Raw genomic sequence first — 144,179 nt, forward strand, 5'->3', positions numbered from 1 at the left:
AGGACTGATTACCACCTATGTCTTCTCTTCGCCCCCAGAGCAGCCCCTTCAGAGCCTGGGCTCTCCTGCTTTATCTGACTCCAAGAAGAAGGGTTCTCAAGGACAGTAGATACAAGAGCCAGGAAGATTTCTCCATAGTTGGAAGCCTGCCTCATGAGCAAAGGGGATAAGGCAGGTGGAATAAAGAAGGGATCACTAAGAAAATAAGGGTTGGAGGAATTGGTCGGGATGAGAGATGTGTGCTGAAAGTAGATAAAGGAGCAAGCATGATAACCTTTCATCATCTGCTTTGCAAACCATAATGCTCAAAAGTAGAGAGAGAGTATGGGGAATATTGTCTGCCATGGAGGGTGGGAGAAGGGGGGGTATACAGGGGATATTTGTGGTGGGGAATCTGCACTGGTGGAGGGATGGGTGTTTGATCATTACGTGATTGTAACTCAAACATGTAAGCTTATAACTATATCTCACAATGATTCAATATATATAACAATAATAATAATAATAATAATAATAATAATAATAATATAAAAAGAAGAATGGTTCAGGCCTCATATGTAGTAATTGCTGTGCTTGGCCACCCAGATACCATCTCTTGTCCCTCACCTACTCTGGGTGTTGCCTTTTAAAACTTACCTAAGTTTCTCCCCAAGAACTGTTCTGACTAAAAGGCTGCCTTCTTCTTCTGGGGTTTTGGAGACTCCTCCATGAAGGTGAGGGGCAAAGGAAGAGTCTCATGACTCATTCTGGGACAATGCAGGGGGAAATCCCAGTGGGAGTCCCCCACGGAACTGGCAGGTGGCTTTCCTGTGTCTTCTGTCAACCCAGATGTCCGTTCTCTTCACAGTATTGGTTTCGCGAACATTCCCAAGCATTCCCTGAATAGCCACTTTCTCACAACCCTCCACCTCAGAGACTAACTAGAAAACCTAGCCCAGGACCCCAAAGTCCTAGGAAGTCAAACCATCACCATTTGAAAGCAAACACACAAACTTAAAAATGTGCCTGTCCAGTACAAATGATGTCTGTACCTCCTGTTTGTTCATTGTTCACAATAGCCAGAATCTGGAAACAACCCGAGTGCCCGACAATAGATAACTGGTTAAAGAATCTTTGGTACATTTACACAATGGAATACTATGCAGCTGTTAGGAAAGATGAAGTCATGAAATTTGCTTATAAGTGGATGGTCATGTAGAGTATCATGCTAAGTGAAATGAGTCAGAAAGAGAGGGACAGACATAAGACTGACACCCAAGGATAGTAGACACAAGGGCCAGGAATACTGCTCCATAGTTGGAAGCCTGCCTCATGAACCAGGGGAGAAAGCAGCTGGAATAGAGAAGGGATCATTAAGTCAATGATGGTTGGAGGGATCACTTGGGATGGGAGATGTGTGCTGAAAGTAGATAAAGGACCAAGCGTGATGGCCTCTCAGTATCTATATTGCAAACCATAATGCCTAAAAGGGGAGAGAGTATGAGGGAAATTGTCTGCCATAGAGACAGGGGGAGGGCTGAGATGGGAGGGGTACACTGGGGACATTGATGGTAGAAAATGTGCACTGGTGTAGGGATGGGTGTTCAATCATTGTATGACTGCAACTCAAACATGAAAGCTTTGTAACTGTATCTCATGGTGATTCGATAAAAAAGAAAAAGGAAAAAATGTGCCTGCCAAGGTGGCAGGCTGGGGGTTGGGGTGGAAGGAAACCCGGAAACACTGGTAAGGGGAAGTTGACACTAGTAGTGGGACTGCCACAGAAATATTTTGTGTTCTGGGGTCAGGGAGCTAGTACAGCAAGTAGGGCATTTGCCTTGCATGTGCCTGAGTTGGGGTCAATCCCCAGGACCAAAAATATCTCACAGAGCACCATTAGGAGTGATCCCTGAGTGTAGAGCCAGAAGTAAGCTCTGAACATCACCAAATATGGCCCCCAAAAAGCAAACCAAGAAATCCACAAGCATCTGCTTAGATCTCTGGGGCATCTCAGCATATTGAGCCCACATCTTGTTCACCTCTTCTGGGGAAGCTCGCATCCTATCAGCTAGGCTGACTGTCCTCCTGCATCACCATCAGCATCACTGCCTGGGCTACTTTAACAAACAATTGGGATCTGATCTTCCGCCTTAATGTGAGTCCCAAGACATCATAGCCAGTGTCACGATGTACCACTCTGCACTCCACTTGGGTCTGCGCATCTCAGTGTGCTGGTCCCACTCGAGCGTTTGGCATTTGCTGGGTCATGCTGAACTCACCAGCTCCCAGTCCTAGTGGCTGCAAGCAGCCAAGCTTGATTTCTCGCCCCAGTGAGTGTCAGCTACAGCTCAGGACTGTTAAGTCAGCTCTGTCCAGCTTCACTCCTCCTGTGTTTTTCATTGTAGGCTCAGATGGCTGGTCTAGCTCACATCTAAACTAAATGTTTGAGGACTAATGAAAAAGCCAGAAACTTGGCAGAAACGGGCAGTGGTTCTAAATGCTTCTTACTATAGTTTGCGTTGTCACTTCCTCTCACAATACCTTAGCTAAAATAAGTCCACTGCTAAGTCTGATGTCCTGGGGATGGAGAACTAGGAAGATAACACAAATCTTATGATAATGAGGTCCTTTTATTAGGACCATAAGACCATTAACAATTGGTGGGGGAGGGGGGGCAAAATGGTATGGTGTTTCCCAAAGTGATTAAACAGTTCTGTATCAGGACTATTGACCTGAGGCATGATGGTTCTGCATAGTCAAAGGCGTGGGGTCTCTATTTTTTGTATACAGGGCTCCATTTTAAGTCTTGTCTGCCATTAGAATGTAGCTAACACTTCCCATGAGCTGGGGCATAATGCTGAGAGGGTTTATGCATCTCTTCAGGGGAAGCCTGGCAGACTGCAAGTTGCTGAGACTGGAAGCTACAAAAGCCACACCCTCGGGTCTGATTTTTCAGAGCTTGATGGAAGAAATCAAAGCTTTCTGCAGCAAACAACTGATGCTTAATGTTTTATGGCTATGTTTGTGCCAGGGCAAGAGCAAAGGTGGAGGACCTGTGACAAGAGGCCGCAGAGACTTCTGGACGGGAGCAACACAGGGCAAGTGCAGAGCCTGCCAGCACTTACACAGGTTCAGTTTCTTCAACATAGGGACCTCCAGAAAGCCCTGGAGGTTCTCAGTTGTTAAGGATGAAGAATAAAATGGGTCTTATTGGCAACATAATAGTTTTGAGTCAGTCCCCAGGGTTGTTGCCATAGACTTATTGAGGGATTTTTATGAATCTGGACTGAGTGGGACCTCCCTTCCTGTAGATTCCTGATATCCAGAGAGGGCCAAATGAGGTGAAGAGCCCCTCAATCTCAAAGTTAGCGTTTGTCACTGGGAGTGCTGAGTGTTGAAGGCACATTCAGCATATGCTCAGCAGAGGAGAGTCACTCTTTCTGGAACAGATTCAGCCTGGATGCCAATTTCTGGGAAGGCTGATGCAGTCCCTAGCACAGCTGAAAGGAGTTAGTGGATTGGATCACTGCATTAGGCACATGAAGTACTCATCACACGCCATGATTTAAGAACCCAGGGGTTGGTGCACCCCTAAACAGTATGGGCCCCTATCAGTTGTGCAAAACATAGCCTCAAAACTAACTGTAACAACAGGTCCCATTACAACAGGCCCACTATCTATTTTTTTCTTTTCGTTTTGCTTGAGATTTACCACACCACAATGAAAACTCATAATGCAGAGCCTACAGCAGCTTTCTTAAAAATCTCTTTGCAAGGATGAAATTTCTTTTAAAGAAATTTCTTCACATCTCCTCAGGATTGTTCTGTGAGAATTGAGGTGGGTTGAAGAGTCAGGGTGCTATTTCTTTCTTTAGACTTCCTTCCAGACAAGTCTTTCCTGCTTCCTTAGACAAGTTTCCAGGAATTTCTTCCCAACAAATCTGTGGGGCAGGCTTCCTTTTGTCCCCCCCCCCAGACAAAATAAAGAGACTCTCAGCTTGTTTCCTTCAGCTTCTACCTCTGACCTCCAAAACCTTCACTAGAGGACATTTTCTCCACATCATTAGGAACCAGACAAATAACTTTGTGCCTGTCTGAAGTGAGATACAGTGATACATTCACTAATGCTGAGAAATCTGTTTCAAGTACCTGAACCTCACCCCCACGGTGTCAGAGTTGAGAGGTACCGTGAAGGTCTAGCTGAGTAGACAAGGCATTTGGTGCCACTTGCCTGGAGTTCTGCCCTGGGCTGCCACTTTCTACCTGGATAACAGACAGATTAGCTAAAATAATTATTTTAGGTTCCAGATCTACAAAAAGGGTTGACTAAGACATGGCCCATCTAATAGGGGCCATGTGTTGCTTACCATTTGCAATGCTGAGTATTGTGTTTGGCATGTGGTATGCTCTAAAACTGTCAGCCATTATTCTTATTTCAGCAATGCTTATACCAGTAAAAAGATTATGTTCCAATATCATATTTTGTTAAAAATAAGAGAATAGTTTTCAATGTGCCTACAAATTTTTATCATCCATCAAAGGAGCAAGTCTAATTTCCCTCTTCTAGAATACGAGTCAGTTTTAGGGTCTTGCTTTTAACCAATCTAATTGCACAGAAGCAATGACCTGACTTGGAGGGCTAAGTTTGAAAAGGGATGTCTTGTTTTGTGATGTCATTTCTCCTTTCCTATTACCCTGAAGACTTTTCATCTAATCAGGTATAAACTTATACCTAAAAATCTTTTAATGAAACCTTCACACTCCACAATCACTGCCTGCTCTCAGCCAGACTCCATGGCTTAGATGAGCCTCATCTGAAAATTAATCTGTTAAAAAGCTCAAGTATGCAGGTTTTGTGACTGAAATCGCCAGGCTTTCACGAAGTCTGGGGTGGGCTAGCTCCCGCTGTCCCATCTCCCTGTTCTTCCAAATGCCCCAGCAGTTACACAGACACACTGCAAATCCACCACCTGCTAAATATTTACCTTCAGCTCTATCACCCCCTTATAAATTTGGGGCTTCCTGGAGCATGTGGCCACACAATATTTATGGCTACACAACATCTCAAATCTACAACACTGATAAACCAGGAGTAGCACAACAGACTGGATGGGATGTATTGTAGAAGACAATCAATCTCAATTAACAAAATATAAACGCAGAAGGCTTAACCTGTAACAAGATGTTAGTAATCTCTTTTACAAGGGCTTAGTGACTCCAGGGTGAGATACATCTACACTAACTTTCATCTAAGGAAACATTTTTTCAACATCCTTTTAGCAAATTATTTATAACAAGCAATATAAAATAAATTTTAAGGGCCTGCTATGGGAGCAGGTTTAAGGGGTGGTTGGGAAAATTGGAAATAATGGTGGTGGGAATGTGCAATGGTGCTGAGATTGGTACTGGAATATTTAATGTCTGTAACTACACTGATGATTTAATCAAGTTATAAAATAAAATATTTTAATCATGGTATTTTTAACACAAAGCAAGTAATAAAAGAATGTGTAAGTTAAAATTTAATTTTTCTATAAGCTGCAATTGTATCTAGTAATACATCACGAGTAGCCTGGCAAGCTACTCGTGCGGGCGAGGTAGTCTCGGTAGCTTGCCGGGCTCTCCAAGAGGGGCAGAGGAATCGAACTCGGGTCGGCCATGTTGGCTGTGTGCAAGGCAAATGCCCTACTGCTGTTCTATCGCTCCTATATATATATATATATATATATATATATATATATATAAAGACTAATATCCATGGCCAGGAAAAACAGGGGTTAGGAGGACTGGTCAAGGGTTGGAACTAACCACAAGTGTGTGTTGGGAGGAGGGTAGGTAAGATAGAGAAGAGACCAGTATTACAATAATAACTGGGAATGATCACGCTGGACAATAGTTAAGGGTTAAAAGTAGGTAAGAGATATTCTTGATAACCTTTCAGTATCAGTATTGCAAACCACAATGCCCAAAAGGAGAGAGAAGAGAGAGAGGAAAGAGAGAGAGAGAGAGAGAAGGGGAGAGAGAGAGAAAGTGGGGGGTGGTGACGGGAGAAAACCTGGGGATACTGATGCTGGGAAATGTACACTGGTGGAGGGATGGGTGTTGAAATACTGTATAACTAAAATCCAAACATGAACAGCTTTGTAATGGCCTATATCACAGTGATTCAATAAACGAGTCAAAGAAAAAAGAAAGAAAAAGAAAAAGACAACACAGCTTTGTAAGTGCCTCTTTTTTCTTGTTTCCTGGTATGCTGACTCCTGGAATCCAGGTGCAATGCTAAGGCAGCCCAGCCCCAGAGAGATCTCATGTGCACATGTCCCAGCCAGCATGGCCACTTAAGCCTCATGGACAGCCAACATGCATCCACCCCTGGGCATGTGGGGAGAAAGCCTCATCACGGCTCTTCGGGTGCTAGCCGACTGCAACCAAGGGCCTGATGACACTCACCTTGCTGAGTCTGCGGGAGACCTGAGGGAATGTGGATGCAGCTGAGGGAAAACTTCACACGTGTGCCACTTGTGTGCCCAATTTCTGGTTTGAAAATTACTGAACATCAGAGTTGTAGAAAAACATGAGATTTATGTTATATCTCAATTGCCTTATTGTTGGTCTCCCCCTACATCCCAGCTTTTGGCATGTTGACAGATACCCCATTTTTTTTCTTTCCTTTTTTTTTTTTTTTGCATTTTGGGTCACACCTGGCAATGCACAGGGGTTACTCCTGGCTCTGTACTCAGGAATTACCCCTAGCGGTGCTCAGGGATGCTGGGAATCGAACCTGGGTTGGCTGCATGCAAGGCAAATTCCCTACCCGCTGTGCTATTGCTCCAGCCTCTACCCTACGTTTTTGTTCCCTGAGCAGAAAGAGGTCAGTGGAAGGAAGCCCCACCCATCTCTCCTGGCACCCTCAATCACAGTGGTCCAGCCCCAGGTCGCTACTTTGACCTCACAGGGCTTTGTAAATCTTGGCTGTGGCAATTTCACATGTCAGGATGGATTGACTGCACGGTTTTAGTTGCCTGCCCTGTTCTCATCCTGTTTGGGTCCCAAAGACAACATTCTCTTGCTTCTCAAGTTTTTCCTCAGTCTTTCGTAGTGAAGAAGAGAAAGATAAATGCCATTCTGGGAGACATAAGGAAATGAGCATATATCAAAGGGATCCTTGTTCTTCCCTGTTTGATTTCAGAGCAACATAAAGAGCAGCGTGGGGCAGGGAGTTACTTCAAAGTCTGGAGTGCAGTGCATGCTTCACGTGTATAAGGCCCAGAGTCTGATACCCAACCCTGCATGGTCCCCCAACTATCATTTGGTGTGACCCTGGGGGCCTCCAGCACCTCTGTGCCTGAGCATTGAGTTATCTGGTCTGATAGGCTGAATAACTCTATAAGTGGACCTCCGTCTTCTGAGTACTTGTTTTGTTTTGGTTTTTGGTTTTGTTTTTGGGCCACCCCAGTGGTTCTTAGGGCTTACTCCTGGCTCTACACTTAGGGATCACTCCTGGTTGGGCTCAGTGGACCACACTGGGTGTTGGGATTTAAACAATGGGTCAGCCACATGCAAGGCAAGCTCCCTACTTGCTCTCCTACCTCTCCAGTCCCACCCCTGAATACTTCTTGGAAGCCCCATTCTCACTCCAAAAGAGCATTGTGAAGTACAGGAGGGAGTAGGAAAAAGCAGGGGGCTGTTCAGTGGCCAGTAGGAACACAAGTTATAGAAAGAAAGAACTTGAAGAGGTTTTTTCCTTCATTGTTAGTGAGCACTGCACTGTAGCACTGTCCTCCCGTTGTTCATTGATTTGCTCTAGCCATCACCAGTAATGTCTCCATTGTGAGACTTGTTGTTACTGTTTTTGGCATATTGAATACGCCAGGGGAGCTTGCCAGACTCTGCCGTGTGGGCGGGATACTCTCGGTAGCTTGCCGGGCTCCCCAAGAGGGACGAAGGAATCTAACCTGGGTTGGCCCCGTGCAAAGCAAATGCCCTACTTGCTGTGTTATCACGCCATTCTAGTGAGTAGGTAAATGTGAAATTTAACACAATAATTAGCTGGAACATGCTTATTACTCACCTCCTTCAGAGAATCTTAGAATGTTCACCAGAAAGCTATGGGCTCTTCAAAATATCGTTCTCCGGAACTTGACCTAGTTTTCTTTGGAGATACTGTGTAGTTGTTTTCCATTCTTCAAGGATGCCTCACCTGTTCCACCAATACCTCAAATATGATGGAAAAGCCAGAGTGCCCAGAGGAAGAAGGAGGAAACAGTCTCTCGCGCTTGCTGACTTATGTCTCTAGGTACGCAGGGAGCCTATTCATTTCTTCACCCCAATCCTTGCATTCTCTCTCCAACTCCTGAGAACTGTTGCTTCCCATTCTGTGCCAAACATACCCCAAGAGTGAGATTTGGCCTGAAGTCACTGGTCCTGGACCTCCAAGCCTTGTTTTGAAATTCTGAAGGAAGCTACTGATTCTAGATAACATCTATTTGACCAGTAAAATGTCACAGAAATTGTAAAAAGCCACAGAAAACTCCCATGACTGCAGAAATTAGTTAAGATGAACTTGGCAGGGTAAGTTCTGCTCTGAGGGACTGAACCACAGGCCAGGGACCAATGCTGCTAGTGACCAATCATCTGGCCTCATTTGCACAAGCCGTGCTCAGCATGGGAAGATGTGAAATCATAAATCCCTGCCCTAGAAGTGAACTGTTGCATCGAAGCTACTGCCAAGTCATCAGGATTTAACAAATCTGGCTTCTGTCAGCAAGTTGTGCTACAGCATCACTGGAGTCTAGATAAATCATATAGACATAAGTATCCAATTGAGAAATAACAAATAATCCTTAATCCACTTATAAACACAACCATTTTAGAATAGTCCTTAGTTCTTTCCCTTCTTAGAAGTATGTCTCTGGGCCACAGCAATGGTTCAGCACTTGCCTAGCAGGCGGCCACCAGTTTTAATCCTTGTCATCCCACATGGTCCCCTGAGCACCATCAGGAGTGATTCCTAAGTGCAGAGCCAGGAGTAACTCCTGAACATTGCAGGTATGTTCCCCAAACAAAACAAAACAAAAAGGTATCTCTAGGTATTATCTCATTTCATTTTTTTTTTTTTGCTTTTTGGGTCACACCCAGCAATGCACAGGGGTTACTCCTGGCTCTGCACTCTGGACTTACTCCTGGAGGTGTTGGGGGACCATATGGGATGCTGGGAATTGAACGGGGCGCAAGGCAAACGCCCTGCCTGCTGTGGTATCACTCCAGCCCCTCATTTCATTTTCTTGCTGGTATTCTTAGCATAGCTAATCCTAGAATAGTTACAAACTAGGACCCAAAGTCACTCCATTCCTTCCATTCCTTCTTCCTTGATAGGAAGGACACAGCCCTCATGGATCATAAACAAAGTCTTCTGCTTCAGAGTAAATGTTCTCATTGAGCCATTTATTTCTTGGTCCTGATTTAAACACAAATGCTCTTGAAAGGGAGTAAAAATTTGAACCAAGTGAGAGTTCTAAAATTCCCCCAATGCACTGAGAATACAGAGGAAGGGATAAAAGGATCTTTATAGTGGCTTGTCCTAAGTAATGGAGTCAGTCCATGGCAAGATTTAAGAGCCTGCAGTTCAGACTCTTAAAACAAATGCACTTTCTCGATACTGCATTCCAGATCTGATGTTAAGTTGTTTAAGCTTGTCACATCTGGAGCTACTTATTTGAGTTTGTTCCAACTTTGCTCTGAGGCTGAAGGTTAGAATTTGTTAAAACTATCTCTGTGGTTACCACACTCATTGCACTTAACTTCTTAGAGAAATCAAGTTTGCATAGTAGTTTACCAGGGAGATCATATTGCTGGTCCATTTCTGCCTGCAGCATCATGGACAGAAAAATTGATCTAAGAGACACCCTGGAAAGTAGATCCAGAAGTGCTGTACCTCCAGGGGAGAATCAGAAAAGATCTCTGCTTTGTCCTGAACAGGAAAACAGCTCTCTCACTTTATCTTATTTATTTTTTTAATTTATTTATTTTTGGTCACCCCTAGTGATGCTCCAAGGTCACTCCTGGCTCTGTACTCAGGAATCACTCCTGGCAGTGCTTGGGGGACCATATGGGATGCTGGGAATCGAACCTGGATCAGCCGTGTACAAGGCAAATGCCCTACCCGCTGTGCTATCACTCCAGCCCCAGCTCTCTTAATTTAAAGGGCTTCACAGGGAGATGTAAGGTGCTGGACAAAATCCCTCTCACTGACTGCACAGTCCCTTTTCTCAGCTGCCTCTTTCACGCTTGATCTGCATGATCTCATCCAGTCTTGGCCCAGGGAGGGACACACTGCAGCTACTCTCCCTTCTATTGATGAAACTAAACACAGACAGCTTAAGCAACATGCCCAAAATCATGCAACTAGTGAGTGGCAAGTCTAGACTGTAAGGTGGGTGCCCCTCCAGGGCTCAGTTTGGAAGTGCTTAGTGGGCTGCCTCTCTGGTCAGGCAAGGGCCCACTTCCTGTGCCCAGGGCCTGGTCCAGACAGCAGGGCCGTGTTTGGGGCCTTGTAATCCTAGGATTGGATGCCAGTGACTGTATTGTCTCTGCTTTTTTTTTAAAGCTGATAATTAGTTTTAGAGAGCCCTCAAATTCAGTATTCACTGAGTGTGGGAGGTGACTGATTGTGGCTAGAGATACTTTGAAGAGCATGTTCCACAATCATGGCCTAGAGTGGATCAAGGAAAGACCTTGGTGGTCTCTCCTGTCGTGGGTCCTCACTCCTTGGGGTTTTGTGTGTCCTGCACTTTCATAATTCTTGGTGCTCACCTGGTTACTCCCAGCATTCCATGCCCAGCTCCATGTCTTTCCCAGGAGAGGTATGGAGAAGAAGTGATCACACCAACTTACCTTGGGCATTGTGATGCATGAACCTTGCTTCCTAACACTTCAAACAAAAAAACAAAAAGAGGCTTTGGGATATGAAATTTCCCAGTGGCTGATCATTGATCTAGATCCACTCTTATACTTTATCATTCACGTCAAAGGAGATTAAGTTGTTGATAGGAACTATAAGTGAAAAGGCTACCATTTCCTCATGAATATTAAAGTGAATTTTCACATATTTATAAACATACAAGTCTCGCAATGGAGACGTTACTGGCGCCCATTCAAGCAAATCGAAGAACAGTGCTACAGTGCTACTTTAGGACAAGGTTGGTACTAGCTGAACCCACATAATATGAAGAGTTAGGCAGGCCCTAAATTTCCTTTTAAATGGAAGGATTATGTGCTCTTTTTTGACTGCTGCTCTGGAAATTAGATATGTTTATCCCTCCTCCTAACTGCCTTTTCTTCACACTGAAGTCAGAATTATCTGCTTAAAACAAATAGGATATCACTCGCACGCCTCCTTAAACCTTACCATCACTTTCCCTTTCCCATCACGTTCAAGAGCCGTCTAAACAAGACTTGTCAAGAGCCTCATTTTTCTTCAGAGTCCTCCTTGCACTCCACTTCACACTTGCTCCCTCCCAGCCTTCATTCTATTCTCCACGCCTAACACACTCTTCCACCTTCCCTCAGTGATACACATCTTCTTTGCCTAACCGACTCTGATTCATCTTCACTTAAGCCTTCCTCCCCATTAACCTGGATTGGGGGTCGGTCCTGGGCTCTCCATTGCTATCTTTTCTCATCCTTTGTCATACTTATATGTTTACTATTGTTTTGTTTTGTGTTTAGAGCTTACTCTTAGTTCTGTGCTCAGGGATTACTTCTAGCAGGGCTCAGGGACCATATGGAGTACCAGGGATTACCACAAGCAAGGCAAGCTCCCTGACTGTTGTACTATCTCTCCAGCTCCATACTTACATGTTTAATTGGTGTCTTCCTGTGAAGCTCTGGGCGGGAAAAGAATGAACTTTTCTTAGTTACTAATTTGCTCGAGCTCGAGCGGACCCAGTAACGTCTCCATTGGAGACTTTTGTTGTTACTGTGTCTGGCATATCAAATACTCTCGGTAGCTTGCCGGGCTCTCCGAGAGGGGCGGAGGAATCGAACTCGGGTCAGCCATGTTGGCCGCTTGTAAGGCGAATGCCCTACCCGCTGTGCTATCGCTCCAGCCCTAATATATCCCTAGAATTATGGCATAGCATAGGATTTCATATTTACTGAATGAATGTACCTATGTTAACTTCAAGATCTACTGAACTTAGTAGAATTTATAAGAGGATCACATATAAACCAACTAAGCAGAGTTGCTGAAGAAAGCTGTTATCTATGCAAATCATAGTTCCCTTCACCAAATTCTTCCTCTTGAGTCAAGGGGGAAAAAAAGGCACTACCAAAAGGGAACTTCCCCTATCCCTAAAGTTCCTTCCATTCCCTTAGGGTTACCATACTTCTTGCAAGCTCAGAGAGACAGTAATCTGGTCATTTTTCTAGGCCACTCCCAGAATACTCAAAACAAGTCTTGGGACTTATTGGAAGTGTCACATGGCTTCAAAATGAAGCTGAAGGTAATCAATCCAAGTTTCTTAATCTCAGATAGAGAGATACCACTTTGCATGGATTTTGTTTTAGATTTTGACCTAGATATCAGTTTCCTGTTGATTACAGCTTGAAAAACACCGCCATATTTTACACACATACCCTTGAAACCCTTGAGGTAGTAGTTTTCAAATCTCAAGTTGCCTCGAACCTCCAGGGGACTTTTGATAATGTCTGCAGTTAATTTGGATTATTACAGTTTGGAAGGGGTCCTACTGGGAAGTTGTCAAATCTCTTACTATACACATGCCAGTTCTACTACAAAGAATGATCTTTCCCCAGATGTCAAAAGCTCAGCAAGGTTGAGAAGCTCTACGCTGAGTTGGTGTTCAGTACACACCTGTGTGCCCGAGATCTCTGCGTGCTGCTTTCCAGGACATCTGGAAACGGAGTCATAGAAAGCCTTTATACCTGTGATGCCCCTGACTATGAGAACCCGAAATGCACAGTTGTTCTCTCAACCAAAGTGTTTCGGTTTGAGAATTTTCCAAGGTAAATCCCCATACTGGATCAATGAGTCTCCTAAGGAAATCTCATAACACAAGGTACTTAGTATGGAAATGAACAGACCATAGAAGTGAAAAGGAAGTTGATGAATTCAAAACCGTATCTGTTTTTTTCATATTAAAAAAGTGCAGGTCATTTTCTTTTCCTAAGAGCATAATCACTTGGACAAAAAAAATCCATTTGAAATGCAGGTAGAGTATAAATTGCTTTCCTTCTATACAGACAATCCAGTGCATTTATACTTAATCCATAAAGGCATGATGTTCCAAAACACAGTTGTATATTTTGTGACGCCATCTGGCATCAAATTTTCCAATTTATAGACAACTTTGTATTTACACAACAAATTATTAAATCATTTTTTGCGGTTTATAAAAGGTCACTGAGGTACACACACAGTGTGTATAAGAGCAGATAAGGCTGATAATACATATTTACAGTAGATACAAATGAATCTTTCATATTGAAGATAATGCTTTTTATATATAGGTCTTCTATATCAGATTCCCCACTGTTAGCAGGATTTCCCATGCTTGAGTTGTTTATTGCTTTTTGGCTCGCTGATTGAAAATTCACTTCTGGGTTGTTTACACATGAATTACTAATGTTTCTAATCTCTTTGGCTAATGCAAATGTGACAGAGTGAATGAAAGAGAAAAGAAAAACTCATTCAATATTACGGCCCTGGCTGGTCCATATTATTTGTCGGTAATCCTCAAATGAACCAAGTAGCACATGATTCATTGTACATAATAGAAAGAAAAATCTTGAGTCTTGTGTTTTATCATTTGGACAAAATGGGTAAGTAAACATGGTGTCAAAATTTCCCTAAGGTCTAGAATCGTGGCTTTCTTTTCAGGAAGAGTTAATGTCACAAGCATCTTAAGCATCTTAGAGTTTTTAATGTCAATGCAAAATCACTGTGACTTATAAGAACATGGCAAACTGCACAAAAGGTAACCAAAGTAAATTATCCATAATGTGTTACTATGGCCTGAAATTAAAAAAAGAATTACCTTATAGTATTTGGCTGAGAAACTTCATAAAACTAAAAGAAAACAGGGAGCCTGAGAGATAGTACCAGAGGTTAGGACCTTGCTTCACATGTGGCCAACCCCAGTTCATCATCAGCACCGCCAGGGGTCACACCTGAGCAAAGATCCAGGGATAACCCTGAAGCATCCCTGGGTATGACCCAATAAAACAATATTTTTTAAAAAGCAAAAAGAAAGTTATATGCTCAAGGTACAATTCTCTATTAGTAGGTCAAAGGGTTATGCTTACTTAGAAAATAGACATAGCAAGTAACTACAAGTGAGGGTCTAAATAAGGGTCCACACGATGTCAGAAGGGACGAGTGTTCTTAAAGCATTTTCATTGACAATGAGACTGAAAAGTGCAAACCCAAAACTTTTTTTAAATAAATAAAATCCCTGATTGATTAAATAATTAAAGTTAATTGATTTAATTTTTAATTAAATTGATTAAATAAATTAATTGATTAAACAAATAAGATCAATCAAACAAGAGCATCTCAGAGAATTTCCATTCATTTTTGTTTGTTTGTTTTTATTTTTATCTTGGGGGCCACACACAGCAATGTTCAGGGGTTATTCCTGGCTCTGTACTCAAAATTACTCCTGGTGATGCTCAGGGGATCATATGGGGTACTGAGGGTTGAATTCGGGCCGGCCGTGGGCAAGGCAAGCACCCTACCTGCTGTACTATCTCTAGCCTCTCATTTGAAACAATCTTTGAAAACTACTTAAAAGTCTGGGCCAGAGTGATAGAACAGTGGGTAGGGCGTTTGCACGCAGCCAAGCTAGATTCAATCCACAGCACCTTATATGGTCCCCCAAACCTGCCAGGAGTGAGCACAGAGCCAGGAATAAGCCCTGTGCACAGCTGGGTGTGGCCCAAAAAACAAAAAAGGAAAAGAAACCCTACTTAAAAGTAAGTTCATCCTCCTGTGCTTCCTAAGATAGTTAAAGGGCACAAAGTAAAATTAGTTTTCCTTCTCCAGGAAGGCCTATTGTGTATTTAAAGGTGCAAAAGTTTTTCATTCTCCAAGTTTGCTGGGGGGAAAATTCCATTTTTGTGAATTAAAAATGTGCTGACGTAGAAGAGCTAGCTTTTATTTTTTAAAAATAAATTGGCTTTAATACAAAGAGAAAGAAATGGCTCTATGGGCAAAATTCAAATTTGAGTGACCAGTAATTTAATTGTAAAGTATGTGCAACATTTGAAAAAATGTTACAGCACTGCGTGATCTGTAATGGTAACAATATTTACATGAACTGCTTACATGAAACCATAGAACTGTAGGAGGGGAAAAAACACGCATGTGGACGAAAATAACAACACCTAGCATCCACATCAAAGTCATAAGCAACCAGTGAACTCATGGGCACACACATACTTTACGTGGCCTACAGATGTGAAGTATACAGTGGGCTGGGGTGAAGAGAGACAGACCTGTGCAGCTAAAATGTCAAAAAGACTTGGGACTTGATCCATACAAACTCAGCCCAAAGACAAAGGAGCAAAGGCTGAAAAAATTTCTGCACATCAGCACACACACACACACACACACACACACACACACACACACACACGTACCTCCACGATACGCAGATGCACCCAACACACAAACACAGTTAAGCATCTGTCTGTGGATGAAAATAACCATGTAGACAAAACAGTAGAAAAGCAGGTTGGTGTAAGTTTAAAAAAAGGTGGGGGATGTCAACATTATTCCTCCTAACAAACACATCACTCGTAACACAAATATGCCAACTAACCACACAGATTTTTCCCAGCAGACTTCATGAAGGATCCCACCATTACAAGCAAGACAAAGAATCTACCCCCAGAAGTGGCTGGTCTGCATGGCCATGAAGCCCAGGATAGCTAGTTTTGTCTCATCAGGCTTGGGAATAGGAATGAGAGCAGGACGGGAGAGAGCTGAGAGACAGGAAACCTGGGGGGAGAACCAAGAACTGTTGCTATCAAAAGTGAGCCCAGGTGGAGTGCGGTGATCCCAAGAAATCAACTGGAGGAACGACCTTGGTCTCCTTTTTCCTGAGTTAATGGAACTCTGCTACATCACAGGATTGAGGAGATTGGGGGTTGGTGAGGAAAGAAGAAAGGGAGGTGGTGGGCGTTTGATGACCCAAAACCTATTTCTGGAGGGCCCCCAGCTGTCTGAATTGCAAAGTGTCCCCTGCTAGGGGACAAGGCCATGCTCTGTAGGATAAAGAGTTTAGGGGTAGGAAGCTGGTGGTTCAAAGAGTACAGGGATGAAATGATCTTGTTGACTGACAAGTTGTTTACTGAAGCCAGACCTGAGGCCTGAAATTTGGTTTGATTGCCCGGGAGAGGGGGGGTTCTCTTGCCACTACTGATATTGTGAAAAAAAAAAAAAAAGAAAATTCTGTTGTGCTACATTTCTTATTAATAATCTTGTACTTTACAATGGCTCACAGTTTTAGGTTTGTATACTTGTAGTATTTTCTCTCTACATGTGTTTCACATTTTTTCTTACTTAATATAATATAAATAATTTGGTTAATAGATTTAACCTGCACATTTCAGCCACATTAATATATATATATATAAGAATCTGTTAATGGTATAAATAATTCTTTAAATAAAATAAATCTGATATGTTACATAATACTGATAAAAAATTACCATTGCTAATAATTTTGCAAGCCACCTTAACTTCTGTTTTAGGTCATACTGATAAATGTATATAAAACTTGTTTGATGATTCATATTTGTTTTTTTTTTGTCACCAACACACACACACACAAAAAGAAAAAACACCCAAAAACCCTAAATTAGAGTCAACCTTACCTCCGATAACAGAGTCAAAGTGAGGCTTTTGCCTTCCTGAACAAGAAGAGAAAGTTTTCCCTTGCCAGGGATTGTTTGCAAAAAAAGGGAAGACACCTCATTTTGGAGCATCAGCAGCACTAGTTCATTTGGTGGCTCCCAAACATTAACTACAAGAAATGACTGAGTAAAATATTCCATCGAAGACTTTTCTTTTTATATATAAAACCTACTCTACTTTAAAACTTAGGTAAAAAAAATATGCAACAAATGGTTGCAGTTTCTGGATTCTTCATTGAGACCTGTGAGCCCACTCTCCTTTAGAAATTGGCAAAGGTTTCAATGTCCTGGACACCAAAATTGGGCCCAGTGGGTTCTACGGACAGTTGGTGGTGTGCAGTGTGTCACGATTCAGGTAATACACCATCATGCCTTTTCACTGCTGTTAAATATAAAAACAGCATCTTATATATTATCATAGAAAAGCATTTAGGTTGTATTTTTATTTGTCACTTTACACTGGTAGTCTCTGGTAGGTGTACTCCATAGAAACCAAAGAATTTTGTACACTATTTCTTTGTACAATAAAAGATAAAGTGTGCATTAGGTACGCTTATACATGACAATATTGTACAATATTTACATTGCTGATATCACCAGGAAATTCTGTATTTTCTATATACAACATGGAAAATTCCTCAGAAACATTTGGACTATTTCTTATAATCACAATTTTAGTATTATAGAAAAAGAGTTTCTTGGTAATCCTGGACCATTGATTATTCTCATCAGGGATTTTGATTGATTTCTCCAGCATTCATTTTCCTTCCTGATAAAAAAAAAAGTTGCACTATTTCTTTTAGCACCCTGTGGTGGTTAGTTATCTGTCATAGTATAAATATTGATATAACAGTGGCTATATCAATACCTATGGACAGACACATCTGTGCATGTTCTTCTCATAAACACTGTGTGTGGTGGAACAGTCCCTGTTATCTGGAGATCTTCCTCCTCTTGGGTTTGGGGGGTCGCATCTGTCTGTCTCCCTGTGGGATTTGGTGAACCTGGAATTAGAGAGGTGGAAAAAAATAGGGTTGAAATCACGAAACACTGTTTGATTCCTGACAAAGAAGCAGGTGAAGGAACGGACTCTGGTTTTCAGTTCCAATCATTAAACTTCTATGGCACTGACACTCTCTACCAAGAGCCCCAACCAAGTGCCCACAGCCATCGTAGACATGAAACTGATAAGCAGAGGAATATTGAGCAGCCGGGAAAAGTCAGATGCATGAAATGGGATGCACCATCACTGTCTCTTTAAAGACAAAAAAAAAAAAGTCTTTCCAGTCAGAGATCCTGGAGTCCTTCAGTTCACCAGAGCCTGGGAAAGCGGAAAATACATGCCAAACATGCCTTCTTCTCTACTTCATCACTCTACTTATTTTAGGAAGGTAGGTCAGAGATGGTGAAGAACACATCATTCAGCACAAGCAGGTTAAATGACAAGCATCAGGAGGGAAACTAAAACACCGCTTCTCTCTGATGGCAGATCTGAACTTGTGTGGTCTGCAAAGAACAATGACTATAACTCATCTTCATACACCAAGGCAGGATCTAGCAACATCTGGGGCTTGAGCAGGAGTGGGGCCAAATGACCTAGCACCTGCCTGAACCACCTCTCTGGCACCTCTGCTTCTAACCCCTTCCCCCCTTTCCCCTCTCTCTCGAAATCCTGGTATTTGTGAGAACCTGGTTGCAATGAGTAAGGAGATGACAGACAATTTTTGCCTTTTTTCACTCATAGGTGATTTTTATTCACAGAATGGTTTCATTTTTTAAAAACTTCATTATTAAAATACTTTAATACCCAGAAAATGGTTGCTGGATATTAAAGTTCTGTTTTGGAGGAGGGGAGAGAGGAAAGGAGAAAAGGGAAGAGAAGCAGAGATGCTAGGGAGGTGGTCCAGGTCGTCTACGTTGTACTTGACAACTGATATGAGAGGGCAAAGGTCAAGACCCAGAAACTATAGGATAGCTCAAAAGGAAATGCCCTGCCACAGAGCTAGGGTGGGGTGGAGGGTTGGGGGGTGGGAGGGATACTGGGATCAGTGGTGGTGGAGAATGGGCACTAGTGGAAGGATGGGTACTCCATCGATCATTGTATAATTGAAACCCAAGCACAAAAGTTTCTAAGTCTACAACTGTACCTCATGGTGTTTCACTAATAAAAAAAATTAATTAATTAAAAAAAAAGAAAATATAGGATGGCTCAAGGCAGTGAAGTGGCAAATGCTTAAAAATTAGCTCTGCGGATTGAGGGGTAGGGTGCACATGGCCATGGTGACGTATACCAGTTTTAAGTTGTGTGTTGTTACAGAACTTGTGTGTTGTTACAGAGTTAGAAAAAAGATCAGTCATCTCCCAAGACTTACTGCAAGCAGAGGGCTAGAGTGATAGCACAGTGGGTAGGGCATTTGCCTTGCATGCGGCTGGCCTGGGTTTGACCCCAGCATCCCATATGACTCCCCCTCACCCCCCCACCATCAGGAGTCACCACCTGGGTCTGCACCATTCCTGAGTGCAGAGCCAGGAGTAAGCCCTGAGCACCACTGGGGTTGGCGCCCAAACAAACAAACAAACAAACAAATAACAACAACAAAAGATTTACTGCAAGTTGGCTCAATTGTAGAGTTTTAGAAGAATGCTGAATGGAATCAACCTAAATGATCACGAGCAGATTGCTAGAGAGAGAGGCTGGGTACTCCTCAGCCCTGTGCTCCTTCTGCACATTCCATATCCACCGCAGAACACTACTCTCCTGTTAAAGGAGGTGAAATCATGGCATTTGAGAGATCATGGGTGAAACTGGAGCCGATTATACTCCGTGCAATGAGTAAGGAGATGACAGATAATCATCGTCTTTTTTTCATTCGTAGGTGATTTTCATTCACAGGATGGTTTCATTCATCAGTGGAAGAATAATTAAAGCAAAGAAACTGGCAAAAAAAAACCCAATATAAATAACTCCTAGGCTTGGTGACAGTGATGATGCTCACTGGAGGGAAAGGAGAAGGTAGGGTAGATGGGCAGAGCAAGATTTTGGTGACAGGAGGACAGTGGAACTGTGGTGGTGGGTGCAATGAATCCCCTACACACACACACACACACACACACACACACACACACACACACACACACCCCACTCTAGCTAGGTCCCTGGAATACTAAAATATTATAAGCTGTGAATTCCAAAATACTGGAATGAAAATTAATTAAAAAGGAGAAGTGTTTGGATATCAGCAAAGACCAATTTACTCAGAGGCAAATGCAGAAAGCTTTCCCAAAAAATTAAAAAATTTGAAAATCCATACATTTAATACTGCTTCTTCCTCCTAACCTTTATATATATGTATATGTATATATATATATGAAATTTTTGTTTTTTGGGCCACCCCAGTGGTGCTCAGGGCTTACTCCTGGCTCTGTGCGCAGGGATCACTCCTAGTGGGTTTAGGGTTACGGGAATCAAACCAGGACCAGCCACCTGCAAGGCAAGTGTCCTACTATTGCTCACAGAAACATTTTCTTATAGGAAGGAGGATTGGACCATATCCTGTGATTCTCAGGGGTTTCTCCTTGCCCTGTGCTCATGAGTCACTCCTGATTGTGCTTGGGTAACTTTGGGGAACCCATATGTGGAATTGGGCATTGAGCAGGAGTTAGCTGCGTGCAAGACAAGCACCTTAGCCAATGTACTCTCTGATCCCTGGAGGCATTTTTTAATTGAGAAAAGAAGAGAAGCCTGCATCTAAGACCACAAACTAATAATAGTCTATGGTTCAAACATGAGCTGAGAAGAAATTATTTTTAGTCAACAGTAAAAGTATCTTTGAGGGTCTAGAGCAATACCACAGCTGGGAGTGCGTTTGCCTTGCATGCAGCTGACCTGGGTTCAATTCCCAGCATCCCATATGGTCCCCCGAGCACCACAGGGAGTAATTCCTGAGTGCATGAGCCAGGAGTAATCTCAAAAAAACAACAACAAGTTTTGAAACAGAGGGGAAATGGCAAATTTTACTTCAAGATTTCTAGCTGCTCATGAAAAGTGGGAAGATCTTAACATACTGGCATGATTTTCCATGGGGCTCCAAGCTGCCAGAGCCACAAGGATTATATCTTCCTTTCGCTGAGTTTTATTCCAGGTTTCTCCAGTCCTCTCCCTGCTGCCTGCTGGCGACAAAGGCCAGAGTTCCTCAGGCAGAAACATGCCAGCTGCTTGCCAAACCCACTTTCTCTTCTTCCTAGGCAGGAACACCCTATGATACTTTTTAGTACAGGCAAGTTAAGAAAATAGTTTGATTGGTTGAAGCCAGTGGACAGTCCAGAAAAGGGAGGACAGTCTGCAGAAGGGATGAGCTTGCAGGTCCAGAACATCCATTGTCACAGACTTCTGTGCACCTAGAGCATACCTCTCGGCGGATGGGCTGAATATATAGCATATTCTGGAGCACTCTGTGGCCCTAAAAAATGCTGAGCTCTGGATCTAGAAGGGACCTGGGATGCTGATCGAGTGTGTGGGGCAAGTCCTCCCCCCACCAGCACCAGGCTCTTGGGAGCAATAGCTTTTGCTGTGTGGAGAGAATGAGAGTGAGAGTGGGTTGGCAGCCTGCCCTGACTACTGCATCTCGGTGGGCATTACTCAATCTACTCCAATTGTTGCCTTTCTCATTGGTGACTGCTTTTCTTAGCAATTCAGATCGAATTATTCATGTGATTGCATCTGAAACTTTAACCTCTCAGGATCCCAATTCATCGATCTGTGAAATGATAGGATGGATCACAAAATCTCTAAAGCCACTCCCAGTCCCACCAGTCTATGAACCTAAGACTTCTATTGATCACTCTGGATAAATTTGGCTAACCTTGCAAAAACAACGTGTCAAATAAATTACCTTTTAATCATGGAGAGCTTTAGATCATTCACATTTTTTAAAGGGTTACCAAAAGTAAATTTTGAGTGTTTATAGTAGCCAGCATGTTAAGTTAGAGGATGATGACCAGTCTTCATATATCCAACACTATTAAATGCACAGTAAATAAAAATACAAATAAAAGGTAAAGTACTTTGGAAAAATCAGTTTATAGTGATAAATGACTTAACAACAGACAGTTGTGGCAATTAATTTATTTTTAAGTGACAGAAGAAAGAAAAAAAGAAACCAGAGGTCTATACACTCTTGATCTTTACCCTATTGTTCAATTTCACATTTTTTGGTTTTATGGATAGACTAAAATTTGCATTACCAAATATTTAGGCAACACTGGTGGCTACAGAGTCAGAAGCAGAACTGTGGTTTGAATGTGAATATTTTCTATTCAAATTTTAAAAGAATATTTACTATGTGGGAAAAGAGAAGGTTACATTTATTTTTATGTGTTAACTCCCCAGTGATAGATACTTGGGGGGCTGGAGATATGAGCCTGATAGTTCAGTGCTTGGGACCCATGATATAGAGCTGCTTGAACCTCAAAGTTCTGGGGGGTCATCAGGTGATGCTTGAGGACTATTTGGGACATTAAGCTGGTGGATTGTGTAGTGCTGGGGACTGTATATAGATCTTATGCATCAGCTCCAGCTCTTTGAGCACCTCTCTGCCTCCCAAAGTTAGTTATTTTAGGGCCAGAGCCATAGTCCAGAGAGGAGAGCATTTGCCTTGTACGCAGCTGACTCAGGTTCAATCCCTGGCATCCCCTAGGGTCCCCTGAGCACCACCAGGAGTAATTCCTGAGTGCAGAGCCAGGGTAACCCCTGAGCATTGCTGGCTATATCTCAAAAGGAAAAAATAATCTCCAAAGTTACTTATTTTAGAAAACAGACAACTATACTAGCAGGATTTTTCCTTCCATTAAATTTTTTTGAATCTTTTTTTGGTACCAGTATTTTTTTTTTTCCTAAGCTTAATTTAGTATTGCTTTGTGGGCTGCTTGACAATATTTCAAAGACTTTACCAAGAAGTGTAATACAATTTATTTTCAAAGAAACACAGTATAATGGAAAAATAAATTAACTTACAGTCCCAGACATTTTGTCCAGTTCATTCATGGCCTCATGAATAGCAGCTTCTAAATGGTTATTTAGCTTCCCACTTCTGGAATTAATGAAAACAACATAGAGATTAATAAATTAAACATAGAAAATTTCAACCTAACTCCCTAATCAGAAAACAGAAGACCCAATTCCACTAGAGAAAATGCATTTGGAAAAATTCAGATGACAAAACATTCTGGGATTCTCACCACTGCATGCTAATGACAAAGTCACAGAAGTATGAAGAAAATTGAACGTACTACGGGGGAAAAATGGAGTCTACCCTTCCATATGCTCCTGCCACTGTCTGGTGGTTTTGCAAGGAAGTCGGGCCACCTTTTTGCGCAGATGCAGCTCCTCCTCGCAGATTCCAGCTGCCTTGCGTTGCCTCCTGCTCTGGCTTGTCTTTCTCAGACAGCCAAAGTGACCAGGGGGAAGAGCAGAGAGCTGAACTGCAAGTTCTGGCCACTAGGGAGCATCCTCTGCCCTCTCTGGAGAGCTCCTGCTTCTGAGCAATTGAAGACTAAAATCCTGGTGCACTCCATTCATTCCAGGAGGGAAACGGCTTCACCGCTTCACGGGCTGCACCGGGTCTCATTATATTTCTCCAGCCCCAAATAATACAACTGTCTGGTAAAGAATGCTGGTCACATACATGATAACCTCTCAGTATCTGTTTTACAGACCATAATGCCCAAAAGCAGAGAGAGAGTATGTGGAAGCGGGGGAGGGATAGTCTGCCAATGGGGGCAGGGGAGGGTTGGAAAGTGGGGGGGTATACTGGGGACATTGGTGGTGGAAAGTGAGCACTGGTGGAGGGATGCGTGTTTGATCATTGCATGACTGAAACTCGAACATGAAAGCTTGTAACTGTATCTCATGGTGATTCAATAATAAAATAATAATAATAATAATAAAGACTGCAGTCACAGAATATCTATCATTCATCTGACGCTCTCTCCACTCAGCATTTCATTACACCTACTTGACCTGAAACACTCACACAGTATGTCTGCCATTGTTGAAACTTGCATCTACGTAACTGTTGAACAAATGACTTAAAACGAAGCAAATTCACGGTACGTGTCTCTGTGGGTACATGAACCTTTCGCCACTGTGATTGTTAACTTATTTTTCCTTCTTTACATAACAAATAATTACCCAATTATTCTGAGTACTAAGGTGATTCATTTCATTTACCTTGGCATGACAATGACTAGAAAAGCTGCAGAGATCATCTTTTCTTTCTTTCTTTCTTTCTTTCTTTCTTTCTTTCTTTCTTTCTTTCTTTCTTTCTTTCTTTCTTTCTATTAAGGTGGCTAAAAGTTAGCGCTGTCTCAGCATCAGTATGGAGATTGGAAATTTACAATTGTGGGAGAATTTGTCTCTCAGTTCCCATTTAGTTTAGCTCACATTATGTATAAAAATTATTTGTGCTATAGTGGAATGTCTCAGTTGAGGCCTTTCTGTTTTACACAGCTTACTACTTATCTTCAGATACCAGGACTAGGCAATTTGAACATTTAGTTTCTAGGGATATTTCCAATGCTTCCATCTCTGAGAATGGTACTGCCAGGCATATTTAATGCATTTTCTATAGAATTACTAAAAAAAGCATTTGTCTAAAGCTAGCACAATGACACTATAGTTTGGGGGAAAAAATGCTCCTAAGTCAGTTTAACTGACAGGAGAGATTAATGCAGGTTTTGTTTGTTTGTTTGTTTGTAGGTTTTTTGTTTTGTTTTGCTGTTATACCCAGCAGTGCTTACTCTGACTGTGCTCAGAGATCGCTCCTGGCAGTGTTCAGGAGCCCATATGTGGTACTGGGGGAACGGAAGATTTCAGAAGACAGAATTAGTGCAGTGATATAGGCATGCCATTACTTGAATACATAATGAGAATCAGAAATAAAGACTCTTAGTTTCAAATCTGCAGACCAATTTTTGCACTAACTGGTCAGGTCAGGGAAGAAACTGCAAAGAGGAAAAAAATCTCCATGAGTTCATAAAACGCAAAATTAGTCAAAATTCAGTCTTACAGTCCAGAGGGCCTCCCTGTGGATTCTCTTCTACTATGTTCAGTTCCCTGCTGATATTTAATAATAAACATTTTTACTAATGGACACTTGAAAACCTACTTGATTAAGCAACAGATATTCAAATAATCACATTCCTAGTTATTAATGGGGATAATTGCCACTTCTCATCTTCATTGTCCATATTGCCGCACATAGAGCTCACCTTCACTAATTGAGAAATGAAAGTGGGGTACAAATCTGAACTGTACAGGCAAGAAGGAAATGAGAAATTGCACATTACTCTATACTGTCACTTCAGTTTAAGTAACTTCACTTCATGTGGAACAGAACAAATTCAGGTGGGACTTAAACATCAACAACCTTAGACTCTGAAATCTAATCTGCAGAAAAATAATGCATATTTTAAAATATTTAACATATAAAGTATCATTTCTTGTTTCTCTCTCTATTTTTGGCACTGGAACCCAGAATCCTACACACTGAGGCACACACTCTATTGACAAGTCACATCTCTGGAACGTATTTATTGACTTTAAAGAGAAATGTACATATCACTATCACAGATGGCATGATAACATACATAGAAAACCCTAAGATTGCACTACAATTTTATTAGAAATAAAATTTTAAAAATTATTAGAAATGTAATAAGAAAATCAAGGGATTACAAAGTAATTTGTTGCATTTTTAGATGCAAATCTGAAGAGAAAGAAAGCAATACCATATGTAATAAAAAGAATTAAATACCTAGGAATCAGCTAAATAGATAAAGGGAAAGATTTGTATACTGAAAATGACTTCACTGTTGCAAGACACAAAACAACAATAAATGGAAAAATATTCTATGCTCATGCAATGATAGAATTAATAGTTAAAATAACTATGCTTTCCAAACCATTATACAGATGAAATGCAATCCCTAAAAGTTCCAAAATTACAATAGCATTTTTTAAGAAAGCAGAACCACGAAATTTGCATGCAAAAGAGCCTGGATAGTCAAGGCAATCCTGGAGGAAAAAAAATGGGAGAAAAAATAAGTAAATTTGAAAGACGGGAGGGAAGAAGACAGGAGGCATCATATTTCTTGGCTCTTAAAAAAATGTAAAGTTAGAGTAAACAAAACAATGTGATATTAGAATAAAAATAGACACATAGATTAATGTAATAGGACAGAGAGTTCAACAATAAACCCTGAGATATATGAACAGTTAACTTATAATAAGAGTCAAGAGTAAAATAAGGAAAAAAGAAATCTCTTCAACAATAAATGGTGCTGGATAAATTGGATGCCATGTGCAAGAGAATGAAACTAAATCACTATCTGACATCATGCACAGAATTTAACTTGAAGTGGATTGAAGGCTTGATGTTAAGCCATAAAATAAATGGAAGAAAACATAAGGTAAACATGCTGTGATGATGTCTTTAATGATTTGACTCAACTCACAAGGAAAACAAAGGAGATATTAAACAAATGGGACTATATCAAACTAAAAACCTTCTGCACTACAATAGAAATTAATAAAATAAATGACATCCTACTGAATGGGAGGAAATATTCACACACCACATATCACCAGGGAACACTAATTCACTGTTAGAGGGAAAATAGGTTTGCCCAACCTCTATAGAAAACAGTATGGAGATTTCTCAAAATACTAAGAACTTCCACATAATCCAGTAATTCCACTGCTGGGTATCTGTCTCAAGAATATGGAACCACTAATTCAAAGTGATGTATGCACACCTAATGCGCGATGTATGCCAAGATCTGGAAATAACCCAAGTGTTCAATGCCACATTTGTGGATAAAGAAGGTGGTCTATATACATAGAGCACTACTTGGTTATAAAAAAAAAAGGTAAAATCTTGCCTTTTGTTATAAGTTGGATAGAACTGGAGAGGGGGGTCATGCTAAATTAAATAAGCCAGAAGGAGAAAGACTAGTTGGTCTCACTTATGTGCAGTATAAATAGAAACATAGCAAGTGACAATAGCCAATGAAAACAATCCACTCTGACTACAAGAATGGAAGCTGTCAAAAAGGGGTGGGGGAGGGGTACAGTGGAATAGGGTGGAGGGTTTTGGTGGTGAGTGGGCATGATGTAGTAACACTGTACCTCTAAAACATAAAATATCACACTCCTGTTAACCAAGCTAGCTAAAAAAAGTTTTAACTTAAAAGTATATTTTATGACTTGATAATTATCAAGCATCATAAAATCATGTTATCAAGTTTATATATAACTATATAATTCGATGCTCACTTAAATAAAAATCATAACATCTAAAATTTATGGAATTTAATGAATCTATTTCCTCTTTAAACTAAAAATAGGAGCTTGAGAAATAGCTTTAGTATTATTTTTCTTGTGATTGACCTATAATAAATATACCAATGTAAAGATATTTATTTATTACATGATTTTATTGTAGAATTCTGAAAATTAAAATGCTTATGTAAAAATCAATACATCTAATGCAGTGACATTTCAACTGGCAAAAATATCAGATAGTTTTCTTTAACCTATACCTTTATAACAAAAATACTCTTTACTAAATATCATGTGCCAAGTACTATACTATATTAAGACACTATTAACATTATCTGTATCATAATGATCCCAAGAGGTCAAAGTTAATTGCCTGTTTTAGAAATGAAAAATTTAGACTCAAGGAGGCTAGGCAATGAATATGTGCCCATGGCTACAGAGTGGTGGAAGCAGGATTTGAACTCATTTCAAAAACAACCTCGGAACTATCTTCTTTCAAATACCACCTCCTTTAACAATCTCTTCCTCTCTCCTTTCACCCTCTGTCTACAAAAGCAGCCAAATCTTTGTCTCTAAACATTCCTCCACTGTTGTTTTCCAGGAACGTTGCAGAGAGAGTGTATTGTTTACATCAGCCCTCTCAAGCCTTGCTTCAATACATGACCACTTCGCTTTTTTATGCCCATCAGGCTCCTGCAAAGGATTTCACTGAGATTACCAAAAGCCTCCAAATCGCCCACCTCAGAGGAGTCTTCAGTGAATCTTTCTGGAACTCTGTTGTTCATTTCGGCCATTTCTCTTCCAGTACCCTACATCCTACCCCCTGATTCTCCTTCTCCTTTATGACTTGTCTTCATCATCACCAGTAAACGTTCATTCTTGGTGAAAGAATCTTTTGGTGATTACAATCCTGTCTACATTGTCAAATACAACTCCTCCCAGACTTGTGTGTCCAGCTATTCCCCATATAGCACTCAGGAGTTCTCCCCTGTTCTTCGTTCCACTTACTGCTCCTTCCCACCACCCACCCAAACTAAAACTCTGAGAGTCATCTTTCTTTGCTCGGTCTTCTTCATCTTCTAATTTTGGTGCTTCTTTGTTGATTATTTTGCAAGTTTTACTGCTAAATAGTTTATAACTTGTATTTTGTTTTTATTTGTTTATTTATTTATTTTTTTACTTTTTGGGTCACACCCGGTGGTGCACAGGGGTTACTCCTGGCTCCTGGTGGTGCTTGGGGAACCATATGGGATGCTGGGAATCGAATCCTGGTTGGCTGTGTGCAAGGCAACCACCCTATCCACTATGCTACTGCTCCAGCACCTGTATTTTGTTTTGAGGGACAAACTTGGCAGGTTCAGAGATTATTCTTGGCTCAGAGCTCAGAGGACCATATAGTGCTGGGTCTTACACTTGGACCTCCAGCATGCAGAGCACGTGCTCCATCCCAGCAAGCTTTCTCTCTGGCACCCCGATTTTGGTTTTTTCTTTTTCTTTCTTTTTTTTTTTTTTTGCTTTTGGAGTCACACCTGGTGGTGCACAGGTGACACTCCTCGCTCATACACTCAGGGATTACTCCTGGCGGTGCTCGGATATGGGATGCTGGTAATTGAACCTGGGTCAGCCTCTTGCAAGGCAAACGCCGTACCTGCTGTGCTATCATTCCAGTCCCATGATTTCATTTCTTGACCATACTACTTTTCCTCCATCCTCACTGTTTCCACCTCTTTTGAGCCCTTATCCTCTCATTTTCTGGATGATCTCAATGATCCTAAAATTCATTTCCTACACAGTCATATCCAGTCACTTGTCTATCCCCACCAGACACTTCCAGTTAGATAAAGGGCCCTATTAGCTCTTGCCAGGTACTATTAGATCTAGCTCTTACTAAACTGATTTGCAATCCTCCAAATGCAACTGCTGATCTTGGCTAAACGTGACACCATCACAGTCCATCTTAGTCCTCATTTCTTGTTCGAGAAAATACCTATGGGGTGGGGAACTACCTCCTCTAGAAGTCTTCTTATACCAGAATTTAATGCCACTTCTATATGACCCCTGATTTTCATTTTGGGTCTTTTTTTCCTTCATGAAACATTGAGCTTCAAAGACTGCAGCACTATGCCTGGCACAGATATTTTCCTAAATTAGGAACTAGAATGTGGGGAATAATTTTGAAACAGTTATTTCATTACTGTGTTATCAACTCTGGATTACTTTGTACGCAAATCAGCTGATATATTTCACCGGAGGAAAGGTTTGGGGGCATCTTTTACATGGAATCAACAAATAGTATTGAATATTCTGAAGAGATGACTCTTTGCATGGGATGGGAGTGATGGTACAGTGCATAAGGTGCACTTGCAAGTGCCTTGCACACAATCAACCTGGATTGAACCTATACTCCATATGGTCCCCTGAGCACTGCCAGAAGTGATCCCTGAGTCCAAAGCCAGGAGTAAGTCCTGAGCGTACATGGGTGTGGCCTCCGAATAAAACAACTCCCTTCCCCCCCCCCCCCCGCAAATGAAGATGACCTATTGCAGATTTATTTATTTATTTATTGCTCTTTGGGTCACACCCAGCATTGTACAGTGCTTACTCCTGGCTCATACACTCAGGAATTACTCCTGGTAGTGCTCGGGGGACCATATGGGATGCTGGTAATGGAACCTGGGTCGGCCGTGTGCAAGGCAAATGCCCTACCAGTTATGCTATTGCTCCAGCCCCCATTGCAGATTTTTAATGCAAGTAATTTCCAGTTTTCCTCTCTTGATCCAGAAAAATTTTGTAGGCTGTATCCTACCATTAAAGCCTGTTTAGGAAATATTACCAGTCAGAGCAGAGGAAACTTGTCTCACAGTGTTCTTTTATCAGTTCAATAGTGAATTTGGTCATTCACTCAGTCTCCAACTATTAACCAATTCCAACCTGCTACCTTCTAAAGGAGTCCTGAATGTGAAGGCAGAGAAATTTGTTGCTGCAGCTGGGATGAGACAAGATTTGTTGTGCTCTAAAATTTTCCCTCTGGCAAAAATAATTGGAGATACCACCAAGAGAGCGATAGCACAGTGGTAGGGCTTTTGCCTTGCACGCGGCCACCCGCCAAGCCAAGCCAGGTTTAATTCTTCCACCCCTCTCGGAGAGCCCGGAAAGCTACTGAGAGTATCTTGCCCGCAGGGCAAAGCCTGGCAAGCTACCCGTGACATATTCGATATGCCAAACACAGTAACAACAAGTCTCACAATGGAGACGTTACTGGGCCCACTTGAGCAAATTGATGAACAACGGGAGGACAGTGCTACGTGCTACCAAGAGAAAGAAAGTACACTTTACTATATGATATTCACAGTAGATGGAGAGATAGTACCATGTATAGGTTGTGTCATGCTTTGGTTGTGCCTTCCTGGTTTTGATCCCAGCACCCCATATGGTCCCCTGAGCACCTCCAGAAGAGATCCCTGAGTGCAGAAACAGGAGTAACCCCTGAGCAGAGGTAGGTATGTCCCCCAAACAAAAGAAAAAATACTCTTATTATATACAAATCTTTTGCACAAAATACATTACTAATCATTCTGGAACATGTGATAAAAAATGAGCAACTATGTTGATTACAAATATTTTAGAACAATTTTCATGTACATATACAGAGACACATTTTTAATTTTCTACCTTAAGATGAAATAGCAGCTACATATGAAACTATGTACCTTGTAGTACTGCAATGAAAATTGTATTTTGAACATTATTCATTTGTCCTACCATTTCCTCATATAAATCTGGAAAAAAAAACTTGAATAATAATAATATCCCAAAGCTCAATTTCTTGTTATAATTCCAAACAAAACTACTGCCCTTATCCATTTAAAAAAAATAATACATTTACCATTTCTTAACTAAGAGTGACTCTGCCATAATGATTTACATACGTGTCACAGGAGTGTGTTTATCTAAAGTATTTGCATTGCATAGGGACAGACTTTTGATACCATTTCAAATACTATTCATTTGATACATATTAAGAATATTATTTATCTTGCCTTTCTCAATAAATGAGAGTGATGGAGTTGGAGAAAGCAAGAAAGGCATCAATGAAGAGCTAGATCACCCCTCCAGGTAAGAAAAGAAAATATTTTCTGTGACAACTAATTTGATTTGTCTGTACTGGTCTTCTTTCTGGTAAAAAGCTATAAAATTATATTTAGGCAAGACACAAAATATACAGAATCAGGGAGATTTCACTGCCCATTTGAAGGGACATTAAATTCTTAGGAAACAAAAAGGAAAAATAAAAATAGTGCTTACTTTCTGTTCCTTTTCCGGACTCGGCTGTAGGCTTCTAAACCTTCTGTTAGTGTCTTCAATTTCTCGGGCTCCACCTGAGTGAAGGCATTAAGACCACACCGCATTACCCAGACCTGCGAGAGTTAACGCTGCTTTTACTTTCCTGCCTTACAGCAGGTACTGCATGGGGGCGACGGGGAAGGGATGAAAGAAAGGGAGGCTTGGTTTTCAGTTCCCTGTCAAATGTCCCCTCCAGGAGAGGCCATCCCAGGCTCCAGGCTGCAATATCAACAACAACAACAACAACAAAAATGCCTAAAATTTGCTCTTTGCCAATTTTGAAAGTAATTCTGTGGGAACAAAACCTGGAATTGATGCTCCCTTCAATGCACAAAATCATACAAATCAGAGATCCTGGCTGGCTTTCTTCACTGCCTGGTGTTCAGGAACTATAAAGCTATTGTTCACTGGGCAGGCTGAAGTGGTGAAGCCAGTGGAATTGGAAGCCAACAGATGGAGTTCTGACACTGGCCTGCTCACAACCTAGCATCAGGAAGACACATTTTCTGAACTTCAGTTTCCTCCTCCTTTTAAAAATAAGAATAATAAAAAATTTACCCTTCTGGTAAACTGGCTTAAGAATTAAGTCACAATATCCTGTTGAATACTTGCCAGGCACAGAACAGCTACTGGTACCTGATATGTATTTCGTTTTACCCAGGACACAAAACAAGGAGGGCAGTAAAACATGCAAAGGTCTCTCCAAGATGTGGTAAGAGGATGCTGTTGGGCTTCCTGGGGGTGTTCTCTTTTTTGTCCCGCTATGTCAGGGCCAACCTGTGGGAGGCTGGTAGCCAACAAATGACTGGGGGAACTTCCAGAAAATAGGCGAAGAGGCATTTGCTAGCACCGCCCCCCACCTCCAGGAATCTCTACTGTGGTTCTGGAAATCACCTTCCCTAAGAAAAATAGTAACAGAGAAATAAAAAATGTTAAAATGACAGTGAAGTTATATTTAGCTTGATAATAAAATAATGTTCATAAAAATACTATTTTCAAAAATCTAAGTAAAAAATGTTGCTTGCTGTAGAAATGAAACTTTAAGTAAATCTGGTAGTTCTCCCTTAACCCTTGTGTTTTCCCTCAGGCCATGCAACTTTTAAATAAAAATTCAAAAATTGCCAAAATGCCATCAGGTTAAGAAAAGAAATACTAATAATCAAGGCCATCATCAACATTTATCTTTAAATCTTCCTGATTCGAGAACACAATTTACAAATCATTTTTCTTTAAACTCTTCAAATCTAGCATATGGTAATGATCAACTAAGGTTTCTATTATCAAGGTGGAAAACAGGCACTTCTAATTATTCAATGAGAGGATCAGTCAAATGTGGAAACATTTTCCTTTTCATGAATTTTGGATCTTGTTCTAAAGAATCCAAGTATATTAAAAGAATCCAAGTATATTAAAAATGGAGATGCCCAGTCTACTGTGACTAAGAATAGGAAGCCACTTTGATCCAGTAACACTTCACAGTCACGAAGAAAAGTGTACTATGGGTCATGTGGAAAAAATGAAAGTAGATGAATACACCTACTTGGAGCTTTCTGTTATTGTTGATTTGTTTTTGAAGGGGCCTGAACACCAGTCACGCACTGATGTGGGTGGTCTTGGCGGTACCCAAGCATTGACAAAGGAGAGCCTTTTCTCCCTGGAAAGGTGCCTTCGCACATGATTGCATTTCAGGTTACAAGTGAGTTTCCATTTTTTCATTCACTCACACAAAGAGGATATGAAATATATCTCATATATTTCTATTAAAATGACTTTTTCTTCAGCAGGAAGTAAGGTTTCCCATAATAGAAACTGTTATTGGATATAAACTAGTGTAGAAGATACTGAGAAAGAGATTGATGCAAGAAGCAGAAAGCAGTTGAGACAAAGCAAGACATGGATAGAAAATTATTAGTTTTAATTTTTTTAAATACAAGGGTAGGTCAAACTTCTTGATATCGTCATTTAAAAATGTTATTTCTTTTGGTTTTTGTTTTTATGGCCATACCTGATGGTGCTCAGGTTTTATTCTAGCTCTGTGCTCACAGATCACTCCTGGTCATGCTTGGAAGATCATACGCATTGCCTGAGATCAAACCAGAGTTGGCGACATGCAAGGCAAGTGCCTTAACCCCTGTACTATATCACTCCAGCCTCCTCGTTGCAATTTTCAATTAAATAAAAAACAAATCACAATAAAACACTTCTTGTGCATTTATTGTGCAAAAGACACTTATTTAATAGGGTAATATTTAGAAAAAATTTTGGTCTTTTTATTTCTGGGACTCACTAGGTCAAATAACATGGCCAGTATTGAAATTCAGGTATGACTCCAAAGCACTCAACTTCTCCATTATAAGAACTCCAATATACATTCAAATATACAGTCACTATTACATATACAGGTGTATACATGTGTATATATAAACATAAGTATATACCATCTGTATACACATGTACACAAAGAATACTAAAAAATTAGCTCGATTTCAGTTCAAATAGTATTTTAAAATAAGGTAAAGGTAAAGGTAAAGGCCCTCCCGTTGATCGTCGATTTGCTCGAGCGGGCCCAGTAACGTCTGTCTCCATTGGAGACTTTGTTGTTACTGTGTTTGGCATATCGAATACTCTCGGTAGCTTGCCAGGCTCTCCGAGAGGGGCGGAGGAATCGAACTTGGGTCGGCCATGTTGGCCGCTTGTAAGGCGAACGCCCTACCCGCTGTGCTATAGATAAAACTTGCCCAAATTTAGCCCCACAATACTACAAAATTATAAGAAGATACTCAGAATTCATATATGTAGCCCACATGTGTAGATAGCCACAGACACCGAATAGTTTGGACTCCTAAAACCCCTTTAAATTCATTAAAATTCTTTTTTTTTTCTTTTTGGGTCACACCTACTGATGCTCAAGGGTTACTCCTGGCTCTGCACTCAGGAATTACTCCTGGTGGTTCTCGGGGGAACATATAGGATGACCAGGATCGAAACCAGGTTGACCATGTGCAAGGCAAATGCCCTACCCACTGTACTATTGCTCCAGTCCGTCATTAAAATTCTTTAGATGGGACAATTCTTTTACGTAAGTATTTCTATACCTTGTTCTATAGCTTGTTTCAGTGAAATTGGAGATAGACCTATAAAGCCAGACACTATCACATGGTGAAGGTTTAAGTGTTCTTGAACAAGTGTGAATTGTTCTGATCATTCAAGTCTGAGTGACTGCTTATTTAAGTTTCATTTTGAAGTCAGCACTGTAAAATCGCATGTATCTCAGACGTAATACCTATGGCAAAAGGAGGCTCAAAACACACGGAGAGTCAGACTGACCCTCAGAAAGTGAAGTACAGTACACAGTAGAGGGATCAAAGATCTCAGATCACTTTGGAATAGAGCCAGTTAACCAGAGAGGATGCCAAAATTCCCTGCAGACTTTAAGCCTGATAACAGGATCAAATCTCTGGATGATTACTTCTCTGCCGCTACTTAGTGTAAAAGCAAAGCTGTCACAGAAAGTCAAAGGCAGAGCACAAGAATACAGCACAGCTTTTATAACAGAGATAAGAAAGCTGACCTCAAACTCCCTTTTTCATTCTTTTCTCCCCCATACCCTTTTCACAGCCATTACCTCCTGCAGTTGGAGGAATGGTATGAAGCAAGAATGAAGCTTGGGGTAGGGAGCCCGGGTTGGTTTGGGCCTGGCTTAACTGCTCACTGCTAGTGTCCTTGGAAATGGTCCTTCTCTGAGTTTCAGTTTTCTGATTGAGAAAATGCAGATGATTGTGCACATTTTTTTTTTTTGGAGTAGGGAGGGATCACTCAGAACATTAATGAATATAAATGTGCCGTTGTTGTTGTTTTGGGCCTACATCTAATAGTGCCCAGTGGTTATCCCTAGCTCTGTTTTCAGGAGACCGTATGTGGTGGTGGGGATTTGAACTAGTGTCAGCCATGTGCAAGGTAAGTGACTTCCTTCCTGTACTAACTCTCTGTCCCAATATAAATGTGTCTACATATTATTATTTCTAAATAGGAATTTACATTTAAATAATCTTTTCCAAAGTACCATCATTGGCATGGTAAATTAATTTGGGTTGAACATTGACAGATTTTCAGTTTTTAAGTTATGTTCATAAAATTTTATATTATAAAAATAAAGAAGACATTTATACCTACAATTTAACAGATTTAACCTACATTTATCCCTTAGACTATATGTGAAGAACTTGTTTAAAAAGTGTTTTAAGGCTGGATATGGTCCCCTGAGCAACATCAAGAGTGATTCTGAGCACAGCTGGATGTGACCCCAGTCCCTCTTCCCACACTGACTTAAATAGGGTCTTGTACCTAATACCTTGTCCTTAATGTACCTAGTAAGTATCTGCTGAATAAGTAAGTAAATAAATTTTTCGATATGCCAGACACAGTAACAACAAAGTCTCCAATGGAGACGTTACTGGGCCCGCTCGAGCAAATAATTTTAAATGAATTTAAAGAAATATTTAACAAAGTATTAATACAGGCAATAGAGAACTTTAGCTGAAGTCTGAGAAATACCACTGATAAGTAACTCAAGGATTGTATCATTATTAAACATTTATTAAATACAAAAAAAGAATTTCAAGCCATGGAATTCCATTTATGTGCAGTATTTTGGTGTTTTTGAAAAAATGGGAATTAATGATAAATAAATACTGGGGTAAAAAGTTGACTTACCTGTGACACAAAGATGAGCCTTATTTTCAACACCAGTTCAACCACACTCATGTAAAAATCTTACAATGAATCTGTTTTTTCAAATGAACTAACCAAAGCCACATTATTACAATTTTTAGTCAGTGTCACTGTCTGAGGGATTTTTAAAATATTTGCTTCCTTTTTCTTCACTTTGGAGAACTAGAACAGCACTTTTAAGTACTAGAAGACAATATATTTTGTACTAGAGTGAATCTATCCTCATTGTGACAACAAATTTCATATTGATCAACAGCTCATAAATAGAATGACATATTTTGGATAAGCTTGTATTTCTGAAGTCAGACTGTTTAAGTATTCACATAACAAAATAAAGAGGTTTTTGTTTGTGGCTTCTGGTGTAAAAAGAAGACAAGATTTACTCAGGGCCTTTTAGGACTATGCCTGGTGAGATTTCAGAGCCCATGTGGTGCTCAGGAATGAATATGGGTCAAGGACATACAAGACATGTGCCCTAATGCCAGTACTAAAATTCCACGAATATATTTGCCTCCAACCTGAGATCCCATTTGGACTATCTCTAAGAAAACTGCATTGACAAGCTCAAAATCTCTGTCGGGCTCTCGGTTCTCTGGGCGTCTGGAAATATGCCTCCTTTTCCACTTTAATTTGGCCGAAGAAAGAAATAAAGCTCACAGTATTCCACAGTCCACTAAAGTTTTCCATTTTCAGGTTTTTTACTCAGTTTAACATTTTCATCAATAGTCACATTTTTTGTCTTACCTAGTTCTTTATTTTTATTGTCTTTTCAAATTTTGATAAGGTACTGACTTTATTAGTCTATACTTAGTCTCACTTAGACCATATTTCTTCACAAACCTTTCATGGATTTTATTCCAGCTTTTTTTTTTTTTCAGAACAGTGGGGTGTGACCATTATGTTAAGCTTTTGAAAGCCTATGCCAGAATTGAAAAAATAAAAACAGGATGTGATGATTCTATGATTATACAGAGTAACAGGAAATGGTCAAAAATATGCTGCTCTCTTTTTAAGGAGTTTTAGTTCTAATAGATCCTGGATTGTTCCTGGCACTCACTAGTCAAAATGCAGCCCAAACATTGTGAATATTGGTTGGTACAGAGAAAAAGATTCATTTCTAACAGAGGTTAAGAAAACATGCAAGAAAAGTTAAAACACAAAGAACACTTTCAGTAGAGAACTATGTACCAAAGAATACAAACAGCCACAGCCAACACAGATCATCAAGCACAGAAAGAATGTCCTTCTTTAACATCACTGGAGGGCCCATCTCCCAAATCTAGTCCCCAGGATTAGTTTCTTAAGCTGCAGATCTCCAGAGGGAGACAGCAAGTGTGTTATGCCCACACTGTGAAGACATGTGTGCCTGTGGTATTGAGTTGACACACAAAAGTGGATTGTCCCCAGATAAATTTTGGTAAGATTTTGAATACTGATGAGTTTTGTCTGCTCCAGACAACTCTCCAGAGAACTGTTTTTGTCTATGCCTGCCAAATATAACCCTGCAGAAAGGTCAAAGAGTGAATCTAGGGAGAGGAAGTTACCCTCTCCATTGCTTTTAAAAATATGTCTTCAGGGCTGGAGAGGTAGTATAGCAAGGAAGGCACATTGTCTTGCAACCAGAGCTCAATGCCCTGGCACTGTATATGGTCTCCCAAGTACCACCAGGGGAGATCCAGGGGTGATCCCTGAGCACAGAGCCAGTAGTAAGCCCCGAGCACATCTGGTTGTGGTCCCCAAACAAACAAAAGTTTTTACTTAATCAGGTGGTGATGAACTGAAACTGCACTTTGGGAATCAGGGATGTCTGTGCTGTCCAGCAATAACAAACAGTTCATTGAAAAGAAATAATTTTCAAGGAGCTGGAGCATAGTACAACAGGTAGGGCTCTTGCCTCGCACACAGCTGACCTGGGTTTGATCCCCGGCACCCGATATGGTCTCCTGAGCCCTGCCAGGAACAATCCCTGAGCACAGAAACAAGAGTAAGCCCTGAGTACTATCAGATACGGCCCAAAAACAAAAAAGGAAGGAAGGAAAGAAGACAGGAAGGAAAGAAGGAAGGAACAAAGGAAGAAAGGAAAGAAGGAAGGAAAGAAGGAAGGATGGAAAGAAGGAAGGAACAAAGGAAGGAAGGAAAGAAGGAAGGAAAGAAGGAAGGATGGAAAGAAGGAAGGAACAAAGGAAGGAAGGAAAGAAGGAAGGAAGGAAGGAAGGAAGGAAGGAAGGGGAAGAAAGAATGAAAGAAAGAACGAAAGAAAGAATGAAAGAGAGAATGAAAGAATGAAAGGAAAGAAGGGGAGATAGAAAGAAAAAAGAAAGAAGGAAAGAAACAGAAGGAAGGAAGGAAGGAAGGAAGGAAGGAAGGAAGGAAGAAAGGAAGGAAGACCAGAATTTGGGAAGCTAGAGAGATAGTAAAGGGGTTCAGGTGCTTACCTTGCATGAAGCCAATCCAGGTTTAATTCTTGGCACCCATAAGGTTCCCCAAGCACCACCGGGAATGATCTCTGAGCACAGAGCCAGGAGTAAGCCCTGAGAACTGCCAGGTGTGGTCCAAAAACCAAAACCAAACAAAAATTTCTTTGCTAATGAATGCTTTCCCATGTGTGTATAAGTGAGGATAGGAAGGTAAAGTTAGAATGTAGCACTGTAGTACTCTCCTCCCGTTGCTCATCGATTTGCTCCAGCTGGCACCAGTAACATCTCACAACAAATTGCGAAACTTGTTGTTACTGTTTTTGGCATATCAAATACATCACAGGTAGCTTGCCAGGCTTTGCCATGCGGGCAAGATATTCTTGGTAGCTTTCCGGGCTCTCCAAGAGGGGCAGAGGAATCGAACCTAGGTCAGCTGCGTGAAAGGCAAACGCCCTATACGCTGTGCTATAGCTCCGGCCCAGTTAGAATGTATGGCTTTGTATTTCTTAGAAATATTGAGGGAGTTAGATCTTAAAGTTTACTCAAGAAACTGTTTTTAACAATTTATAGTGTTACTGTTACTGTCCTCCCATTGTTCATCGATTTGCTTGAGCGGGCCCAGTAACGTCTCCATTGTGAGACTTCTTGTTACTGTGTTTGGCATATTGAATACTCTCTGTAGCTTGCCAGGCTCTCTGAGAGGGGCGGAGGAATCGAACCTGGCTTGGTCAGGCTGGCTGCGCGCAAGGCAAACGCCCTACCACTGATTGTAAGATATTCCAATTGTATGTGATATGATCCAATTTGTTTTGAAATTCATTCACTAAATAATTCTTTATACTCTTCACTTTAACCTCGTGAGTAAATTCTTAATTAGGCCATAAATAATAACTAAGGTCATACAACAGTAATTTCCTTGTGGTGTAATAGAAATTATTAAGGTTAACTAGTAGAGAAGGTGGGCTGGAGTGATAGCACAGCAGGTATGGCGTTTGCCTTGCACACAGCCAACCCGGCCAATCCGAGTTCGATTCCTCCGCCCCTCTCGGAGAGCCTGGCAAGCTACTGAGAGTATCTTGCCCGCACGGCAAAGCCTGGTAAACTACCCATGACGTATTCAATATGCCAAACACAGTAAAAACAAGTCAAACAATGTTACTGGGCCCGCTCGAGCAAATCAGTGAACAACAGGACAGTGACAGTGACAGTAGAGAAGGTGGGTGTGATAGATGATTTAATTGAGCTCCTTTCTTATGCTGTGCAAGCTGTTTGTTATTTAATTCTGAATACAGCATTCGGATTATGAATCAGCATTCCCATTTGAAAGGTAAAAAGGTTGCCACTTTGAGAGATTAATAAACTTACTAGAGACTTTTAGGTAACTGGCAGAGCTGGGATTCAGCTCAGGTAATATTAAGCTGAGTTAACAACCAAAGTCCAGGTTTTTTTCCTACCACACCCTGCCCATCCCTAGTTCTCTGAAGTCAGTGTTCAGGCAGTACTTGGTGCTGAAAAATTAAATATCTTAGGCAGTAATCTCAGAAACTACACACCATTTCTAATACCTTATTAATAATTCTGCTATATTTAATGCTCCACTAAAGATTAAAAATGTCTAAGATCATTAAAGTAAGTAAGTCATCTGCTCTCCTGACAAACAGACCTGGCTACAGGATCAACCTATGGGTAATACAGAGACCTTAGCTGCTGGAGGTTCTGCACCAATCAATGTGTTCAGCTCACTTATCCCCGAGACCATCCCACTGGAGCTGCTTCAAAACAAATGAAGATTCTGGTTTGCTCTAGATTAGAAACCTGACTTCCTGTTAAACAATGTTTATTTTCCTGCTTTGCATGTTTCCAAAAAGGAATGTGAAAAATGCTTGCTGTGAACAAAGACAGTAACAGAAAAGAATCCACAGATTAGGGAAAGGGGAGAGATGAGTAAATGGTTGCCTTCTAAAACTTCCCTTAACACAGCTGGACTATTTTCTTTTTTTGTTTGTTTTTGAACCACACCTGTTAGTGCTTTCAGTTCAGGGGGCCAGCATGTGCGGGGGGGGGGGGGGGGGCGGGGGGGACCACGTGATGTTGGGGATGCAACTTGGGGCTCCCTGTGTGCAAAGCCTGCTGTCAAACTCTCGGAATCAACATAGATTTTTATCTGGTGTGATCTGAGAGAATCAAGGATTAGTTTCCTTTGGTAGCCAGAGAATTGTATGAAAAACTTAGAAGCTAAAGAATGTATAATGATAATATATGAGAAAACTATTGGGCAAATATTTTTAGATGCTGCAGAGATAAACACTATGACCCTACCTTATCAGCAAGGTGGAATTAATAAGATTTTACTATAATAAACACATTTCTTAGAAAGTCTGTCTCTATTTTTCTCTTTCTACTGAAGCAGCAGGTATTGTATTCAGTTTATAGAAGGGAATTCAATGTACTGCTCACTTTTTACCACTTTTTTTTTTTTACCACATTTGACTGTGTTCAGGGATTACTCCTGGCTCTGTGCTTAAAGGGATCTCTCCTGGCTGGGCTCTGGGAATGCTGAGGATAGAACCTGGGTGCAAGGCAAACACCTTCCCCACTGTATTATTATCTTTCCAGCCCTACTGTTCACTTTTTAAAGGCAGAAATATTATAATTAATGCAGTAAGGCTTTATTCAAAATTGTTGAGAAATAAGGGGTACTATGTTAAGTAAAATTCATAATGTAATCGCCTCCCTTGATAAAAGTAAACAATTCAAAAACATTTTACAAAAAATCTCAGAAAGATGATGTTTTATCTTAAACAGATGTTCAACACAGGTTTATTTTTTCTTCATGAATCAGGATCCCCTCAAAACTCAGACAAAGGTCATTAGATCTGAAGTCTGACAAATATGTGCTTGAAATTTTGCCTTTTCTGCTGTTATAAATGAAGAACATTGTATGGCTCACTAGGCGCATCATCAAAAAGATATGGGGTGTCCTCTCCTTGATTTGCGAATGAGATGAAAAAAATAGCATTTGTGGAGGCGTATTTTTTTTTTAACTTGAAAAAGGTAAGACCTGAAAAAAAATAGGTTTTAAAAATATCAAGGGGTCTGGAGCTTTTAGGGTTGTTATACCTTATTTCTCAATGATGATAAATATTTCATGTGCTATCATCAATATCTCATTGTGTTTTCAGCTTTTCACCTCTAAAATTAAAACTTTAAATTATTTTAAATTATTAAATAACTAAAATATTTTATTTTTTAGTTACTAAAACTATTTCAGTGTATTTTGTTATGAAGTCTTTGCTGTGCAAATTCACAGTGTTATGTTTTTATAAGAAATTAATCATTAGATATAATTAAGAACCTTAATTCAAATATATTTGAAAATAAGATTTCAAAAATCTAGTGAATAAAAACCAATAGCTTATTTAAAATTAAGCAAAGTAAATATTTCTTATGATCTTAGATAATGATATTTGGGTGGGAGGGATATTATCCATGGTGGTGAAAAACGGGCACTGGTGGAGGGATGGGTATCTGATCATTGTATAATTGAAATCCAAGCACAAAAAAAATTGTAAATCTACAACTGTAAAAAAATAAATAAATAAAAATTAAAAAAAAAAGTGCATCTCTTTAAATATCAATGAGCAAACCAGTCTCTGGAGTCAGAAGATTACAGCCATTGTTTAATGTGAAATATGTTAAAATTATATGTCTTTCTTTTTCTGAGGACATAAAAAAATATTTAGACAAGGCATTTAGGACAGGAAGAATGTTTCCAGGAAAGGGAGGCCAAGTCTTTTCTTGAGTTAAACTTTTTACAAAATAGTCCCCAAAAAGGCTTAGTTTCATTTGCACAGAGATTGTAAAGCAGTTCACTGTCTACCTCTTGTATGTGCAGCAATTATATTTATACCATAAAAGCCCAATATTGCTGTTTCTAATTTTTAAAAATATGCTATAAAGACCATTTACATCTATCAACCTAAAGAATGTTTGTCTGGTCTCCGTGTATAGAGAATACAATGTTTTGTGAGAAGGAGCATGGAATTCATTTCCTTATCAAATGTAGAAACATGATGCCCAGAGTGTACCCTGACAAGTATATATTAGGCATTATAAGCAATGAGCTTAAGGACCTCCTGGTCATCTGGAGAAAGACAATCCTTTTATTGTGCTAGCAAAAATGCTTTTGGTTTCCTGCCATTAAACCTAAGTGCCAGTGGAGGTTTGAGCAAACTTGAAATAGTTTTATACAATATACGCTTTAAGAGAATAATATATATCTGTAAGAGCATGTTTTGTTTCTTTAGGAGATGAAAAATTATATGTTTCTTCATCACATGGGGGGGATGTGCATAATTATCTCTTCCTGGTGAGATATAAATTTTATCTACTTAAAACACTCTCTATATTTCTTGCCTAGTGAGTCCCAGTGTCCCAATTGTGAGGGGGGTATTTAAAAAATAGAGCCCAGAAGGCCCCTCCTAATTTCTGCTAAATTGAATAGTAGTTTCATGGAGAAGTTTTCGTTTAATTTATATGATCAGACTGTGTTAAGTAGAACCAGACCATGGGGTTAAACATTTCCATATGTTAGAAAGCTCAGAACTTTTCCTGAAAGGAGACACCATTCTGAACTCAGACATTACCTGCTGCTTCCAGAAATAGCTGCAGCTCCACCCCAGATTTTTTTTTCCAGGTCCACCCCAGATTTTACCTGTTCCCAGCTCAAATGCTAGCACATGGAGGAGTTCCATCCTCTGGCATTCTTATTGCCCCAGAAGAGTGTCTACCTCTGCCACATGCCTGCATTCTAACAGTCATTGCACCAGCCTTTATCCTCTGTGTAGGAAATGGAGAATCAGGTAAATGTAGGGAATGAAGACAGAGGCAACTAAATTATGAAAATCCGGCATCCTGTGCCCTACTAGGATCTATACATGCTTAACATCTCACCCCAGGGGGGAGATGACATTTTGGACGCTATAACCATCCCCTCTTTGTTAGAGGCTGCATAAGTCCGCGAGACCTCGGTGAGTCATGAAGAATCTAATTTAAAGTCCAACGATTTTAAAGTGATAATAACAAAAACAACCACATATCTGAACAAAGGTTAGTATTAGACAATGGATAAAGATATACCTTCCTTTCCTCGGGGCTTTGTTGACACGAGTTGTGAACATCTTCTCTTACTAATTTCCCAGGCCAGGAAGTCAGTCCTTTGATTTGGCCCCAGACCAAGTCACCAACATTGAACGTCCTTGGCCTATAATGTATCAATTCATTGGAAGAGGGGGAGTCCGGATTCCTTAGGTCATCTTCACTACTAATGCTCTTAGCGTCAGAAGGGCTAGGCACACACCCATTAATGCTTTTGGCATTAAAATCTCCATTGTAATGGATGTAGTCTTTGACCAGAGAACTTTCCAAACTGTTGGAGGAACTTGGAGACTGTTCCTCAAGAACCAGGTCTTGCTTGGTGGTGCTTAACAATTCTCCAAAGCCCCGATTCTGCAGAGGTCTGTTCCCATTTATGTGTGCACATCTTTCCACAGTGGTCTCTAGTCTCTCCTTAAAACTCATCATAGTTCTTTTGTAGTTATTATACCTGAAATTTTCCTCTAGAATCTTCTCACCTTGACAGTTTCTTGGTGGTAACAGGATTGGGTGTTGCTCCCCGGGTAGAAATGGCAGTGTAGTGACATTGTTGGACCTTTCATGACAAGGACTGCTGTGTACATGGCCTGGATGATCTAAAAACTCCTCACACTTCCACCTGGTTCGCTCCACTCCGGGACTTTGCTCCCCATCCCACTGTTTTTTCGATGTGTGGCAACTTGCTGACTTGAAATATTCAAACGCATCGCCTTCGCTTGAATTTTTACCATGGTCCAGATTCCTGGGCAGTCGAGCCCCTCTTGCGTTCCTCAACCTCCCATCATGATCGACACTGCCCATGTTTCGCCCATGAATGACTGCACTGACAGCACTGGGGAGACTTAATGGGTCGCCAATCGAGGCAGTGAAGGCACTCATGGCACTCAGAGCTGGAATGGGGCTGATCTGAGTTGTACTGTTGACTGCAGTGGTGATGACAACCTGCATTCCTTTGTTAGCTGCATCTACAACTGCTTTGTAGATGGCATCGACGGAAGCATCCCCTTGGCCACCCACAACGAGGCCATCCTTCACCTGCTGACCAAGGGATGGGTCCATCCTCGGTTGCAAATCGCAAGATGTATCTTGGAAAGGTGGAAGTGGAGTGTTTGGATTTTCGGGAAGTGCTGTGAGCCCTGGCTGAGTGCTTATTATTCTTTTGTTCAGGAGAGCAGCATCTTCCTGCATTCTTACCTTGAAAAGATAGACAGGAAGTCGTGTGAGTGTACACAATTTTAAAGGCCTTGCAGAGAAAGACCATAGTTTTCAGATTTATCTTAAAAAGTCACCATTTATTTTAAAAAGTCACCATTATGTAATGCTCTCCAGAAACATTAAAGCTGAGGTGGCTAAAACATTAGAAAACATTTGAATGTTTTCAACCAATGACTCCGCTATGTAGTGTTAGCACAAGTTTTACCACTTGGGGCTCAAAGAGAAGAAAGTCAGTTAACAGCACTGCTCAAATTCCAAAAGGAAGCAGATTTTGAAAATGATTTCCAATTCACTGGTGTCTTTTTTTTTCTTAACTAAGTGAAATACAATCTGAAACAAAACAAAATACATACATTCTTTTCTTAGTGATTAAATATTTCTGGCATGATGCTAAACTCTGGAAGTCTTCAGACAGAAGGTTCAGAAGGTTCTGTCTACTCTTGAATCTTACCAGGCCACTGGATGAGAAAGCTGTTAACAGTAACAGTGGCTCGTATCTATAGACGTGATTCTCAACTGGGAAAAGCGATTCTCAGTGGGAGGGAATGTCCACCAGGGAAGAATATCAATGACTAAGACAGGAAGGATGAAAAAGTCTGACAAGTAGGTTGTTTTGTTTTGTTTTGCATTTTGGGTCACACCCGGTGGTGCTCAAGGGTTATTTCTAGCTCTGCACTGAGGAATTACTCCTGGTGGTGCTGAAGGGAATATATGGGATTCGAGGATCGAATCCAGGTTGGCAGTGTGCAAGGCAAATGCCCTACCCTTTGTACCATTGCTCTAGCCCTAGACAAGTAGCTTTAATTTAACCAATTTATTCAATTTAGCCAACCTCATCTATGGTTGTTCAGCTCTTCGATACTTTGAATTTTCTTCTGAAGGATCACTGTCTTCCTGATTTAACATTCTTTCCTGCTACGTTAGAACTTGGTTCTTGTTTTTTGTGTGTGTGTGTTTTGGGTCACACTCATCAGTGCTCAGGGTTTATTCCTGTCTCTGCTCTGGGATTATACTTGGCATGGCTTGGGGTAACTTGTGTGGTTCCAGGGATTTAACCCAGGTCAGCCATGTGCAAGGCAAGTGACCAATGCACTGTACTATCTCTCCAGCCCACTAAATCAGAGCTAGGAATGTATCGATCAGTTCACACGATAGTGACAAGGTATGACAAAAAAATACACCCTTGTCATGATTTCTTTATCTTCATCTATCAGATAAAGTTCAATTCTCTGATGAATTCAATTGTAGATCAACTCTAAAGTGAAGATACTGAGTATCTCTGTGGAAATTTATGGCTTTCAAGCAGAGCTGGGGAATTGCAGTTTCCATTCCTCCTGTGATCTCATATGTATCACTCTCATTCACATCTATTCAAATTTTTATTCATTTCTTTAAGTCAGCTGCTATACTATCCCCTTGCTATTTTTAGTAGATCCTACTTAAGGAAGATTGAGTTCATAGGTTAGAGTTTTCATAACTCTTATTCTCTTCTACTCCCTGCCTCCTGGAAGCACATACTTGTCTGCAAGTAGCTTGCCCTTAATTCCCAAAACTTGTCCTGCATCACAGTGTAAGAAGGGCCCCTTCTGGGTCTCTAAGGTGAAGCCCTTCATTTCTCCTCTGGTTCCCAAGTCCTTCCTCTTGGATCTTGCCTGATCTGTTATTCTTTTTCTTCTTTATGTTTCTTCCACATTATTATTATTATTATTATTATTATTATTATTATTAGGCTGAAGCAATAGCACAGCAGGTAAGACGTTTGCCTTACACGCTGCCGATCGGGCCATCCTGGGTTCAATTCCTCTGCCCCTTTCGGAGAGCCCAGCAAGCTACCGAGAGTATCTCGTCTGCACAGCAAAGCCTGGCAAGCTACCCGTGACGTATTCGATATGCCAAACAGTAACAACAAGTCTCACAATGGAGATATTACTGGGCCTGCTTTAGACAATCGATGAACAATGGGAGGGCAGTGCTACAGTGCTAAATTATATTATTATTATTATTATTATTATTATTTTTGGTGGAGTGAGACTACTTTAGCTTCTAAATATGTATTCAGCTTCTATATTTTAAGTTGGCATTTCACCTGATGCCTAAGTTGGGAGTATTCCTATTTCTCTTGTGTTCTTCATAGTTAAGAATCTTTTGAAACCTTTTCCATTCTGCCATCTACTTTCATCTGACTTTTGCTCCCACCATACCACCAGAACTATAAATTGCCAAAGTCACTGGTGATGTCCAATTTGAAGTCTAATGGCTGGTCTTCAGACTTTATCTAATTGTATTCTCAGTAGCATGACTGAGCACTTCCTCTTTTCTCATAAAATATTACATAAGATGTATATGGATATTTTTCTCATTGTAAAACAAAAACGAAATCCCACAATTTTTCTGCAGCACTACTACCTAACCAAGCCAATACCTCCACCCTCCACTCCAATCTACTTCCTTTCTCAGAACTAATAAATTCTGGAATGCATCCTTGCAGATACCTTAATCTTTAATTTTATTTTTCTCTATAGATTCAACAAGTACTTATACAGAATATACTATGAGCCAGGCAGGATTATCAGTACTAAGAATAAGAATTATGAGGATTCTTAACCAATAGCTGCAAATAAAAGAATAAACATCTCTAATCTCCTGAGATTTAGATTCTTTCTTGTTCTCCAGGTTTATATTTTTTCATAGAAATACATTGCATTATTCTATACTTCATTAACGTGCATAGGTAAATACCTAGTTTACCTTCTTTCCGTCCTTCTTCTATCCCTCTCAATCTTTGCCTCCCTCCCTCCTGCCTGCCCTCCCTCCCTTCCTTCCCTCCCTCTCTTCTTACACATAAATGGCACTGTATAATAATATTGTTCTACAATAGAACTATAGTATTGAAGTCCTGCAGTCACACATATCTTTCCCTATCAGATTATTTAAGTCTTTCTAATTTGTTCAAATGACTGGATTGATGGAAATAATATACCCAGTTCCCTGTTGATGAATATTTGTGTAGTTTCTAATGTTTAGTTTTAGTTTTGGGGCTAGTGTTTTTTGTTTGTTTGTTTATTTGTGTTTTGGGTCCTGGTGGTGTTACTCATGGCTATGTAATCAAGGAACTCTCCTAGCAGTACTCAGGGGACCATGTGGTGCTGGGGACTGAACCAGGGTCACCGGCATGCAAAGTATGTGCTCATTCAGTTGGACTCTATCTCCAGTCACATTAAATTATAATTTTTAACAACACAAGTCACTTTGTAATGACTATTCTCATATTTCCCTTTTGTTCATATCTAGAGAGTTCCAAAAAACATATATACTTTCTATTTGAATTTATTTTCCCTGATGATATCCCTCAGTCAGCAAGAAATGTCATCAGTTTGATGGATATAGCATTGTGATATGTATAACTGATAATTCTTTCCACACTCATTAATAATTTATAATTTTCTATAAATTATTTGTTCATATATATTGTTCATTTTTCCTAATCAATTATATTTTTTTCTTGGGCTTTTATAAAAGCTTTTTAATATTGTGTGTTGTGAATTATTTGCTATGAACTATGCAAGTATTTTCTGCCAGTTACACTTATCTGTAACTTTGCTAGAATTTTAGTTTGATTCTTACAGAGATTTAAAGCTTTAAATATTTAACTTGGTTACTTTTCATTTTGACTTCTTGCTTTTATGGCTTTCCGAAAGAGCACTTTCCATTCCAAGAATACTTTTTTTGGTCTGCATTTTTTTTTTCTGCTTTTTTATTTTTTGGTCTCACCCGGCTGTGCTCAGGCATTATTCTAGCTCTGTGGTCAGCAGTCACTTCTGCAGTGCTCAGGGGAATCTATGTCATATTGGGGATCCAACTCAGACTAGCTACGTGCAAGGCCAGTGTTTTACCTGCTGCACTAGCTCTATAGCCCCACCGAGACTTAAAAAAAATGTTTCGGGGGCTGGAGTGGTAGCACAGCATGTAGGGTGTTTGCCTTGCATGCGGCCGACCCGGGTTCGATTCCCAGCTTTCTATATGGTCATCTGAGCACTACCAGGAGTAATTCCTGACTGCATGAGCCAGGAGTAACCCCTGAGCATTGCCAGGTGTGATCCTAAAAGCAAAAAAAAAATGTTTCTACAGTCTTTAATTTAATATCACTGTTTTCACCCAGCTTCTTCATTTGTCAGAATGTAATAAGTTCAGGGACTAAAGAGATAGTGCAGCAGGCAAAATGCTGGCTTTGCACACCCGGGTTCCATCTCCAGGATCCCGTATGGTCCCCCGAGCACTGCCAGAAGTAATCCCTGAGCAAGAGCAAGGAAGATTCGAATACAGCCGGATGTGGCAAGAACAACAACAACAACAAAACAAAAACAGACAAAATGAGACCTCCAAGTTCTTTTCAGACAAAAATACAACAACCTTCAGATAAAAGAATGCAATATTCTAACAACATTCATTACTGAGAAATATAAGTATCTAGAAGTGAAAGGGTACATAAATATATTTAGTCCCTCCCCCCCAAAAAAAACCTTACGAGGTGAAAGAGACCAAGACGTTGCTTCCCTCTAAAGGAAGCCAGAGAAGGAGAGTACCTGAAAGTTCTGAAACAGGCAAGCCATGGGGTTACTGTTAGCTGGGCAAGGAAGTGTGGACTGTCCTTGGAAGGCCTGAAGATTCTGGTACCCCTGGAGAAGCTGCTGCTGCTGCTGCTGCTGCTGATTTGGAGGGAACATCTGATTGTTGTTTAACAGCGACTGTAGATGAGTCAGTTGATGGTTATTCAAAGTATTGTTTATTGAGGACATGTCACCTATAGTTGGAAAAACAGAACGTGTAAGTTAATGTGATTTTTTGGAGATTTCTATGCCTATCATTGCACCTCAGGATTCCTGAAACAAAATCTAAACACTAGATTTACATGGTAATCTCATCACCCCACCACTTCCGCACTTTTTCTCCTCAAAGTCTTACTAAGTGGTAAGGAAAGAGTTGATTTATTATTTTTCTTTCATAATTGATTTTTAAAATTTTATACCATGGAGAAGCTTAGTCTTAGCTTTATTCATTAGTCAAGTCTGAGACATTGAGGATCAATGTTGTATATTCCTTCAAATTATTTTTGTTAGACTACCTGATATTAAAATAGAAATTTTCTGTAAAATATTTCAGCAATCCAGATGACTGAACTGAATGGGCCTACTTAGGCCTTGTTTACAAAGTTAAATTATCAAGACATCAATAAAAGTCATCAAGAAAAATTTGATATATGTAAAGGTGAAGGTAAAGGCCCTCCCGTTGATCGTCGATTTGCTCGAGCGAGCCCAGTAACATCTCCATTGGAGACTTTGTTGTTACTGTGTCTGGCATATCAAATACTCTCGGTAGCTTGCCGGGCTCTCCGAGAGGGGCGGAGGACTCGAACTCGGGTCAGCCATGTTGGCCGCTCGTAAGGCGAACGCCCTACCCGCTGTGCTATCGCTCCAGCCCTGATATATGATATATGTATTTTATGTATTTACTTTTTGAAAAGATGTCTGTCTTTTTAATTTTTATAAATTGTTATAAATTTTATAAATTCTGTATACACACACATAGATGATTAAAGGTAAACTCTTGAAACTCCACAAAAGTGTAAATCAATGATAAGTTGAAAGAACAATGTTGTTTCCCTTTCAAAAACTACATCTTTCTAAGATCAGGAGAGAGTAGACAGTGGGTAAGGCCTTGCATGTGGCTGACCTGACACACCACATAGACCCTTATGTCCTGGCAGGAATGATCCCTGAGCACAGAGCCAGGAGTAAGCCCTTTGGCACTGCCCAATGTGGCCCTAAAACAAACAAACAAAAAACCAAAAACGATAACAAAAACAAACTTCCCCATCTTCTCTTTTTATAAGTAAATTTTTAAAATTCATGTCCACCATAGCACTGTCCTCCCCTTGTTCATCAATTTTTGCTCGAGCGGGTACCAGTAATGTCTCCATTGTGAGAGTTGTTACTGTTTTTGGCATATTGAATACTCCACGGGGAGCTTCCCAGGGTCTGCCATACAGGCAGGATACTCTCAGTAGCTTGCCGGGCTCTCCGAGAGGGACAGAGGAATCGAACCCAGGTCGGCCATGTGCAAGGCAAATGCCCTACCCGTTGTGCTATCACTCCAGCCCAAATTAATAGTATTAAAATTCATAGTCTGAATAATTCTATGCTATGCATTTTTTTAAATAAAGGATTGGTCAACAAAAATTTAAATGGTAAAAAACTAAAATTACAGTAAAATTTGTTGTAACAACCATTAAAATATATATTATGTATAAAATAGGGTAACTGAATTTTGATTCAAAATTAGATTCTTTCAAAAGCAAATGAAAAATCACCTAATTATCCAATAAAATCAGCTTCCTAAGGAGAATTGCTAGAAAATTATTATTACTTGAAATCTGTAAGTATGTAATGCTTTTTCAGTTATTTTACCACAATGACTTTAACATCAAAAGAACTAGTCATAAACTGTACATGTGTTTCTAAACTTTGGAACCATATATTTTATTCTCATGCTCAGGATGATGCCCTTGAAAATATGTTGTATGTTTCCAGACTTTACACTATCTCTCTACTCCATGTTATAGTTGCTTCCAGTGATCAACAGAATCTAATTAACATTGTTTTCTACCTTTTTTGTCATAGGAAAATTTACACAAAGGATTTTATTTTAAAGTCACAAATTTCTACAGAATAGTACTGTCTGAGAAAATCTAGCAGTGGTTATTCATTTTTATCTGTTTATATAAACTTGAAAAAACTTCAACTTTATTATTTTTTTTCAAATGCCCTGATTCTTATTATGCTGGATGGGCATTTAGTTTTATTTCTGAAGGGGTCACTTGGAAAGACATTTCTTCAACTTGTTTCTATCCACAGTGCAGCTGCTCATACCAACCCTGTGATGCCACACCAATGTCGATTCAAATAATTATTTAAAAGATGTCGCTAATCTTGAGTATTAGAAAGATAAGACTACTCAGCTTCAGAGAATGATGGGGGCTATTAGGTTTAAGTGGCATCAGAATTAGAAGAGAAGAGAAAGCAGATATTTAGTATTGTTAGAATAGGGACCAAGGAAAAAGCCATTTTCATGTTTGAGTAACTAGGGTTGTGTATGGGTATTATTAAATTTAGTCCCTAAAGCAAGCTGTGACATAACAAAAACATTTTTTAAAAATAGTGTGATAAAATGGATTTTTTTAAAAAAAGAATAGAATTAGAAAAACTTTTTTTTTTGTAAAAATTTGTGAAAAAATGGAACTTACCAAGCAGACCTGTCCCCAGTAGAGGGTTAAGTAGCTGTGGCACCACAGAGTTACTGTTGAGTTTAGCTGGACCAGGTGTATTCCCAGCATTATTAGATATATTCAGCAATGTTTCTGCCATTGACACCACTGCTGTCCCACCAAGTGTTGAGACAGTCAGTGCTGCCACTGCTGATGATGTAGTGGTTGTGGTAGTGGTTGCCTGGGAGGAAGTTGCTATGGAAACCTCTGGATGATTAGCGGTGTTGGCCGATGCCGAGTTCAGGACACCTCCCAACAGCTGGGGATTCAAGGTCATTAATCCTGAGGCCCCAGTAACAGTGGGGAGGAGCAGGGGATTAAAAGTAGTGTCACTGCCTGCAAAGCTTGGTATAGGGTTCCCCAGGGGGCTGGTTAAAAGGGTCTCAGCTCTGCTGTGCTCTGACTGATTGCTTAGCAAATGGTTTGGCGGGGCTGTAATCTGGGTTAACGAGGGTAAAGGGGCATTTTGTTGTTGCAAAAGATCTGAGATGGTCAGATTGAAAGATGGCAGAGGAAGCATGGCAGCTGCTTGGGCTTGGTTCTGAAGCAGGGCTGCTAAGAGCTGAATGTGAACAGGCTGTAATACCTGCCCATCCATGTCACCAGAGAGAAAAGCTAAAGCAGCATTTACATTTGGGTTGAGAAAACCTAGAGGGTGGAGGTTGATCTCAGACTTGCCTTCTCCTGATGAAGGCTGGAGGATATTTAATAGATTCTGGTTTAGGAGATGCTGTTGATTCACTGGCAAAGAGATAGGTAGAGAACTGAGAAGGCTGGGGTTCAAGGGGTGTGGAAGATGGTTGTTTGAAGTGCTGTTGGATGGAAAATTAAGTGCGTGCTCTTGGCCAACAAAAGGAAAATCACTCCCAATGGGCAGCTGACTCTGCAGTGGGTTTCCAGCTGCCGTGGTAACTATGACACCGTCCTGAAGAACAGATGTTGTCTTTGTGATGGCAGGGTGGTTGGTGCCAGCGATGGCTATGGAGGATGATGGTCCTGAACCGCCTGGAAGTGAAGGAAAAAGCAGGTATTAATACTGTGTGTTAAGGAATATAACCCCATAAAGGAAAACAGATATATTTTAATTTGTCCCATGTTAACTTTGTTGAGTTTCATCCAATGAATTGTAATCAGAAATGATTCAATTTTGGCAATAAAACTGATTTGACCTTACACTTCTCAACCTACTTTGAAAATGAAATGCTCCAAAAAGTTTAGCACATGAAGCATCAGGTGTTTCTGGAACTAGGGAGAGAGGTCAAAGGGCTGTAGTGATGCTTTCTGTGGGGGAGGTCCTGATTTGTTCTTTAGTACCACTGCCACATGTGAAGTAGCCCCTCAGCTTCTCATGGATGGAAAGCTGAAGATGAGTGAATCTGTGATATCACTAAGTGAATGGGGTGGATAGAATAAATGGTCTCATATTTGAAAATGATTGTTCTATTTTATATATATTTCTCAGTGCTAGGGATCAATCCAGGGCCCCACACATGGGAGGCATGTACTCCATCACTGAGCCATATCTCTGGCCTTTGTATTTTTTTAAAAGGAATTTTTGGGATTCATATTTATAGTATCAATATATACATATTCCTTGTGGAAAAAAACTGGGATGTCATTAAAAATGTAAAACAAAATAACATCTTTAGAGATAATGTCATTAATATTTTAGAGTAGGGTTTTCTGGATTTTCTCCATATATATGTATACACATAAACATACACTACATATATACACCATTACCTGTTACATATCTAAACAAATATTATGTTGTTTTATAAGTTCATATATCAATATATTGTGAATCTTTCCTTTTTAATTCATATTAACTACAGAACTACTTATGAGTATCATGTATGATACACCATAATCTAATCAGTCATATATATTTTGATTTTTTTATAAAAAGTTAAATGACCTTTCCATGTAAAAATATAAGCATTATCATTAATCAATTTTTGCCAATTTGTTCATTTTTTTGCTAAGGAAAAATTCTTTCAAAGATTTACATATTTTAAAGGTTTACATATTTTAAAAGTACTGGATACATGTTGTCAACATTCTCTTAACAAAAGTGATCAATATGTATTCAACTTACATTTCTATCTATAAAAAATGTACAAGAGTCATTCTTCTTACTGATGCTGTATGTTTCATTGCTTTTGAGTTTTTGTCACTAATAGTAAAGATATTTTTGTTGGTTTGTTTGTTTTGGGGATACATCTGTTGATGCTCAGGGCTTACTCCTGGCTCTGCACTCAGGGATTACTCCTGGAGATGCTTAGGGATCATATGACTGTCAGGGATCAAACTTGGGTCAAATGTGTGCAAGGCAGGCACCCTACTATAAGATACTTTGGACACTATAAGATATTTTGAACTCATGATTCTTTAAATCAAGTCAGTATTTATTCAGATAGCATTATTATTCTTGAAAGTTTTATGCTAGAGATGATCATTCATATAATATTCAAAAAATAAAAATTCAGTGACCATTCCAATTGCTCTACAGAAATTACTGAAAGAACTAAAGAAACACCAGGCCCTATCCCAGACTGGCTGAAACCATCCCCTGGTGGTGTCCAGCTTGGTCATTTCTCTGAAATCAGCCTTGGGAAGTGGAGAGGGTGAGAATAAGATTCTGTTGAAAAGAAACTGATCATTATTTTATGGTCAAAAGTTTTCCCCCAAAGATATGCTTTATGTGCATATTCATTTGACAAATGCACATGCATTTACTTTCATAGAAAATTATTAAACATGCACATGGTATAATGAACAGTAATAGTGTTAGTGAAAATAAAGTATAATTTAAGCCTTTTATTGCTGTGCCAAAGTAACATACTTTATGTTTGATTGTGCTACCACTGGGACGTGGAACATTATCCAAGTACACAGAAATGTTTCCAATGTTGCCATAATAGAACAAATATAGATTCATGTTGTTTTCTCCTAAAAGAATGAAACAAAATTCTCCTCTCTTCCTTTTTTTGATGGGTTTGCGATACCAGATATTAAAGCAGGTCTTTTGCATGCAGGGTATTCACATGTGCTTTACCATTAAACTACAATTCCAGGTCCTAGAATTTTTAATTTTTGATACATACTTGTAGCATTGCTCATATTTATAAAAATATTTTGATAAAGTTGATTTTCACTATTTTATAAAAAGCACAGTGATGCAGCTCTTTCCACATAAGACACTCTCTTATCTGTAAATATATTTCAATTGTGGTTGGAGCCAAAAATAGGCAAGTGAAAGGTTTGCAGTGTGTAAAGCTCTATAATGAAAGATTATCATTGTCATCAAGATTCCTGGCTTTAGTTGCTGTGGTTGGTAGTGGTGATATGGTAATAATGGTAATAATGGTAATGGTAGTAAGCATAAATCAGTACATACAAAACATAATCAAGTAATTCTACACATTGTACTAAGACTACAATTTTTTCCATTGGCCATAGGTTGCAATTTTTTAAGATCTCAGTGTTCCTTTGAAAATGTATACATACGTATAAAATAATTAGATTGTTCCCAATGAGTAGGGTGAAAATACATACCAACTGCTGAAATAGGCATATGGTATGTAATTCTTTAAATATTAAATATTGGTTTGTAATAAAACAACGAACATCTTAAACATTTCATTATTTCTTAAATAGTTTGACTTTTTCTAGACATGGTGGGTTTTTTTTTTCTTTCCATTTGTAAACCACTGTTTAAAAACAAGCTAATAAAAAGTCTTATTTGCCAGTAATTACTATCTGCAAACTTTTTCCCCAATCTGCTAAGTAATAATGACATAGTTAAATGTACAGATTTTCATTTCCTTAACCACATTCAGAGCACAATTTCAAAATACACCAGGGGTACATGGCAAGGTTTTGAGATGAAGGACTTCCCAAGAGGTTATGGTTTTTTATCTTTATTTTGTAAGAGTAAAGCATTAGTGTTTAGGATTCAAGAAAGTAGCCATTTGGGGATATTATTCTACAAGTTCTCCATCAAAATATTCTTGTGGAGTGACAATAAAGAAAATATAGTCACTCTGGGTGTATTTTTAAGTTACAGTAAAGAGGGTGATGAATATTATAAACTTCTTAAGGATAATAACTGGATCAGAATCTATGTTTCATTTTCTCTAATTTTCAGAAAATTATTTCAATACCCTGGTGGAAAAAGGATAGAACTGGTGATACAAAACAAAAACAAACCAAACCAACCAAATCTTGTCCTTTCAGAGTTTAGGCAAATGACACATACACAAATCTTCTGGTCCCTTCTTCCTCTCTCAAATATACATTTATTAAGCATTTATTACCAACTAGGATGTTTTAAGCTACAATCCTCACACAGATAGTGCAATTATAATGCAATTTGGTAAACTATAAAAAGCATATAACTAGAGCAATGGTAAAACTGAAGGTGTCTGGGAAAACTACACAAGTGCTAACCCTTGATTTGGAATTTGAGGGATGAAAATACACAAATGTGTTCTAAATAGAAAAGTAATGTAAAAACAGAACAAGGACATAGCATTACATGGAGGGTAATAGTCCTGTGTACCCTCAAACAAATGTGATGGAAATACTGTATGCTGATTCTCCACATTCCAGGTCCTCAAACCCATCCTTAAACTCCTGTCTTAAACAGGGGTGAAGAAATTTGAGTATATATTTCTAAACCATTAATAAAGATAATTTGGGGCTGGAATGATAGCACAGCGGGTAGGGCGTTTGCCTTGCACGCGGCCGACCCGGTTCAATTCCCAGCATCCCATATGGTACCCTGAGCACGGCCAGGAGTAATTCCTGAGTGCAGAGCAGGAGTAACCCCTGTGCATTGCCAGGTGTGACCCAAAAAGCAAAAAAAAAAAAAAAAAAAAAAAAAAAGAAGATAATTTGTGCTTCTCCATATTCCCAGATATATAGTCTCCAACACATTTGCCATTCAGAAGGTTTTTTTCAGGTGTTAAAATAAAACTTGTCTATTTGTAGAAGTCAACTGATGCTATGCTGTGTGTACATGTCTAGAAAGGGAGAAAATAACACAAATTTATGAAGAAAATGAAAACTGACTCCAGTGTTTTGAAGCAAGAGATAAGGGAATGGAATATGGCAAGGTACTTTTGTAAGATCCCAGGTGCTCCAAGGAGTTAAAAATCGTACTTTGGATAAAAAGGTCCATACCAAAGTATAGAGTTCTTAAAGTCACAGAAGAATCCCTGGGGACGTAAAAAATCATGTAGTTTAATATGAATTTTCATAGATGGGAGAAATTTGAGATTACCTGTTTCTGAATCACTAAGTCCTGAATAAGGCAATCTCTGGTGAGCCTGCTTCACTGTTCCACCTAAACAACGAGTTGTTTAAGTCTGTAGCAAAGTATTTTGTTAAATCTGGTTTCCTACACCAGCTATATTTTTCATCTAATGCAGTGAAAGGGGCAGGGGCTAAGTTTTCCTTCCTTCCTTCCTTCCTTCCTTCCTTCCTTCCTTCCTTCCTTCCTTCCTTCCTTCCTTCCTCCCTCCTTTTTTTTTTTCTTAAAGCAAATCATTTATTATCCAATTAGTTAAATAACCAAGAGGCAGTTGCATGGGATGTGCCAAGAGACAGTTGCATGGGATGTATGAATAACCTCGAGAAATCTTTCATTGGAAAAAAATTTAAATGCCACTAGCAGTATTATGGAAGGCAGGAGAGTCTGGCAAACTACTGAGAGTATCTTGCCCACACGGCAAAGCCTGGCAAGCTACCCGTGATGTAATCGATAAGCCAAAAACAGTAACAACAAGTCTCACAATGGAGACATTACTGATGCCTGCTCGAGCAAATCGATGAACAACAGGACAGTGCTACAGTGCAGCAGTATTATGAAATAGCATAATTTCTTTTTCTCACAATCTCTGGTGGGAAATCATGTGGCTAAAACACCCAATTAGACAATGAAATAGTCTAACACAAGGAATTGTGTGCAGTAGGATAATTTCCAGATATAAACAGGAGTTCCCGCATGCACATAAAATGTGTAAGTGTGTATAAACACATCCATACTAATATGCAAACAATAAAAATTTTAAAAGGTTTTTAGGCCATTTTCTTATTAATTTCATTAAGAGGTTTTGTCTGCCTCATTAAAAAAATTGATTTTCAAAACCAAGGTGATATCTACCTTCTTAGATTTATTTCTTTCCTTGGTCACCAATATTCTTCGAGAAAAGTCATTGTTTACATTAGGGTAACTCTATGGCTGGCTTTAGTGTTAATGAGATTATTGTACAGTCTTTGTAAGTGTGGGAAAAGGCAGGATACTTTATTGATACAAGTGTACCGATAAACTCTTTTAAAAATGTCATCAAACCTGTTTGGTCTATACCTCCAATTCTGATTACATATGACTTTAAGCAAGAAAGCTTTTTTTCATGCTTTATCATATTGTAAAAAAGAGCTATCTAAGAAATTACCTGAATAGAAGGAACTATTTTACCATTTTACTTTTGTCATTTTCTTTTTCTTTTTGATTTGTAATGGATTCAAAATCAAATACACATTCCAACAGATAAAGATCCTTGTCAATATTATACACGGGTCTATGTAAATAAAAAGCTGAAAAACCGAGGGGGGGAGGACAAAAAAAAGAAAGAAAAAATAAGCTGAAAAATCTAGGAATAGAAATATTTAAGAAATTTGTAAAAAAAAAATTTGTGGAGTTCATGCCCAATTCAATCAGCCTAACCGATAGCTGAATAACTAGCACAACTCCTACATAAAAAAAGAGAAATATTTAAGAAATTTAACTTAAAAAATAACTGATTGGGGCTGGTGAGATAGTAAAATCTGTAGGGCACTTGTACCATCCTGGGTTCAAACCCTGGTACCACATATGATCCTCCAGAGTTCTTCCAGGAATAATCCCTGAACAGAGCCAGAAGTAAGGTCTGAGCACTGCCAAGTATGGCCAAAATACAACAAAAAAGATTTATTAAAAAATCTTTGCAAACTAAGAACAGAAGACAAGTGCCTTGTATTTATTGGTTGTTTTAAAGCATTTGACATATATTCAAATACTATTCACCATGCTCAAATTCAAAAGTATAAATACTATTCATTATATGGGAAGTGATACACTAAAAAAACAGGAAATAAACAAAAGCATAGGGTCATTATTGTACTGGGAATGTACTTCAGTGGCAGAGCATGTACCTTTCATGTGTGACACTCAGTTTGATTCCTAGCACAACAACAAAAATAATTATTCTGACCCTTATCATTTCTTTGATTAGTATGCTTTAATTGCAAAAAGGTCAGTGTGAATGCTTCAATTCCCTAAAATAAGCAAATTTTTCTATATATTGAGAGAATTAATAAAAAATAATAATTGAAAGAATTTTTACAAGACACCTAAATCTTCCAATTTGACAATATTTCCTTGAGCTCAAGAAACAGCATGGTAATATCTACTTGTAAAGCATATAATGTCTTTCTTGTTTCTGATGTAAATATACAGCATTCTTTAACATGAAGTAGCTAGGAGGTTCTAAGGACTAGCTCTAGAAACTAGCTCTTCTGTTCACCATAAGGGAGGGAGGGATGGTACTTAGGAGGACCAAGACCACAAAGAGCAGTCTCAGTGGCAATATCTGAACAAATGTTCTGACGCAGATACTGGGTGGAGGAAAGCATGGCACGAATCTTGGACTATGATGTCTGAGTAGCAGTTAGGACTTATCAAGGAGGTCAGTCTTGCGGCAGTAATGGATTTTTTAAAATGATTTTTTTCCTTCTTTTTAGCTAATGATTGATTTTATCTGTTGATACACAGAAGCCTCGAATAACTGAAAAAAATTGCTTTATTGTTTACTCAGGTAACTAAAAGATTTTTGGTTTTTTCCCATAAATACTTTTCTATACTACGGAAACCAATGTGGAAAAGGAGTGAACTCTCTTGTGTGGTAGAATTTCTGTTCTCTGAAAAGGCACTTGAATGACAGTTAAAAATACTCAATAGTCTAAGAAGAAATTTTGTCTCCTTATTTTGTTTAATGAGCAGAGTAAGTGGACTGTCAGGATTACTAGTTAATTTAGTATCCTTCCATTATGTATTATTTTATCTGCAATGTTAAACAGTGCTTAAAAATAAACATTTTACTCAATAAATAACATTTGCTGAGTTAATAAGCCACAAATGTTCTAAAACAATATTTGGACCTACTAGGGACAGCATTATCAATTTTGCATGACCAACTAGAATATACTGATATAATGAAATAGAAAAGAAAAATAAATTACATTACGAAGGGAGGGCATTATTTTATGGAAACTATTTCTGTTAACTACATATGAATGCTGGGTCATATTCTGCGAGTGGGTGACAAATCATTTCAGTGGGCGATGACTATCCTATTTTTTTAGGATAAGACAGACTATTACATAGTCAGTGTATTATATACTTTTTTAGGAAACTTATCTGCTATCAAAAATGTATTTCTTTAGTGGATTGTAGTCAAGTTAATGTCTCAGTGTGGCAGAGTTAAACAAAATGTTTGAGAAACAAGCTTTTGGATTAGACCTGAACTGCTCACCAATGTGAGGGATGGTCTAAGGATCTGTGCTCATAGAGGAGATTTCTGATTTGTGATACTGGTGATCATATATGCAAAGGGCCGCAGGTATGCAGGGCAGCCACCATACCTTTGAGCTGCACCTCTAGTCCTACAGGAAGCATAATGATTGGCCTATGTAAAAGGAAGGCACCCCTGTGGAATTGGGTAGCACAGAAGCCCTGCTCTAGGGTATCTGTGATTAAATACTTTCTTTCCACTTATACCAATACCTATGGATCTTGGCAAGAAATTACTCAGTTCTCTGGACTAGCTCCAATCCCAGGGGCATTCCGATTGCTCCTTCAGATTGCTGTGGTCTAGTTCTATTTTAAATCTATAAAACTGTAGGTGATAAATTCAAATTTGCAAGAACCATGGTTTTTAGAAATTAATTTTACTCTACTCTTTGCTTGGCCAATGTAAATGTTGTTTGATATAAGCTCCTAGAAGATAAGACTGTAACTGATCTCCTATTGCATGCATGCGAAAATAAAATCTATTTTATGGGATGCTAGGAATATTTTTAAACCTTATTCTTAAATGAGTCCAAATTTTGAAGTGTTAACAGCCTAGAAGTAGGTACTTTTAGAAGCTGCTTTATTGATTTCAGAGAACTTGTTTTTTTCTCAGTAATTTTCTTGGGTATCTTCTAGATAGGGGACTGAAAAGTTCCTAGAGGCCTTTATAGGTGAGCTTGATGCAGCACTGTCCTTCCATTGTTCATCGATTTGCTCAAGCAGGCCCAGTAACGTCTCCATCGTGAGACCTGTTGTTACTGTGTTTGGTATATTGAATATGTCATGGGTAGCTTGCCAGGTTTTGCCGTGCAAGCGGGATACTCTCAGTAGCTTGCTGGGCTCTCCAAGAGGGGCGGAGGAATCGAACCTGGCTTGGCCAGGTCGGCCACGCGCAAGGCAAATGCCCTACCCCTGAGCTTGATGTACTGCTATGAAATAAAATTCTCCCAGTTTTTGCACTGGGACAATTTATTTCATGAAAAGTTCAAAAGAGATCATTCCGACAACATTACCAAACTGTTCTGAGTTCTGATACAATCTTTACTCACAGAGATTCACTGTCAAACATTTAGACTTTTTTTTTTTTGTATAGTGAATATTGAAAATGGGAAATGTAAACAAAAGTTGTGCAACCTGGATACTTAGGAACTACCTTAATATCTTAAAGCAAAAAATGGCTCATTTAGCAAAATCACAGTTAAAGAACAAAGTTTTTAATCAAACCACCACCAAGTATTGATGATAGCTTTGAATTTGGTTAGAAAACAAGAGCAGAAGTTATCTTTTTACCTAGAAGTTTTGTGCATCAGATGGAGGACAAAATCTAAGTTTTAACAATATGGGAGGAAATGATTTAAAAAAAACACTAGTATTAACTCAGTTATCACCTTTCTTCATTCTGCATAAATACATATAAGACTAGAAATTTATTTATAAATTTGTCATATCTTGAAAGAGCTAGTTCATAGAGATATATATTTCACCCTGGAACATTTTCATTTTGTAATCTTTATACACCTGTAATTTCAATTTAGAGAATTGCAAATTCCACTCATCTTAACTTTTTTTAAGGCACATCTGAAAATACATACATCTCACTATGTGTTTTTTTTTTTTTACCCAAAATGTTTTTTGTGGTCTATTTCACTTTCTTATACCTACCATATCAATGGCTATACTGAGCTTCAGCCAAATGCATTTTTGTGCTGAAATAAAACTCTTTCTAGTTAAAAAAAATACATAAATATTCATGAACATATTTTTTATTGGTAAGTTTATTTATATTCTTGTTAGTCAATGTGCATCATTAAGAATTAAGGTAAAGAGATGTTTGGAGTATTTTTCCTCCTGGCACAAACTCAACTTTCACCCCCCCTTAGAGGACTCTAGGTTCATTATGTCTAGGAGAACTGATTTATCACATTTTTATTAGGAAAAAGAGACTAGAAAAACATTTTAAAGTGAAAAAGTTGCACAACTATCTTACTGGAGGAAGATAAGGTTCAATGATTCCACTAGGAGAGTAGAATCAATCTTCTTGTGTCTCTGAAGATTGTGGAAAACCTACTGGGTAATAGAAGGGATGTGGCTAGTGACAGGAGGCGACCCCTGTAGAGTCACAGGTTCCTGTCCTGTGTGTTACGTTCTATGGCCAACAGGTAGACAGCCATGTCCAAGGATGCTAAGGCCTGAGGAAGCATACCAGACCACAACACCTGATTATGGTTCCCTCCCTAAATCACCAGAGGATGCATGCAGTAAACACTTAAATGTTGAAACTTATCTCTCTCTGTAAGTTGAAAATAGCTCTTTATGTGAATTGCTGATAAGACCACACCCGCATTTAGTAGTTTGAGTGTATGAACTGAGAATCAGGAACTTTGGGGTTTGATTGACAGAGTCACCAGAGCTTGGCTTTTCACAACTTGAGGAATATCACTAAATATCCTACTAGTCAATGTCCAAATCTGTTCCTGGGAATATTAAACTTCACTTGTAATTTTATATCCAAAAAGCTAACAGAAACCCGTGAACTCTACAATGCAAAGTGTTCAGACAGCTTTAGTGGAAAGGCAATTTCAAAATACCAAATAGAATTAAGGTCCTGTAGTCTTCAGTTTAAAAAATGTATTCTAAACATTTCATACTTTGAATCTGATTTTATTTTTTACAGTCTTTGCTTCCAATTCCCAACTTGAGTTGTAATAAAATTTAAATTTCTTATAGTATTCAGACAGACCTAAAAATCAATATTTGGCTTGCTTGTGACAGAGAAGCTCTCTTTAAAAGAAGTTTTTGAAGCTCTACTATCAATTGCAGTAAGCATTTTCAGAGTCAGGGACTTTGTGATTGATGTGCTAATGTGGCAATTTCTACTTGTTGATAAGAAGAGTGGGAAAAAAGGCACTGGTTTGAGCAGGTCACTTGAGTTCTGTCCAGACTCCCCGAGTGGAGTGGGCCCATGTTCCCTGTGGGTACCCACACCGTGCTCTCATGTTTGGAAAGGAGAGTCTAGCATCTGCACAGCTGCCTCTTACAAAGCCCAACTGATCCTTCCCACACTAGGAAACTCATTGTTTTTTTCTTTTCTTTCTTTTCTTAAAATCTGTGTTAAGTGACACCAACTCATTGAAACAAAGCTTGCTGAATGTGACTGACCCTTTTCATCTGCATTGATATAAACATTCTAATTGTATATTTTGGTCTAAAAGTTCAAAGAAAGAAGGTGGCAATGGTAACAGCTTTTCATCTGAAAGTTCATCAAATGTTAATAAAATAGTTCCTAAGATGTATCAATATGACTTAATTCATTGTTAGTGATTTTTGCCCATTTCCTGGTATTTTTGATGTGGCTGGGAAGAAAATGTTATTTTAGAATCAGATAAACCTGAGTTCAAATCCTAAAGCATTTATGTATGATCGTGGGCAGAAAATTAAATTCTCCGAGTCACAGTTTACTTACTAGACTGGCTTGTGGACTATAATACTTACACTTGGGAAATTGCATAAAACAGAAATAATACAGGCAAATCAAACCTATTGGTGTCACCTAACAGGTTACTCAATGGTAGCTGCAAGCAGCGTTTTAGGAATAAAATGTTTGAGAAATGTATTATGGACATGCTAGGAATACGGAGCAAAATTTACAGGGCTAGTGTGACTGTCTCATGCCTTTTCACTGAATGCCATTTTGGCAGTTAATCTGGTAGATGAATAAATGTCAGTATAAATAAATGTTTAGTCTAAGCAATTACAGTGATAGTTCACTCAACTGTGTATCAAATACACATAGTTCACTGTGTATCAAAAGAAACTTGGGACCAGGGATGTGGCTCAGTGGTAGAGCACATACCTCCTCATGGGAGCCCTTGGGTTTTGACACTGCAAACCAAACAGAAAGAAACACCTATAAAAAATACTTTTTAAACCCCAAATAAAACAAAAACATAAAGATAAAACAACCAACCAAACAAAAACTCACGGCATCTTAGAGACCTCTTCAATTTGCAGCTCATCAAAAGAGTAACACTCATTAGGAAATTTACCCATTTTCATAACCAGCTACACGTAGATTTATATACATTAACTGGAATTTAATTTTATTAGATTTAATATTTAAATTCTTACTGACCTAGATTTTAATCAAGCATATGTTAGCTTATACACAATCGGTCACATTCATATCATTACTAGACATTTATTCTTATCCCCTTTTTAACTATTTATGTGTGAGAATTAATAAATTTTCAACCTATTTGTTTTGACACTTTCAGTACTAGAAATCCATATTTGAGGTTTTACAGAGATGTATGGAATAAGAAAATACATGTCCAGAATTATATAAAATAGGTCTAAAGTTGACAATCAGAAAGAAACAAGAATATAAATAAATGTTGGCCTTTTCCATTACGAATTGAAATACATCATTAATAAAATACATACACCTTGTAATAAGAACTTAGACCTAAAACAAAGTATGTTGAGGTAAAGGGTACCAAAATTTAAAGATGTGAAAGGAGACTAAAAAATGTCTTATGTAAATGTTTGAAGTGTATGCTTACTAAATATGGCGTATTTAAATAAAGTTACTGATTTTATGTAACTTTAATCTGCTAAATGCATAAGATCAATTTTCATTTGTGTGGCATTATCTAAAATTATCTTAAAAGGAATGAGTCACTGAAAGTTGGAAGCCCCTTTGGAATAAGGATCCTGTTAAACAGGACAAGGAACAGTTTCATAAGACTATTTGGACTGAGAATATCAAGAAGGCACTGATCATTTCAATTATATTCTTAACCCTATATTCTTTTAAGACAAGAGGTAATGAACAACAGTTCTCTATGAAAGTACATCCAAACATAACACATAATACAAGTGGTGGAGGATGGAAGGCTTAAGTAGTGGCACCAGGAGAAAATACTTGAGCTTGCTATCAGTAACAAATGCATGACGGTTATGCTGCTTTTCCAGCATGGTGGCATAATACATTCTACACACACTGACACAATAGCTTATTGTTGAAAGCCTCAGCAGTTTTCTCATTTCCAGTAGCAAACTGGGTTTTATAGCCACTGGTTTCCTATCTAAATAATAATGTCTTTACAATTATCTTTTATTTCTTCCCTGTCATTTCCTGCAAATCTCTCAAATCCTTAGGGCTGGGTTTTAAGTATTCTTACTAATATTTTTATGGTCAACTTTTCTGATATCTCAATGAATGACTTCTTTAGTGCTTCTTTATAGTTTTTAAGAATAACAATGTCTTGAGGACTCTATTGCACAACAGATAGTTCTTTCTAATGTGTCTACTTTTAAATAAATTTGTCTCATTAATAGTGGATGAAGAGATACAATAAATTGGGTTCAAACATTTATGTCAATGGTAAAAATATTGGCTTAATTCTAAAAGAGGATTATAAAAAGTTTCGAGATCAAAAATTCTAGAAATCAGGTTTTCAAGCCTTTTTATTAGAAAACTTATATTATTACCTTTTAAAAAAAGGGAGTAGCCAATATCCATTAAAATTTTTCTCAAACAAATAATAAGAGATAGCAAACTAGGATAAGAAAACACATTAGAAGACAGCCTTCTACTTCATACAACTTCTAGTAACTGTTTCCTATCCATTCCCCTATTTCTGGTCAGCAGCAAGAACAACAACAACAACAACAAAAAATCCATGTATTTTGCTTTTAGGGTTTTTCCAAGGTGAGCTTCATTTACCTGAATATAAACAAAAGGCAGGGGAAACGGCTTTTGTATTGACATATACTGAGTACATGTCTCACAAACCAGGAACCCCTGCCTTCTATGGCTTTTTACGGAGTTTAGAGTCCAATGGTTATATAACCAAATGAAAGTCGAACAATATTCAAAATGACACAGATGGACAACAAGTAACGGAAACACATGGAATCCCCATGGCTGTTTTTTTTTCTTTTCTCCCCTAGCACTCTGTAAATAAAAGTATAAATACATAAGAAATGATGAGAATTTCACATGGGAGGAAGGATCATTTCTTATCATAATAAATATTTTGGTACAAATTTTAAAAAAGTAGAAAAGTTTAGTACCTTTGGGTACTTTTTTCTAATAAAACCATACCTGCTTCAGAACTTGTTTGATTATAGCTGCTAACAATGCTGTTTGGTATCACTGGAGTGGAGGACGTTGAAATTCTTGACTGAGGTGGATTGGGATGTAATGAATTTCCTAAAGCCATGCCCGACTGACTGAGCATCCCACAGTTCCCGCTAGCCTGAATCTGATTTATTAGACCTGCAAGATGGTGGTTTGGGACTGAACTGTTACTGTGAACAAAGTTAGTGTTTGCATTGTGGCAGTGCACAGCTTCCCCTCTTAAAGGTATGTTCTGTGTCAGTGAATTCTGAAGAACACTGGAGTTCATACTGGGATCTGTAAAATGCAGCTGGTTAGCAGAGCAAGGCAAAGCAGTATTTGAGCCCCCACAACCCGGGGTACTATTGCTACTCAAGTGAGAGCTTTGACAACTCATAGACTGTAGTAACTGAGACATTGAACTGATGGGAAATGAGCCCTGACCCTGCTTCCTTAGCAAGTCAGGTCCAGGTTTGGGAATTGCAGAACTATCCACTTGTGACTGTCTGAGCAAACTCAACACTGTGGTAGGTGGCTGTTTTCTTTTCCGCAATGAGTCTTTTTGCTGAGACATCAGCTTATCTCTGAGGGCTGCGCGACCACTTTGCCCTTCACCTGTTGGGAGAAGCATGTTGGCAGTAGGAGGGAACATGGTATTTAAAGTGCTATGTCCTTCAGTGTTGCCACTGCCAGCAACAGCTCCAGAGTTGCTACTGTTGCTACTGTTATTACCAGCAAGTTTGTTTTGATTTGCTAGCTGTGCTTTGGCTGCTGCTGAGAGTAAACTACTTGCTGGAAAGGAGGCAGCATTGTGCTGGTTCAAGATCTGATTTAAAGGCATTCCCAGCAAACCAGGCTGACTCTTTACAGAACCACTTCCTGCAGTTGCAGTAGAAAAAGCTGCACTGCTTGGGGTACTTAGTACATTACTCATTCCAGCAATTAATGGGTTAGGGTTATCCTTGTACTGATGATGTCCATCAGACTTGGTTGATGGGCTTGATGGCATTGATGGCCTTGGGGACCCTATTGTTGACCTTGGTGACCTGGGCGGAACCTTAATACCACTACAAGTGGCCTGGGGTCCGAGAGGTGGCATCATGAAATTTCCGTGATCTGATGAGGTGGAAGATGAGCGTGATCTTTGGGGCGATGCCTCAATCCTTCCAATTCCAGTCCCCATCATGTGCACTGGGGAAGTCACTGGAGAGGGGGACAGGGAGGTTGAAGCTGAATGCTGAACTCTTTGTACATGACTCCCGTGATTCATGTGACCAGGTTTTACAGTTGGCAAAGGGAGATTACTTGGCAAAGGAACAACAGCAGGAGGCATGCTTACATTCATCACAGGTACCTGAGAGTGGACATTTGAATGGAAACTAGTTGGATTAATGATAACGGGGTTCTGATTCACTGGTTTACTAGGAATAGGATCAAGAATGCCAAGTGGATCTTTCTCAGATGTTAATGGCTTTTTCTGAAGAGCACAAGAAGGTGGAGGAGGGGGAGGTGGACCTTGGGGTGGTTTGTGGTGGAACATTGCTCGTGGTATTTCCATATTGGTTGAAAAATTACACATTGGTTTTTTCATTACTGGACTCTTTGTAGTCAAGGTTGGGGAAAGAGGTATATTAGTCCTTCCAGCCATTGCACAGGATGACTGTATAGGAGAACCATGTAGCATTACTGAAGGTGGAGAGAGAGGAGTCCTATTCAGGTGAATAGGACTGGAGTTGGGCGCTCCGTGAAAACCAGGATTATTTCTTGTGAAAACATCAGGACTTCCAAGTGGGTCAGTCCTTGGAGAGATTGAGCCATCTCCATAGATCTGAGAACCTGACGATGCTGGGCTGGGCAGGCCTCCGTGGTTGCCACGAAATGGAGATTTCTGTCCATGTTCACTGCTGCCCAATCTCTGCCGGGGGTAGACAGGATGGAGTTCTTGTTGCTGGCTTCCAGGCAGTTCTTGTACATACAGCCTTCCCATGGCATTGGATGACCCCATCATTAACTTGAAAGGATTCTTACATTCAGGCATTACAGAATTTGTAATTCCTTCATGAGACTTATTTCTTATGGATCTTGGAGTTGCTGCCCGTGAAGGTACGACTGGAGTTGCATCTGGGGTGAAAGAGGAACAAGACAAACAAATAAAATTCCTGTTAGTCTCAATTCTTTTGTGTTGTGGGTTAGGGTTGGGGGAAGGAAGAAAGAAAAAACGAAAATGAAGGTTCTTGGAAATGATACTCTCCTGCAGAAACTGTGACTTGAATTAATAAAAGTAAAAGAAAAAGAGCTCTGGGCCAGTGTAGCACTTCAAAGGGCTAGAGCACAGGCTGTGTAAGCAGGCGGCCCAGGTTCAAGCCCCAGAATCACATGTTCCCCAGAGCACCACCAAGAGTGGGAGTCTCAGAACCACGAGGTGTAGCCAAAAGTTAAAAAATAAAGTTCTATTTTAAAATTTGATTAAAAAATGTACAGTGCTTTCCCTTAGCTGACTAAAGGTTCTCAGCAAGTGTTCGTCATGCTTATTTGCCTCTTATCTGTTAAGAAAACATGGACAGCTCAACCGGCACAGTATGTGGTGGCATTAGTCATCTAATAATATTTAAAATACAGAAAAATCAAGATTGCCAGCCCAGACAAAGATGATGATGATGATGTTACTATCTTGTATTTGATTTTTGGAAAAATCGCAGTAACTGTAGAAAATTATAATCTGAGTGGCATATTTTTCATGAATAATTTATAGACAGTGTGACTTTCACTGGAAAAGTAATACCTTATAAACACTTCTGGTACCTTACTGAAACCTCCATGGGATAGCTAGAAATTCTTTCTTATCCCAATATTTTTGCTGTCAGAGTGAGAGCCCTAATTTTTGTGAATGAAATGAATGGGATTCTGAATATTTTATAATGTAAGTGATAACAGAAGTAAATGCAGTCTAATCATGCAATCATGATTAACTTCACATTAAGTCTGTGACATTACTACACTACAATTATTTTTCCCTTGATCAAGGCATTATTGTTAAAATAGCCTTAGTCAACTAACTTAGGCAAAACAGTCCTTCTAGTTTAGAATTCTTATGCAAAATTTAACCTAAGCACTAAAATCTTCAGTGGTGGTTCCAATAGAATATTCTCTTTTTACTGAATGCATTAAATTCCGTTCAGGCTTTTGGAATACCTTCAGTTCTTTTGGAGATCAGACAGAATACAGGTACCAAAAGCAAGGTGGCTCATCATAAAGAATTTTTACACTGTCACATCAGAATTCTAAATTAAATTTTTTAGCCCCTAAGGATATTTAACTATTTTATAAAGTTGTGCCTTCTAAGGTAGGGACGGCAAATAAAATTAGCTGCATATGCCATTCCCCACCAACTGGTGCTGGCTATTTAGAAAGCTGTGTGAAAAGTATGTGCGTGAAAAAGCAATAATGAATTTATTGAAGGGCCAGAAGAGAAGAGTCATACCATTCATACTCTTCCTTGCCATTCCTGTTCTGAGATTTATAATTAACATGTATACTTAGATTCATTTGCTGTAGGAAGTATATTTACCAAAGTAGACTATAGTATATTTGAGGTAAAAACACTCCTCCCACCTGCTAGGTAGTCTACAGTTCAAATCATACATATCTAAGACAGTGGTTCTCAAACTGGTATACTTGGAATTTAAGGTAAGGTAGATTGAAGAAGTGTGAGACTGTATTGAGCATATATTTTTTTCTTGAAAAATATGAAGTATTTCTAGTATAGTAGAATTTTTTTTTTGTTTTTGCTTTTTGGGTCACACCTGGGTATGCACAGGGGTTACTCCTGGCTCTGCACTCAGGGGACCATATGGGATGCTGGGAATCGAACCCGGGTCAGCTGTGTGCAAAGCAAACGCCCTACCCACTGTGCTATCTCTCCAGCCCCTATAGTAGAAATTCTTTAACAGATTTCTGGATATAGAATATAAAAAGTTGAGAACTGATGATATGAGTATAAAAGATAAACTCAATAGATGTTATTTCTTGTATGGTTTTTTGGGTCACTCACCTGGCAAAGCTCAGGGGTTATTCTGACACTGCACTCAGTAATTACTCCTGGAGGTGCTCAGGAGACCGTATGGGATGTTGGGAATTGAACCTGGGTCAGCTATGTGCAAGGAAAGTGCCTTATTCTCTCTACTCTTGCTCCAATTCCAGTAGGTGTTATTTTTTTTATTGGATTTTTAATTAAATAATTTATAAAAGCTATGTGGGGTACTATGCTTGATAGTGCTCAGGAATGTTCTCACCAGTGAGAACAAAGTTGTCTCTATTCACACCACTAGCATTATTATGGAATTGAGTATGTTTTCATCAGTAACTAAATCTTTGCTTTGTGTCTTTTTAAAAATATTTATACAGAAATAGTTGTGGTTTAGAAAGGATTACTCTCCTACTTGGAGGAAACAGCTACTGCTTAAGAAATAACACTGATACTAAAATATCCAAAGTAAAATCATGCCATTGTTATGTTACAGTTAGGAACCAAAGTATCACAAAACTCACTAAATGTAAGAACCAGTCACTCATGAAGTGCTTCATGTATATTCATTTAGACCTTTGAAAGGAATAAACAGAGAAACTATTTATGTTTGAGTCTTAATTTTAATCATTTCAGCTCTATGACACAATTTAAAATTAGAAAATTTAAATATGCATAAAGTTTATAAAACAGGGCCAGAGAGATGGTCCAATAGGCTGATGATCCAATAGGCTGAGCACATGCTTTGTATATGTGAGACCTCAGTTCCATCTCCTGCACAGTATGGTGCTCTGAGCACTGCCAAGAGCAACCCCTAAACACAGAACCAGGAGTAGCTCCAAAGTATTGTGTGGTGGAGCCTAAAAACCCAAAATAAAGTTCTTAAGAGTATAATCAATGTAACAATGTAACAAAAGAGATCATTTTGAAAGAGGGGAGAGTTATACTTCCTATACCTGTATTTTTTCCCCCAGTATTTACCTTTAATGTCTATAATGAAAACTCTGTATTTTGTAGGGTATGACAAAGAATCTAGAACATGATTCTTTTTAAACCATTTAAAAGGCAACAAATTTGACTCTGAAAGAGAGAAAAATGTTTGATATGTGATAGGACAATAGAACACTAAAAGCGGATAAGGGTACTTACAAACACATTTGCAAGGTAAAAATACCAGCTGCATCAAAGTGGTAGGAAATGGCAAGTTTTATATAATTTACTACTACTGTCTCATATTTTATATTTATTATTATATATTAAATTTATTATATATTTTAATTAGATATATTATTATTATTATATATTTTAATTTTAAAACTGTATCAGGGTGGGGTGGGGGAGGGGACAGAGAATACAGGGTTTAGGTGCTTTCCTGGAATGTGCTGACTTTGGTTCAATTCCTGTTCCCCAGCCCCACCATGAGTGATTCCTGAGCACTATCAAATATGACACATTAAAACAACAACAACAACAAGAACAAGTCCCCCCCCAAAAAATCAGAAAGCAAAAAATTGAGTAGCTTGGGATAAAGATAGTGCAGGGTTAAGGTGCATACCGTGTATGCAGCTTGGTTCCAGTCCCTACTACATGGTCCCCTAAACACCACTGGGGGCTGCCCCCAACACCAGTGGGAATTTTCTCCAAGAGTAACTGGAGGGCCCAGGCAGGAAAGCATCCTTGGCCCATTAGCTGAGAACTGCTGACTTTAGGCCTCCTGAGCTCTTCCTCTGCTTGAAAGATCTCCTCCCAATAAATAAGTAAGAAAATATATGCTTTAACTCATTGAAAGAAAAAAAACCCAGAAAAGATTTTTTTTCATTACAAAGCTTAATGAAGTGAATTTTTCTGATCATTCCCATTAACATTTAAAGGTTAGAGAGTTATCATAAAGGAGCTCTCTGCTACTGCCAAACTGCTTCACTCCTGCCTCTTCACATAAGTTCTAAGTGTAAATCTTTAATTGCCAGTATGATGTCAGAACTGCTCTTTGTGTCAATCATTGGGCTCCAATTCACTTTACACATGCTGAATTTTCAACTCAAGTTAGATTATTTTCCACATAAACTTTAATTTTGTTCTACTCATTTGGGACAAGAATTTTCTTATTTCTCTCCTGTAATTAAATCCCATAGTTTTCTGAAGGTTGGTTCAGATCTCAGTTCTGGGGTCTGGGAGAGACACTAAAGGCTACAGCACACACATACACACATGTACACATGTGCAAAGCCCAGGACCCATCCCCAGCACTGCTGGTCCCTTTCAGCATCAATGGGTACGTATGGCTCCTACCCCAAACCAATTAAACAAAAAAAAATCTTCTGCCAAAATGCCCTTCTGACCATTACAGGTTACACTAACTCTATTTTTAAGATCTTCAGAACTATATTACCTATCCTTTTTAAAGCTTTGGCACTTAGCAATATTTTATCTTGAATTTCTTACTGAAGCGTTAAGTCAATTGTAATGCTTTTGGAGGGAGCTCACACTCTAGCCCTCACAAAAAAGGAAGTTGCTTAGTCCCAAGTACAATTTCATAAATTATACATCAATAAGGGAAAATACCTTAATAATAGAGATACAGAATAGACATAACTTGAAGCAATCCAACTCAATGTCATCAATAGGAAATAAACTGACATTATCTGTCTTCCTATATGTTCCTACATAACAGCATGTATGTAGCATGGCTCTCAAAATGTGTTTATCCTGAATATTAATCTTGCGCAAATCCAAACTGAGGAATATTTGATAAAAAATGATCTTTATTCTTTGAAAGAGTCCTTATCATAAAAAATTTTAAAAAGACTAGAGAATGAATGCAGATTCAAGATATGTAATGACTAACTGCAGTGCACAGTCTTTGCATTCCTGGATTTATAAGAGACTAGGTTTTTAAACAGCAGTAGGAAACTGGAGAATTTGCAAGTGCACTGCAAGTTAGATAATATTATTATATTAATGTTAAATTTCTTGAATGTGATATGTGCAGAAGACTATCCTTGTGGTAAAATATGTGATATGTGCAGACTATGATATGTGCAGAAGACTATCCTTGTGGTAAAATATGTAATGGTGAACTGTCACAATATCTTTAACACTTGTATCAAAATGTTAATTGGAAACTCTAGGTAAGGTTTGTGGGTATTGAATGGACTGCTATTTAATTCTTTTTGCACGTTTGAAAGTTTAAAAAAGGGTGTGTGTGTGTGTGTGTGTGTGTGTGTGTGTGTGTGAATGATAGAAAAATCCTGGCAAAGGGATTTCTGTTAGTAGGCATCAATAAATAGCTATTTAAATGACAGAAAAAATAACAAAGCTAGTTCTTGACAATCTTGCTAGTTATATTTGTGGGCTTGATATCACACATTCCAATTTAGACCTAGGAAAAAGGCTACATTTCCTAAAAATGGACAGCGCTTTCTCTTTTATTAGCACAGTTCTACACCCTTGCATAGCAGTTGTAGTGCCTGCGCTAATTAGTATTTATTCTTCTTGTTACACTGGGTGATTTGAACAGGGAACTTTGAGAGACAGCTTCAGGGGAACTCTTTATGGCTAATCTGCTATTAGTAGTAAAATGATAAAACACCTATGACTTGAAAAGCACTGCGCATTTATAGAAAGTGAACTCAAAACATGCTTGGCAGCGCATTTCTAGTGATTCCTTCTCCAGGAGTGGAGGAGGGGAATAAGCTTCCTGCACCCTTCCTCCTGCTACATACTTGTTCCTCCTCCGGGACTGGTGAGCACCAGAGAAGGATGTGGGGCTTCCATGCTTTTATGAAGTGTGGCCACTGCAATGATTTTCCTTTTATGTATGCATAGCTTTGTGACATCTTCATCTGCTTTAACATCTTCTGCTGTTCTCTGTTTCACAGCAGCTCCAGGATCAAAGTTAAACACCTGGAAAAAGCACAGTCTGTTTAGATCAGGCCTGTATAAACATTAAATAAAAAGATCCCCTTGCTTTAAAAGAACCTGTGTAGACTAGGCCATAAATCTCAACAAACCCTGTCAAACTTTTGAATTTAAGAAAAACAATTATATATCTTAATAAACACTCTGCTGAACTTATGGCTTCTAGCGGCAATATAAGTCATGAAAATTTTCCTAATCCTAAGCTAGCCAAGGTATATATGAATATATGCGCATACACATACATATGCATAATATAATACTTCCAATTTTAAATATGTTATGACATTTTTAAAAAAAGAACATTTAATTAGGCCCCCTAAACACTGACATTTCTACATGCTAACTTTTACTTTATTTTATTTTATTATTATATCAATAATACCTCCTTAATGACTTACAAAAATCTTTTAACTCTTTTTTAAAAATATTTTTTACTATATAAACTTGTGAGCTGTTTCAAACATATTTTTGAATGAGGAGACATGAACACGAAGGAAGAAGTTTTTAATAAATTATAATTCTAAAATTAATGCTATAATAGAAACAATAACTTAATCCTCTTAATACTTTTTTATCTTGTAAAGGAGTAAAACAGTTACACATTTTAGCTATAAGAGTTTGGTTTTGTGACCAGAAATATTTATAGCAGATTTCTCAATACCAGTACTAAAAATACCATTGCGTAATTTAATAGAAAGATAACATTGCACTCTCAAGTAATGAGCATGGAAACAGCTCTAATAAAAAGGTACAAATGAGTTTTAATGAAATATTTAATATAAATATAGGTTTGTGACCTTTGAAAATTACTCATAGATTTGAATTATTTTCCACAATCTTTAAGCATTCCAAAACTCATGCAAAAGATATTTAATTAAAGACTTCTAAAATGCATTTGATTGAAGAAGTAATATAAAATATAAAAATGAAATGCCAAATGAGAAAAGCAAATATTCGAAACACCTGAAAAATAATAAACTGCTGATAGAGCTTTTGTGAATGGTTACCTTGGGAAGAATAAGAGGACATTCCAAGCCACACTTGCAAGTTCCATCAGTAAGCAGGTATGTTTTAACCTGCTCCAAGCAAGATAACAAAGACCCACTGGGACTGTAAAAATAGTTTAAAAAAAAAATCAGGAAAAAACCCATCAGTACATATTATATATATAAATATATTTTAAAAAACAAATAATTTATAGTTTTACTGTCCTTCACAGGATATTTTTCCACCAAGGAAAGGTGTTTTATTTGCCAATGTTATGTTACTTATTAAATCACAGGCTTTAACGAAAAATTAGTAGTTCAACCAAGACTTAGTAGATTAATTCACCAAGGGGGAATTAAAGATGAGGAAAGTTCTCTTCATAAGAAATAGAATTCATAAGGCCAGAAGGAAGAAAGGAACAAGAAAGCTATAAGAAATCAATCATTATTCTAAGCCAGTTCTACTTTAAAAGTTGTTCGAAGAAATAAAATTTAGAAACATGTTGTAGGGCAAACCAGAAAGCAATTAAGTCCATAAAAGCTGGAGCTAACAAATTCTTCCCTGAAATCTTGCAACCCAGAACCAAGGCATTTCTATATAACAAGAAGTTTCTCTTCTGAAGATGCATAAATGTGTCCAAATTCCATCTGAGAGCCAAACTATTCTGAGGAGAGAGGAGCTGAGCAGGTGTGAGAAAGGATGAGGATTGTTGAAGTAGGATTTTAGGTGAACACAGGTGCCTGCAGGTTTGGTTGGCATTTGGGCAGTGCTCTTTTACTATTGTTGCTAATCTTTGGGTGAAAAGGTGACTCTGTTATGTGAATACCAATCAAGTTTAAGCAATAGGTTAGTATGAATTCAGATTACAAGATAAATCTTTGATTTTTATTTATAACAAGGGCTAGTTTAAAATGGGCTATAGACATATTGGGGCTTTATGATTAATGTGTTGATTTTATAACTTAAATGCACATCATGCATTGAAAATTGTAATATAAACCCATTCAATTGATGTATTTTATGACTGTTAGCCAACACGTGTACTTGTCTTCCTTCAAATCTATCTAGAAACAATACTCTACATTTTGTAGGCAAACTATCACAGTACTGCTAGGTGACTGGGGAAGGGTTTATTCTGTTTTTACAAAATCACAGGTAGTTTGTATTTATAAGGGAAGCATCTTTAAAATGCGATTCATTACTTACAGACATAAGAGCCATATTTGTAGGAAATTTCAGTTAAAATTCTTTGCTTTGTCAACTTAATCATTTATTTAGGTTAACATTTTTTTCAAATGATGTGTAAAGACTAATAATTCCCATATAACAGATCTAAGTTCCATCCCAGCAGCAGGAGCAGTAAATATTCTCAGAGGTTTGGTCCTTTTGGTGAAAAAGAATCACCAAAAAGTTATATGACAAATTCAAACACTTGTACAAAGAAACAACCTAACATTAAATAAAGTGCACAGACTGAATCCTGGAAGAGTCTAATTGCAATATTAAATCTGAATATAAGAATTCCTGAATTCTTGAGGTACAGGAATTGAGGCACTTGCCTTGCATACAGCCAACCCTGGTTCAATCCTCAGCAGGCATATGTCCCCTGATCACCAGAGGAATGACTCCTGAGCACATACCAGCAGGTATGAAACCCCACCTCTCCTCCTCGACCCCCTCAAATCATATTAAAAAAAATTCTGAGTTCTCTTGAGTACTCTAGACTTTCTGAAAACTCTCCATCCTAATTCATTGGATTCCTCCCCTCAATTGTAGCTCTTTAATTAACTTTTGTGGGTAATATAAACAGTAGTTACAAGTTGCATGGCATTGCTCAAGCTTAGGAAATGGGAAGCAGGTGGAAAATGTCACATGCAGCCTCACTGCGATCCTGAGGCAGGAGCAGCTGGAGTCTAAAGGAAAAATTACAAGCCAAATGCACAATGAGAAGGGAAATATAGGGAGAGGGCTTGCCTCCTATACGGGATCAAGTAGTAATTGAACTACTTATATACAAACAAATAAAAACCCATGCCAGTTTAACTTATTTGAAGATGTCGAATCCTGTATCTAGAAAAGTTAGTGCCTAAATAATTCTTACTGTACATACTTTGATTTGGAGAATATATGCTAGCTCATACTAACAAATAGTGAAGTCTAGCTAGAAAATCATGAACAACAACAAAAAGATGAGCTGACCAGACTTAACTCAGTAAGTGAAAAGCTGATTTATTTTTTACAAAAATAAAAATTTAATTATTTGCTTTTTTTCACAACAGCTGTGCATCATCTACCTTACCCACTCCAAGCACTGCTAAGAAGCCACAGGATCTTGCTTCAGTGCCAGACTATGCCCACAAAACACAGTGACATACTATCTTTACTCCTCAAGAACTTTCAAAACATTGAAGAAACAGAAATATTTCCTAACAGCTTCTATGAAGCCAACATTATACTAATTCCCAAAGCATATAGAGATATTACTAAAAAAGAAAACTTTAGACCAATTTTACTGATGAACTTAAATGTAAAAGTCCACAACAAAAATATTTTAGTAAATTTCATCCAACCACATATTTAAAGGGTTATTCAAGTGGGATCAAGGGTTATGATCAAGTGGGACTTTTATTGGGGATTAAGGATGGCTCAACATGTGCCATATTAAAGAAAGTAAAGATAAAAATCATGATTATATCAATTGATTCAGAGAAAGGTTTTGACTAAATTCACCACTCATTCATGATAAAAAAAAAAAACCCGTAACAAAATAGGGATAGAATAAAACTTCCTCAAGATAGTAATGGCCATTTACAAGAAACTCACAAATAGAATTTTACTCAACAGACAGTGAGAGACTAAAAGCCTTCCCTTTCAGATAAGACACAAAGCATAGATCCCAACTGAAACCAAATCATGAACAGCTTTGTAAAGATCTTAGTAAAGATCACAGTGATGCAATAATAAAAATCTTAAAAACAAGAAAAAAATAAAAGGCTATCAATTTGGAAGTCACACTGTCAGTACATGCAGAAGACATGTTAATATACACAGAGAATCCTAAGAACTCCACCAAAAGCCTTTTAGAAACAATAAATTAGTAACAGCGAAATAGCTGGCTACAAATCAACACACAAAACTTGTTCCATTCCTATATGCAAATAAAAGCTAGAAGAGAAATAGATTAAAAAGACCACTCCATTCAAAAGTAAGTGTCCCAAAACACCAAGTACCTATAAATCAACTTTACAAAAAGATATAAAAGACCTTTCCTTAGAGAACTTTAAGTCACTTATGAAAGAAACAGAAGTGGACTTTAGAAAATGGAAAAATATTACATGCACATGTATTATAAAGAAGGGAAGTGAAAAGGCAGGAGTCTTGAACTCATCTATGGTATAGAAGCACAGTACCTGTATGTATCTCCACCACTAGACCTAACAATACTATAAGCATGGGGCCCAAAGTACAATAATTAAACTTAAAAGTGTGTCTATCGGGGAGATAGGTGTCAGGGTAGAAGGGAAGCTGGAGTCCTTGGAAGGAGGGATGCGCTCAGTGGTGGTAGGACTGGAATTGGGAACACTGTTAGACTGAAACACTAGCATCAACAAATGTTAATCATGGTATCTAAAAAAAAGTGAAAAATAAATAGTACTTTAAATTTTAAAAAAGAAACAAATTATTATTAGGCTTTTGAGTCATACCCAGTGGTGCTCAGGGCTCACTCCTAGCTCTGTGCTCAGGGATCACTTCTGTGATGCTGAGGAGGACCATATGAGGTACTAGGGATTAAACTGGGCCTGGTTACATGCAAGGAGAGTCCCGTAACCTCTGTGCTATACCTCTCTGGCCCCTCCGGGTGACCCCTCTGAGGTAATAATTTTAGTAACAAGATTATTTTAAAAAAATGGTTAACATATTACACTATACAAAGGAAACCACAAATATGCACACTAATTCTGATACTTTGTTATTTAATTTTTATAACAAGGCACTTATGGCCGTATACTAATCCCAAGGTGATACAACTGCTGAGAAAGTTATCTGTGCATCCTCATCCATCTTATGTTACAAGGGACAAGTGCCATATTCTCTGTTTTTTTTCTGTTTATTCAATTTCAATTAACATAAAGCATGTCTTACAGAAACAAAGAATTTATGTGTAAAAACTTAGTATTTTAGTTAGCAAATAAATTTACTTCAACAAACACTATATAAAATAGACAATGCAGGTAAGAATAATGGACTTTTCTAAGTTATTATGATGTGAAATAATCTGTATTTATATAGTAGAAAATACCTCACTCAGAGAAATCCCTTTTTAATTTTTTTCAGTTTTGGGTCATGCCCAGATGTGCTCAGGGCTTTCTTCTGGCTCTGCACTCAGGGAATTTCTTCGGGTGGAGACTGGGGAGCCGTATGGGATGCCTGAAATAACTTGGTTTGGAATGTGCAAGGTGATCACCCTATCTGCTCTACTATTGCTCCAGCCCCTAGAAGAAATCCCATTTTTGCACAGATGTCCCCACTAAAGTAGGGACACACATAATCACATCAAAAATAAAAGCATTAATGTAATTATGTAACATGATTTTTAAAAAATCCAAGTCTATTTCTAATAGCTTCAAATTACATACAAAGATTTCATAATTTACTGAAAACTACAAAGTAAGAAAAGTAGGTTGCAATTATTTAATAATAAGACTAAAACATCTTGCTAACACTTCAATTACTCCATCCGACTTGTTCTATAAGAAATATATGTCATCAAAACATAAATGAGAAGGCTTTTCTATGCATTTTACAGAGAGATCAAGAGCCATCTCTATCATCTCTTTTTCTTTTCTTTTGAAACAACATCCAATGCAACAGATTAACAACTAAACAAGATAAATAGGGAAATTACTTTTATCTTTAGTCTCAGGCATTAAGAAGTCTAATAACTAAAAATACTTAGAGATAAAAACACTTAGTCTTAAATATCAGAAAAGCCAGCTGAGGCATAATGAAGAACAGAGAAATTCATCACAACACATTGGGTGGTTCACATTCGCCTATAAATGCAGTAATGGTGCTTATATGTGTGCTTTTTTTTTTTAAGTGATCTTTTTTTCTTTATACTTTTAGAGCTAACAGAATAACACTTTTTATGTATATAAGTCATGCATAAAATTTCTCTCTGTTAACCTAAGGCAAGTTATACTGCAAAGCAGTGCAGGATAAAAACATTGGAATAGTTCTAGCATGAGGGTAGTTTATTCAAATTTATTTGAGCTGCTATCAATTATGCTACCTTGTATGTTCAAAGAAGAATACAAGTCTACCTTCTTAATATTAAGGCTGAACCTATGGAAATAACAGGTAATAATAAAGGCTCACCTGACATAAAGTACTCCATTTTGATCCACACGACGCTGCCAACCCACAGGAACTTGTATAGCTGGAAGACCTCCATCCTTGTCCCCTCCGTCACACTCCTTGCCTCCATTCATTTTCTGTGTCTGCTTGGGACTCTCCAAAGATATCAGCAATAAGATGATATCCTTATATTACAGGGCATGATGGCCTTCAAAAATGGCCAATGCAGCACAGTTTTTCTCAGACTGTACAAAATGCATTGGGAAGCTTCACCTCAGTTTGAAACCGAGTCCTTCAAATCTGCCATTGTGGTTAAGAGTCAGTTTCCCATTATCTCTACATTAAATACCAATATTAAATTCCTAAGGATGGTCACATGGGTAAAAATGAATGTTTCTTACTAAGGAAAATCATATTCTCCAATGCTGGCACCTGTCTGATGTGGGGAGGGAGGAGTGTAAAGTTTTTAGTTCAACATTTTGTCTTAAACTTTGATGCTGGACTAAAATAACCTCTATTCTTTAGAAGCTGATCTCATTTTTACAGTGAGTCGGTTAATATTTCCAGGTACTACCCGCCTTTAAAGGCCACATTCTTTTGACTTTCTCATCTTCTTCCAAACTGAATCCAAGAAGTTGCAGGTTGATTCTTTTGGTGTTTTCATGTCTTCAAAATTCCAAAAATATAGTCTGAAATATATATAACATACAAACTGTATAGTTAATGCTGAAAAATCTAAAAATCTGTTTGATTTTAAAAAGAATAAATTACTACGTGTACAAGTCATTTTAAGTGTTCTCTGCCGTCAAAATCATTTGTCAAATTCAACTTGTTTCTTTCTTCCAACTTGATCCACTTATTCCAGTTAAGCAAATTTGCTTGCTCTTCACCATATGCAACTTTCTAATTACTAGAGATAGATCTATAATTATGGCATTACATATAAAAACACGCACCACCTCCTCCTAGCTCACAATAAAAAAATATCTATTGCCCCTAGGGCCTGACAACTGAAAAGTCATGTTAATCCAATCACATTTTGATTGCTCCTTGATTTTCACATACACTCATGATTTACTTTTCTTTTCTAATCATCACATTGGTCTAAAGGACAAAAGATTTAGTTTTTTTTTAAAAAGGAAAACTAGAAAGGAATAAATTTTCGGTACATTTCACAATATAAGAGGTTCCCCCCACTCCCCCACGGTCCCCCACCCATGCTTAATTAGTGAATATGAATAGAAGTTGCTTTATAGTCAAGATTTAAAAAATCCTTTCTATTATGGTGTATTCCCTTATTACTTTATTGAGTTAAAAGATGCTGTTTGTAAAAGATACACTGCTTGGGTGGGGGGCACTGGCACAATGTGGAGTGTAGGTGGACTGGAAACTCTCGCTCGATAGGTATGATGAGAGCATGCTGTACACATAAACCCTTATAATCAACAGTAATGTAAACCTAAAAAAAACTGACTTTCAGACACTATCATCATTCATCAGATCTAATTTCATGTGTAACACAGGATTATAAAACCTAAGAAGAAAATATATATACTGGCTTGGAAATCAGCAATCAATGTTTATATGAGGTCATTTTAATAAAGGATTAAACTTAAAAAAGGTAGCTGGCAACTACCATATATACTTTTGGGGGGAGGCTTTTTGGGTCACACCAGCAATGCTTAGGGGTTACTCCTGGCTCATGCACTCAGGAATTACCCCTGGCGATGCTCGGGGGACCATATGGGATGCTGGGAATCAAACCTGGGTGGCCACGCGCAAGGCAAATACCCTAGCCGCTGTACTATCGCTCCAGCCCCGTAACTACCATATTTGAAAAGATTAAGTCCTTAATTCTGAAGAATGTGTTATCACAGTTGCTACATTATTTGTTGGGACAAACATTTTAATAATAAATTTAAAATATGGTATTGTAATTTCATTGTGGGACTCAATAAAATGAGTAAAGAACAAGTGGGAAAAAAAACTTGTTTGAGGGTTGAGTAGGACTTAGAGTTTGTGATAAAAATTTCCAGTGAGAGCACCATCCATAGATTCAAAATATGCTCTATTTCAAACAGCTTAAGTAAAGGTGACATGATATATTCTACAAAGCTATGTTAAATGACTTAAGATTTACATGAAAACATTAAAATTAAAAAATTTTAAATAAAAAGTACAAGAGAGAATGTACAATTTAGTGAACCAATTCCATGGGATATGCTGAACCATAATTATTTAGTCCACAAAATCTACATATTTAAGTTTTAGGCTCAAACTTGTTTCTGAATTCCTCACTGGGAAAGCTGGAAACTGCCTTATATTACGGGAATTTTTTCCCCTCCTTTTGGGCAATATCCATGATGTACGTGGGCTACTCTTGGCTTTGTACATGAGGTGAGGGAATTACTTCTGGTGGTGCTTGGGAGAACATGTTATATGCAGGGGAATGAACCCAGAAACCCCGCATCCAAAGCACACACTTCAGCCTGTTGGCCTATCTTACCCTCTCTAAATGACAATATCTTAGAGTACTCAGCCATAAGCCTTATTTGGAGTCTTAATTCCAAGCCAAATTTAGAATATTGTAATAAAGCACATTCTCTTGGTCTAAGAGTAAGGAACCATAGGAATGGGGTAGGGGAATGCTGGCAAACAACTGCAAGAGTAAAAATTTACTGGGAAAAATTGGGATACAAAGAAAAATACTAAGTTGTAACAAGGCTATGAGAAAGTTTCACGTTGGGACACCACTGGGTCCACTCCTGGGCCTATTCTGGGCCTGCTCTATGCTTTTTCAAAGGGTTTTGCAGCGGATTCATTCTCAGGCATGGGGGCTAAGGATCAGCCTGTGAAGATCAGCTGTGAGCGTGGCAGTGATTGGGTTCTGGGCTTGTGGCTGCTGGGGTTCATTTGGGGAAGGCGGAGGGACACACCTGCCCCCCTCCAAGGTTCCCCAGTGAAATCGGCCTGGTGCGGGGTGGGGAGACATCTCTGCAGCGCGCTACTCTCTTCAGAGATTCATTTGTGAATCCCTGAATCGTGGCTGTTAATGCATTTAAATGGCCTGATTTTGATCCTTTTCAAGACTTATTTATGGGTTTCTGGGGCAAGGTTGATAAATGAGCTTGCACAGCTGAGCTGGAGGTGGTCTGTGGGTGTGGCTCCCACATACCTAACTTTTGGTCACTTAAGTTCTCAGGAAATTTGGTCCCAAGGTGTTGGGCTCCAGCCAGAGGCACAATGGCAATTTTGGGGTAACAGGAAGCCTTATGGCACCATCGACCTGCTGATGCACTCCACACCACAGGTACAGGTTGACCTACTGGGTGGCACTGTAAGGACAATTTTTTTAAAGTGGCCTATGATACCTAGGTTGGACAAATTTTTAGATAAGCTCTTTTTCCTACTTTTGAAACTTCTGACCAATAGATGTTCATTTTTAATTAGAAATTTTTTTTCTTCCTGCTCTTCAATATTAACTCCAATTCTGAAAGACTGGTTGTTTCTCTTCCTTTATTTATGAATCTTCCAGAAAATAACATTGGAGTGATTCCTGACAAATGTCTCCCTTATAATTCAATGATCAAAAATGCAAATACCCAATGGCTGTCTTTTGCTTACATCAGCACTTTCAAAGCATCATTATTATCAATAATATCTGAAACTTGTCAAACAGTATACAGTCAAACTTACTGAATCAGAGACATAAGATGGTTTGTTTATTATACAGGCCTTCTAATTTAGTTTGTTTATTATACAAGCCTTCTAATTTAGGGGCTTCTTACAGACTTTTCCCACTTGCAACTCCTTTTCACCTGAGAAATTTTTACACAACCCTAGGCATATAAAACAAATCAAGCATTCACTGATCATAAATAATACATTTATTTAAAAACAATTTTTGTGATCCCACATTGACTTATGTGACCCCATCTTGGACTGCTACCTACAGTGAAAGAAGTTCTGCTCTAGGCTGAATGTCTCCTGGCTGAATTCTCTGCCTCTTCCTAGGATATGGCTGGTTTTACAGCACCACACCATGGGGACAGTCAAGTTTCTACTTCTTTTTTGTTCCTGGGAGGGTCATCCTTTCCCATTTATTTTGTTCTTTCTAAAACTTCAACTTTCTGGAGGCATTTTAGGAACTTAGGAACCCCTTGCAGAGATCCAGTATCATATATGAGCATCATTCATTGATCTCTAAGCATTCTGTTTCTCAACATTCATTTAGTGAGTATGTTTGTAATTGTCCTCACCGGAGCCCCTTGGAGGGGGGAGGGTTGAGTTTCTCCCCCCTCCCCCGCCCTGAGCAGAGCCCCAGCAGCTGAGGACCTCTGGAGCCAAACACGGCCATGCTGGGAACACTCTCCACACGTCTGGACGGGCCTCATGCATGAAAGAACTGGCAGAGGAACCCAGGCATACGGGTCCCGGGGCTGAGGTCTCCAAGCCTACTCGGATTGGGACTGGGCCTTCTCCACCCAGACCCACCATCTTCCAGTAGGTAGGCGTCACACCCACCAGCTGCTGCCAGCGCCAGGTTGGTCCCATCAACGGCCAAGACGCAGAGACTATAAAACCCAGCTCCTGGAAGCATGTGGCCGCATTTGCAGCCACATGACATCTTATTATCTTATTTTTCCTTTGGAGAATCTGGCAGGCTACCAAAAGTATCCTGCCCGCACGGCAGAGTCTGGCAAACTTCCCATGTCATACTCAATATGCCAAATACCAGTAACAATAATGGGTCTCATTCTCCTAATCCTGAAAGAGCATTGAAATGGCTCTTTTAAAATCTCAGGGCTAGGAAGAAGGAGACATTACTGGTGCCTGCTCGAGGAAATCGATGAACAACAGGATGATCGTGATTGTTTATAATTGGGTCATATCCATTGGTACTCAGGGGCTAAACCTGGGGTTTCTGTGTGCCAAGCCTGTGCTCTAGTCCTGTGAGTTATCTCTCTGGTTCATTCTGCTTTTTTGTTTTGTTTTGTTTTTTGATGGGGTCATTTGTATTTATGTTGTTGGATTTTTTTTTTTTAAATTACCTTAATAGCCTTTTATCACAAGTATGGTATGGGAATATTTTTTTCCATTCAGCAAGATGTGTTTATCTTTTATTTTTCAATAGAATGTCTTTATAGAGCAAGAGTTTATTTTGCAGTGCAGAAAACATTAGTTTGATGTAGATTCCAGGGTATTTTCATTGGCCAGCACTTGGCAGCAATTTTAGTGCCAGGGTCAGGCAAACTAGGAAGAGACCTGCAGTGTGATAGAGCCCTGACCTGAATCACCAGGCCTGGACAGACCTGTTCTACAGTACAGCCCTGTCCCAAATCATGGGTGCACCTGGTATCTAGTGTCTGGAAGTCCCTAAGTTTTCTGTTGTGCTTATACTAGCCTGAGGATGTGTAGGTGATCTGGAAACTTGGGGAGTGGTGGGGAGTCAGGCTTAAGAAGGGGTTATTTTGTCATAAGCATGTCCTCAGGGGCTGAGTAAGGCACAGCAGACAGTGGGATAATTGTGTCTGCTTTCTGATTGGGCTGAGTTCATTCGGGCTCTTGACAACAGTCATACATGGATGGGATCATGGATGGATGGGGTGAAGTATGTTTAGCTAGGTTTAGCTCAATCTTAGTCCCTTAGTTTGGAATTGATGGAATTCACTTCAGGATTTTGATGTCAGGATGTTTCCATTTGTAATAGGCATCAAAGATGATCTCTCCCAGCAAGGTTGCAAAAGGTCACTAAGGACACTGCCCAGAATAAAATACAAACAAGAGGGTGAGGGTGTTGGACTGCAGCTACATCTTACATCTCACTTTCCTAGGCCAAAGTTTCATACACCACAGCTGCTTAGAGGGCTCTCTTGAGCTAGGGTTCAATCACACCCATTTCCTGTGGCCTGGAGGTGCACCCTAGACTTGGATTCTGAACCTACTCATTAGGGTTGCTCTCCTGAGAAGGATGTCTTGGCTATGAGTACTGTTTGGGTGGGGATCAGATAGGATTCTGAATTCAGCCTATTTTTTTGGGTGTGATCTTGCCATGGTAATGGATATTCCCCCCAGAGGTCACCTTGTCCAACAGGATTTTTTTTTTTTGGGTCACACCCGGCAATGCACAGGGGTTACTCCCGGCTCTACACTCAGAAATTACTCCTGGCAGTCTCAGGGGACCATATGGGATGCTGCGAATCGAACCTGGGTCGGCTGTGTGCAAGGCAAATAACCTACCCGCTGTACTATTACTCCAGCCCTAGAATTTTTTTCTTAATTTATTTCACCCCATAGGAACCTGAACTCCCCCAGGGCAGGGTCCTATTTTCTCTCTGTCCCTCCTGCATTCCTGGTTCCTGGTATTGTACCGGGTCTATAGTAAAAGCTGACATAAGTTCTAGAGATTTTGCATATGAAAATTGATTTTTAATGTCAGACCACAACAATTTTAGCAATAGGTGTTAAAAATGAATGAGTTAGAAAAGAAGCCAACAGAGAACAATGCATGCTGACAATTGTGCAACAGAGATTTTTGCTTTTAGACCTGTCCCTAATGATATTACAATTTTTGAGTGAGAATTTCTGTGGCAGAAAAAGTATGGAGGGCTTCTAAGAAAATTGATATGCTAATTTTATACTCTTATTTGTAAAGTGCATGGAATTTTATTTACTAAGTGGCTTATATGCTTATACTTTAGTTGGATTAATAAAGGAACTACTAAAATAAATGAAAGCAACAATATAAAAATTTACACTTGTATTCCAATAGCATGCTAATAAGCACAATAAGATTTTTTAAATCAATCTGCTTTACTGACATTTGGGGGGGCTGGAGCGATAGCACAGCAGTAGGGCGTTTGCCTTGCACGCAGCCACAAAGTCTCAATGGAGACGTTACTGGGCCCGCTCGAGCAAATCGATGAACAACGGGAGGACAGTGATAGTGACAGTGACATTTGGGGGAAATGGTTAAGTCACTCCCAGAGGTACAGGACTCTGTGCTCAGGGGAACATATATGATGTCAGGGATCAAAAAGAGGCTGTTCACATGCAAGGCAAGCATCTTAATCTCTGTACTCTCTCTCTGGTCCTGACATCTTTTTCAACCTAAGTATAAATTCACACTTTATTCAGTGTTAAATGCATACAGTAAAAGCAATACCACAAATACTATAAAACTAAATGTTTAGAGAATATTACATCATAAAAGTATTTTTCATTAATATTTTAAAATAATATTGAATGTCACACATCATTCTGAATGCCACATAAATTTCATTAACAGTAAAACTAATACATTGATTTTTTGAGCACTGTGATATTATGAGTAAATTCTATTAAAATGTTCATAATAACATCACTTATTGATCTTGTGCTCAGTGGTGTTATTTGGATACTAGTAGAACAGAATGAATATGCAATGAACTATTGATTCTAAAAGAAACTATAATGGCAGGGGCCATAGCTCAGTGGCACAGCACATGCCTCAGATGTATGAGTGTAGGGTCCAGAGAGATAGTACGGGGAATAAAGCTTTTGCCTTACATGTGGTCAATGCCAGTTTGATCCTGGACACATATATGGTCTTTTGAGCATCAGTAGGAGTGATCCTTGAACACAGAGCAAAGAGTAAGCCCTGAGCACTGCTTTATGTGGCCCAAAGTAACTCCCTCAAGCCCCCAAATCCTAGATGTATGCATGCCCCAGCTCAATTCCTGACCACCAGCACCTTTCCAAATGGACAAACTATGTAAACTGAGAAAACTGCAGTATTTAGTATACTGGTGCCAATAAATCTAACTCACCATTTTAGTTATATTTTGCTAGGATCACAAATTTAGTTTTAAAATATTTATTATTATTTTTTTCTTTTTGGGTCACACCCGGCAATGCACAGGAGTAACTCCTGGTTCATGCACTCAGGAATTACTCCTGGTGGTGCTCGCTATGTAATCAATGTATTTAGTTTTACTGTTAATGAAATTTATGTGGCATTCAGAATGATGTGTGACATTCAATATTATTTTAAAATATTCATGAAAAATACTAACACCATACTAATACTAAATCCATATGGGATGCTGGCAATCGAACCTAGGTCGGCTGTGTGCAAGGCAAACGCCCTACCCTCTGTGCTATTGCTCCAGCCCCCTACTTTTAAAATATTTAAAGTTAAATAAGTATACTTCAACCTACATGTTGCAAGAAATGCTTCATGTTCTTCAGTAAACTCCATGTTCATAAAAAACCCACTTCTACACTTAACTTTCAATATGCATACAACAAAAGATATAACTGGATTAAAAAATCATCAGCATTAGTGCTTTGGAGAGTAATGTCTAACTGGCTACAACATAATTATCATTTAATTGGGTAATAAATGGATGTACTCATAATATTCCCATCATTATTAGTTAAATTATGCTTATTAGGGTAACCTTAAATGACTTTCCCCCCTTTCAATAATCTTTCTCTGCATATCAAATATTCACTAAGCTCTACCAGCTTATGGTAGCTATGCCCCATCCAAATTTCCTATATGTTTTATCACTCACCTACTCATTGAAGTAATTTATTTTTATTTATAAGCATACTTATCTTAGTTATATCTACTTTCTTTTAAAATATTGTTGCATCACGATGCCCTAAGCATGTCTTTCCTACATATTCCAAAGGTGAAGGGTAAAAAAGATTCCCAATTTGTGCACAAGTATTGTGATATTCTGAGTAAATTCTAGCATACAAGTACTGGAGTATTATAAGTAAAATCACACTTAGGCAGAAAGACTATATTTTCCCCCCACAAACTCTGAAGTACTCAAAGTTCCTGAAGAAAGTTTGTCCTCAGGGTTAAGGTAACAAGCATATTATGCCAAATTATGGTGAAGAATACTGTTAGGATGAAGCCATTTCTTGTTACCAAATTTACCATTGAACCTATACATTAAAGTCAGATCGAAGTCTTCACTAAATGCTAAATGCAGACTGCAAGTGTTTATAGATATTTATTTCAATGCTCCCTGTTTGCAAAGGCAAGTGGGATTTATTGGCTTGTACTTTGAATCTGGGTCGGTCTTGTGATTGCCTTTGACTAGCAGAATGTGATAAGATTTGCTGTAACTCAGGTTTTGAGCCTAAACCATAGGACACCTTGCCTCTTTGACTTTTGCTTCTGGCAATGTCATGGTCACATGAACAATCAGATCTAGTGCCCTTGAGACAGAAAAATCATGCATAGAGAGATGTCTAACTGGTTTAGTCAGTCCAACTCAGGCCCCAGGTGTATGAGTGAGGCCAGCTGGGATTACACTGGCATTTTAATATGATGTCTAAGTGGAACAGGGATAAGCTGACCCAACTCAATCCAGCTAGATGGCCAACTCAGAGAACCAGAAGTATCATTTCCAATAGCTGAAAACTACTGAAACAAATGGCACACCTAAAATTGGGTTTTAATGAAATTAATTACTAAATTTAGTAGCTATATAGTTCTGTCTTTGGACAAGTTTTAAATGCATTTCCTTATGAAATGATGAGAGCAGCATAGGATTATTCTAAGGATACTGTTAAAAGTTTTAAATCAGGGTCTAGGACATAATAAACATTCAGGTTATTATAATTTATATAGAACTATTAAAATAATAGTAGTAGGGACATTTAAAAGTTGTTGGGAAATCTGGTGATATTTTTCAGGTTGAAAAAAATACAAAGATGCATGTGTAATTCTAAATCTTCAGTTATAGAGCTGCTATTATATATACAAACCTAAGAGTAAAGTAGTGATCCTTCCAGTGATTGTCCTGAGGAATCTGTGCTTAATTTTCTTCATTGCTCTTCTATACTTTTAATTTTCCTTCCCCCCCCCCCCCCCTTTTAGTTTTCAGGCCCCTCCCCCCGGGCAGCAGTACTCAGGGCTTACTCCTGGCTCTGTACTCAGGTTATTCCCGGTGGTACACAGGGGCAGGGAAACAAACGCAGCCAGACACTTGCAAGGTAGCATCTTACCCCCTGCACTAGAACTCTCTGTCCTCTCAAAACTTTATAATAAAAATTTTTATTGGTTCCTTTTTTTTCTTCTATTTTAATTTTTATTAGTGAAACACTATGAGGTACAGTTGTAGACTTACAAATTTTTGTGCTTGGGTATCAGTTATACAACGATCAGGTACCCATATTGGTTCTTTAATCAGAAAAAAAATTATTAAAAAATTAATGCTACATCTATAGAATGACTAATTATTTCCTTGAACTTCATAAGCTTTAGGAAAGTATTTTTTTTATTAGACTCAATCATAAGCTTTGTAACTACTACTATGCTAACATTTTCCTATTTATGTCTGTGTATTATAAGGGAGAATTACAAGTTAAACAGATGGGGAAAGCCAAATAACAATGGGAAAAGCCAAGGAAGAGAAAAAACTAGAGTCAGAAAGAATATGGCATTAAGCTGGGTGGTCTAAATTACATAGAAGAAAGCAAAGTTTAAGAAAAGCCCTGAGAGACTGATTTCAAAAAGTCTCAAGGTAACACTCATATATTGTGCTTGGAATAACATCTCCCATCCCCACCCTCTGTTTTCCAGTAAACTAACTCCTATTATCTCAGTTTAAAGGTCACCTTTCAGAGAGGTCTTCCCTGGCTCTGTCCATTGTTATTTCACTTTTCCCATCTGTTTAACTTGTAATTCCCCCTTATAATACACAGTAATTTATAAATAGTTCACATATATTACTATATATAATTGAACTTTTTGCCCGCCCCCCTTGCTTGCTACATGACTGCAAAGAAAAAGCAATAGAGACATTTCAAGCTAAAGCTCCCCCACTGTGTCTTTAAAAAGAAATAGTAGAAACTGAGGGTCTGTAACCATAGGTAGGAATACTTAGCAAACATTTCACTTAAAAGCTAAAGAAGGGGCTGGAGAGATAGCACAGCGGGTAGGGCATTTGCCTTACACGCGGCCGACTTGGGTTCGATTCCCAGCATCCCATATGGTCCCCTGAGCACCGCCAGGAGTGACTCCTGAGTGCAGAGCCAGGAGTAAGCCCTGTGTATCGCCGGGTGTGACCCAAAAAGAAAGAAAGAAAAAAAAAAAGCTAAAGAAGAAAATCACCAGCTCCCAAACTAAAAATTCTTTGAAAAGAAAAATCAGACCACTGCTGTAAAGTATAGCAATAGGCAAAAAAAAAGACACACCACTGAACTGATTGATAAATGCAATTTTGAAGGAAAAGTTATTTGTAATCTACTTTGCAAGTTGAACAGAAGCATAGTTTATTATTTTTGCCCTTTATTTTATATTGAGGCTTTTCTGAGACGATATTTATAAAAAATCATTTCTATAAACTATTTGATATGGCCAAACCAATTTAAAAGGTAATTTTCACATCTAATCTGTGTATTACTCATACTTTAATTATTCAAGATATAGTTTAGTATGTGAAGGTCTGATCACATAGTTGGAAAACAATGTACATCAATTTCTCTTTCCAAAGCTGTACTAAGAATAAAACAATTGTGAATGAAATCTATTTAAGATTGTATTCTGAATTTAAGCAATACTTGTTTACATCTTATATAAGTATAAAAATGTTTAATACTCTTTAATTGTCTAGATAGTAGCAGCCAAGTTCCCACCTGAAATAATCAATTCTACATAGAGATAATGGTGCCCCACTAATATTGAAATTTTAGTTATTCAAAATTAAGAAGACTTTTTAGCCACTGTAGAAACCTAAAGACATTGTTTTAAAGTATATAAATAACTAAATACTCAAGTTTGGCCAACATCTTCAGCAAATACAATTAAATATAAGTAAGTACCATTTATTTTGGTATTGGGGCCACATCCAGTGATATGGGCAGGGGGTCTTCTCTTAGTTCTGTGCGTGGTGTCACTCCTAGTCATGCTTGGTATCAAAGGAGGCCAGAGATTGAACCTGGGATTCCCAGATGCAAAGTATGCACTTAGTTCACTGAGCTATCTCTCCCGCCCCAAGGATAAGTACAGTTTAATAGAAGGTATGATAAGATCTCAAGAAGAGGAGGAAGACTGTAGATTCTAGAAAGGTAAAAATTGAGCAGGTAGTATCTAAGTTCAATGAAACAAATGACCTTTTACTGCTGTTGCAGTTTCATACATTAGGAACAAAATAAGTAGTAATACTCATATATGCTGAGTTGGTCATGAAAAATATCTCAAGGAGACTCAATCTAACATTTGACAACTAAGTGTAATGTTGAGGATGGGAGAGAAATGCAGCTACCCAATGCTTGAGAGACAGCTCAAAAGATGGGAGTGAAGGACAGGGTTTGATCCCTGCCAATACTTCAAGGTCCCCTAAGAGCCCTCTGAGCATTACTCCATGAGGTCCAGAAAAAGGCGGGGAGGCTGGAGAGAGTGCAGTGGGTAAGGCGATTGATTGCCTCGCACCCAGAACATTATCAGGAGGGATCTATAAGCACAGAGCCAGGAGAACCCTAAGCACCTCTGGGTATGCCCCTAAGCTCCAAACCTAAATAAAATAAAAATAAAAAAGAAAAATTCCAAAAACTTATGCAAAAAGTACATGCTTAGGCTGGAAAGGAAGAGAGCATCAGTATTCCAAAACAAAGCATCTAGTATTTTAGAGAACATTCTTTAAGCAAAGCAAATCCTGTAGAAAAATAAACTCTCTAATTTTAACAAATAAGTACCAAAATATAAAACCAAGTTCAAAACGGGAGGACTTAGGACAAAAATCCTACCTGCAGAAGTATCTGGCTTGTGTACAGTTTGGGAATCGTAATAAAAGTGAATTCGTTGACAATGTGTGAATGAAAAGGTTTCACATGAGAGAATTTGCATTTCCTGCTTTACCTGAGAAACTGGAGAATGTGGTAACACTAGGTCAACATTCCTGCCTTGCAATAGTGATCTGGAAGAGAGATGTGGCTGCTACTTCACAAAGCACTTGGCTCTCCAGCTCACTGCAGTGACTTCCTGCTTCATTCCCTCCAGTGCTGACTCTGAACTCTGTAGGTACTTGAGTTTCCAACCTCTGGAATAGAAAGGACATTGAGATAAACCCTTGAGGATCCCTTGGTGAGGTTGAGAAGAGAAACAACTTTTTTGGGGGGAAGGGAGGTGTGGGGGGTGGAGTTCTTTGGGTCACACCCAGTGGTGCTCTTCAGGGAACCACATATGCATATGTGATGTCTGGGACTGAACCCAGGTTGGCTGCATGCAAAGCAAGTGCTCTAACTTCTGTAATTATCTCTCCAGCACCAATGTACTATTTTTGAATGACTGTTTAACCTACACTTTCTAGTTTCTTCACAGGGAGGAGAGTGAACTCTCACAGGATCCCATGCATTTTTAGAGGTATGTGCTGGAGAATCTGAAAGCCAGATAAAACCACAAGCAGCAGTTATCTTTCTTTATCAGAGGAGTGTTGGGCCACACCTATCAGTGTTCAGGGACTACTGCTGGTTCTGCACTCAGGGGTCACCCTTGATGGTGCTCAGAGAAACATAATCTGCACCAGGGCTAGCATGTATAGAGAATTCTCATCCAACTTCAGTGATCTTTTTTCTTTTTCTTTGGCTAGGGAAGGGGTTGGGGGAGTAAAGGGTTGGGTTACACCTGGTGGGGCTCAGGTTTTACTCCTGGCTCTCAGCTCAGGGGTCTTGAGGGTCCATATGGAATACCAGGGATCTAACTTAGTTGGTTGCATGTCAAGCAAACAGCCTATCTGCTATGCTATCTCTCAGGCTTTCAACTAACTTCTTTTTAAAGCACCATTACCAGCAATACTATAATAATATTCTCTAGTTAATTCATCTTGGAATGAAAATAAATTATGGAACCAAATTGTATATTACCAAGATTAAGAATTATAAAATGCTCCTGTCTTGCCTCCCTGACTTTTAAAACAGCTTTTTTTAAATAGCAAAAAACCAAACTAACCAACAAAAAAACCCATAACAAAACAAAAAAATCCAAAACATTTACAAGGGCTTTCAAAAGTATACTTGAGACCTTATTGCCCCCTTCGCCCCCCCTTTTTTTTCTCCTACTCAAAAGGTTCTAATATAGCCTAAATTTTTAAAATAGTCCTTGGGAGCAGTCACTTAATTTTGTTGTATTTCCATGATTGTGAGGCAATCATCTGATTATATAATGGATTTTCTAAGTGTTTTGATATCACTGAATATAAGTGACTTAGATTCAAGATATTAGTGTGGCAATTAATGAGAATGACAAATAGGCCACAGATTTGGGGGCAAAACTGGCTAGAGGAACGTATAAGGTAAAGCCTAGCAACATGGTCGCATATTCTTCAGAAAGCAACGAGAGACACAGAAGCAACTAAAGATGTGGGACAGCGTTTAAAAAGTCAAATTTCTATTGTCCTGATATACCAAGGACACTCCAAGACATTACATTCAATGTTTTAATGATTGAGTATCAATTACCTGGGAGGCACTGTGATGAATACTAGGGATCAAGCAGAACATTGTCACCAATTCAAGGAGCTTGCTTGGGCAACTGAGGGTGGGGAACAGGGCGGTCAATTAAATGAGCAATTACAACACTGATGATACAGGCTATGATAGTGTTGACTGAGTATAAGGTTCTAAAGAGTACAAAGAGTCTAGTTTATGGGGAAGGGGAAGGGGGACACAGTGTAGGACGCACAGAGGTCAGATGGACAAAGACAGGTTAGTGGGAGACTCGAAACATCAGGCAAATATCTCAGGGCCGCAAAGACTTTATTTTCCATCTCGTAATAACCATGTACTCAACACTGTACTCAGTTTTAGCTGGGAAGCAAGCATAAAGGTTTCATTCTATCAGGTCTTTGAAGGGGCAGGTAATGTAGGTGATGAAGTGTTAATGCATATTTTCCACAGGGAGATGCCTGCCTGGTACTGAAAATAGAAATGGTGACCCGGTATGTAGATTGCAAGTATTGTTTTCTAGAAGAAAAACTATTTAGAGAGTGATGATTCACTGCAATAAGAAAGTAATATTTGATGTCAGTACACTGCAAGCAAAATCTAATAAGAGTCAGATATGGATGAGGGAGTCTAAGTATGCAGATAAAGGAATTCAAAAGTGAAGTATAGTCTTTATTTTAGCTAAATTTAGAAATAATAGTAGTTGATACTTGTGCTATTTTATGGGAAATGTGCTAAACACTTATACATTCATATATTAACTCACTTAATCCATAACACAACTCTGTAGATTTTATTAGTTTTTTATTTTATAGAATTGAGGAAATTGAGGCAAGAGAAATTAAATAACTTATAATATATACCCTTTTCCTACTTTAATTATTTTCTTTATAATATTTATTATTATCAAACATACTGCATGTTTTTCTATTAACACTGTTAGTCTGTCTTCTCTGACAAGAATGTAAGCAGGTTTTTTGCTGTGAATTCAAAAGTCGCTGTGCTCAGCACTGTGTTCAACATTATAAAAAGGGAAAGTGAAAATACCATCAGGATTGGGTGTGGTGTGGGAATTAGGTGCATGGAAAACCATAATTAAGAGTTATGTATTTTTAAAAAATTAACAGTGTTGGGGCTGGAGAGAGAGCACAGCGGGTAGGGCATTTGCCTTGCATGCAGCCAACCTGGGTTCGATTCCCAGCATCCCATATGGTCCCCTGAGCACCAGCCAGGAGTAACTCCTGAGTACAGAGCCAGGAGTAACCCCTGAGCATTGATGGGTGTGACCCAAAAAGCAAAAAACAAACAAACAAACAAAAAACAAAAAAAACTCCAAATAAACAGTATTGTCAAACACAGAACCTCAATCAATATGTCAGAAAAAATGCCATCAATATTCTTAAAGAACTGAAGACTTAGGATTAGCAATAAAATACAAATAGAGAACCCAGGGTGAAAAATAACAAGTCCTCCCATTCAGAATCACTTTAATTTCTCCATCAATTTTTCAATGGTAACTGAAAATGCTTATTCACTCTTCTCCGAGACACCCTAATATATCCTGCTGCACTGAACTTCACACTGATGCATTTTTTGTTTCCTATGCATAGAAATATGTCCTCCCGCATTCTTAAAGTAACCTTGTCTTAAACTCTAGGATCATGAAGACCTTTTCAGACTCCTGCTAGGTGTATTCCTTCTGGTTTAATGTGCCGCTGACATATATGAAACAGCAGCCACATACTTAATTTCACACAAGCACCCCTTGTTTAATATAAATCATGATGATTGTTGCCAAATATAAGGCATGCTGGTGAAAGCAGCATACTTTAAATTGAATTATTTGTTTTCCTAACATTTCAAAGTATTGAAGAAAATTTTTACATCCATAAGATAGAAAAATTTTTGCTAATATGCTAAAACTGCCGTGTAACTCCAACAATGGCCAGGACCCAGAGATCATCAACTCAGCTCCTGGGAGAGAACAAGGCAGAGTCTCCTACCCTATGCCTGACTGTCTCCACCAGGGCCCAACAGCTGAAGACCACCGAGGCCCAGCCAAGGCCATGCTGGGACCACTCTCCACACACTTGGATGAGCCTCACGCATAAAAGAACTGACAGAGGAACCCAGGTGTGTGGCACCCGGGGCTGAGATCTCCAAGCCTGCACAGTTTGGGACTGGACCTGCCAGTAACTAGACAGTTACACCCACCAACTGCCGTGTAACTCCAACAACGGCCAGGATCCAGAGATCATCACACTCAGCTCCCGCATTCGCGGCCGCGCGACATCTTATCATCTCATTCCTAATTTGGTCAAACTGGCAGGCTACCAAATGTAACATGCCCACACGGCAGAGTCTGGCAAACTCCCCGTGGTATACCCAATATGCCAAATACCAGTAACAATGATGGGTCTCATTCTCCTAACCCTGAAAAAGCCTTGAATATGGCACTTTAAAAAAAATAAAATCTCAGGGCTAGGACGAAGAAGACATTACTGGCACCTGCTCGAGGCAATCGACGAACAACAGGGTGGTCGTGATCGTGATCGTGATGCTAAAACTGACCAGTGAGACACAGGGTCGCTAATTACAGGTGTGTATGTGATCAAAATGGAGTGGGTGTGGGGTATAAGCTATTCTTTTTGTTTTTAGTGCTTAAAAGAATGCAGAAAATTACTTGCTGAATAAAGACATGAATATGTGATAGAAACACAGATATAAAAAGTAACAAAAACAAATAAAGGTCAGAGAGTTTGATATCTATAGTTCTTTCACATCTATATAACTTTAAGCAAGACCTTTAACCTGAACTTTAATATTTCAATTTGTAAAATTAATGGGCTGGAAAAAAATCAGTAGTTTCCAACTAATTTTAGTTGTAGATCTCTTTTGTAGACAACAGCTAAATGCAATCTGTGTTATATAAAAAAGAAAAAAGTTGCCTCCTTAGCATAGCAGGCAGCATGCCAGTACCATAAACAGAAAAAGAGATTAGTTAGTAATAAATCACTTCATAAGACCAAATAATGACATTTCTTACAAAATATACCAACAAAAACAATTATTTGATTAATAAAAGTATAAAATCAAGAGGTCCAGATAGTTGTATTCTTATGGGCCCAGCAAGTTTCTGCTGCACAACTCTTGCTAGCTAGTGGTTGTTTTTTTTAGAAAAAAATTTTTTATTGCAACTCTATAGTTTATACTACTAATAAACCACACATAATAAAAATAAATATAAAAAATCATTTATCCAATTATGTTGTCTTTGGACCTTTATTGCTACAAACACCCAAAACATGAATGAATCAAGTTGTAGTCTGTATGCACAATAGAATATTATGCAGCTCTAACAAAGAACCAAATCACCTACTTTGTAGCTACATGGATGGAACTAGAGATTATCATGGTGAGTGAAGTCAGTCACAAAGGGACAGAAACAGAATGATCTCTCAAATGTGGGGCTTAAAAATACAAGCAGTTGTATTTTTTTAAAAAAAGTTTCATCAGGTACTGGAGAGATAGGACTGAGTGTAAAGTGCTTGTCTTGCACACAGCTGACTGGGGCTCTATTCCAAGCACCACGTATCATGCTCTGAGCTTCACCAAGAGTGATCCCTGAGTGCAGAGGCAGCAATTTGACCTGGACACCACAGGGTGTGGCCCCAAATCCAAATGAGAACAAAGCAAACAAAAAGTATCCTCATCAAACAAATGCCATCAACATTCTATACATGCTAGAGTCCCAAGTTCATCCTTGGTACTATATGGATCCCTCAGCATCATTGGTTGTGGCTCACTGCCCCACCCAAAACTAAAAAAAAAATCCTGAGCTCTTTTGGTTTTTATAATATTGAGACACTTGATTACCACAGAAAAACTATTGGGATCTGTTTACCTATCTTAATTTTTTTTTTTTGGAACCACACCCAGTGGTGCTGAGGCAATGGAATTCTCAGAGCTCACTGCTTCGAGGGAAGTTCCCTGCAAGCTTGGAAGACCATGCCCACCAGAACCAGAGATCAAACCCAGAGTTTCTGTATGCAAAGCATATGCTCCAGCCCTCTGGTCTAGGAAACAATTTTTCAATACCTAATTTGACTTTGGCAATATTAAGAGCTCGGCTTGAAGGAGGAGTAAAGAGAAGCTTGTTTACTACATGCTGCTGCAATGCGCTTGCTTGCATAATTTGATGTGAAATATAATAATGGATTTGAGGTTTCAAAAAGACCAGTTACAATTAAAATTCATCAAAATATCTATATGTGTTCAAATATTTATGTGAACGTTGGCAGCAGTTACTGTTTATACAATCACTAAACTAGGCTCAGAAAGATAATACAAGGGTTAAGGCACTTGCTTTGTGTGTCTGTGACCTTGGTTTGATACCGGGCACCCACACAAGTCCCTGGACCACTGCCAAGAGTGATCCTTGAGCACAGAGCAGGAGTAAGCCCACCACCAGAGGTGACCCCAAATCCCTAAACAAACCGTAAACAAGCAACAGGGCTTACTTTTTTATGTTCCATGAGGTGCTCCTGTTACAATATGATATAACACATGAGTGTGCATGTTATTTTTTATTACAGTTTTAAATATGTCATAGTTTTTAAAATTTAAATTTATGCTCTATATTTGGAAAACAAAAATCCTGAACCTACTAATTCTATTAGTTGTACGTAAGTTAGAAAAGCAAGACTTTCTAAAGATGGCTTTAACTGTTTAACATTCAATATATATTGTCTCTTTGAGTCACACTCTGTGGTACTCAAGAGCTACTGCAAGCTTGGTACTCGAGGGTCTCTCTGGTGGTGCTTGGGGTTGAACCTACTTCTGCATGCAATACCTCCCAAGGCTATCTCCCGGCTAAATACATGTTTACAGAGATTAGATACCTTCGAGACAGGGGAGAGCCTGAACAGCTGAAGTGGAGAACTTGGGCTAGGGAATACTATGACTCTAGCTTTAAAAACATGTCAATCTTCCTATTATAGGATGAATCTGTGTGCACGTAAGTGAAAGCAATGTTGGCATCACAGATTCATTACATTTTTAGCATATGTATTGCTGGCCCACAGGTATGTTTATTTTCATGTGCTTTCATGGATCACAGCGGGTAGGGCGTCTGCCTTACACGCGGCCAACATGGCCGACCCGAGTTCGATTCCTCCGCCCCTCTCGGAGAGCCCGGCAAGCTACTGAGAGTATTCGATATGCCAGACACAGTAACAACAAAGTCTCCAATGGAGACGTTACTGGGCCCGCTCGAGCAAATCGACGATCAACGGGAGGGCCTTTCTTTCTTTCTTTCTTTCATGGATACATACTTTCTGATAATGACTTCTGTCAGATGTCAAAGAATATTTTAGTACTTTGTTCTTTATTTGCTTAAACACATTCTGATTTGAACTACAGAGAAAACCCTCTTCACTTACCTCTCTTAAAAAAATCACTGAATTAAAACAAAAATAACAAACATTTCTATCTGAGAACAGACTAATGTTTATCTCAGCTTTTGCCAGTGGAGCTGTATGCTTTCCAGTACCAGTTTAATTTTTTTTCCAAAGCTGTCTGAGCGAATAATATTTACTGATACATTTCAGGAATTTATTATCATTGACCTTAGGGGTGTGGGTGTTGTGTCACACCCAGCCATGTTCAGGGGTTATTCATGGCAATGCTGTGGGACCATATATGGTACTGGGAATTGAACCATGGTCAACCACATGTGAGGGAAGCGTTCTACCCTCCTACCATCTTTCCAGTCCAATTTAGGAAGAGGATATCTGTGAACTGATCAAAAACATAAAAAATAGAATGATTGCTTCCATTAAAGCCAAGTTGAAAGCACAGTTTGCTTTTTCTTAATAGTGACCACACACAGAGACGCTGGGTGGGAGTATAGGAATTGGGGTCATGCCCTGAACACTCTAAGAATGTGTTCTACCACTTGAGTTTTCTCTCTAGCCATCTTTTAATACCAATCTTTTAAAAGATGAGGTCAAATGATCTGGGAAAGAAAAAATCTCAAATAATTTTGTACTCAGAGCTTACTCTAAGGAATGTATGAGGGAACACAGGCAGTTCCAGGATCAAACCAGGGTCACTGGGTACAGGACAAGTGTTTTAACCCCTGCAGTAAAATCATTCTATGTCCAAATCATCTTGCAAGGGTTTTTGAGGTGTTTAATTTTTAATTTTTTTGCGGTGGTGGTGGGGGGTGTCCCAAGAGGTGTACATGAGGCCTGGTGACCCCTACTGACAATTCTTTTTTTTTTTTTATTTATTTTTTATTTATTGAATCACTGTGGGAAAGGTTACAAAGCTTTCAGGTTTATGTCTCAGTCATGCAAATATCAAACACATTTCCCTTTACCAATACTTATTTTTTCCCATGAAGAACCCCAATAAAACCCCACCCCCCACCCCTCCCCGTCCCTGTGAGGCAGATGAATTCTAGTTAACACTCTATCCGCTTTGATTAGATTGTTTCAATAAAAGACTCACCACTATTATTTAGTTTACCCCCCCCCCCCCGCCAAATCAGACATGCTGAAAAAGCATTGTGAAGTGATTTGCTTTCTACAGCTGGGTTCAAGAATTAAATGTTGGTTTTGGATTTCTGCTCTTTTACCTATTGACCCTGGAGGTATTTCTACTGAAAGTCAGATAGTTAAGAAATTGGTTTCTGTGTTCTGGAGTCGTGGCCGTGCTGGAGAGCCGCTCGTTGGGGGCAACTGGTGGCCTCGGTAGGGCGTGAAGGGCAGAGCGAAACGCCCCCCTTCCCATGAGGTTTTAGTCGCCCCCACACTCCTGGCTCATACCTGCTGTCCACAAGGCTCCCATGTGGCCGCCATCTTTCTTTCCAGAGAGGAGAGGGCGAATGGGGCAACACCCTTTCCCCTCCGGCAGACTTGATGGGCTGGATCAACGCATAGTCCGTTCACTTTTCTGCTCCAAGCTGCTGGGTTCTGCATTAAGTCCTTGTGCTTCTGGGGCCATGGCCGTGCTGGAGAGCCGCTCGCGGGGGGCGACTTGTGACCTCGGTAGGGCGTGAAGGACGGACCGGAACGCCCCCCGACCCATGAGGTTTTAGTCGCCCCCACTCCCCCGGCTCATACCTGCTGTCCACAAGGCTCCCATGTGGCCGCCATCTTTCTTTCCAGAGAGGAGAGGGCGAATGGGGCAACACCCTTTCCCCTCCGGCAGACTTGATGGCCTGGGTCAATGCATAGTCCGTTCACTTTTCTGCTCCAAGCTGCTGGGTTCTGCATTAAGTCCTTGTGCTTCTGGGGCCGTGGCTGTGCTGGAGAGCCGCTCGTGGGGGGCGACTGGTGACCTCGGTAGGGCGTGAAGGACGGACCGGAACGCCCCCCTTCCCATGAGGTTTTAGTCGCCCCCACACCCCCGGCTCATACCTGCTGTCCACAAGGCTCCCATCCTACTGACAATTCTTGGCCAACTATGTTAGTGGTTTGCTGAAGGGGCTGAGGATGGGTGTTGTCTGGGCCCTGTGGTAACCCTTTGGGATTAACTAGACCACCCAGGCAGTGCTTGAGGAGCTGCACCCAACTTTGCCCAGGGAACCAAGAGGGTTTGTCCACATATAAAGCATGCAGCACCCCTATATATCTCTACGTCCTCATGGATTTTTAAAATTTGTTTTTCCATTGAGTTTTTTTTTTTAAATTTTTATTAGTGAGACACCATGAGGTACAGTTGTAGACTTACAAATTTTTGTGCTTGGGTTTCAGTTATACAATGATCGAACAGCCATCCCTCCACCAGTGCCCATTCTCCACCACCACTGATCCCAGTATCCCTCCCACCCCCTATCCCCACCATTCCACCCTGCCTCTGTGGCAGGGCATTCCCTTTTGTTCTCCCTCTCCTTTTGGGTGCTGTAGTTTGCAACAGAGGCATTGAGTGGCAATCATGTTCGGTACACAGTCCACTTTCAGCACAGATCTCCCATCCTGGGAGGATCCTCCCAACACCCTTTATTTGGTGCTCCCTTCTCTATCTGAGCTCCCTTTTCCCCTAGAATGTGTGGCTGGCCTCCACGCCATGGAACAAAACTCCTGGTACTAATCTCAGCCACTCTTGGGTGTTAGTCTCCTATTTTGTTACTTTATGTTCCCCAGATGAATGCAATCTTTCTATATCTATCCCTCTCTTTCTGACTCATTTCGCTTAACATGATACTCTCCATTCCATTCTGAGTTTTTATTTCTGTACCTAATTAGATAAAAAGAAATATTGAGAGTTACATTTTGGTTTAACAACAATGCTATTTTCCAATAAATATTGAGAAAGACTTTCTTTAATCTAAAGAGACTATTGAGTATGCACATATTAATATGTGTGTATATGCGTGTATATATAATAAATCAAGGTAAAGGTAAAGGCCCTCCCGTTGATCGTCGATTTGCTTGAGCAGGCCCAGTAACGTCTCCATTGGAGACTTTGTTGTTACTGTGTTTGGCATATCGAATACTCTCGGTAGCTTGCCGGAAAGAATATTTAATTACAGGTATTTAAAATTATTCCCTGCTTATAAAAATCTTTTCAATTATTGAGTCTATTACAGGTTCACACTGTGCATTGGGCAAGTGGTATTCTTTACTGCTACACAAAGCAATAATTACTTGTGACTTAGAGTCTAAGCATCAGATTGAAAGGAAGTTTTTGGGATCTATGACCTCATTTTATTTATTTATGTATCAAAGCAGTGCCCAGATCATCTGCGGGCCATACCTGGTAGTATTTGGACACCTGGACCTGGCAGGTTAATGTGAAGCATCTGAGCAAATGGCACAGTTTGTGCCTGGAGGTGGAGCTTGGGCCAAATCCAACAGTGATTGGGGAGCCATTCAGTAAGACTACTTTTACATGGTTCTCTATTATATGAAATATATTTAGAAGGGCAAGGGAGATAGATCAAAGGGGTTGGAACACACGTCTTATGTATACTACACTCTGAGATTGGTCCCTGGCACTCACGATCCCCCCAGAACTTCAGGTATAGCCCTGTGGCTTAATGAGCACATTAAGCTGAGCACCATCACATGGTAAAGTTCCTGATACTGAACCGTCAGGCCTCCCACAACCAGGACAGTAACATTGAGAGAGGCCCTCGGAGCCTCAGGACCCCTGAGCACTGCTTGAGACACCTACCAAACATATTGACAGGGATGTTGTTCATACTGATAATTATCAAAAGAAAATTCTTTAGTGAGAAAACTCTCTGAAAATAGATCTATCTAGCAAATCCTAAAAATAACTGACACATGAAAATGACTGAATTATGAGAAAATGTTCAAGATAGGAACTACCACACATCTAACAATTTTCACATATTTTCTTTTAGTGAAGTAGTTGTTTTTTTTTTTTTTCCTTTTTGGGTCACACCCAGAGATGCACAGGGGTTACTCCTGGCTCATGCACTCAAGAATTACACCTGGCAGTGCTTGGGGGATCATATGAGATGCTGGGAATTGAACCCGGGTCGGCCGCGTGTATGCCCTACCCGCTGTACTATGGCTCCAGCCCCAGTGAAGTCACTGTCACTGTCCTCCCATTGTTCATGGATTTGCTTGATCCGGCCCAGTAACACTGTGAGACTTGTTACTATGTTTGGCATATCCAATATATCATGGGTAGCTTGCTCAGTGAAGTAGTTTTTGATAATTGCGTTCACCATTTGGTTTATAAGATGAATTATTTTATACCTGCTAAGGATGCAGGCTTGGGGGTGGGTTGGGAAAATGAGGACAATGATGGAAGGAAGGTCACAGGGGGGATGGGATTGGAACACTGAATGCCCATAACAACTGAATTATATAAAATTCTGTGAATCCCAGTGTTTAAATAAAGGGAAAGTGAAAAAGAAATATATCTCAGAAACCACTAAGTTACACAGGATGAAATTAGGAGCTAAAGAGATCGTGCGCCATGTAAGGGGTCTTGCCTTGTAAGCAGCTAGCCTAGATTCTATCTTGAGACCACAAATGATCCCAGTAGTAAGTCCTGAGTAATGTCTGGCGTGGTCCCAATCCAAAATTAAACAAACAAAAGTACATCCAAGATTAAAAATTAGCATAGCACAGTACTTAAGAGCGTCAGAGTGGGGTTGGAATGATAGTACATAGGTCAAGGCCTTGCATGGGGCCAGTTCAGTTTGGATCCTTGGCATTCCATATGACCCCATGAGCTTGCCAGGGTCCTGAGTGCAACCCCTGAGGACTAACCCCTGAGCATCATCAGGTGTGGCCTCCAAACCAAAAAAAAAAAAAAACAACCAAAAGAGCATGAATGTTAGACGCATACTGTTAGGGTTAATATAATTTTTAATTTCTGTAGGACGTAGGGTAGGTTATCCTTCTGTCCCTCATTTCCCTCATTTGCAAAATGGAGATAAGATAATAATAAATCCATCTGTAATAAAAGAAACGATTCCATAACTTACATAATTCACAAAAATGCATATTATATAATTCAAAGACTTAAATTAAAACTCCACACTAAATCAAACTAAAATATACATGCATTGAGGTTGGAGAGACAGCACAGTGGCTAGGGAGTTTGCCTTGCATGTGGCTGACCCAGGTTCGATACCTGATATCCCATACGGTCCCCTGAGTATAGATAGGAGTAATTCCTGAGTGCAGAGCCAGGAGTAACCCCTGAGTATCAGCTAGTGTGACCAAACAACAAAAATAACAATACACACACACACACACGTATTTAGAAAGCATAAGAAAAGGGCTGAGGAAAAAATTCATGGGGCTGAAACATATGCCTTGTTTGTGGAGGCCCTGTGTTTGTTCTGCTTTTAGGATCAAACCTAGAAGTGTTCAGATCTTATTCCTACTTCTGTATTCAGTGGTTACTCCTGTTCAGGACTTGGGGGATCATAGGCTATGCTGAGGATTTGAATCAGGATTGGTCACATGCAAGGCAAGTGCCTTACCCCCACACTAACTCTCTGGCTTTTGGAAGTCCGGAGTTTGATCCCAGCACTGTGTGGTCTCCAAAGTATTTCTGGGATTGTTTTGGTGACCCTGGGGCACACAGGGCCTAAGCATCACCACATCACTTGGCAGAAAATCACTGAGTGACACTTGGGGCCCTGAGCACTGCTTAGGAAGCCCCTCCCCTTAAGGAAAATATAAATAGTATGTTTGTTTGTGCTATTGTTATGAAGACTTTCTAAAAGAGATATAAAAAGCTAAATAAGGCCACGGGCCAGAGAGATGATACAGTGGGTGGGGAACTGCCTTGCATGTGGAGGACCTGAGTGAGATCCCTGGCACTGCATATGGTTCCCTGCCAGGAAAGATCCCTGAGCACAAAGCCAGGAGTAAACCCTGGTGTGACACCCCCCCCCAAAAAAAAAGCAAAGGCTGTAATGAGATTTAAACTTGATGTCAATATTAAAACATCTTCCCCCCCCACGCCCCCAGCAAAAGAGCCACCAAAAGAACACTAAAAATTCAGTTGACAGGAGCTTGGTGGATAGCTCTGTGACAAAAATGCCTGACTATGAACCTGAAGCTGAAGGTTAAATCCCCGGTGTCACCTGTATTACCAAATCATGGTCCTTAGAGATGTGCTATCTGGGATCCTGGTTTGATCTCTGGCACCCAGTTCAGGTGTATGTGAGGTCAGAACTAAAGATGTGAGAACACCTACAAGTATAGCGACTCCTGGGGGCAAGGGATGCGCGCGCGCACGCGTGCATTTGTGTGTGTGTGTGTGTGTGTGTGTGTAAGAATATAGTAGCAACCCTCAGTGAACCTGACAATCAAAATGCTTGTCAGTATCACAATTAATGGGTATAATCCCAGTGCACACTTTGACTGAATGTGCGTGACCCTGGTCATTGCAGCAGCAACAACAGTTAAGGAAAGGGAAGTGGGAGAAAAACAAAGGATAGTATAGGAAAATATCTATAACATACATAACTGTCAAAGTCTCAATATCTGTAGCACTGTCTTCCTGTTATTCATTGATTTGCTCGAGCGGGCACCAGTAACGTCTCACAACAAATTGTGAGACTTGTACTGTTTTTGGCATATCAAATACATCACGGGGAGCTTGTCAGGCTTTGCTGTGCGGGCGAGATACTCTCAGTAGCTTGCCGGGCTCTCATAGAGGGGCGGAGGAATCAAACCCAGGTCAGCTGCGTGCAAAGCAAACACCTTGCCCACTGTGCTATCACTCCAGCCCCTCAGTATCTGAATGTATTAAAAACTTTGAGAATTGATAAATATACAAAATAGTATGGAGGTTCCCTAAAAAATTTAAATCAACAAACCACACGATCTAACAATGCCACTGCTAGGTATCTATTTGAAGAACACAAAACAGGAAGAAGTATTTACCATGTTCACTGCAGCACTACTCGCGATAGACAAGGCATGGAAAAACCCAAGTGCTCAGTGACAGTTAAGGAAATGATGCAGCTATGTTATGTGCACATAATAGAGCACTCTCAGTTATAAAAGCAAGATGAAGTTTTGCCATTTGTGGCAACACTGATGGAGTGTCATTTTAAGAAAATCAAATCAGAAGGAGAAAGTCAAATATTCTCTCATGTGCAATATAAAAGAAACATAAGGAACAATAACCTCTGAACGCAGTCTGAAAAAATGAGATTAGAGAGGAAGATGAGGTGGGGAAAAGGATCCAGTGGATTGTGGTATAGGGCTACTGGACCACTGGTAGTGAGTATGATGTGGCAACATCCATTTGGAAGAGGTATGAAACTATATTCCTAAACAAATACGGTGTTGTAAACCAACATAATCTCAATTTTAATTTTTCTGGTGAAACAAAACAGTTGTATTGAAAGAAATTTCTTAAATGTGCACGGTAGAGCCTGGCAAGATACCCGTGACATACTCGATATGCCAAACACAGTAACAAGCCTCATGATGGGGATGTTACTGGGCCCGCTCGAGCAAATCGATGAACAACGGGAAGGACCGTGACCGTGACCGTGAGGGGGAAAGGGAGACAGACAGACAGACAGAGAGACAGAGGTGTTTAGGAGAGAACTCAGGCTTTTCCAGAGGAGAATAAGCCTGTATTAGTTTTTTTTTTTTTTAAAAAAAAACCACTAATATATAGTTCTGTCAAGAGAATAGGGAAATAGTTATTATCATACCGGCAGAAGGATAAATTGTAACCTTTTAAGAGGGTACTATATCACTATTAGAGTTAAGATATGGATATCTTCTGAAATAATAATTCTTCCTCTTTATCATGCCTGAAGAAATAACCAAATATGTGTACAAAAACTATTTAAGATGATATTCACAGTAGCTTTGATCATTAGAATGAAAAAGACAAGATCACTGAAAGGCCTATTAGATTGCTGGGGAGTGTGTAGGGTTCGGAATGTGTCCTGCAAGCAGCTTTCCGCTCTCCTGGGTTTGAGATCTGCAATCATAGAACCTCCTGGGGAGCTCTGACGTTAGCCCAGGAGGCCCCCAAGAACTATCAGGGTGCAGCACCAAATCTTTAAGCCCAAGCATTGGACCCCAGCCCCATGAATATTAATTACATGGCAGCCAGCCCCCCAACAAAGAATCCTACTAGAGAAAGGGGAAAAATGATAAATCATAACATACTATTGGAGATAATACAATACTTGAAACTGGTAGTTCTGGAATGAGAAGGAAAGGTTTCTAAAACATACTGTTAATCGAGGGAAAGTGAGCTGAAGAATATGTTCTAAACATAAAAACATTTAAATGACATTTAAATATCATACCTCAGGTTGTAAGACTTTTAGTATCTGTAGATGGTAAAACTGGGTTCCCTTTTAAATTAAATACCACAAATTTCCAACCTTTCCTTTCTTGGTTTTAGAAAAGTCATCTCTGCATTATAATCTTCAGAGACTAAAGTTACATGCTAAGTTTGCTGAGTATCTACTAAATATATGTGCTTAAAAACAAATAACACATGCTTGTCTCCTCAAATCCCATAAAATAACACTTGAAAACCTTTTGGGAATTTTGCTTTTGTGTCATGTTGCAATCAAATATCTAGAAAAGATAAAGTCATGTTTATCTTTGGCAACCTATACAAGCTAAATATTTTCAGATATGAAATTTAACTTGTGACAAAGACATGTGATGTCCAATTACTGTAAATAAATGTTCACTTTCTGTATTCATTAACATAAAATTCAATATTTTTATAGCAAAAGATCCAGAACACTAAATTCTAAGACTATATAACAGCATTAACTTTTTTAAAAAAATTTTTTATTAGGTAAATGTCCTTGGAATTTTCTAGTTTATATTTCAAAGGCTTTATTTGATGGCTAGAAGTACAAAATATTTTGGCTCAAGAATGAAAACATGACAGTGACCTAACAGCAACATCAAACGTATTAATATGTTCATTTTAGTTTCAAGAACATGCAGCTTGGCTGAGTCTCCAGGTCTCTGGAATGACTTGGAGGTTAAAACTCTAAAGTTGGCTTAGGACGCTGCAGAAGCATTAGGAGATAAAATGATGCAAGCAATTTCATCTCTGGCAAAATCAATTTAATGCTAATGAAAAAGTTTCCATGGCAACATGACAGAGCAGAAAAGATGCAGACCAAGAAGATAACAATTTTTAACCTTTAAAAAAGTTTTAACTATACGTAACATTTTAAAAATTATTTTGTAGATTTCTGTATAGAAGATATACTTAAATATTTCATTTTTATAGTTTCAAGATGGATACTGATGAGTCAGAATGACCAGTCCCTACTGATTCAAACTCTTAAAATTTCTGAAGTAGATCATGTAAGTTTAAGAAGCATATATTAATTCTACCTCATGGCTAAGCAGAATTACCAGCTATTGATTCATTATTCTTGTCAAAGATATCTGAATTAGAATCAGAAAACAGATGTTGACATATAAATCATCTATTATACAGAGCAGGCAACTACAAAACATAACTAAATTTTTACACTAACAACAAGAGAAACAAATAAAAGGATTTAGCCAATTTTATAAGAAATGGGGGCTGGGGAGATAGTTCAAAGGACTGGAGTTGATGCTTTGCTTACAGGAGGTCTAGGTTAGATCTCTGGCATTGGTCCATTGAGAACCATGAGGAATGATTTCTGAGCACTGAGTCAGGAGAAACCTGATTATCACTAGGTGTAATTCCAAAATAAAGCAAACAAATAAATAAAAGCAAACTACATTTCTGGTTGGAGAAATGGCTCAATGGACTGAGCATCTGAGTTGTGAGCAGAAGGGCCAGATTCAGTCCCTGGCACCTTGTGCTCCCCTTAGCACAGCTGGCAGACATCCAAGCACAAATCTGCAGTGGCCTCAAGTACTACTGGGTACGGCACACACACACACACACACACACACACACACACACACACACACACACAGACAAAGACACACACACACAAATAAAGAAAAGAACAAGAAAAAAAATCCTGGACCCTTCAATTAAGCTTCAAATTTATATTACCAGGTCATTTCTTGTTAGCAATAAATAATAGATAAATCTAAAGATATGACTGCAATGATAATCCTAATGTCTTAAGCATGAATACTTTAATAGACAATAGCAGTGATAATATGTATTAAGCACAAACATTTTAACAGATTATATTACGGGGGGAAAGAAGACAGTAATTATGATACAAGTATTGTAATCTTTCGATATTGTGTGACTGATGATGAATAATAAAGAGATAAAACCCCATACTATTTCCAATCATGACTTCATATCAGACACTACCAAAGAGCTCAATACTATATCTAAGTTCTATTTTTCTAAAAGGAAAGACATATAGTCTAAGATTCAGCCTACAAAATCTTACATGATTTGATTTCCGAAAAGCTTCCTAAATTGCTAAACTTTCCTAAATTTCATAAATGACTAGTCTTGACTTTTTTGTTTCTTAAACAGGTTATTGTCTTTCTGCTTTAGCAGCTGTTCTTTTTTTTTATTTTCTTTTTTGGGTCACACCTGGCAATGCACAGGGGTTACTCCTGGCTCTGCACTCAGGAGTTACTCCTGGCAGTGCTCAAGGGACCATATGGGATGCTGAGAATCGAACCCGGGTTGGCCGCGTGCACGGCAAACGCCCTACCCGCTGTGCTATCTCTCCAGCCCCATCTTTTTTTTTTTTTTTAATTATCTTTGTTCTTTAATTTCAGGCACTGGGATTTAGAATACTATGTATGGCAGGATTTCATGCATACATCATTTCCACAGCACACTTCTGCCAGAGGTTCCCCTTGTATCTCCCTCACTCTCACCCCTCAGTGATCCACCATGGTAAGATCAGTTCTGTAGACCAGTTAGTTCTCAGGCTCTGCCACATTTGGTCATTTATTATTCCCTTATTTGGTAGTTGCTCTTATCTCTTATTAGAATACTTTCCTAGCTCTTCGAGGGGCTGTTCCTTCTACTGGGTTAGGGGGCAGTGCACCCAGCACTTCCAAGGGGTTTACTCCTCGTGGTACTTGAGGGATCATACATTGTGCAAGGGATTCAACTGGGATAAGTACCTTAATCCCGGAGTTATTTTTCCAGTCCTGTTCTTACTAATATTTGAGCTCAAATATTATCTAAAAGTCATTTTACTTGTTTTCAAATTAATTTCTTAAATAGCACATGTTCCAAAGTAAAACCATTCATTTATTTAGTGCCTTTCCCCATCACGATTCCAATAATTTAAGCACCAGAGCAAGGACTTTGTCGACCCTTTTCAGGGTGTTATCTTCAGTGTTTAGCCATAGCACTTGGTGTTTATAGAGCCTCAAAATATGTACAAGCATCCTTTACAGTTATGACTGGAACAACAAAAAGATTAAGGCAAAGGTTTAATCAGATGAATACTAATAATGAAATGATTTCCTTGCTATTAAGTTGATCAAAGAGAATAAACCTTGGTCAAAATGAATGAATCTGATTAAGTCATAGAAGACTTCAGATTCCAGTCAAGATGAAACAAGAGGAGTCAGATTTGTTTTCTTGAATTAAAATATTTCTGGGGCTGGAGAGACAGCATAGCGGGTAGGGCGTTTGCCTTGCACGCGGCTGACCCGGGTGTGATTCCCAGCATCCCATATGGTCCCCTGAGCACAGCCAGGAGTAACTCCTGAGTGCAGAGCCAGGAGTAACCCCTGTGCATTGCCAGGTATGACCCAAAAAGCAAAAAAAAAAAAAAAAAAAAAATTTCTTATGAAAAGGAAAATATATTACATAAAGGTTTTTGAAGACCTCAGAGAGAAGGTAACCAAAAACAGGGAACCCTCATAAATAGAAATCAGATGAGCCCTAGAGCTCCTTTAGCTTATTATCTTGTACGAATTTCCAGTCTGTATTACATAAAAGGTAAATCCAGCTCAATAGCTTCTGTAAATTGAAGAGAGATATAGCTGAGTCACCAGCATAGTATACATTTGCAGGAGAGAGTTCTGCAGAAGAGACAGCAATGAATATAAAAATCTATAAAAATACTGATCATGTGAAGAAACTAACTGGACTGAAGAATGACCTAAAAAAATAGAGTAAATGACAGCACACAAGCTGAAAACTAAAACATTCACCCTGAAGTATAGGGTAGAATACTCAGAGATGATCTTCCTTTTTTTTTTTTTTTTAAGATTTGATTGTTTCTTGTTATAGTAACATTGCTTTTTTTTCTTTTTTTTTTTTTTAATTTTTATTAGTGACAAACCAAGAGGTACAATTGTAGACTTACAAATTTTTGCGCTTGGGTTTCAATTATACAATGATTCAGTACCCATCCCTCCACCAGTGCCCATTTTCCACCACCATGGATCCCAGTATCCCTCCCACTCCCCATCCTCCCCTGTCTCTGTGGCAGGGCATTCCCTTTTGTTCAGAGATGATCTTCCTTAGTGGGGGCAAAATGCACACATTGATTGCCCTCTTTCAGGCTGAGTCTCAAATGCAAAATCTGGAAGGATCAAATTCGTATTTCCAAGTACTTTCGCTACATTCCAGAGTAATTATGAACGACATTTAAAGTCATATAAAATAAAAATAATCAGATATACAAAGAAGCAGGAAAACCACACACACATACACACACACACACACACACACACACACACACACACACACACACACCAAAAAACACCCCCAATCCATTCTAGATAACAAACAAACAGAGAAACAAACAAACAAACAAATAAACATTGTCCTCCCATTGTTCATTGATTTGCTCGAGCTGGCCCAGTAACATCTCCATTTTGAGACTTGTTAACTGTGTTTGGCATATTGAATATGTCACGGGTAGCTTGCCAGGCTTTGCCGTGTGGGCAAGATATTCACGGTAGCTTGCTGGGCTCTCCAAGAGGGGCAGAGGAATCGAACCCGGCTCGGCGAGACTGGCTGCGTGCAAGGCAAATGCCCTACTGCTGTGCTATTGCTTCAGCCCCAGAAAATTGTGATGACTACAAATAGCAAGTTCTGATAGTTACAAATTTTGTGGTTCTAAATGTCTGCAATGACAAAATGTTATAAAAGAATGATAGAATATTTCAGGTGTTAGAGATGTGGTGGGTCAAGATAGAAGTGAATAATATGGTTATAGAAGAGCAATATGAAGACTCTTGTGGTGGTCACAGACTGACCCATTCCAAGGAGGATACAAAAGGGATTGAATTACATCAAACTAAAATATATATACACACAAATTAGTGTAAAAAACTGGAAAAATCTGAGCAAGATCAGTATACTACCATATTTTACTGGTTTTTACAAGGATACGATTTCTCTTTATTATTTCTTAAAATTACATCTAAATCTACAATGAACTCAATCAAATTGTCAATTGTAAGTTAATCAGGAAGACTGGAGAGAGAACTCGAAGGATCTATTGTATCTGAGAGGGTGAGAATTGATCCCTGGCACTGCATAACCCCCAACTGCACACCTGAATGTAACTGCAAAGACCCCTGAGCACCATGCAAGGAGTAACCCAAGTACCACTGGATGTAGCACCATGGAAAAACAGAAACAAAAAAATTAATTATGGATCTGAATGTGATTCAGATAATAAAGCACATTGATGTATAATACTCTGAGATTAATCCCAACCACTGAATGGCCCCCAAATGGCTGGATGTGATCTAAAAGTATTTCATTATTGGTAGAGCATGACTAGATGTGATCCTTGCAACAATATAAAGGAAAATCAATCAATTCTAAACGTGGTTTAGAATTAGCAGAAAAAAGTTATAACTATCTCATAGTTAAAAAATAAATGCAACATGGTGAAAATGATATTTCAGGGGCTGGAGCGATAGCACAGTGGGTAGGGCGTTTGCCTTGCAAGGGCCAACATGGCCGACCCGAGTTCGATTCCTCTGCCCCTGTGGGAGAGCCTGGCAAGCTGAGAGTTTCTCGCCCGCACAGCAAAGCCTGGCAAGCTACCCATGACATATTCAATACGCCAAACACAGTAACAACAAGTCTCACAATGGAGATGTTACTGGGCCTGCTCGAGCAAATCGACAAACAATGGGAGGACCGTGACCGTGACTGGTGAAAATGATACAAGTGATAAACATATAAATTATGATATAGGAGATACAGTTGGATATAGCCCCTCAAAATAAATGAAATGTAAAACAAAATAGAATTTAAAACTAAATATACAGTTGGCTATAATCCCTCAAGCATTTCTTAAAAAAGAAACTATTCAAAATGAAATAGAGATAGAGACTGAAAAAGAAAGAAACAAACAAAAACAAAGAGAAAGTCAGTGATCTGTGGAACAATACCAGCTGTAGTTCTAACTGGAATCCCAAAGGGGAGAAAAGTGCGAGGGAGACCAAAACTAAAACCAAAAAACTTCTAAAAAAAAAAAGCTGACAAAAGTTTCAGATTCGATAAAAATTGCAAACCTAGAAATTAAAAAAAAAAACACAAAATAAATCTAGAGCACAAAAAGCATGCAGGAAATTAACCTAAGGCACATAAACATTCCTCAAAACTAGAGATAAAAATAATCATCTCCAAAGCAGCTTGAGAAGGAGAAAGTCTGTTACATAGAGAATGAAGTTAAGGATGATTACAGATTTTTCAATAAAAACAATATATGTGAGAGGACTGTGGCAGGCTCGTCTCCCAAGTTCTGGGGGAGGAAAAATACAGCCCCACAAAACTGAATGTATTTCTTAAAAATAAAGGTGATATAAAGACATTTTCAGATACACAAAAGTGGAAAGAATTAATTACTAGCAGACTTACAATATAATAAATGGTCAAAAAAATTTCTTTAGGGCTGTGAAACAGAATAATTCCAGTGTTTTGGTTTAGTTTTGGTTTGGGGGCCACATCTGGCAGTTTTCAGACTTAATCCTGCCTCTGAGATTATGGATTATATGTCAATAAGATATCAATAAACTCATTAAAAATGAATTAAGTAACTTTCTAACTGAAGAACTGGTAAGTGTAATGGAATGAGGGAAATAGACATATTGGTATGTGATCATTTACATTATAGTTATAGCAACTATAATGCAATGAAAAAGGCATAGGATGTCCAGAAGATAATTTTAATCAGAAACTGTACAAAATATTAGATAAACTCAAACTGAAAGATATTTAAGAAAACGGCAGATTAGTACCTGAAAGTCGGTATCATGAAAGATAGGGGAAGACTAAGAAACACTAATCAGAGGAGACATAAAATCTAGATTGAATGTAGGATCTTAGAATGGATCTTGAAATGAAAAGGCACATTAATGGCAAAAACTCATGAAATCAAATTAAACTATATGGTTTAGTTAATAACATTATAGCAACAGCAATTCTGTAGTTTTGATGACTGTACTATGGCTATGCAGGATTTCACATTAGAACAGAATAACGGCTACATGAAAATGTTTTCCAATATTATTGCGATATTTTTCTAAGTGTAAAATTATTTTAGTTATTCACTTTATAAATTTTGGAGTCCACACTCAGTGGTGCATGGGGCTACTTGCAGCTGGGTGCTCCTGAGTGGTGCTCAGGAGACCACGTGGTGTTTGGGACTGAACCTGGAATTTCCACCTGAAAAGCATGCTCTCCAGCCTTGAGCCATCTCCTCCAGCACTCTAAACAAAAAATAATATTTTTCTTTGGAGTTTCGTCTTAAACTTGTGGAACTCAAGTGTTACTCTTGGCTCAGTGCTTGGGAATCACTCCTGGCACTGTTAGAAGGATCAAGTGGCACCAGAATCCAACCAGGGTCGGCCACTGTGTTATCTTTCTGTCCCCAAATAAAACACGTTTAAAGAATAAATCACCAGCTCAGACTGGTGAAGAAATAACAACAGATCTCTTACCAGTGTATCAGAGCACTTACTTGTATCTTGATCCACATGATTTCCTGAAAGAAAATGAATGAGAGAACCTGGAGATAAAATGACTATATTGATAATGGCCACCTGTAAGAATTCCAGAGACTAGAAAAGATGCTGGAAGTCTAATTAAAATAAATACTCCAAATATTTATAAAAGGAAATAGAGCAAGGATCTCAAATGATAATTCAGCCCTGGCTTATTGAGGGGTGCCATGGTAAGTGAGGAAGGTCAGGAGAAAGACAAATACCAGATGATCTAACTCCTAGTGAGACAGAGAAACAAAACACGGGAACAGACAATGTTCAATGAATATGAAACCATAGACATAGATGACAGAACTGAGGTTACCAAGGGGCAGAAGGCAAGTGGAAGAGAAGAGTCCTAAGGACAATGGTGAAGATATTGGCATTTTGGTGGTAGGTGTCGTGTGATGATAACATTTTACTTCAAAGCACAAGCACATAAACATTTAGTCTCTATACCAGTGCTGTTACTTCAATAAATTGTTAAAAATATCATTTCATGAAACTTACTGTTCCCCCCAACCCCCCACCCCCAACACACACACACACACACACACACACACACACACACACACACACACACACACACCACACCTGTGGTCTACTGTTAAAACTATACCCCCTGTACTTTTAACATTTAGTGAACATAGAACTTATATATGTGTGTACAGAAAGGAAGGCAATGGATCAAGAGAAGCTAGTTTGACTTCATGGAGAGTGAGCTATGTCAGATTAACTTTACAATCAGTTTTTCAAAGTACTGCTTGATTCGAAGATCTGAAAAATGCTCTATCTTTGTAAATTTGATTTTTTGAAGAATTTGGTAAAGTCATTAGAAACCTTGTCGACCAGATGAGAGATAACATATAAATCAGGATTTTTAAACTTTTTTTTAACCATAATTCCCTGCTTACCTTGTTTCTTATTTTTGTAGCATCTCTTTCTGGTCTTAACAGTTTGCCCCTTAATCTCATGCTGTGGTACCCCACTTACGTTTTTATCACTTATGCCCCCAAGTCAAGAAATGCTGTCCTAGAGGATATTTCAAAGTTATATATATTCATTATTGACTATTTGCAGATTTATGATTCACTGTTACTGTTCAATCTTTTATTAGAGGTTCTGTATTGGCAGATCAAAAGGCCTTTTCTGCACAATGATCCAAATAAACATTTTCTATTAAATAGAATGATGATACACAGAATTGGAAGCATGGGTGATGGCTTCAGGACTAGAGTCCAAATCTCATTAAATGGATTTTTAAAAATTCATCTTAAAAATAAGATGAAATGGAGATAGAGGAGTTATAATTTATAGAATATAAGAAAGATATTTACTGGCTAACTGCAAATGTAGCTATAGAGTATAGTTGGTAAAAGTGTTAATAGATTCATAGATTCATACTAGAAAGAAATATTCAGCCTATTTTGGATGGGGGAAATTCTTCTGAGAAACTGAAAATTTTTTGATATTTCATTCATCAAATGTCTTTAGCTTTTTGATAGATGAAAAATGAGAATGAGTTAATCTTCATGATAGTCGGCAATTTTAAATGTCTTTTATACAGAATCTTTCTTGAAAATTCATTCTCCCTAGATGGAATGAGAGCAAGGATCTCATTATAGTTTCTGATTGCATTGCTAATATGGGTAGGACAAATTTTCTGAGAGTAAAATGAAGAACCCATTTTTTAGTGCATTATGAGTAAGTTGAGTGAGAGGACTTTAAAAAAATTTTTTTTTCTTTTTTGGTCACAGCCTGTGGTCCTGGAGCAGGTATGGTGCTCAGGGACCATGTGGTACTTGGGACTGAACTGCGACCAACTGCATGGAAAGCAATGGTCCTCGCACTATCTCTATGAAGCAAGATTAATTCTTTTTTTGGCCACACTTCACTGTACTTCTGGTTTGGTGGTTAGATGTGATGCTGGGGATTGAACCTGGGGATTCTATAAGAAAACACTCTAGCCCTTTGAACTATTTTCCTGAATACTTCATACATGCCAATACAGCACAGGGCAAGAATGAGAGTAAGGTAGAACTAGAGAAAACAAATAAAAGGCATATTTTCTTAAATATTGGTAACAGATGGTGAGAAATAAAATTTCTACTCTATGATAGTTGCTAACTTTTATTAACTAGAACAAGTTCTATTTTTTTAAACCTTAGGACTATACCTGAGATTCTATTAGATTAAAAATTCTACATTTATTTTTAATTATTATATCTAGAAATATCAATTAGTTTTTAGGTTTCAGGCCACAAATGTGGCTCAGTGATAAAGTACATGCTTTGCATATATGAGGCTGTGGGTTCATTTCATGGCATAGCGAAAAAGAAACTATGTCTAGGTTCTGGAGAATTAATACAGTGGGTAGGGCACTTGCCTTACACACAGCCAGCCCGGTTTGATACTTGGCACCCCATATGATCCCTTGAACCTCTGTAGGAGTAAGTCTTGAATGTAGAGTCAGAAGTAGTCTCTGAGCATCACCAGGTATGGCCCCAAAGCAAAAGAAAATTTATGTCTATAACCATATCTATCCTATACCTATATATAATCTCTATCTTAAGATAAACCAGGTGCCACAGGATACATACTTATGAATTAAACAGAGAATAATAAGACCAAATGTAATCAAGTAGATCAATAATCAGTTTTCCAGGAAAATAAATAAAAAAAAGACAAAATACATCAATTGAGTTCTCTTAGGAGGATAAACTAATAAAAAAGAAAATAATTGACTGACCATTGTTGGAAAGTCAGATAAACAAGAAGTGAGATAAATACTGCCTTTTTCTAAAACTTATTGGAACTAGAGAGGGTTAAGTTAGATGAAATACGTCAGGAGGTGGATAAATGCCTAATAACTTCACTAATATGTGATCTATAAAGAAACCAAGCAAGGTAATGAATAATATCCAATGGAAACCAAAGTCTTGCGCTGTGACAACAGACTGAGGTAACAAATACGGGCAGGGGGTTCTTGAGGGGTGGGGAGGAAAGTAGATGAGAAGTAACATAAAGGCAGTGGCAGAGGATCTCTGGCACTTTGGTGGTGATGAAGTAACTGTACATCAAAATCATAAATGAAGCGCTGGAAAGGGGATGCAGTCAACCCTAGGTTCAATCCCCCACATTGCATATGGTCCCCTTGAGCAATAATGCTTTTGAGTACTCCTCCCCCTAACTCCCAAGAATACCCAAACCATAAACATTATGCTATTCTGAGCATGTTACCACAACAATAACTTAAAAATATTTTGGCAACAATCAACCACATTAAAGAGAAAGTTAGGCAAAACAAAAACATGAATGGCTAGAGTTGGAGAGATAGTGGCCTACCTTGCACATGGCTGATGTGAGTTTGATTCCTGGAGCCCCTAAGGTTCCCTGAGCACTGCTAGGAGTAATCCCTGAACATCACTGGATCTGGCCCCATAACCGAACCAGACCAAAATACAAGTGACAAACGAAAGCATCCATACGGCAGAGCACAAGGAAGCTAGCTTTTAGAGAAACAGAACATAGAGATGTGTGGAAAGAGTCAAGACGCCAGGAGAGAGGAGAAACCTTGTTCTTTAAGGGGGATGGAAGAGGGTGGAGGGAGGGAGGGTGCGAGAAAGAGTGAGAGTGAAAGAAAGAGAGAGAGAAAGAGAGAAAGAGAGAGAGAATTAAGAGTGAGGTGTGGGTCCAAAGAAACAGTGACCAAAATACAAAGACCGTCTACAGAATGGGGAAGGATATTCGCCGAATACACATCTGACAAGGGGTTGATATCCAGGATATACAAAATACTGGTTAAACTCCACAAGAAGAAAACATCCAACCCCATCCAAAAATGGGGCAATGAAATGAACAGAAACTTTCTCAAAGAAGAAATCCGAATGGCAAAAAAGCACATGAGAAAATGCTCTACATCATTAACCATCAGGGAGATGCAGATCAAAACCACAATGAGATACCATCTCACACCTCAGAGACTGGCCCACATTCAAAAGAACAAAAGCAACCAATGCTGGTGCGGATGTGGCGAGAAAGGGACACTCCTTCACTGTTGGTGGGAATGTCGACTGGTTCAGCCCTTCTGGAAAACAGTATGGACGATTCTCAAAAAATTAGAAATTGAGCTCCCATTTGACCCAGCAATACCACTCCTGGGACTCTATCCCAGAGAGGCAAAAATGTATAGTCGAAGTGACATCTGCACTTGTTTGTTCATTGCAGCACTCTTTACAATAGCCAGAAACTGGAAGAAACCTGAGTGCCCAAGAACAGATGACTGGTTAAAGAAACTTTGGTACATCTACACAATGGAGTACTATGTAGCTCTTAGAAAAGATGAAGTCATGAAATTTACATACCAGTGGTACAACATGGAAAGTATCATGCTAAGCGAAATGAGTCAGAAAGAGAGGGATAGACATAGAAAGACTGCATTCATCTGGGGGATATAAAGTAACAAAATATGAGATTAATACCCAAGAATAGCTGAGATCAGCACCAGGAGGATTACTCCATAGCTTAGTGGCCAGCTGGGCATTCTAGAGGAAAGGGCAGCTCAGATAGAGAAGGGAGCACCAAATAAAGGGTGTTTGGAGGATCCTCCCAGGAGGGGAGATGCATGTCAAAAGTAGACTAGGGATTGAACATGTTTGCCACTCAATGACTCTTTTGCAGACCACAACACCCAAAAGGAGAGAGAGAACAGAGGGGATTGCCCTGCCACAGAGGCAGAGGGGGATGGGAGGATGGGGGTGGGGGGGATATTATCCATGGTGGTGGAAAATGGGCACTGGTGGAGGGATGGGTATCTGATCATTGTATAATCGAAACCCAAGCACAAAAAATTGTAAATCTACAACTGTACCTCATGGTGTTTCACTAATAAAAAAAAAGAGTGAGGTGTGGGTCAGACAAACTCCTTGGTATTCAACAGCTTTCCAGCTATGGTTCACGGATATATTTACACCAAATATTTTTTATCTTAACACGAATCGGTTTTTGTTCTTTCCATCCCAAAGTTCAACCGAAGGACAGGGACTAAAAGAAGAATATGCAGTAGATACGAAAGAAAAAGTCTAAGTGGGAAAGGTTGGACTTGAGCATGAAGGGCAAATCGAGTATTCAGTGAGCTTAGGAAAAAAAGGATGATTGTTGATGAGGGAGTTCAAAGAAATTTATAGTTCAAATATGTTTATCAAGAAACAAAAAATAAAAAGGTTAAAATTAAATGAGCTATGCATCTTACTAAAGAACTTGGGGAAAAAAAGACAGCAAACCTAAAGGACAAGAAAGAAGGAAATAATAACTAAAAATGCATGTGATAAGAAGAAAAACACGAAGAACACCTACAATAATAGCAAACAAGAAAAAAAAACTAGCAAAGCAAAAGCTGACTGTTTGAAAACATTATTAGGATAGCAGACTGGTAAGACTGAAAAAAGACAAAACAGAATGGGTAAATAAAATATAGAGTGAAAAAAGAGAAATAATTAAAGAACTATACAGATTAATAAGCAAGAATGGCTATTATAAATATATATTAAAACATTTGAAAATGGCAATTAAACAGATGATTTACCAGGAAACTATAGAATATGTCAACAGTTTCATAAAGATGAAAAAATAAGCTTTAATAAGAAATTAAAAAACTAAAGCCGTAGTCAAAAGATTACCATCCTCTTAAGCCCAGGAACAGATGGTTTTCTTGAGAGGTCCGACCAACCTTTTAAGACCCGTTAATTTCTGCCCCAGAAAATCTGAAAAGAACAAAAGCTACTCAGGTTATTTATTAAGGAAATACAACCTTGATTCTAATACAGTGTGAAAATAAGGGCCAGAGAGTACAGGGGTTAAGGTACATGCTTTGTATAAGGCCGACTCGATTTGATCTCTGTCACCCTCTGATCACCCAAGCACCACTGGAAGTGACCCATGTCCTCACCCCCATTGCCAAATAATAATATAGCCACATGGTGAAGTTAGTACACAGAACACAATAGAATATGTTTGCTAATGCAAACATGTGCTTGCTATTCATAAAACTGTTAAGCCAGATGGCTTCTAACATATAGCACTGAGAAGTCTGAACAAAAACCAGATAATAAAAATAAGCCAACTTTGCCCAGATACCTTAAAGTTATAAGCATATATATTTTTTCAATTCAGAATTACAATAAATTTTCAATGAATTTCAGTCTTTCCTCTTTTTACTCCGGATGTGCCAACCTCCCCTCATTTTAGTATATGTTACTAAAGATAAGGTGGGTTTGAACCTGCAAAAGAGGAACTTCTATTCTATATCCAGTCCATCTGGAAAGAATCTAGATTTTCTCTCTGAAGTTGGGTAATTTCATGCTAAGATCAGACTTCAAAACTGGATGAAAGTTAGAAGAAATCAAGGGTCTAGGAGATGTCTGCTGCTCGCAAGGATAAATCTGCAAAGTGTGGTCAACATTACTTAGAAGCACCATTCAATAACACATAGCAACCAAAGAAATAATTAGTTTGTTGCTTAGGGGTACACATATGGCTTCAACATCAATTTCCTGTAAATCCATGAAGATGACAAAAAGCAAGAGAAGTCTTTGGAAAACAAATGTTAGTGACACACCATGTCACTCAACAGTCTTGCTATTTTATTTTATTTTATTTTATTTTATTTTTTTTTCTTTTTGGGTTACACCTGGCGATGCACAGGGGTTACTCCTGGCTCTACTCAGGAGTTACTCCTGGCGGTGCTCAGGGGACCATATGGAATGCTGGGAATCGAACCGGGGTTGGCCGCGTGCAAGGCAAACGCCCTACCTGCTGTACTATCTCTCCAGTCCCAACAGTCTTGCTATTTTAACTAGTAACAGGATAGAAGAATCTGTTTAGTATGTTGTTTACTTTACTAATCTCAAACTTTTGACCCTGGAGGTAATTTTTTAATATTAGTGTCATAGTGATTAGAGATTCTGAAACCTATGGAAAACAGATTATGGCACACATGCTTTTAAAAGATTAGATAGCAATATTTTCCCCATATTACAAAACTTCTCAATTCTTTAAACCATGCTGATAGTTTCATTTCTTCATCTAGACTCTGACAGATCTGAGAATGGAATAATTTGTTGAGTACTTCTTAGGTTTCTATGTAATGAAAAGGATATCAAAAGGTTGATGACCTATATTTTATCTAGAACTAAATAACAATACTAGAGCTAAAAGAAATATGCCTAACTTCTTGAAGAGAATCACATAATCTCAGGTTGTGCAATTACATAAAAAGTTGAGTCTCCCCTTCCCCCAATTTAGTTTTAAATTGCTTCACTGAGCAACTACTGAATGAGTGGCAGTGAATCTTTTCCCATCATTATTATCTCCTAATATTGAGCAAAATATTTTTTTAAAATTAGTCAAGAGGGGCTGGAGTGATAGCACAGTGAGTAAGTTGTTTGCCTTGCACACGGCCAACCCGGGTTTGAATCCCAGTATCCCATATGGTCCCCTGAGCATTGCCAGGAGTAATTCCTGAGTGCAGAGCCAGGAATAACCCCTGTGTATCTCTGGGTGTGACCCAAAAAGCAAACAAAAAAAAAAAAAAACAAGAACAAAAAAAAGAAGTCAAGAGATAATTGTTCCTATACTCAATGCAAGAAAGGGGTAGATTTTACAAATGCTTTTGAAACTCGAGGACTGACAGATAAAGCCATCGCAGCTATAAAGTACAAAGAGAAGTGAGTTCTCCAGGTAGACTATTGTAGGGACAAACACTTAGCATGTAGGCAGAGCTCAGGCTGATTATGGGTGACTTAGAAACCAGATAAACCATCTGATTTATATCAAGGGACCAAAGAATTCTAATACAAAATATAACACAATTAAGAATATGGAAAAGTGAGGAAGCATAGGACAGTCATCAGATGTGGAATGTGAATTACTAAAACTGAGAAGGATCAACAAACTCACTCCGAGACTTATGCAAATCATAACTACCAAAGGGGAAGGAAAGTGAGGAGGTGAGGAATGAGGGTTTTTTTTTTCCCTTTTTGGGTCACACCCGGCAATGCACAGGGGTTACTCCTGGCTCTGCACTCTGGAATTATTCCTGGCAGTGCTCAGGGGACCATATGGGATGCTGGGAATCGAACTCAGGTCAGCCGCGTGCAAGGCAAATGCCCTACCTGCTGTGCTATTGCGCCAGCCCCAAGAAGCGTTTTACTGATCATGGGATGGCAATGGATCTTTAAGGGTGAAAGTAGGGACAATTACACCCATAAAGAGAAGCTCCTTCTTCCAAACTACATAATCTGTAAATCACAAAAAATTGAAATAAGAGAGAGAGAGAGAGAGAGAGAGAGAGAGAGAGAGAGAGAGAGAGAGAGAGAGAGAGAGAATTTGGAGGCCAAAACACATTTACAATGGCAAGGAATGCAACTTGTGGTGTCTGAAATGTTCAGGCCATACTGAAGAGATTCTAATTGAAAAGACATTGGTAGTATTGACACAATTGTATTGTCGTCATTTGGGTGACACACATGATGGTGTGGGGGCCACCAGGACCATGTATAGCAGTACCAGGAGTCGGGTGGAGGGATGGGAGGAGAGGACCTAGAAATGGAATCCAGGGCCTCAACTAGGCAAGGCCTGTGTTCCACCGTTTGATCCACAACCCTCAGACCCTAGAAATTGCTATTTTTTAACATGATCCCCAGTCATGCTGATAGACGTGTACGTTTAGAGTCAACATATTGAAAACCTAGTTTAGAATAATAATTAAAAAAAAAGGAGTCAGGGAGATGGTTCACAGGGCTGAACTGCATACCTTTTAGGCAGAGACCCCCAAGTACAATCCCTGGAAGTACATGGTCTCCTGAGCTCCTCTGGTTCTAAGCCCGGCAGCCCCAAGTACAGTGGGCCAGAGCAGCACAAGCACTGTGCCATATCCTGACTGTACATGCTCAGAATTGGCCCAGGACCCAGAAATACCTCCTCAATGCTCCCCATGCCACCACAGAGAAAAAGCATTTAGTAGTTCTCTGTTTTATTTTGCAAATAAAAATCAATCAAAAGTTACAACAAAGACTAGAATATGGATTTATACTCTGTTACTTGCATAGGGCTGGAACCAGCCGGGTTCGATTCCTCCACCCCTCTCGGAGAGCCCGGCAAGCTACTGAGAGTATCTCGCTCGTGTATTCAATATGCCAAACACAGTAACAACAAGTCTCAATATGGAGACGTTACCGGGCCCGCTTGAGCAAATTGATGAACAATGGGAGGACAGTGCTACAGTGCTACTGCATAGTGGGCTGGAGTGATAGCACAGTGGGTAGGGCGTTTGCCTTGCACGTGGCCCACCTGGGTTTGATTTCTCTGTTCCTCTCAGAGATCCTGGCAAGCTACTGAGAATATCCTGCCCGCATGACAGCCTGGCAAGCTTCCCGTGCTGTATTTGATATGCCAAAAACAGTAACAACAAGTATCACAATGGAGACGTTACTGGAGCCCGCTAAAGCAAATCAATGAACAATGGGAGGATAGTGCTCCAGTGCTACTGCATAGTATTATACATTTCTTACTATAGAAATAACCCGAAGCAATAACAAAATGTGAAATCATATCTTTCTTCCAGGAAACCAATTCTAACATAAATTTTGTCTTCATTAACATTCATTTGCAATCAGCACCACTCTAAAATTTAGGGGGAAAAAAAGGAGTAATTTCTACTTTGTGAAAAAAAATAGAAATTTACATAATATAATATACTAGACTAAGGAAGGTTAATAACAAATACACTAAATGTTCTATTTGTTTTTTTAGCAGTTTCATACATGTCAGAGAACAATTGGATACGTTTAATGGTCAGCAGAAATATTCTTTTACAGAATACATGCTTTATATCTCTATCTGGAGGAACTGATTCAAGATATAAGACTAACTTACCTAATTTTAGAGCCATCATTTGTAAATATTTGCTTTTATCTGACAACATTATCAATATATCTATTAGCTTTTAGGTTATTAGGCCTTGATAAGACACAGAATAATGAAGAATGATTGTGATTGTAAAAATGTCTGAAAGCTTCTATTAATTCTTACATGCTTTCTAAAATGATGCTGAGGGGCACATTATAGGAGCATGCAATCTGCTGATAATAAACCTATTCCTTGTTTTTGGTGACCCACAAAACACAGTACTATGAAAAGAAAAGCGTTCTAGAGTCAAAAATTACTTTCAGGAAGGAGAGAGATTTAAATAGTATAAATTAGATCACATTATCTTGGCATTTACTAAAGTCCTTTGTATTCAATGCAGAGACATATTAAGTCATTGAGTGGCTCATTTTGAGTAAAGCAAGAAAATGTCAAAAATATAGCTGGATTGCAAATAAGATCTGTAAAATTTCTTGTGGGTGTGCTGAAATATAAACTCAGGTGATAAAACTATTTTTAGATTCAGATTTTTTTCCTCCTTGGAAATCCTGTTTTTCAACATTGTTTCCTGAGATAGCTAAAAACAAAACAAAACAAAACAAAAAAAAAAAAACAACTGACATTTCTCTAAGCCCTTTATGAAAGGGAAAAAAAATACCTTGAGGTGAAATAGTGACAAAGATTAAATAAAAATATTCAGAAACCTCAACATTTTCTTTCTGCTCTCTACTATTACTAGGTTTATGAAAAGTCCAGGGAGTCTCAATTTACTGGCTTGAAATGCTTCTTCAGTGATCTGTGAATATGCCTGTTTCAGGGTTATAACCACTCTTAGCCTGCACCTGCACCCTTAATTGCTTTTCTTAGAGAAATATGAAAGGGAATTACAAATGAGGTTCTTATCAAGAACTTCTAAATGTGAAAAAGGATATGATGGTGGGGGTGCTGGTTCTATATACAATTTTAAATGGAAAATAATTGTTATGAAGTAAACTGAGTTCCACTCCCAATTCATGCGAATGCTCCGATATGATGGTTTTGGAGAAAGGGCCCTTTATAGAGGTGATTAAGGTTAAATGCGATCCGGACGGGTATAGCCCTAATCCGACAAACTGTCCTTATAATGAGATGAAAGTCAACACAACATGGATGGGGTGCAGAGGAAAAGATATGAGAGGACATGGTGGGAAGGCCAAGGAGAAAGGTTTCAGGATAAAATGAAACCGCTAAGATCTTGATCTTGGACGTGTAGCCTCCAGAACTCTGAGAAAATAAGTATCTGCTGTTGAAGTCATCAAGTTTGTGGTTATATCCAGAAAACCAGGACAATTATGTACATGGTGTGGACAAGCTGCTATAAAAAAATGGGGGAAATAAATGCACAGACACTAACTTTCATTTCAACCCCCCGCTCCAGAGGAATCATTATCCTCCACTTTTTATCCGTAATTTTTCTGCTTTGGGGGGGATCTTATCACATATTTAGGTATCACTAAATAGATTTTGGTAAAGGTAAAGGTAAAGGCCCTCCCGTTGATCGTCGATTTGCTCGAGCGGGCCCAGTAACGTCTCCATTGGAGACTTTGTTGTTACTGTGTCTGGCATATCGAATACTCTCGGTAGCTTGCCGGGCTCTCCGAGAGGGGCGGAGGAATCGAACTCGGGTCGGCCATGTTGGCCGCTTGTAAGGCGAACGCCCTACCCGCTGTGCTATCGCTCAAAAACTTGATTTTGGTCAAGTTTTCTATTTCTCTCCCAACACTGAACTCCCCTAAATTCTACAGCTGTGCAAAAAATATGGCTATCTGCCAGAAAATCCATCCACCTTATTTTCCTTTAGGAGTATGTAGGCTATTCCAGGCTCTTCACTTTTCTACATAAAACTCTAATGCAATGCAGCTGGCGAAAGAGTACAGCAGATAGGGAGGGCGCTTGCCATGCACGTGGCTGACCTGGGTTCAATCCCTGGCATTTCATATGGTCCCTTAAGCTCTGCTAGTAGTAATTCTTGAGTGCAGAGCCAGGGGAACCCCTGGGCATTGCCGGGTGTGACCACACTCCCTCCCCCAAATTCTATGCAAGTATAAATTATTAAATAACACTGTCTGAGGGCGGGAGAGTCAGTACAGGAAGTAAGGTGATTGCCTGGCTTGCAGGTCACCTTGATTTGGTCCCTGGCACTGCATATGGTGCCTTGAGCACTACGAGGGTAACTCCTGAGCACAGTCAGGAGTAGTCCATGAGCACTGCCAGGTGTGGCTCCAAACCAATCAGAGAACCATCCTGTTAGTTTTTTTTTTTTGTTACTTAAAAGAACAGGAGTGGAGCAATAGCACAGGGGGTAGGATGTTTGCTTTGCACATGGCCGACCCGGGTTTGATTCCTCCGTCCCTTTTGGAGAGCCCGGCAAACTCCCGAGAGTATCCCGCCCGCATGGCAGACCCTGGCAAGCTCCCCGTACTGTATTTGATATGACAAACACAGTAACACCAAGTATCACAATGGAGACGTTACCGGTGCCCGCTCGAGCAAAAATTGATGAACAACGGGAGGACAGTGCTACAGGACAGTGCTACAGTGCTACCTGAAAGAATATGACCTACATCAAATTGGAAAAAAGTGACATCTTGATTGCACTGATTTTAATTTGTTAGTGCAAACCTCTATTTATATATTTCATGTTGCTCAATAAAGTAAAGGTAAAGGTAAAGGCCCTCCCGTTGATCGTCGATTTGCTCGAGCGGGCCCAGTAACGTCTCCATTGGAGACTTTGTTGTTACTGTGTCTGGCATATCGAATACTCTCGGTAGCTTGCCGGGCTCTCCGAGAGGGGCGGAGGAATCGAACTCGGGGCGGCCATGTTGGCCGCTTGTAAGGCGAACGCCCTACCCGCTGTGCTATGAGGGGCGGAGCAATAGCACAGCGGTAGGGCGTTCGCCTTACAAGTGGCCAACATGGCCAACCCGAGTTCAATTCCTCCGCCCCTCTTGGAGAGCCCGGCAAGCTACCGAGAGTATTTGATATGCCAAACACAGTAACAACAAATTCTCCAATGGAGACGTTACTGGGCCCGCTCGAGCAAATGTTGCTCAATAAAGTTGTGTTTTCTCATAGAGATCTTGCACACTTTTGTTAGTTTATTATTTTCCATTTTGTTTTTTTGGGGGGCCACACCTGGTTATGTTCAGGGCTTGCTCTAGGCAGTGCTCAGGGGACCAGGTGGGATGCGGCTCAAACCTGAGTCAGTTGCATGGAGGCAAGTGCCGACCTGCTGTACTTTCTCTGCAGTTCCAACTTCTGTTAATTTAATTTGTATGTGATATGTTGTAGTCCATACTATCTTGTCTATACCATTCTTAGTATCAAGGTAAAGGTAAGGTAAAGGCCCTCCCGTTGATCGTCGATTTGCTCGAGCGGGCCCAGGAACGTCTCCATTGGAGACTTTGTTGTTACTGTGTCTGGCATATCGAATACTCTCGGTAGCTTGCCGGGTTCTCCGAGAGGGGTGGAGGAATTGAACTCGGGTCGGCCATGTTGGTCGCTTGTAAGGCGAATGCCCTACCCGCTGTGCTATCGCTCCAGAGAGCCCGGCAAGCTACCGAGAGCATTCGACATGCCAGACACAGTAACAACAAAAGTCTCCAATGGAGACGTTACTGGGCCCGCTTAGTATCAAAATATAATTTATTTTCTTATCTGATTCTATAATCAGTCACCTTGCTAAACTTTCATACTATTTCTATAGTTTGCCTGTTGATTATTTTGAGTTTTCCATGCTGCCCAATATTCATCTACAAATAAAAGCAGTCTGACTCTTTCCTTTCAGATGCTTCCAGTTTGTATTTTCTTTTTTATCTTCTTGCTATGGGGATGCTACTCTCCAATACAGCATTGTTTGTTCTGTTTTTAAAAAACATACTCCTGAACCAAATAAAGGGTGTTGGGAGGATCCTCCCAGGATGGGAGAAGCATGCTGAAAGTAGACTATAAACATGATTGCCACTCAGTGCCTCTTTTGCAAACCACAGCACCCAAAAGGAGAGAGAGAGAACAAGGGGGAATGCCCTGCCACAGAGGCAGGGTGGGATGGGGGATGGCGGGTGGGAGGGATACTGGGACCTGTGGTGGTGGAAAATGGGCACTGGTGGAGGGATGGGTATTTGATCATTGTATAATTGAAACCCAAGCACAAAGAATTGTAAATCTACAACTGTACCTCATGGTGTTTCATTAATAAAACTTAAAAAAAAAAACAAACATACACCTGATATTCATTTGTAAGAAATGTCTTTGTTGCATATACCTATCTTTGGTAAGAGAATCTTTCAATTTTGCTAAAGGAATCCCCTTTCCCCCACAAATGAATCAACAAAATAAAAATATTAACTTTTCTTTGAAAAAACATAAAAATAATTTTATAGACTTTCCCCACCTTCAGAGCTAAACCACTTCGCTTCTCCTTCCCTCCCTCCCTCCTGCCCTTCCTCCCTCCCTTCTTGTATTCAGTTTGCTAATGTTTTATTTTGAATTTGATATTAAAATTCTTGAGTAAGACTGAATTGCACTTTTCCCCTTGCTATCTTTGTCTGGTGTGGATAATGTGACTTTGATACAGAAGTATTTTAAAAAATAATTTGGAAATCATGAGTTTCCTACATTTTTTAAAGATTTTAACTAAATATTTAATTCTCTAACAGCTAAGAATTATCTTGGTTTTCAATTTTTTTCATGAGTCATTTTTGGTAAAGTATAATTTAGGATTGTTTTCACCCAACTTTCCACAAATTACTGTAACAGTCATTCATCATATTCTCTTGTTTTAAGCCTCTACTTGGCTTGTAGAGGTACTCATGGTATTATTTATTTCTGTGTTTCATTTGAAGTTTTAGTTTAGTTTTGTTGTTGTTTTTCTGGGCCATATCCGATCTCAGATATCACTGCTGGCAGTTCTTGGGGAGTAGGAGGAAATGACATAAGGTGCTCAGAATCTAAAGGAGGGAAACTGAAAAATTAATGGCCCAAGCTTCTAATTTAATGAGTTAGAAAATCAACAGCAGCTTTTAAAAATTAAGAAAAAGTAGGAGTGTCATCACAAGAGCAGAAATTAATGAACTAGAAAATATACATATACCAGGTAGAATCAACAAAGATGGAAGCTGTTTTGTTTTGCTTTGGTCCTTCACTTTGGGAGTGATGGAGAAGATTGAACTTGGGACCTGGTGCATCCTATTCATGCACTCTGGTACTCTTCCAAATTATTTTTTAAAATACTTCTGTATCAAAGTCACATCATCCACACTAGACAAAGGCCTTGAAATTGGTCTTTTAAAAAAAAGTCCTATAAAAGATACAACTTGTTACTTGAATCAATTAAAACAAAATGAAAAGGACAAGAATGGTAGAGACAGTTCAGGGTTTTAGGTACTTCCCTTGTATGCAGCTAACTCCAGACTGATCCTGGAAACTGTACAGAATCCTGAACACTGCTAGAAATAATCCCTGAGCACAAATGCAGGAGTACTATTCTGAGCATAGCTGCGTGTGTTTCAAACTCCTCCTGACCGCCAATATTTTAGGGGCTAAGAATGTGGTTATATTGGTAGGGTGTATGCCTTGCATTTTTCTAGACCTAGGTTTGACTCCTGAATTCAATTCCCAGTACCATATATCTTTCCACATACATCTGGGTGCAGCCCTGGTAGCCTCAGAGCACCACTGGGCCTGAGTATCAGGAAAGCCCCTGAGTCCCAATACTGCTCTCCTCTCCCCTCCCCTCCCGCCAAAAAAACAAGAGAACAAGCCCACCCAACCCTATTCCACTGGTGTTTGGCTTTCAATGTTGCCACCTAGAGTCTGTTAATCAGGTGCTTTTTTTTTTTTGATATATTTCTTCTCAACTCCACCATTCAATTTCTAAGCTGCTTTAAGTATCTTTTATTATCTCTGCTCTGGTGTCTTATAATCTGTTTATTTATATATATTTAAATTTTATTGATTTATTTTGAATTTTTGGGCCACACCTGGTGATGCTCAAGGATGACTGGCTCAGCACATAAGAATTATTCCTGGTGGTACTTGGAGTTCCATATGGGATGCCAGGGATCAAACCCAGGTTGGCTGTGTGCGAAGCAAATGCCCAACCTGCTATAATGTCACTCCAGCCCTTGGTGTCTTGCAGTTTAAATGCACTATCTCAAGTCGACTTGCTTTTATTTCTCTTGCTTATAAAACACTGTGTTTGTGCTAGTAACCTCTATAACTAATGGCTGATAAAATTACCAGTTATAAACTCTTTAGGAACTCCCTATTTTCTCTGTGGAATATGACTGATGAGCATCAAAATTTCACATTTTATTGTACAAATTTCTAATTTTTTTCACATGGTTGTCCTTCTCTGTTGTATTTAATTTAAAATAATCATTAATAACTCATTGTACCAACTACCCATTTGCTCTCATCCTAGGAAATTATAAGGAAATATCTGCTTTTCATGTGGCAAGGTAGTTATGGAACCCAGCAGTTTGGAAATTGGAAAGAGGGAGCAACTTTTTGGTAATTTTGCTTTTGATGAAGCTGACCCTACTTGAGTGATTTCAAAAGTGAATATGGGGAGGGAGGGAGGGAGAGAGAGAGAGAGAGAGAGAGAGAGAGAGAGAGAGAGAGAGAGAGAGAGAGAGAGAGAGAGAGATATTAAATGAGCCCTGGGTTCCATCCCCAGCACTGCATGCACCCCTAAGCATTTCAAAGGCTAGTTCCCAAGGAATGCAGGATTTGGAAAAGAACAAAACAAAACTAATGCATAACATCTCCAACAAAGGCTTGTAAGCAGTTTCTAAGCTCTGAATATCAATTCTAATTCTGTTCTATTTGGTTGGCCAGTTGTCTTGCTCCTGCAATCCTTTCTAAAGCCACTAAACTAATTCCCTGTTAGAGTTTGTTTTTGTTTAAAACAACTAGAATATTCCAACATCATGTTTCTTACCATTGGAGATTACCAATGGTATCTCTATTCTTCTTTAGTTTTCCCAGAAATACTGATGTCGTTTTTGGTTCTATGCACATTTTAAAAATATTTGTTCTATTTCTTTGAATATCACTGGAATTTTGATAGGGCCAGGAACATACCCTAACCAGTTCATTTATGACAATGGAGTCAAAAGCACCCAATGGAGCTAGAAATGTCTCTTCAATTCATGGTCTAGGAAAAACTAGATGGGTATAGGCAAACAAATAAAATCTAAACTATTATATCACACCATAATAAAAATTAAATTTTAAATGAACTGAAGAGACCCGAGAGATAGTATAGCTGGTATGGTGCTTGCTTTTCATATGGTCAACCAGGCTCTGGTTTAATCCTCGGCTCTGTATATGGTCCCCTGAGCCTGACAGGAGTCATCTCAGAGGACCATCGAGTGTGACCCAAAAACAAACCAAACAAACAAAAAAATTGCCCGAACAGTCAAACATAAAACCTGAAACCAGAAAATGTATAGACAAAAACAGGCAAAAATGGCATTGGAACTTGACACCAATAGTAAGGGAAACAAAAATGAATGATTAGGACTGTAACAAACTAAACTTCTGCAAAGTGATGCTATTTAGGAATCTTTTTAAAACCTAAAATCTGTGTAGGAAAGTCATCAGGTTGTTCTGACTTCTGGCATTTAGAACTGTATTCACTCTTCAGTAAAGACAGCTGGTAAAATTATAAAAGACAGATCTTTGTGTTTGCTTTCTTGTTGCTTTTAGTCTACATGTCACAAAACCTTTCGGGTGCCTAATGTTTTATTAGTTCCATGCAGAAGTTCTTTTTCATTTAGTAAAACTTCCTGCTAATTTGGAAAAAAAATTCCTACTGCACATTAAAGAAACTATGAAACGGGACTGAGAACAGTGCAGAGGGTAAAACATTTGCCTCAAAATAACTAAGGGTCATTCCTGAGCACTGAGCCAAGAGTAGTCCTCAGAACCAAGAGCACCACAGAACCACAAAATGTGGATTAATCCCTCCGATCTCACTCCCGAGCAAAAGGAAACTATGAAACACAGAGACATATACCAAATTGGAGAAAATATAAATACCATGCATTCAGGCATCCGGCAAAGGGCAAATATACAAGATACATAAAAAACTCACAAATCTTTTTGGTTTTGTTTTTGGGCCACACCTGGTGGCACTCACAGCTTACTCCTGTCTTTGCACTGAGGAATTACACCTAGCAGGGCTCAGGGGATCATAAGGTGTGCTCGGGATCAAACCCGAGTCACGCGCATGCAAGGCAAGTACCTTCCTTACTTACTGTACATATCTCTGGCTCCTGAAATCACAAATCTTAACAACAAAAACAAATAAACACACCTAAACACAGGGAGAAGAGCTGAGCAGATATTTCACAGAGGAAGATAGCCAGAAGGACAAGAAACACATACAAAACTGCTCATCATCACTGACTATTTAGGGAAATGCAAATCAAAACCACAAAGAGATACCATTCCACAACTGATGAAAATGTTCTATATTAAGAAGGCTAGAAGCAACAAATACTGGAGGAAATGAGGAGACTACGGAACTCTCATTCACTGTGGGAACATATACTGATTCTTCTTTTCTAGAAAATAGGATGGTGACTTATGAAAAAGATTAGAATTAGGACTACTATACGATCCTGCAATTCCAGTCCTTCGTATCTTATTCCCAAAGCACACACCCAAAAATCTAATTAGAAAAGATATGTACACATCTAAGCTCATTAAATTTCTATTTACAACAGCCAAGATCTGGAAACAGTCCTAGTAAACAATAACAAATGAGTAAATTAAGAAGATCTGTAAAATAATAACAAGAAGAAGCAAATTGGACCAAATGAGGTTAAAAAGTCTTTGCATGGCAAAAGAAACTCAGGGTAAAATTTAAAAACAACAACAACAACAACAACCCACACACACATCCTACTGATTGGGAGAAGATATTTGCACACAGTCCATCAGACAATGGACTACCATCCAAAAGCACTTACAAAGCTTAGCAGTAGCAACAACAAAACAATAGGCTCAAAACTGGAGAGGAGATGAACAGATTCTTGCATGAAGAGGACATACAGGTGATCAATAAGCAAATAACGAAGTGTCCATCATCACTTATCATCAGGAAAATAAATCAAAATGACAGAACTGTATCACTCCAATGAGAATGAAATGTCAAACTGGAAAGAAACATAGTGTTGGTGGGTGTGTGTGAAGAACCCTTATTCACTTTTGGTGGGCACGTTATTGGGTCTCGTCTCTATGGAACAAATAAGAAGAGTTTTCAGAAATGTCAGAATGGAGCTCCCATTTGACTCAGCTTCCCCACTTTAGGCACCACCTTCAAAACACAAAAATATTAATGCACACCTGCGCTCACTGAAACTCTTAATACAATAGCCAGGATATGGACACAATGTGATTGTTAGCAGATGAATGGACAAAGGTTGTGGCCTATGTACACAGTGGAATATTCTGCAGTCACAATTAAAAATATAATCATGCAGTTTGTGATAACTTGAATGGAATTGGAGGGTACCATGCTGAGCAAAATAAGCCAGAGGTAGCACTGTCCTCTCGTTATTCATCCATTTGCTTGAGCAGGCACCAGTAACGTCTCCATTGTGAGACTTGTTACTATGTTTGGCATATCGAACTCGCCACAGGGAGCTTGCCAGGCTCTGCTGTGAGGGCGAAATACTCTCAGGAGCTTGCTGGGCTCTCTGAGAGGGATGGAGGAATCAAACCCAGGTCGGCCGTGTGCAAGGCAACTGTCCTGCCCGCTGTGCTATCGCTCCAGCCCCAGAGTGTGGCATATAAATGAACAAATAAAGGGCATGAACCATATCAATTTATAATAAAACTTAGGTACTGGAATACAGAGGTGACAGTGCATGGTTTGTTGGGGGAGAAGCTGGTGGTGGGGAGAGATAAGGTTGACTGGAAGTAACATGGGCATATAGGTGGTGGCTAAGGGAGTTAAGAACACGCACAAAAGTATAATTGTCAATCAACAAACAGAGATGGAGAAGTGGGGGAAGGAAGGTCAGACCATAAGTCTGCAGGGACGGGGCTGAGGGTCAGGCATACATCAGTAACAGTGGTGTGCAGTGAATCTTACATCAATGCTATGAACACACAAACTTTTTCAGTCCTATAACCTACACTATTATAAAAGAAAAATATGTAGTGTATATATATATATGCATATATATGTATACACATACACACAAGGGAAAATATTCAGCTCTAAAGAAAGGTGAGATCTTGCCACTGATGGTCATAATGATGCAACTTAAGAGGGTTATGCTAAGTGCAATAAGTCAGAAAGAGAAAGATTAATATTGGATGATTTCATCCAAATGTGGAATATTAAGAAACAAAGTAAAGAAACAGATATAACCAAAACAAAGCCTTAGATTCTCACTGCAGGTTAACAGAAGGCATGCAAGAGGGGGAGCTAGCAGAGGAGCGGGCAAATGGACTGTGGTGGGCATAGTATGGCAACATATACTTTCAGGAAGTGTGACCCTAAAAATCATACGCAGTACTATAAAACAATGTTATTTCAATTTTTTTCCCATTTTAACAACTATATTTATCACTTTTGTAAATTCAAATTGTTGGACTATTTTTTAAAACACTTTAGATTTTAGATTTACACCTTAGATTTACACTTACACCTTTTAAAACACCTTAGATTTTAGATTTTGTTGGAGTATATTATCTCATTTAAATATCTGCAATCATTAGGACTCTACATCTGTAATCTACTGTTTCTGCTCACATTATTCCCAAGTGTTTGCTGTATTATTAGCTCATATTTGGCTGACATGGGGCTGGGGCGATAGCACAGCGGTAGGGCGTTTGCCTTATAAGCGGCCAACATGGCCGACCCGAGTTCGATTCCTCCGCCCCTCTCGGAGAGTCCGGCAAGCTACTGAGAGTATCTCCCCCGCACGGCAGAGCCTGGCAAGCTCCCCGTGACGTATTCGATATGCCAAACACAGTAACAACAAAGTCTCCAACGGAGACGTTACTGGGCCTGCTCGAGCAAATGATGAGCAACGGGAGGACTGTGCCGTGCTTCGTTTGGCTGACATAAGCTGTATACAAAATAAGAGGAAAAAACTAAACCAAACCAAACAAAACCAAAATCCACGATCACCTGATAAGGCCGAACATGAAAACATAATTCCTTCTTTTACCTTCTCCATCTTGTCTTACAGCTTTCCTTCTCGATTAAGGTTGTTATTTTCACTTGCCATTAAGACATCCCCATCTTGTTGTTTATTGATCATATTTTAATTTCATTTTTCCCCCCATCCCTTGCTTGTGTGCCTTTACTTCCTTCTGTGGAGACTGGCAATGAAATAATGTTTTGTTGTTGTGGTCAATGTTGATTTTTGCCCTCTTAAGCTCAAGGAGTCCAGGGGCCACTCACTCCAAAACTCAGCCAATGAAGAGGGACTCAAATTTTGTGATGCTGCAGGACCAGGAGGCAGTGAAGACTAAACTCAGGTTGAAGTCACAGACTCCTAGTCATGGAGCTATCTCCACAGTCCCTGAAATAATGTTTTATGTAGAAATTTGTTCTTTTGTATTAAATTATTAAAAAAAATTTTACCAGGGATGAAGAAATAGTGCAGTGGGTAAGGTACTTTTCTTGCGTATGGCTGACCCAGGTTCAATCTCTGGCACCCCATATAGTCCCCCAAGTCCCATGAGGCGTGATCCTGGCTCTGAGTGCAGAGTCAAGAGGAATCCCTGAACACTGATGAGGTGGTCCCAATCAACCCCCTGCCCCTCCTCCCCCCGCCACCCTGCAACACACACCACATTTTAAAATTTATTAAAAAAAAACCTAATGTTGGACATTGGATTCAGGGATTTAGGAATGCTGAAATGTGCTCTATTTACTGCTCAAACACATCCTCAGCCCGTTTTTTTGTATTAATACTGCCTACAGAGTGATGTGCTACTGTCAGAAATAGATGTTGGTACTGATTTTCTACTTACTCGTCTTTTTTTTGGGGGGGGGTCACACCCGTCAATGTACAGAGGTTACTCCTGGCTCATACACTCAGGAATTACTCCTGGTGGTGCTCGAGAGACCATATAGGATGGTGGGAATTGAACCTGGTTCTGCTGCATGCAAGGCAAACGCCCTACCTGCTGTGCTACTTCTCCAGTCCCCCTCTATTTACTTCTCTTATATACTACTAGAGCATTAAGAAATAGTACGATTTTTATAATAAAAATTCTATTTCCCCCCAAAATTTAATATAGTAAAGCAGACTAGCCATAGGTATTATAGCATTTTTCTTTCAATGACATACTTCCTTTTATTTTAATAATAATGAAGCAAGAATACAGCATTCTTGCGTCTGATAATATTTTATTAAATTATATTTTATGCTGTTTACCTAACAATAATTTAGTTTAAAATCTTTATAAAGCTATTTAATCATTGCACTTCATAATATTCTTTAAAGTCCCTTTTTCTTACTGAAATATCACAATATACTATATGTAGGCCTCAGGTGTGCATCACTGATTATCAACTGTGTTTCTTTGTCTTTATTTACTCCCTCATTACCACTTTACCCTTTCCTTCTAGCAATCATTAATTTGTCTCATAGTTTAAAAACTACTATTGTTTCATTCAGTTCCTCTATTTGTTTCCTCTAATGTCATACAGGTGTGTGAAATCAGATCAGCATTTAATATTTGTACATCACACATACCTTGATCTCTATAAATTCTCTTCATTTGTACAATAATATATACAATTTAAATCTCATTAAAGGACCGGAGTACAGGAATTAAGGTGCTTGCCTTGCAATGCGGCCAACCCCAGTTTGATCTTTAGCATTAAGTCCCCTCCCCTCCTTGTCCCAGCAAATCGGGATGACTCTTGAGCACAGAGCCAAGAACAGCCTCTGAGCATCACATTTATGGCCGACCCATACCACAAACTAATAAATAAATCTCTTTAATATTAAACAAAGGAAGATGCAAGCTACAAAAAGTTGTTTCTTTATAAATAAGTCAATGTATCGTCCACAACTAAGTTTGTAGTTTGTTATTTGTTTTTTTCATTGAATTTTTGGCTCACTCTAGGCAATGCTCAAGGTTTACTCTTGGCTATGTGCTCAGAGATCATAAATGGTGATACTTGGGAGATCATATGTGGTGTCAGAGATTCCAACGGGTGCTTGAGTATGCAAAGCCAGGTCTTTACACTTTGTTATCTCTTCAGCTCTTTGTAGTTATTTTGTGTTATAACCTAATTACAAACTTGTCAGTGTGTGTGTGTGTGTGTGTGTAATGCAGTTTGTTTGGGGGTCAGACCTAATGGTGAGCAGGAGCTAGTACTATGGCTTCTGTATAGGAGTGATCCCTGGTGGTACTCAGAGGACCAGATATAGTCCTGGGAATTCACACTGAGGTCACTGTGATATAAGGCATTAACTCCTATACAATCTCTCTGACTCTATAGAATTTTAAGATAAATCTAAGCTGAACCAGATGTTGAAAATTTAAATTACAATAATGAACAATGAACATTATTGAGATAAATTAAGATTAGCCAAAAGCAATTAAAAACATTGCATAGAATTAGTTATTTCAAGACCGAATAAACAGATATCTCTCTTGAAATAATAGAAAAACCTTTACAATTTCTGGGAAGGGAAAAAAATTGTCACACAGCTAATAAGCTATTTATGGTATAGCATAAAAAACAGAAACTACCTGATAAAAAGCTGAATTATTTATTCTACTTAAAAGCAATGTGAAAGAAAATTTAATCATGCCCCCACACTTGCAAAGCTATAACTTATTACACAGTAAGAGAAATGCTTAAAGTAAAGAAATTAGATGCTATTCCTCAATTTTGGAAAGACATGCTCCTAAACTCTTGAAACAGGTTAGCAATTTGGGAGGTTAATTTGAAAAAGTAGCAATATGATTCAGGTCAACTCTGAAATTTATCAGGAATCCAAATGTCATTAAACTGATTTTTTTTTACCATTTTATCTTTGCTAAGAATAATTGAGGATTAATATATAAAACTATTTTACTCACGTAAATCATCAATTTGTTAGGAATGAGATACATAAGTATAGATATGTTAATGAATAGTGCATAATGCATTTTTTTAAAAGGTGACTTATATGGCTTAATATACTTTCTTGCACATGCTCTAAAATAAAAAAGGAAACATAGCAAGATTTCTTTAAAAGAGGATTTCCAGGCTCAATTCCCTATCTTCACCAATTTCTAGGTAGTGTTTTAAAACAAATCTAATGTAATGAAAAAAAAAAAGAATACTTTTATTTGTTCTTCTTATAACTTTAAGAGTTACTCAATTCACCCAGTATATAAAGTACAAAGTTTAAATTCAAACTGTCAACTCATTTTCCTTCCTATGAGTATCTTCTGTCAAGATTTTATGAAGAACGGTAAGGATGTAGAATATTTATACACATAAGAGTCAGAATACAAAGCAGAAGAGCTAAGGTTCCACTTCCTTTTTAAGAAAAATGAGCATTTAAATTTTAACACAAAATTTAGGGTCCAGTTAGAAAGCTTTCCTAGGTACATGTTAACACTGCAATTTATTGAGTTTTATAAAAATAAGGAAAACAGAACTGGAGAGATAGTACAACTTGCCTTGTAAACAGATAACCCAGGTTTCATCCCTGGCATCCCATTCGGTAGTCAAACACTGCCAGAAGTAATTCCTAAATGCAGAGTCAAGAGTAACCCCTGGGCATCGCTGGGTATATCCCCATAAAGAAGAACACATTCATAAGACTTTTAAGAAATAGAGAACCTGATCTTATATACTGTGTAGTATTGCTCAGGGGTGATTCACATGATAAAAGATTTTACCTATCTATACACATATATATGGGCTGGAGCAATAGCACAGTGGGTAGGACGTTTGCTTTCCACACAGCCAACCTGGGTCGATTCTTCTGCCCCTCTCGGAGAGCCCGGGAAGCTACCGAAAATATTCTACCCGCACGGCAAGCCTGGCAAGCTCCCCGTGGCGTATTCAATATGCTAAAAACAGTAACAACAAGTCTCACAAGGGAGATGTTACTGGTGCCCGCTCAAGCATATCGATGAACAACGGGAGGACAGTGCTACAGTGCTATATATATATATTCAGTATTAATCTATACTCTATCTGATTGCATAACTTAAAAAAATGCATGGGAGTGCTGGGACAAGATGACTGAAAAAAAATTCTGCAAGCAGTCCTGTTGCACCAACACAAACAATGCATAAAAATGGGAACAGAACATAGTAACCGTGTAGGGGTATCAGTGAGAAAATTCACTGCAGAAAACAGTCAATAATCCAGGGAGACTCAGCTCTGTGGAAGGCAGAACAGCAGACAAATAATCCAGAGCTAAAGGAGAACTTCCCCGGATGTGGAGAGGGCAAATGCAAAAACTAAAACAGAATAGGGACAGCCAAGTTCAGCTTGGGGATACTGGACAGAAAATGTTCAATTTGGGCAGGAGAGCGCCGAACACAAAGGGTTTATGTCAAGCTTCTATCAGCACTCACTGCTTAGCAAACAGACCCGAGGCTTGTCAGTATAGCGCAGTGGGCTGCTGTTCCAAGGCAGTGCCATCCATGCCCAGTAGGATGGCTGTGTTGGCTCTGCCTACCCAGCAGTCTCGGATTTAGCGCTGTCCAACAGGGGTCGCTACCACAGCACTGCCCTGAGGCTATTTCTGACTGGACAAGTTCACAGACCCAGTTACACCTTTCAGGGAAATGGACAAGCTTGTAGCCATAACAACTCAGAACCAAAGGAAACACTCCCAAGATGGGTTCATCTAGTGTCAGGCTTACTATCCAACCAAAGTTGGAGGACACTGTGTGCAAAGGAGACCAAAAGGTTCAGTTTTGTGCCTGTAGTCAGTGTCAGAAAGAGAACCTGAACTGTCTGGACCCAGGGGAACAGGCAGGTCACAGCTGGGAGCAGTTGTTCCTGAGAAAGCAACTGGGAGCTGTCAACTGAAGTCACAGCAGGTAGCAGATGCCCTGGATGTGAGTCCTACCCATCAGGTTGTGGTTCAAAGCAGTCATCCCCAAAGTGATACCGGAAAATGCAAAAATGCTCCTATAGCTATTGAAGATCAACAAGCTGTAAAGTTGTGACTACAGTCCAGTCACTGCCCAATTCAGCTGGACTGTGATGCCAAATCTGCTCTAAGATGCTAGTAACTGTGAACCCTGCACCAGTTCCCTGGTCTGCTGGATCCTGATGCTACAGCATATTGGTACCACACATTCTCTGACATCATGTTGTCATCTAGGTGCACACAAAACAGGTGCCAGGGCCTGGAGTGATAGCACAGCAGGTAGGGCGTTTGCCTTGCATGCAGCCAACATGGCCGATACAGGTTCGATTCCCAGCATCCCATATGGTCCCCCGAGCACCACCAGGAGTGATTCCTTAGTGCATGAGCCAGGAGTAACCCCCGAGCATCGCTGGGTGTGACTCAAAAAGCAAAAAAAAAAAAAAAGGCAAACAAACAAACAAACAAACAAAAACAGGTGCCAGTTCCATCTTGCAAACAAACATTTGAGAAACCTTCAAAAGGCACCTAGGTCTGCCAGGAATCAGTAGAGTCTCTAAGCTACTGGCCTGAATATTGTGAATAGAATCTCTATCCAGACCATCTGGAACTTAGAACTCCACCCTTAACTCTGGCAAAACACCTGGAATAATAAAAACACAAAAAACAAAAAAACAAAAGAAAAACCTAAGGAATTCAGCCACATTGATGAACAAAGACAGAAGTTCAAAAAAATTCTCAAGTACATTAGAACTTTAGATGCTGCCTGAGGATATTCAGAACAATAATCTACTTGATGTTCACTGAACTGAG

At 39.0% G+C, this 144,179-nt stretch overlaps 1 protein-coding gene across 2 annotated transcripts; it reads right to left on the bottom strand.

Moving 5' to 3' along the window:
* Window positions 1-17,345: 17,345 nt before the first annotated feature.
* Window positions 17,346-94,459, bottom strand: MBD5 (methyl-CpG binding domain protein 5). Of its 2 annotated transcripts, none has more exons than XM_056117703.1 (11): window positions 94,329-94,459; window positions 81,488-82,155; window positions 76,129-76,231; window positions 74,926-75,106; window positions 67,165-69,300; window positions 53,117-53,443; window positions 49,701-49,918; window positions 43,888-45,096; window positions 31,562-31,635; window positions 22,931-23,006; window positions 17,346-17,921 (listed from the first exon to the last, which is right to left on the bottom strand). In XM_056117703.1, exons 2-11 carry the CDS (start codon window positions 81,598-81,600, stop codon window positions 17,850-17,852), a joined length of 4,509 nt encoding a protein of 1,502 aa, XP_055973678.1. In that variant the 5' UTR covers window positions 81,601-82,155; window positions 94,329-94,459; the 3' UTR covers window positions 17,346-17,849. The 2 variants fall into 2 exon arrangements, with proteins under 2 accessions (XP_055973678.1, XP_055973676.1); XM_056117701.1 differs by having other exon boundaries at window positions 52,418-53,443.
* Between the last annotated feature and the right edge of the window lie 49,720 nt (window positions 94,460-144,179).

The sequence above is a fragment of the Sorex fumeus genome, unplaced genomic scaffold (assembly GCF_029834395.1).
Source record: "Sorex fumeus unplaced genomic scaffold, SorFum_2.1 ptg000035l, whole genome shotgun sequence".
Lineage (NCBI taxonomy): Eukaryota > Metazoa > Chordata > Mammalia > Eulipotyphla > Soricidae > Sorex > Sorex fumeus.

Excerpts from the sequence above, each read along its gene's own strand:
- MBD5 (XM_056117701.1), bottom strand. The coding sequence starts at position 81,600 with ATGAATGGAGGCAAGGAGTGTGACGGAGGGGACAAGGATGGAGGTCTT. Across the intron at positions 45,097-49,700 it reads GCCTGTTTCAGAACTTTCAG|GTAAGAATGCAGGAAGATGC; the intron begins GTACTCTCCTTC and ends TATCTTTTCAAG. Across the intron at positions 31,636-43,887 it reads AAAGCCCCGAGGAAAGGAAG|GTGGAGCCCGAGAAATTGAA; the intron begins GTATATCTTTAT and ends GCCTTCACTCAG.